The sequence below is a fragment of the Lagopus leucura genome, unplaced genomic scaffold (genome assembly GCF_019238085.1).
Source record: "Lagopus leucura isolate 7727_CA_CO unplaced genomic scaffold, USGS_WTPT01 Super-Scaffold_100001, whole genome shotgun sequence".
Lineage (NCBI taxonomy): Eukaryota > Metazoa > Chordata > Aves > Galliformes > Phasianidae > Lagopus > Lagopus leucura.
The window spans coordinates 5,820,893-5,945,194 of record NW_024962262.1 but is presented as its reverse complement, the minus strand read 5'-3'; the positions used below and the strand labels follow the sequence as shown (position 1 = coordinate 5,945,194).

Below are 124,302 nucleotides of genomic sequence, written 5' to 3'. Positions count from 1 at the left end.
ACACCATCAATGCTCATGGCCAGCTTAGGCATAAAAAGAGTGTAAGATGTAAGTGCTGGATGAGGAGGAAAGCTTTTCTGTGGGGAGACTGAGTTTCAAGTGGTTTTGAGGAGGGAAAAGCCTGTGGCTGGCTGTGAATAACAACCTGCCCCTAGAGGACAAGTGGCTAGGTGCCAGGAGTGGCGAGCTGTGCTGGCGGTGTGTCACCACGAGGACCACCTACATGCACTTGGTGCCAAGTGCTGTTTGGCAAACAGGATGGATGCCATGTGTAAATAAACGAGTTACATAACACACTCAGAGTTCATGCACCAAAAATTGATGGTTAGAATTCTGGTGATGCTGAATGCCAGCTGCCTCACAACCAATGGGGCTGCAGTGTTTGTTGTCTCTGGTAGGACTCAGTCATGCTTTGTGGGGCACCTGCAACCTCCTTGAAACCAGCCTGACCCCAGGAATACAAAGAAGAGCAGAGCTGGACAAGTTTAGATGGAGACACTTTGTTTTTCATGGCCACTTGCTCTGTTACAGAGACTTTTCTGATGCCCTTCTGACCATAAGTCTCATGGGTGAGTCTGTGGTACCCAAGCATCTGGGCAACCATGCGCCTCGATGAGAACAAAAATCGCAGCTGTTGGGCTGTTAGAAATAGGGTTGCTGCCATCTGTTGGTTAAAATCACATGGGGAACTGGAAGAGCTCTTAAGGGACAATGCCATCTAAGGTGCAGATCTAATGAAAAAGGCTACTTTGCAATGCAAGTCTGATGTGATCATGTTTTGCAAATGGAGAGGGGGCCACAAAATGATAAGCCTGTATTATTACATTGCATTGTTGCTGTCCTGCACACCAACATAAGCTGTTTGCTGGAGTGCTAGCTAAAGTTCTATGTTTTCAGAAAATATGATGTGAATTTAAAGCTCTAGAATAATGTTTGTAAATCTTTGGATGTAACTGTTAGATAATAAGTGCCAATATACTTCAGAGATTGCTTTACTGCACAGAAATCAAGGACATGCTTACAGAAAACATGTAAATGAGATGTGGCATAGTATCTAGACCTCAAAAAACCTACTGCAGACTATGTCTGTGGGTGTTCCCACCTACAGACTTCTTCACTCTGTAGCCATCACTTCTTTAAATGTGATGCTTTAACACAACACTTTTCAGCACACATCTCCAAATCCATATTTCTCTGTTTTTAAATATACATTTTCCCCCACAAGAGATGACCTGAGCTCTGCAGAATGATGCCCCTGGAGACCTCTCTGTGGCCTCCAAGAACCTTACCAGCCACTCGCCTGGGCTCTTGGCAGCCACCTTTGGGTACCAAAGTTCTGGCTGTGGGTCTACAAATATTTCCCTTTCTGCAGGCCATCTCCATCAGTTTGTGGTGCTAAATCTTCCTGCATGTGTCATCTGTCAGTGTTGCCACTGTCAGTGTTGCCACTACTCAAACTTGTACAAGTTTTGGAGCAACCTAGCAGCTTGTTCCACAGGTCTCTTTAAAGGCAGTGTTTCTTCCTCCCTGCCCTGTAAGCCTAGACGAGCTCAGCTTTCCTGTTCACTACCTGAAGCTCTGCCCTATTTTCTGTCTGAGAGTCACAGCTACAAATTAACTAAATTCTATGGACTGAGCAATCCTGAGAGTACTCTCTTCCTTCAGCTTCCTCCACAAGTTGTTTAAGAAAATATACATGCACCAAACATGAGAGTGAAAGGCTTCCACGGTAAGTAAAATTGAACCTTCCATCACCTGTGTCCAAAATGTTTTAGGTATTAAGTGTTAAACATTGAACAACCTCAGCATTAAACATCTGAGATGTACATTAATGCACTCTTGTCCACTCCATGTTCATGCTCCTTCACCCTGTGCTCTGCCAAATTCCATTTTTGGAGCCTGTAAGAGCTGGAGCTTTGTAAGCAACCTGCCTGGTTGCTTACCCCCAGTAAAATGTCTTACAAGGTTTAGAAATAGCTGCTGAGCATACTGAGCAGGTGTGGAAAGTACCTTGGGATGTTTCTGGGCCCTCTCACTGGAAATGCACATGGGCAGAAGCACTAAAATTTGCAATTAAAAACATGTCTTAGGTAGGGTTTCTGAAGTTTGGATTTGGTCAAGAGACTGGGGCACTGAGGTTTCCAGATTTCTTTCCATGTGGGTTGTATGGAAAATGATTTCCCCAAACCTCTCCACACGGCTCCCATTGACACAGGTTGAAGAATTCATACCCATATGTAACCTGACAGTCACTGCTCCTCACAGTACCCCAATCCCACTGCAGCTAAGGGTCAAATTCCTTCTGCAATACAGCCGTGTTGCCTGGTTATTGCAGAAGTCCTTCCACTGTGGCTGCAGCACATTTTGCAAATTTAGGAAATGCTTTTCAGTTTTGGTGGGATCTTTACAGAATGGGTGGGAACCAGGTGGAGAAGATCCAGTTATCCCCAGCAGTCTACAACAGATGAATTCTTGTTCTACTCAGTAGGAAATACTGAAGAAAGACTCACGTGCTGGAAGCCTGCCTGCGGCTTTCACCAAAGATTTAAAGGAAAATTAGTTGGCTGGATTAAACACTGGCTTACTCATTCTTGTAAATCACAGCTCGTCATACTTAATTCTTATTTTACTTTTTGTGCAATAATTATAGGTTGGGGATGTGTTCTTATAATAAGCTAAGTAGATGAGCTCTTACAAGATTTACTGCAAAATTGTTGATGAATGTAGACTAGAGACATACACAACAGGCATGACGACAGCGATATGTAAAAGAGGAGATATTGGACTCTGACCATTCTCGACTGCCCCACTGCTTCATTTCTGGGCCATGCCTTCATTCAGTTTTGCACTTGGTCCAGTTTGTATTGGGATTTGTAGGTGGAGCATCCCCATGTGCTTCATTTAGCTTATGTTGTGGACCTGCTTCCCAGAAGAGTGTCTGATCTCCTTTTTCCTCCTGTCCTCTTTCCTTCACAACTTTCTTGTTTAAACAAATTGCATGGGTTCACTACCCTGCTGTGTGAAGAGGCCCTTTTATCTACCTTAACCCAATCTGCTATTACTTCCATCACTCTCCCTCCACCTAGTTCTAATATGTGGGATATGATGAATAACAGTTCTGCATTCACCTCATCCACTGCCTTTATGATTTTGCAAATGTTGGTCGTAATCTCCTCTCCACTTCTCATCTTCAAAGCATTTTTAGCTTTTCCTTACCTTAAAATGTTTTATCATTTTAGTTGTCCCTTTCTGCCCTTTCTCCAACTCCATCGCAGCCTGAAGAAAGCGTGGCTTAGCAATGAATTCCATGTAGATTATACAGTGAAATTCCCTAATTTCAGACCCAGTAGCCCTGTGAGAGGTGTGCTCCAGTGTCTCAGCCCCACAGTTTGCCTCATCAAGAAGTTTGTCTGCTCTCACCATGCTGCTCCAACAATGTCTGCCTGCACGGACCCCAGGCAGAAAGATCTAACTAACCACGTGAAAAATATGATAAACATAGGTCAGTATTATCCTTATAATTTCCATTTACATACAGAGGGAAATTGACCCACAAGGGCAATTAATGATAAAAAGAGTATTTCGGCTTTTTTATTGGTGTAGCATGAACCTGCCATTTCAAGAGGAAAAATGAGTGCAAGGTACGTGACTGTGGTGTCTGGGTGCTCTCTGAGCAATGCTATGCCAGGATTTGTTTGAGGAAGTGAGGGAAAAAAAAAGAAAAAAAGAAAAGAAAAAACAAAAAAGGAGGTTGGAACAGGAGGTTCTGCTAAAGGCAGTAGTTTTCTGGGGCTTTTCACAAGGTAATAGCAAAAAATAAAATGCAACGCGTCAAGGAAATAAAAACACCCCTTGAAGCTGTGAGAGCACTTGGTTACTGAAGGTTTTTCTGAGAAATGCAATGACTAACATATTTTCTCAAACAATCCTATCCCCTGTTTAGCAGCTGGCCACCTACTGCTTCCCTGCTGTGGCTGCTGGGGAGCAGACGGCTCACCAATGCTGTCTGGCAAAAGAGAAAGGCGAAGATACCTCCAGAAAAACATAGCATTGAATGGGAGTTTTGAAAAGCCCTTGGGGATCTCTTCAGCCCTTCCACTGTTGGTGGTGTTCATGCAGAATTGCTGCCTGTGGGTTTGTTACATTCCCAAGGCTCCTGTTGCAAGGCCTGGACCAGTGGGGAAAAGAAGAATGTGGTTCTGAGAGAATAAATTCCTACAGATTGCTGTTGTTTGCAGTTCATGTTAATACCGCAGCTCCCCTGAGCTTCCCATACCCTCCCTCTAATAAATCTCCCTTCATCTGATGCAAGATGATGTGCTCATTTCTTCCCTGTGCTGAGAATCCCTGTTCTTTCATAAATCTAACCTGATATGTACTCACCCGTCCTTGACTTTAAGTGGTTGGGCAGCTGCTTTTGTGCATACAAAGGGTGGATGCATTAAGCATGCTCAAGGCATACCTGATAGGAGTAGATCCCGTGAGAGCTCAGGGCTGCAATACCTTTCTCTGCCTTTTTTAATCTTCCTCTCCTTACAAGAACCTCCTGAGGATATTTCAAGACATTATCCAACAGTTCCTCTGCACAGTTCCAGGCTGTTGCCAGGAGCCACTGCTGTTCCCTCACAGTGCTTCTTCAGTGGGACAGTGTGGCTGCCACGTCTCAGCTGCCTCTGCCACACCTCCATCAAAGCTCAGCATCCACGTGGAGATCAGGTTTAATGCAGGGTGGCCCCACCTTTTCATAGTGGGTTTCTGCTTTGTGCTCGCCCTCTGTAACAGTTTTGGTGTGCTCCTATATGTGAACCAACCTCAGTATATATCACTACAGACACTGATGTACACCTGTACACACACAGCTGATGTATTCCTGATGGGAGACAGTCCTGATAATTACATGAATAAAATATTATGGATAATGGAAATAAAATCAATGCACCCAGGCAGGAAGTAAGCAAGTCACCAATATGAAATGCATGTTATACTGCTGACAGGTGTTTTAATATAGCTTGTGAATAAGGGATTTATTTACAAGGAAAAAAGCTCAGACAAAGCCTCAGAGTATAATTATTTATCCAGCTTTGTAATTATTAGTTATAAATCTCCAAAATGGCTGAGAAAGTGGGGAGATGCCAAGTCTGGCTGTGTGAAATGCTATTGCTGGAAGCGGTGTTATTCCTGACAATATATTATGGCCAAAGACACAAGAGAATTTCCATTTTCTGGGAGCACTGCCTTTTTGCAGCAAGAAATGTGCTTTCAGTGACGGCTTTAATATCAAGTTACAGGCTCTGGCCACACAGGGGAGGAGGAATAGAGGTAGCTGAACTTTTCTGGATTAAATGTCTATTATATGGTTGCCAGGGACAACAGGGGACGGGGTTTAATGACCCAGGTGGTCCCTTCATATTCTGCACTCATATCCTCCACTATCAAAATGGTTCCTCGGGGATCTGCCTGATCAAATACCAACAGCACTAAATCCTGAGACCTGTTGGAAAAGCGTTGGCCTAAGTGATATAAGATGTGCTGAGGCAGAAAAGGAGTGTGCAAGGCAGCCAGTCACAGCTTATCCTGCCTCAGACCCAAGGCTGGTGTATTTGAGGCAGCCACTGTACCTGGTGAAGCAGTAACACCCATAATGTAACCAGTAGGGTCTCCTGGTATAGTGATCAATTCCCATTTCAGTTTTAACTGCACTGAAGGTGAATACCAAGAATGAGTGGCGTACCCTTGCATGGGTTTTTACAGGTCTGTTCCATAACTCTAGTAACTTACAGTAGGAGTATGTTAAGTGTACCTCCCACAAATGTCTACTGGTATTTATAATGACAGCGCAAGAACTGGACCACCAATGAACTTTAGAGCCCTTGTTAGTATAAAAAAATAATAATAATGGTATAGGAATCAAGCATAGGAAAAAGCCAGTTAACATTTGCCATCTGGGTTAGAAAGTCCCAGACAGCAATGATAAAGAACACTGCCATGATGGGAACATAACTTAGACAGAATCTTGAGCACCTGACACTTGCCAAAGGATGCTGAGCAGTGGAGATGGGACCTCCGGATGGGGATGTTCATGAGCACCTGTGTGGGATCCACTTTCTGTAGTGTGGAGGATGCAGCAATGAGAGGACAATGCTGGGATATGGTGATCTCTATTTACAGCCTGAATTTTGAGGTGTATGTATGGTGGCTTATGGAGGGAGCAAGCAAGCCCAGCCCAGCTACAGTCTAGAGGGACTACAGACTAATATTTCATGCATTTTCAGTGTGAAATTTCCCATGCTGTATGATAAAACTTATTTGTAGTCACTTGCAAATCATTTGACAAAAGAACAGATTTGCACCAAATTATTCCACCAGTTTCAACTCCCAACAATGTAACTATGCAGGCACCATCCAAGTGTACTGCCTGCCTCAGTACAGGTTAGTGGATGACCTGCTGAAAAGGAGCTCTGAAGAGAAGGATGGATGTTCTAATGGACAGCAGGTTAGCCATGAGCCAGCAGTGTGCCCCTGTAGCCAAGAAGGCCAATGGTATCCTGGAGTGTGTTAAAAACAGCATGGTCAGCAAATCAAGGGAGGTCTCTTCTGCCCTTGTGAGGCCACATCTAGAGTACTGTGTCCAGTTTTGGGCTTCCCAGTTCAAGCAAGATGGGGAACTCCTAGAGAGAGTCCAGTTGAGGGCCACAAAGATGATGAGGGGAGCACGTCCCTTATGCATGACTGGAGCATGTCCCTTATGAGGAAAAGCTGAGAGATCTGGGGAAGAGAAAGCTGAGAGGGAATCTTATCAATGCTTATAAATATCTAAATGGCAGGAGACAAGTGGATAGGGCCAGGCTCCTTTTGGTGGTGTCCAGTGACAGGACAATGGGTACAAACTGGAACAGAGGAAGTTCCATCTGAACATGAGAAGGTACTTTTTTAAGGTGTCAGAAGGTGTCAGATCACTGGAACAGGCTGCCCAGAGAGGTGGTGGAGTCTCCTTCCCTGGAGATGTTCAAAACTCACCTGGATGCTTTCCTGCTCAACCTACAGTAGAAACCTCCTTTAGGGTGTTGGACTGAGTGATCTCCAGAGGTCCCTTCCAATCCTGAAACTCTGTGATTCTATGTAGTCTGAGCTACAAGAAGCCCAACACAACCCCCAAACACAGGAGAAGATACACTGCAATTCATTGTGCAACAGCGCTGGCCCCTCTCAGACTCTCCTTGAGTTGCTGCAACCCACAGAAATAGGCAGTCTTCGGCCATTTGAGGGAGGGTCCAAACCTGGTCCTCCAGTCTGAGGGAGACATGGAGTTAGTGGAGAGGGCCACCAAGACGCTGAAGGGCATGGAGCATCTATTCTGTGAGGAGAAGCCGAGAAAACTGGGACTGCTCAGCATGGAGGAGGCTCAGGAGGATCTCAGTACAAATATATACCCTATGGAAGGGGGGCAGAGAGGTCAGAATCAGGCTCTGCTCAGTGGTATCCAGTACCAGGCCTCACAGCCTCCTTTGGCATACCCCAGACGCATGGCGTAGTGGCAGTGGGTAAAGACCGCCCACAGCTGTGTGGGTGAGCATCTTCATGTCCTGCCTTGTGCCCAGTGCCTGGTAAATGCCAGGAATGCAGCTCGGGCGAGTTCATGCTGTTTCCAATTAGGACACTGGCTGGCTGGCAGGTTGCTTGCTAGACCACACATGTCTTAGGGAAACCAGGAACTGCTGCCTGGGGTTTGGGAGGCAAGCGGCGGTCTGGCCTGCTGGAGGAGGCCACCACAAGGCATGATGTGAGCCCCGAAAACCCCAAAGGATGGGGCAGTCTCTTGTAAAGAGGTTTTACAGGGAAATACTGGCACTGAGTACCCTAGGGTGCAATTGTGGTAAGGCCAGGAAAGGCCAGGTTCAGGAAAGACCCATAGGGTGCTCCTATGGGACAAGCACTTTGGTGGCACCTCGTGAGAAGAAGAGGTGAAGAGAAGGGTTTGGTGGACATGTGTGAAATACTGATCTTACTTAGGGTGTTTCCCCACCACTGGGAGCCCTTTCTGCTAACAAGGCATCACTGTTTATCTACCTTCCTGCTTTTCAGTTCTCCCTTTCAATGAAACACTGTTTTCAAGGCAGTGTGACGTGGGGACGGGAAAAGCTCAGCTATTTGCCAGGGATCTGACGTTTCATTAGCAACCTCTGTAAACTGGAACTCAGACTTTGCCGTTGCCAGCTAAGCCCCATCAGAAGGGCTACATCCTGCTACTATGGAAAAAAAAAAATCACAAAGTTGAGACCCTGCTTGGGAAATAAAAGTACTTTTCTGCAATACAGCAATCCAGGAGCCATTAAACTGTCAGTGGGTGGGGTAAGCAATGATTCACAGGGCTCTGGTGCCTGTAGCATGCCCAGACAGAGTTTCCTGCTGCTATTTTCCACTTGTTAGCCTTGTCGCTTGTATGCCTTGTGTAGGCTTGGTGCTGTTAGAGGTCTCATACAGCAGCAGGAAAAGGTTGGCAGAAACCAGGCACAAACTTATTTTCTGTGATGGATGGGATGCTATGTGAATCCTACGGACTGGGTGAGGTACGAGAAGTGGGATGTGGGCTTGGTGACTTCTCAAGTGAGTTAGGGAAAGGAAACCTCACACATGCAGGAGTGTCTGAAGGCAAAAAAAAAAAATGAAGGATGGCATTTACAGTGGATGAGTATTCTTTAGGGCCCTTAACTCCCCAGACAGTGTGGCTTCTTGGTTGTACAACTATAGCTGTGAAAGACTGGGGAGCTGAGCTGGGTTAAAAATAATCTAATAGGGTAAAATAAATGAAAAGGTGGTTTTCAGCCAGATGAGCTCCTATGTTTTTTCATCAGGCCGATCCACCAGCAGGCATACTTACTGACAATTTACTAACAAATAACTCACAAGTTAATTATTTCTCCTCTAAAAGGGAAAAGCAGCTTCATGTGCAGGGAGTTTGCTCCCTGGTGTCCTGCATCTCACTATCGATCCTTGGGACAGAAAACTTCAAATTATCAGCGAAGCTCCCCAGGTTCCCCCAATGAATGTCATAGCTTCCCTCTCACAGGTGTCAGAGTGCTACCTGCCACGCTCTGCAGGATCTGCAGCTTCTCCGTGGCAGTGCTCATCCCATTCACTCTGGCTGAAATGACTCGACCCTCAGGAATTTGTTCAGAAATTTGGCACAGACGCAGACCAAATGGGTACTTTCTGGGAAGTTGAAAATTTGCTAAATGTTGGAAATTCTTCTGGGTGGCATGCGGAGATTTCTTCTCCTACCTGGGTTTTATCTGCTTCTCTGCATTCAACACTGAACACTTTGTGACAGACAGGATGGATCATGCTTCAGGATCAGACTCTGATGTGGCAGAATAATAAAAAATATCATTCAGTAGTAGAAAGACATCTGTTGAGAGCTGTGAGTGCTGTTACATCACTGTCAGGCTCCAAGAAGCAGCTCATCTGGCACCAGAAGCGACCTGCATGTCGAAAGGACCAAGTTTCCACTAGAGGGTTGTAGTGCTGTATGGAAGATGTGCTGCTGTGGCAAGAATAGTGTGTGCGTTCTGCAGCTTTGTCAGCAGCTGAAATGCATCCTGCCACAGCCCAGCTTCCAGCAACCTCTATCTCTCTGATGTACACAGCCTGCAAGCTGGGAGAGGGCTGGTGCCCAAGTGATCCGCATCCCTGCCTTCCTGAAAACCTAGCATTCATATGAATGAGCAGCTAACATATATTTATATATAGGTACAGTAAGAAAACACACTGTGCTTGTGTATATAGACACATACACAGTGCATTTATGTGTTTATCTGGGATACAGATGGTCAGGCAGTGTGGTTGTGGCACTCCATCACAAGATGCTGAGGAAATTTAGAAGAGCAGCATAGTTAGCAGGATGAGAAAGCAATAGATGTTTGCACAGAGCCCTGGCTTCTTCTCTGGTCCAGTACCAAGCACAGGTGCAGGCCCTGGCAGTTTGCAGGCTAGCCTTGAACAGCAGCCATCACAAGGCTCTGCCACCAACCTTGCCTCCACATCCAGTGCAACTCAGCAGGTCCTTTCAGGTTCATGTGTATACATTCCTAGTATGTGTCTGCTTGTCTTTTACAGTAGCATACGCATTTGTGCACAAGGATCTATTGCTTGCAGCTTTCTGATGTGCAAAGTGGTGGCAACTGCGCTGCCCAGATCAGGGTAGTTTTGCATACAGAAAACAAAAACTGGCGTTGTGTAACATAGTGAGGAAAGCCTAAATAACACTTGTGTTGCCTTTTCTTTTTCATAGAAAGAGTAAAAAGGCAAATGTAACCACAAGCCATGCCTGCAGCCTGGAAAACAGTGTGACATTCATGGAAAATTTACATAGTGATCAGTTCATGCACCACCTGTTTGTCTGTCTGTGACTATCGTCATTTCCACTTATAGGCAGATGGAAAATGGATTTTGCCTACATTTTCATTTCTTTTGTTATCAGAAAAGTTTTGAGGAAGTAAATAGGTGAAAATCTTGCAAAATATTCATTATTTAGTACAGCAGAAGATGGGCTGGACTCAGTTCCTTCTGAAGATGGCCAGGCCTGAGTGCTCTCACCTACATACAGGCGTATAGACCAGCCTTTGAGTCATCAGGGAAGCTTGAGAGTGCTGGGATGGATTATCTAACCCCGAAGAGCCATTCAATCATCCTTTGCCCTTCAGTGCAGGTGAAGAGAATCAAACTCTTTTGACTGCAATTCTGTACAGTCTCCGCTCACACAGCTGTGACTCTGTCCCTCCAAAAGGAATCATGGCATGCAGCTTTACCCATCCTGCATGTGGTAATCGAATAGGTTTAAGAGCTTAAGCGCTCTTATGGTAGCAATGCTTACAAATGCTGGGCTGTCTGCCCATCACAGCTTTCTTCTCTCATAAGGCTGCTCTTTGGCATGAACGTGCTGGGGCGTGTTGTTAGTGATGAAGGCTGCTAATTGAGCTTGCTAATAGGGAGAGAGCTGTTAAAAACATGTCCCTCAAAGCAGCTCCCACAGGTGGTGGAGCTGTACTACTCACCTTCATCACGTCAGTGGTGCACAAAGAAGATGGGAGCAAATGGATTTCATCCTTTCAGGCTGTTTTATTAAGCAAAGCAAAACAAAACCAATCTTGCTGTCAATTTACCAGATCCTCATTGATGTAAGGCCCCTTTCCACAGCTCTGGGAGGATAGCCAGGCTGAGGTATGGATGAGATCAGTGCTGGGAGCATTACACACATGAATATTGATCAAGGAAAACCAGACAGGGGCCAGCCTGCTGTCCTGCTCTCAATCACCAACAAATGCAAGGGAAAGGGTGAGAGAAGAGGCTTTCCTGTGCATTTGCATAGGCAGATGGGTGAAGGGTGATGATGAAAACCTGCATCAGGACATGGTTGTGGCTGCACATCCTTCAGGGATGAAGCTCAGAGGCTCCTGGCTTTCATCATGAGCATTAAGGGACACAGTTACAATGAAAGCATAAAATGTCCCTTACAGTCATGCAACTGGCTTTCAAAATGCAGTTTAATGAAAAAACTCTGATGAATTAACTGGAAGTTGTTACTGTTCCTTGAGCATGCTGAGTGCTCACAATAAATCTTTTTCCTGAAGGAAAAAGCAAGGTTAAATCAAGCTACAAAGCCCACTGAGCATTAGATTTACAGCAATTTGAAAGGGTTATAGGTTTATTTCTTAAACAGCTGAATTATAGCTGCTTCTGGATATTGATATGTGAAGCAGGCTGACCCCTGGGCACTGTGAGGAGCTAGGGAATGAGAAGCAGTGGTGAGATGGCGCTGGTTATCGTCTTTATGTGAATTTCGAAGTCACTTCCAAAGAAGTAGATGAGATAGTAGTTCAGTATACCGGCCACAGACATGAGGAACAGGAACAAAATGATGCGCTTCCCAAACAAGTATCCGGGTGTGCTGGGGAGACAGGAAGAGAGGAAAGCTATTCGTTATCAGGTCCACCTTACCTAAGGAGCCCTCAGCCTCCAGGCTCTGGCTGAGAGCATCAGGTGCATTCCAGGGGTTGTCACAGATGAGGGAATTCCTGCTCTTCTGCTTGGCCCGCTGCAAACTTGTAGATGTCATTGGAAATTTTCTGATCAGTTTGGGCCTGGATTCATCTCTTCACCTCAGTGCAGGACTTTTCTCACCAAAGTGACTGTTCAGAGGGACTTGAATGTCTTTATAGCCACCAGTGACTGTGGGATGGTTTTGTTCCACACATGCATAATTAGCTTTATTAAGATCAGAGGAGGATATTGTGCAAATACTAGCACACACACATGCGTGTGTTGACACAGGTAGGGAGGGATGGGAGCATCTCCTGTGAGGAGGGGGGCTGAGAGATCTGGGACTGTTCAGCCTGGAACAGAGGTGCCCAGTTTGAGGACCAGAGGTCATGGGCACAGTGGCATACAGGAGGTTCCCTATGAACACCAGGAGCACTTTTGTGTGGGTTATGGACCACTGACACAGGCTGCCCAGAATCTGTGGAGTCTCTTCCTTGGAGATCCTCCAAAGCCACCTGGATGTTGCTGTGGGCACCCTGCTCTGGATGTCCCTGCTAGAGCAGGGGTCAGGCCAGGAGTCCTCTAGAGGTCCCATCCCACCCCAGCTTTTCTATGGTTCTGAAACATTCCCAGGTTTTATGAAAAGGCTCTGCAAAGCCTTACCTCTGGGTCCTCTCCCCCAGGTAGCCCACAAAGTACTTCTGCCTCACAAACAAGTACATCAGGCCAGCAAAGGCGGCGGGTGCTGCACAAAGGGTAGAAGAACACATTACAAACAACAGCTTGGGTCCCTCACATGTATTGTCCCCACTCTCCTTTTCCAAGGACTTTTTGAGTGTAATTCTTCCCTGAGTCATGCAAAACATGCACCCAGTCCCACTGAAACTCAGAAAGGAGTGTACCAGATTTCCCCACACCTCTTTGTCTAGTGATGAAACTCTTCCTTTCCAGAAAGAACAGCATACAAGCCCTAGGAAGGCAGCAGTTATGCTCCTGACCTATCTTTATCCAACTGTATTGCAAGAATCCATTGAGTGGAACGCATAAATGCTCAGTGTGTGTCATCAGCTCTAGGTGGGTGGCAGTACCACTTTCACATGCCTGCACTCACTAGCCCCATAATCAGAATCATTTGAGTTGGGACAGGAACACCTAAAGCTAGATCAGGTTGCTCAGAGCCTGGTCCAGCCTGACCTTGAATGTCCCTTCAGTAGAATCTTGCCCATGACTCCTTTAGGGGAATCACCTGAAGTACTAACGTGTTCTCCATCTCTCAATTAAAGTCATGAAAGGGAGTGAAAACAAGTATTACCTTGGCTGCAGAGAAGCCCAGCACACCAAAGCACGGCGAGAAACGTAGGGTACGTGTGCCCACAGTTTTGGCTAGGAAGGAATTTATGAGAGAGAAATCAGAATACAGGGAATATTGAAAGAAAATTGGTTTCTTTCATCCATGAACAACTGTGGAGTGGATTTGGGCTGTGCAGGCTCCACAGCAGCCTCGTGTAGGCACAGGGATGCTGCGTGGGCAGCAGCCAGGGAAGCAACTCCTCATGTGCCTGTGCCCCAACATGATTGCTGCCTCACCCAGGATTTGCCTACCTGCCACCTCATGCAGAGAATGGGCTCTTTGTTCTGCCCGCTCAGGAAAGAAACCGCAAGCGAGCCCAGCAGCTGGGAAGTGCATTTGCTTCCTCTAGCATGTGTAACAGAGCTGCACGCTTTGTTGGCTTAGGAAATCCTTGTGCTTAAGTCATATTAATCAAGCGATGAGCATTGAGAGCTGCGTGGAGCCAACAAAAGGAGAACTGCACAGCAAAAAGGAGTGTCTGGAAAGGTTAACCTGTCTCCTTGCACATGCACAGGAATCATTTCTGACTCCCTCCTTCAGCCTGGAATGCACTTCCAGAGGGAGATGTGCTCTTGCAGAGGTCACACACCTGTGAAGGGCAGCATTTTGCTGTTCTCTGCCTTTTTGAGCGTATTGCCAGTACTTCACGGGTAATAAAAAATATTTTATGTTCTTTTCTCTTCTGGGTTGGAATTAATTTTCCCCTCTGCTCCCTCTGAAGGAATGTTGAAGACAAGATGCAGCAAATGCAGTGGGGAAGCAGAGGGCCAGAACTTGTTCAGAGCACTGCCACTACTCTCAAGTCAGCATTGCTTCCCCCTGGAGCTGCAGCATGTATGGGACAATGGCTGTGCCCACGTCACACTTCCAGTTTTAGGTGCGATTCGGAGAGTTGGATCCCAGATAGGGGACATAGAGAACATCAGGTCTGCACGTCCTGCTCAGCAGCAAATGCACCGGAAAACTACAGGTCTAACCTCTGCCACAGCGCACACAGCAATGGGATTGCAGAGCAAAGCCTTGGAGCCCAACTTTGCACCCCTAAGAGTTTGGATTAAGCTGTAAGGAACAGGGCGGTGAGCCCAGGCTTGCCCCACTGGCTCTTCCTACTCACTTGGCAGTGTAGACACGTTCAAAGGCAGAGGAGCCTGGCCGCTGGATTCCTTTGCCATTGCAGTGTTTACTCTCATGCTCCAATTTGCTAGCAAAAAAAGCTGTAAAAAAACAAACAAAAACCAACACAAGCTGTTGGATCTGAAATGTAATCTGGAGATATCTCAGAAGTGCACGCATCCTTGTGTATGCCTGAGCAGCAGCAGAATGTGCAGATGTGTGGAGGTGCAAGGTCGCCAGCACGCTCACTCTGTCAACATGGCGTAACGCAACCCTCCATGCAAGGGCATGACATGGTGTCACCCTGACATCCCCATGCATCTGCATGTTGCTGTCAGTATCTCTCACCTGAGCATGGTTAAATCCCCCCCCGTTGCACATGTACAACCCAGCGCTGTGTTATTTGTTCTCCAGGGGGAAAAACCTGCTGGTGAGAGCTGCCAGAACTCATCCTCACTCTCTGACAGAGTGGGGAGAAAAGAGAATTTCTGCTCTTTCAGTGATATCGTTTTGCCAAAACAAGGACATCCAATAGGTTGTATTCATTTCCCAGAAAGGCTTGTTGCAAACCTAGCACTGATGACTGACGCTGTGTATAGTTTGCTTCCTACTTTTAAGCAATGGTATCATGTCAGGATGTTGGCTGCTGCAAAAACACAGCACTGCAAGATAATGTATTGTATGCTTGACAAACACTTCTTGTTTAATTACACTATAACAGGGACCATCAATCGTGTGTCTAAATGCACCTGCAAGAGTTCTGACAGCCTACAAGCTACAAGCATTGTATCATCATGCACCCAATCTCAGTGCACCCAAATCACCCTATGGTTTGGAATATTAGTCTAAGATGTATACCAAAGAAAACACATCAGGACAATTAAAAAAAAAAAAAAAAAAAAAAAAGAAAGAGAGAGAGAGAAAAGGTAAGAAAAAAACACACAAAAACCCCATACATTATTGTAGCAATATGATAACTTGCTAAACTGGCAGGCTTCATCCCTGGAATCTGAAGGCCCATAACTGCCACCATTCAGCAGCTCAGTGACCAAGAGCTCCCAGTGTTCTCACCCATGTGCTTTGGGTTGTTAATGGAGGACCAGGTTGTCCAGCATGATGCTTTTGTTCAGTGTAAAGGCATGCTCCTGTGATGGTAAACCACTTCCTGTTGACCTTGGACTGGATGAGCTTACTGGGACATGTAGCACATCCTTTCCTTTTAGCATGAGATCCCTAAAAGATGGCACAGCCTTTGGAGAAAGACAACGGTAAGCTTTAAACATCTCCCTCTTGGGCAAAAATTTCTTCTCAGAAAGAGTGGTGAGGCACTGGGACAGGCTGCCCAGGAGGTGGTGGAGTCACAGTCCCTGCAGGTGTTCAAGAACCGTGTGGATGTGGCAGCGAGGAGCAGGGCGGGGATGGGCTGAGAGTTGGACTAGATGATCTTAGGGGTCTTCTCCACCCTTGATGATTCTATGATTCTCTCTGCTATTGTAGGTTCTGCCACTTCCCAGGTGCAGGTGAGCTGCAGCAGAGAGTTCCATGATGCCATTGGGTTAAACCCAGCTGTGTCCAACGTGGTGCTGGCCACTGAGCACAGGAACTTGGAGGAGCAGATGGTGATACTCCTGGCATGTAGCCTCCAGGGTCATGGTTGGGTAGGCCCCAGGGATTTCTGGATCTCCTGGGCAAGGACCTGGCCATGGAAATCCAGGCACGAGCCATGGAAGCACTCATCATCTCTGACGTGACCCTTGGTCAAAGGGCTGGGCATTAAGGCAAAAACAAAGATGGATTTATCATGAACACCTGCATCATGAATGAGAGCAGGCTTTGTTTCATCTTGCTTTGGGACACTGAGAAGCACTGGGGAGATAGCTGTTTTACTTACTTTACAATGAGTTACAAAGAGAAACAGAGGAAAAGCACCCGCAGATGTCAAGCTATCAGCATGAGAAGAGCCACCTCAAAGGGCATCCTAGGAGGTACAACCCCTTGAGCTGAAGCTCTGCAAAAGAGCAGAGCAGAGCTGGCAGGTCCCATCCAGTGGTGGCCCCTGGCAAAGGTTTGGGCAGGCAGCACAGCAGTGTTGAGCTCCTATTAGGGTGATGCTGGAGAAAGGAGAGACTACTGTGTTAGGTAGCTTGCAACACTGTGGTTATATTTCTCACTCTTTTCCTCCAAACCTTGAATCAAGGATGTGGTTTCACAACCTGGTGCAGATGGGTGAACTGAGCAGGGAGGTGCAAAGGAGGGGAGGGGGCCAAGAGTTTAAGTGCACTCAGCTGCACCTGGGATCAATGCCCCATGGCTCCAGGGTTTCTTCAGTTGCTATGACCTTGATCCATTGCGGTCTGGCACTTGGGAGTATGCAGCAAGGGCCTTGGGGAGATGGTCCAGATGAAGATAATGCACTTTTATTTCAGGTCATTTCAGGTTTATTTCAGTGGGCCATTCCCATGAACTGGCTCCATGTGTGGCCATGGGGTTGTTTCTTGAGTCCACACAAACTGAACAGCGTGCTGATGCTACAGCCGAGTGTGTGCTGGCAGTCATGTAGGGTTGCCCCTTCCACCTGCTTCACGTCACTTCCTCTGTCCTGATCTGCTCAATTTGCCCCGAAGGCTGCTTGGTTGCAACACTGCAGTGATGCAAGAATACCACCAAAGCTCTGTATGTGACTCAGCAGTGCCTGGTTGCTCAGTCACTCTGCAGGATGTGGAGATTCCCAGTGCAAGTGAGGTGATGTCAAATGGACAGGCAGCAATGCAGCCTGCATGCAGCTTTGGAACAGCAGCATTCACCAGAACTGCTTTATAATCCTGCATCAGGTGCAGACAAACATACAAACCCAAATTTACATCATTACTGGCTCCAAGTACTTAAAGACAGTCAGCAGATGTCTCACTGAGCTATAGCGGGAGTTTAGTACAACTGTTATCTTTGACAAGCATTTCTATGCCCTAATTACTGTATACATGACATACAATATGCATAACATACAGTATGTGTGTCATGGAGATCTTTCCAGATAGAAAGCTTGGGAGGAGGAAATCAAGTGCTACAAGCTTCGAAATCATAGCTCAGGGCTGTGTGCCACCCTTATTCATCACACAGAGACCTCTGCAATATTGCTGGCCCACAGCATTGGGGTCAGTGATTTCACAGAGGGATTTCCATGAAAGCAAAGTGCATGTCAGGCTGGAAGGCAAGTGCTTGAGTTTCAGAGTGTATTGGGTTTACATGGCTAGGTTTGGTAGAAGGGGGGCTGCAAGATGAGGCTCTGGGATGAAGCTGCAACCTGTGGAGAACAGCCAGCAGTAGAGCAGATCCTGAAAGGTGGGCCCCGTGGTATGGAGCCATGTTGGAGCTGTGGTTGGAGAGCTGTAGCCTATGGGAAGCCCACGTGGAGTTAGATTGGGAAGGATGGCATCTGTAGGAGGCATCCCATATGGAATGGGGGCAGAGAGTGACCACGGAAGGGCAGCAGATACAGGCATTATGGACTGACCACAGCCTCATTCCCTGTGCTACTCAGGGTAGAGGAGGGTAGAAGGAGGAAGATGTTTGTGCTCTGATCCCAGCACTCCTTATGCTGCTTCACTATCTGCTGTGCATTTACCACTAGCGAGGACTGTGCTGAAGAGCGCAGCAGTTAAAGTCTACCTCAGGATTTCACCCATCTGCACACTTTGCTGCTCTGTGGCTGAGCCCCCACCACTTCCCCTCCCTGCAGCACAGCCCATTTCCAGGCATGAACCATGAGGTCTGCTCTCACTGGGATTTCAAGCATTTCTCTCAGTCACTCACCAAGCTTCTTGAGCCTGGGTAACCGCAGTGCATCCGGGGCAAAACCCACTCCCTTGTCTGGATGATGAGCAGTATTTTCTACTAGGATGGTTAAGTATGGTTGAAGAAGGTTGACCAAGTTAAAAACAGATTTGCGTAGAAGAGCAGCTTGCAGTTTTATTTGAAAAGCTCCAAGGAACAGTACTGAGGGTAGGGGTCTGAATGAGAGCAAGAAATGAAACTTCCCCACTGCAGAAAACGCTCAGCATTCTTGGGGTTGCAGATAATGCAGTCTAGTTACGCTAGAGGATCTGGACAGCTAGGTGACCCCACATTACCCAAACACACTTCTAGGTGGTCAGTGCCATTTTGCTGCCTTCACCTGGCTCTGTGCAGAGCTCTCTGCACAGAGGCTCTTCACCTGGCTCTCTGCAGCCCACAGGGGTTCAGCCAAAGAGCAGCACTGGGGCTTTAGCCACGGTCCCTGTTATCGGATCTAAGTGCACATTGTCCTCAGCAGCTCCAACACATCACCCCTTTCATTAGCTGACATACATATGACTGACTCACAGCAGGGCTGACAAGCCATAGAAACAACAGCATGTTAGGCAGTGTGCTGAGAGCATTGCTGAAGCCAAATGCCTGCCCGGGATGCCTGCACACGCACATACTCACAGCAAGAGGTTATCTAATGAACACCGGATTTTTCTCCCCTCCCATGTACACGGATTTCTGCCTCACCATTCTGGATGACGCTGATCAAGGTGACAATGGCAAGCAGGACGACGCTCCCCAGGGTCTCCTGATCCATTTTGTGAGCAGGCAGTGGGCAGAAGTGCAGCCGTGGCAGCAGCTCAGCCCTGTGAGTGCAGAAGGAGGAAGTGAGGGTCTGAGTTATCTCAGATCGTGAAATACTTCCTACAACCCTGTGGGAGCAGAGCAGCACCCCATCCTTGGGTGTCTGCCAGCACAGCGCAGCTGCAGCATACAGCGTCCCTCATTGCATCCTCTTAGTTTCAGGTGAAGCCTAGAGAAATGTGAGACAACACTTCCCTCTGGAAGATGGTGGCAGCTGCCAACCCTCAGGTTTACAAGCTCAACCCTTCAAGTTGCAGTTTCCCTAGTCTGAGCCCAATACGGATGAAAAGAGTTATTGTGGCGTCTCCTGCCCCAGCTTTGATCCTAGGGAAGAGGTGACAGGGGAACACGAGATGCAGGAGGCTCGTGGTGTCTTCTGTAAGACAGTGAGGCTCAGGCTGCCCAGAGAAGCTGTGGGTGCCCCATCCCTGAAGGTGCTCAAGGCCAGGCTGCATGGGCCCTGGGCAGCCTGAGCTGGTAGGAGCTGTCCCTGCCCACAGTGCAAGGTTGGAATAGGATGGGCTTTAAGGTCTCTTCCAACCATTCTATGATCTATGAAACTACGATTCTATCAGACAGCTGGAAAACATCCTCATCAAAGTGCACATGTCCTTCCAGGAAAAAACCCATCTGCTCCTTTTTGAGATGGGAAATTCACCTACAGCTGTGGCTTTACCCAACCTCACTATCATGCAAATTGTTATCACCTGAAGTAATTGATAAGAAGATCACGTAACTTGGGTACAAGCAAATGTACAGAAGCATGTCAGTGGTCAGGAACTGATGAGTGTAGCCTGTGAGCATACAGAGGCTGGTTTCTGATGGACAGCACAGACACTGCTGTGTGAGCAGCAACATCTGGCATAATTTGGGACTGTGATTTTTTCTGAGAGTTAACTCTTGGTAAGTTTGTGCTCAAGGATGGCATTTAACATGAAGTTTGACATTACCATAATGCAAAAATTAAAATAAAACAGCAGGAGCCACTGGCTTTCCAGCCTAGCAGCCCTGGCCTACGACAGTTGGCTGCTGATACCTTCTCTTTCCTCCCATCCCAGTCTCCCCAGCCCATTTCTCCTTCAATTTCATTGCTTTTCTTTGCCACTCTGCTCTCCCCAGGCCCCATCCAGCCCTATCTGCCCCCTGGCACCACTTAGGACTCAGGAGCTTCCTCCTGCAGCTCTGTGCTGAGCAACATGCAGTCCTCATTTCCCCTTCTCGCTATGCTTTGGTATTCCCTTCCTTCTCCTTCCCCCACCAAAAAGAAATGTAATTGCATCAGCTCTAGGACTTCCTAAGCTGATTTCTTCATGCAAGGAGGAAAGAGCTGTGCTAGTGAGAATGTTTTTGGTATGACTGTCTGACAATGAGAGTTGCAGGAAATTGCCTGCACTCAGTGCAGCCCCTAACCCCAGGCAGGGGCAATGCTGTTTTTCCCCCACTGCTGCTGGATCCCCTCTGCTTGCTGCATCACTGCTGGAAACCCTTATCTTGCTGTGTGAGGAACATAAACCTGACACGTAGAGCCACGGAGCCCATGGAAACGTGCAAAGCCAGCAAGTTTCTCCCGTTGCACTGTGAGACCTCCAGCACATTAATCTCCTTCTCTGAAAATCTTTTGTAGAAATGCTCTCAGACAGAACAGGAAAGGACTGAGCGCAGACCTATAAATATCTTGTGGGATGTGTTTCTCCACTTATAATATCTGCTCAGCTCGGCACAAAATCTCCAGTGGAAGTGTCCAAACTAAATTCAACATGGGAAGTCCTACATACGAGTGTCACAGGACACAGGTTGTTTGATCGCTTACTGATTTGAAGTGTAGACTCGTATACACCCTCCATAGAATCATTACGGTTGGAAAAGGCCTCTAAGATCAAGTCCAACTGTCAGCCTATCACCACCATGCCCACTAATCACGTCCCTCAGAGCCATGTCTACACAGCTCTTGAACACCTCCAGGGATGGTGCCATCACCACCTCCCTGGGCAGCTGTGCCAATACCTCACCACCCGTTCTGAGATGAAATTTTTCTTACTCTCCAACCTGAACCTTCCTTGGTGCAACTTGAGGCTGTTTCCTCCCATCCCATAGCTGTTTCCTGAGGCCCACCCCCACCTCTCCACACCCTCCTTTCAGGCACTTGTAGAGAGCAGTAAGGCCTTCCCTGAGGCCTGATGGCTTTGGCAGGGTTGTTAAACATGTGAGAATGAATTTTGGCTCCTGTTCCTCAAGTCCCTTGTCCCAATTAGCCCTTTCTTAATAGAACTTCGGGACGTTTGGATGCTTCAGCCACGCACTCACTGATCGGCACGTGCTAAATTTTGTCTTCCTCTCTCTTGGAGTACACTCATTGGTCTTTGCTGGGTTTTATGAATCTGAGAGGCTACCAGGCTTCCACCTGCAGCTCCCTGCCCCCAGGCACAGCTGTAGGCTGTGTTTTCTTCTGCTTGTCTGCTGTTTCCCTGTCTGTATGTAGAAGGTTGTAGAAACAATGGAGATTTAAAAAGAGAGAATGAATATTCCTAAATTCTTCAGATTAAAAAAGCCAATCGGTTTTTTTTTTTTAAAAAAAAAAAAAAAAAAAAAAAAAAAAAAGCAACAAAAAACCAAAACTTGAAACGTTCATCAGCCACCCAGGAATATGGACGCCACAGTAATCAGGACGACCTCGCAGGGTGGATTGTTCAGCGGGTCTCTGTGGCGCAATCGGTTAGCGCGTTCGGCTGTTAACCGAAAGGTTGGTGGTTCGAGCCCACCCAGGGACGGATGCGCTATTTTGTTTCTGCGGTTCTTTTCCTCCCTGTGGCAACCAGCTGCTGCCTGCCTCCGGTTTGTGGCGGTGGAAACTGCCCTCCGTTCGCCCCCTCCGTTTTTGAAGCGTTGATATGGCTGAAAGCGCAAACAGCAGAAGGCCACCGCTCGGTGGAGCTGCCCTGAAGGTGAGCTCCGGGAGCGCTACAGACATGGCAAGTTTCCGTAGTGTAGTGGTTATCACGTTCGCCTAACACGCGAAAGGTCCCCGGTTCGAAACCGGGCGGAAACACTAAGTTTTTCGCGTTTTCCCTCTTGTTTTGCAAACGTCCATTTTCCTATTCTATAAAACCGCTGCTGCGAAAGCAAGTGCGGCGTGGTTTGCTGCACGGCCTGGTTCACTCGGCACAAAATAATTTTTCCCTCTCTACATGAAAGGACAGACTACAGGAGCGTCCACTGAAACAGCTTCAGAGAAGGTGGGACAGCTTTGTAAAGGGTGCGAGGTTCCACCTTGCTGTCACTGCTTGCACCCAATATACTGTAGTCGCAAGGGGTTTTTGCTGGTTTGAGCCTGAGGACAGGTCAAGGTTGAGTTGGAACTGAGCTACAGGCAGTCGGCAAGAACCTTTATGGCAGCATAAAGCATTTAGAACTCTGTTCTTCCCATGGAGGAAAGAGGAATGGGGTGGATTGCCACTAAAGCAGTTTCAAACGCTCTGAAAATCCAACTTGTCACAGCTTTCTGCACTGCTTGCAGATCCAGCTCTGCTACACCAGAGCCAGCTCACATCTTGGTATGGCAGGGCCGTGCTGAATCGCGTAATCGCGTTAGCCTTTCCCTGTGTCTTACACCTATACTTAGACTGCATAAGCTCCTCTGCTCCCAGCTGTGTCCTGGGAGATGTTGCAGCAGAGCACATGCTCAGGAGCTGCGCGCAGGAGGCGAGTGCTCCAACTTCAAGGGCAGATTCACTGATGTAAACCAGCTCTGCAAAAGAAAGAGACAAAGCACAACCACTCCCCATTGACACGCTGTTGGGGGGGAATAATTGTTCAAGCCAAAAAGCAATGCTGGATGAAGAATTAATGGCAATAGCCCATTAAAAACATCAAGACCAAAATCAGGTTTGTAACCAGCGTTCCCACAGGTATTCTGCCTGGCTGGGGGGGGGGGGGGGGCAGAGGCTGAAAATCTGTCAGAAAACTAAGACTTCATGGTTTTATTAATGACACAAAGCTGAATGTCCAGCCCGCATTTTAAATCTAGTCTCAAACAAGAAGCAACCACAGAATTCCAAACTCTTGCTTTGGTCAAGGAGTTTTCATTTAAGAACACAGATGAATTTTCACTTGCGTGGAATCAACTGCAGTAAAATATTTATGGAAGTAAACCAACAAAGTGCACAGCAACATCTTTCACTTTCAGGGGAAAAAAAAAAAAAAAGAGAGAGAGAGAAGCAAAAACTTGCACCAGTGACACGTAGTTCCAATTTCAATCTTAAGTGCTATTTATTTGCCCCTGGAGCTTTTACACATGTGTGCACCCACACTGTACCCCACACTGCTGCATACCAAGGACTCCATTTGTCAGTTTGCAGATGTTGGCAGTGGTGACCATGTATTTTTTTTCTGCCTAGGCAACACGTGCACAGCAGATGTACCCCATATCCTCTTTCCTTGCTATTAACCTCATCACGCTCCTTACAGCAGGGCTGCCTCATCTCCTTTCACAACCTCCACCTCCTATATCCTACTGAAGAGGGGTCTTTTCTTCGTTATGTATCACGCCAACCCCAAGAGAACAGCTTCACCCATCCCTGAGTCTGTCATGTCCTGAGTCAGCAGGGAGGCAGTTCCCATATCACAGCTGCAAGGAGCTGCAGCCCAGCGCACTGCAGATGGTCTCTATGCTGGAAGCAGTTCCCCACTGCTTAGGGAAACCCCTGCAGCAAGCAATTAGTGGTAATGACACACTGCTCTTCTGTGGTTTGCACAACCACAGGTTGGAAAACTCCCCAGGAAAATCCTATTACCCCCTCAAGGCTTGTCGATTATTTGCTGTCAAGTCAAGCTCTAATTTTGGTCAACAATTTATTATTATTATTATTATCTTTTTTTTACAAAGTGAACAGACCAACAAACATTTCACCAGCAGAACAGTGGTACTTCACATTGAGAACCCACTGATTTTTTATTGCAACGTACCAGTCACAATATCTAAAACAAAGAGGAGCTCCACCTCTTTACAAAGACTCCAAGAATGAAACCAGTAATTGTCTGAAGTGCCAATTCAATAAACATGTATGCAATTACAACAGAAACAACTTGTCAAGGTGCATTCAGTGCCATTGACAGATTCTCAATCACTTACTGAACCTGATTCAAGCTATCAAGGACCATTTACATCTGTAGCCATGCTTTGTAATGACAATTATGTTCAAAACACATCTATTTGAAGATAAGACAGAAGATTTGTGTTTTAAATTCAGGATAGAAAGGAAAAAATGTAGAGTACCTCTAGAAGTAACTGAAACAAAGACTTGCTGATGAAATCCTCATTATCGCACGTACTAGAAAAACATACAGTTAATCCAATTCAGCAGACAGAACCTCACCTCCATCCACGATTTCCAAAGACTCCCACCTAGCAAAAGGACAGCCATACGCAGACCCAGAAACGCCACAATGTCAGTGATCTTCTCTCTCTTCCTACTCAATGTGTCTTGCCATGTTCTCTGTAAGTTTTGTCCTATGGACCTCGCCTCTCCTTGCCCTTCGCTCGTATACAGATTAGGGGTGGGCTGCCCTATGGACAACAGCATTAAGTGCTAATTCACAGCTCCACTCTCAGAAATCTTTCTTTTATTAGTGAATTCGCAGCAATGCATGAATAAAAGTTACACTGGGTATCTCTTCTTTGCATGGCAAACTCTAGCCCAGATCTTATTTAATTTACTTGAAGAAAATGACCCGGCTCTGAATAATGTTCAGTCAAATTATATTTTCAATTACCCAGGATGAAAACCCAGCAGGTGCCCTAAGTTCAAAGGGAAGTACTAGTATTTGTATCAGTCCTTCTTTGGATCCAAGGAAGGGGAGCTTAAAGAACAGTAATTCTCAAAAACTCCAAACAAAGTATCACCATTCGAGTTGAGAGTTGCACACAATCTTTGCAGCAAAGGAGACAAAAATCCATTATTACAGAATGGTGGATTTTTCCCCTAAACACTGGACAAAGAGTCTTCAGGAGTTGGGTGATCCTGAAGAACAGATCCGTGTTACCCAAAGTACTTCTCATGCCATTACAACACCTAGGATACTGAAGTCTGTTATTTTTCAAACCCAATAAAACATGGGTACATTTCCCATATTAAAAGCAGCAAAAAAGTTAAGACTCATAGGAGCTATGTTTGAATGCATCATTACATCTGCTAAAATAACGGTTTCTTAAAAAAACAAAATGCCTTAAAGCACTTTGCCTGCTACAATAAAGTTTTAAGAACAACTGCAGTGGAAAGTGTTCAAGTACAGCCAGGGTGCAATTAAACTTGTTAGAAAATATAATTTAATAGCCATTTGTTTCAAAATATACATAATGTTGGAAAAAAAAAACCCCACAACCCTAATAAACCAAACATTCACCAAGTTTCAAAGAGCGTCTCATCAAAATGAGGTACATCTATGTCACCTGCCATTGTGGTTGGTGCTGAAATGGAGAACAGGTCTTCAAGGATATCTTCCCTTGTGGGACTCTCAAAACCAATTTTTTTCACACTGGGTTTGCTCACTGTGTGTTCATAATTACTGCCCTTTTCAGGACTGTAGTAACTGTGGTCCTCACTTGTCAGTGCTGCATGAGATATGCTGGTCTTCTCAGCAGGCTCTGCTGGTGCAGCACTGCTGCTATTTACCATTTCCATATACATACATTCATCTTCACTTTTTGGAACCTCTGAGGAAGCAACAGTTGAAGTAGGGGACAGTAATTCTGCCAGTATTTCATCATTACTATTATGGCTACTGCATCCTGAGTTCACACTGAATTCAGGCGAATTATCGGCAGCATCAATGTGATACTGCAGTTCCCTTAAAAAGCTCTGCAGTAATTCACTATCATTATGAGATTCACTCTGTGAAGGGGCACTTGCATAGCTAGCAACAGGTTTTCCACGTTTCGCCTGTTCCACTGCTAGCCTGTCTAGTGAAGCCAACTTCTTCTTTTTAGCATTAAGCTTTTTTAACAGTTTCAGGCGAAGCTTCCTTGTTTTGTCACTATCTGACTCTTCTGCCTTCACGGAATTATAGCTATGTGGATGGACCTGAGTTGTTTTACCAGAGCTACCCACAGTATTGCCTGACTTATTCCAGTTCAGGCCTTCCATAGCATTACGATTCTGGGGAAGACAAGTGCCTTGAGAAAATCCTTTGAACTTCGATAAACAATGAGCATTATTACTCCGAGGAAGCACTGATGTTAGGGGCTGAGATGCTTTGTGTTCACCTCTGCCTTGAAATCCACCAAAGTTACTTGCTCCTTTAACTGGCAACCATGTGTCACTTAACTTCTGCACGGAGGGAGTTTTGCAGCTTCTTTCATTCTTGGGCATCGAGGCACTTGAAGGCAGAAAAGAAGTATTCTTGCTTAACAGTTTTTTTACCCAGCTTCCTACAAATCCTCTTTTTTGGTCTTTCTCTGAAGGCTGAAAGGAATTATTATCAGCAGAAGAACTTGTAACCTGAGAATGAACTGCAATTTTGCTTGCACCTTTCAGGTCAGGTGATTTTTCTACAACATTCTCTACTGGTGGCAATTTACAGTTTATCTCTTGTCCTGAACTTAAACCACGTTCTCCATTAAGTAAGTTAGCTTTACCATCTGTGCTTTGAGCAAATAATGAGTCAGACGGGTTGGGGTCATGTTTTTTGGGTACAGGAGGAGTAATACTTGCTGGATTCAACTCTTGTAGAGGTAAGCAAATGCTGGAATTTTCAGATAGCGTGTTTTTATCATTCATAGGTACATCAGTTCCAATGAGCTCCCCTGGATAGGGAGTGTTAGGTGAAAAAGCCGATTCTTGCTTTTCCCGTGAGCTCATTTCAACAACAAGGTTATTTTCCATCATCTTTCTGTTCAGCACTGATTTACCCTCTGAGTCAAGTGGAGTTCCTTCAAGAATCTGAGGCACAAGATCATCACGGGCAAGATTTTCTAAGCCACAGTGTGCACTTTCACCCTCAGCTACCTGCTGCTGTTTCTCATCTGGAATTCTCACAGAATCTTCTTTGTGATCTTCTGCAAGTACACTGTGTACAGCATTATCAAAACCGTGGTGCAACACTGTGGAATTTAACTGCACATTATTAATAGTAGAATCTTCAATATTTTTACTCTGATGCCTTGAATTCTGTTCTTCTGGCAAGTGGGATGCTTTCCTTTCCCAGATGACAATATGAATCTCTGTCGGAGGAACTTCAAATCTTTTGTGTCTCCTGCAATACGGACCCTTTAAACCATCACATTCAAGCCAAGTTCCTGAAAAATAAACAACAACCAGTGCAGTGACTAAGAGGCTTTTGAAATTGAAGTCTCCATCTTCTGACACTTGTCAAGCATTTTTATTAACCTGACAAGCAGCAATTATATTTTCTTCTCCTTCATTCTGTATTATATCAGAGGAAAACTGGGAGGTTTCCACTGTAAAAAGATCACCCCAAGCAGAATTTGCAGCAATATTATTACAAGTCAGACAAGGTCTACTGAAAAACAAAGCTAAGTTTTTTTTGCCTGAGCTAATAAGGCTGACATCTTGGCTAAAAATACTGCACACGTTTGAGCAAAGAGCCACCTCTTAAGCTTCTTGGTAGAACTTTTCATTCCTTACATGGAAGGCACGGGGGTTTAAGAGAAACTGCTCATTTTGTGAATTTGCCTCATCATCATCTGCAAATTGTTCATCAAGTATTTTACTGCTTGAAATTTTTTAAAACAGATACAGACCACATACACAAGATGCTTAGGATATTCCTTACTAGGTGCTTCCTTACCAGCTGCTTCCTCTTTCTTTTTTTCTTAAACTCAGGTAATATGACTTACACAATTTTCATACTGTTAAAACATTAGATAAGGCTGCACTCCACTCCCTCTAGAAAAGCACAAAAATTAGATACCATCTTTTTACCATCTGCAATTTCAGAGTTTCACTCAGATGAAGCTCTGCTGCCACCAATGCTACAACCATCATACCACTGGCAATGTTTCCATCATGCATGTTTGCCTCCCACCCCTCAGCTGCAGCTAAGTTCAGGAATGAATACAAACTTCATTAATGCAGCTAGTTCCACACATTCCCCAGTTTCCAGTCAAGAAAGGCCCAACTATTGGCTTCAAAATAACTGATGCTATTTGTCCAAGAGCCATGCTTAGACTGTTCGCTGTTTTTTGTTTGTTTGTTTTAATTATTATTTAGCTTTTACAAAGTTTTGAAAGGAAATGACTCTACCCAAATAACTTCTGCCCATGAAGGCAGAACACTGCTGAAGAAGTCAGTTAAATCAAAACTAAACCTTCACCCTAAATAACAAAGTTCTTACAGTTATTCACAAAATCCTAAGTTTAGGATGCAGACAAAATAAATCCTTGTTACTGCCTATGGACTATCCAATAACCCATGAAACACTACTTGATGTAGAACTCAAAGTACTGTTTGTACACAGACCTAATGTTTCTTACCATCAGGATCCAATGACCAGGTTATGAAGTGCTTCTTACGCATTTCATACTGAATAACAGATGTTATTTGGTAGATTTCTTCTTCAAGCTGAAACGAGTAACTCTTCAGGTTGTTATGTGGCAAGCCTTCCACGAAATGGAACATCAGTACTGAGGGTACTCTATTAAGGAGACAATAAAGAAACAGTTTGTTACAACAAAATAGTGACAAAAATTCCTTAACAAAAGCTTTGTGCAAGGCATTTCAAGAGTTCTGCCCTTACTATTCTGTTTTTACACGGGACTCTTACAATTGTGCTGTACTCAAGGAAAAAGACATCTCCAACTGGATGCTCCATTTTGTTAAAGATGAGGGGAGAAAAAAGAAGGCAAAACGTGTACAGGACTTTGGGTGTGGGAAAAAGGTGAGAAAAAACAGAAGACAACTGCATCATAATCATAGTACAAAAGGCATTGTTCCCAAGGCAAATAAATAAATAGGTGAAAACAGTTTTATTCACCAATCCCAAAAGCTGCAGAAATGCTGAGATTGGCTAGAAATAGTAGAAAGCATGACCTAGCTCAAACCTATGTGCTAGTCAGTGTGTTAAAAACTGTTCCTTCTATGCTTCATGTAAAAACCATCTGCAGCTTCAGCCTTTAAGGATTACCTAACATCTAAAGAAGTACTTATCAGAGTTTAAAGCTTTTCATCTGTAAACCCAAGACAACAGTTTAGTTTTGAAAGCGATACTATGTTCAATACATGAAATCACAGAATTTTATCCATTTTATTTTCAAGTTCATATGTCAAAACTCACTTTTCCAAAATCATCTGTCTTCTTTGAGATCTATCACTGCAGTTATTGCACGGAGCAACATGAACAGCATTGAGCGGATGCCAATCAGGGATTACATTTGTGAACGTTGTTAGTGTTTTCCTACATCTGGACACACACATACACAGAGTAAGACAATTTGCTGATTAGAAAACAATAAATATTTGCAGTTTACAAGGGGAAAAAGTTGCACGTTATGACAAAGCTAAATTCTGTTCATATTCATGCCATTTGCATGTATTCCTCTGTGACTACACTCTATCCAAGACAGCGCTGAATTCAGTTCTGCCACACATTATCAGTCACCATTTGCTCTCAGCAGCTCTGCAGCCTTGAGCAGAGCATTATATGCTCCTTCTCCCTTAGCATGTTATCTCTGCTTCCTTTTTAAGGAATGGTAGAGCTTTCGCAAGGATCTGAGCAATTCACTAGCTACTACGATGTCTCAAGGAGAGAAGGAAGTGGTCACTATCTCACAGTGCACACAGTACAGTGTCTTGTTTAAAAAAACAACCACCAAACCAACCAATCAAAAAACCCAGCACACTCAGAGCATAGATTACAAAGAAGTTGTATTGGGTGAAAATACAATGTATGGGATATTAAATAATGTAGTTTCTTCCTTAGCTGCAGAAAGGACTCCTCTATAACCGCTCTAACCTAGATTGTTCCACTTTTTTTTTTAAAAAACATAGTATGCAACTTGGACACACCTTATTAAGCAGACCTACACATTTTACCTGGCTAACAGGCATAATTAATCTCACTTCACCTGTGGATCGAGAAGCTTATTGTATGAACTTCAGGTAGTGGAGAGAAACAGGCATTTTTCAAATAGAATGAGCTGTCTCATGAAGACGAGGTCCCTTTCTCTGGGCTCTAACAGCCTAAGTGACCTGTGGCTACATGAATTACACCAACCCTCAAGAAATGACTTGCCTGTAACACTATTTTAAAACACATTAAAATCTCTGATTCTTTTCAATCCCAGTGTACATTACAGATATCCTTCAATAGTAAAAGCACGCTAGGCACATATTCTGTAGAACAGCAACAACCTGTGTATTCTCAGCACAAGATCAGAGCGAGCATGGCCAGCCGCTTGCTGTTACCTATTATTTCTTTCTTAGTTAAGAGATAACGTGGTTTCCTAAGACACTGCACAGCAGTAAACCACTTGCAAATGTCAAACTGAAGAAGCAGTTCACATAAAACTTCACCCAGAAACTTAAGCTATACAAGACCTGGAGATGCAAAGAAAATCTTTTATTACATGCAGATTCAAAGCTACGGTAGGACAGTTAAAGAGAAGGCATGTTTATAAAAAAAATCTCACCGGTCCAGGTATTTGTAGCCACAGCACATGCATTCAAACTTCCAGGAAAATGAATGCAAAAACAGTTTCTCAGCTTGCTGATCCTGTTTTAAGAGGAGAGGGAGTGCGAACACTGGACTTTCCTCCTTACCTTCAAAGACAGGGAGAAAAAACAGTCGCTGAATTTGAAATCAGATTTCAGTACTTCAAAAGGGAAGATAAGCTCACTGCAACGACTGCAATTCAGGGCATCCCTCTAAAGCTCCCAGCAAAGGGATTGATCCGTGTTACCTGGCTGCTCTCAATGACAGTTTCAGGAATGCAGCATAGTTACAAAAACCTGCCTACACTCTGAAAAACAGCCAGGGACAAAACAGCTAATCACACAGTACACTGTGTGTATGTCACAAGCTAACAAACGTATGACTTGCAGGGTGTCTTGCATGCATTATACGGATGTATTTTTATGAACTGACACGCTAAAAGTCTTTAGATGTACAGTTTCCTGAAAATAAGTACTGAGGTGCTGCTTGTTAGGTAATTACTTACCTAATTCACACCTAAGCTGTGGCTGAAGCTGTATAAAAATTTGGTTTCTTATTTCATTGAGAAGCAATTCTGCTTTAGGAAGAACATCTGTAGAAAAAAAAATATATACTTTCATGTATTTATGTGCAACACCTCCAACCCTTTCACACACGTAACCCTAACACGAGCTCATTATGTACAGATATCTTTCACACTGATCTACACTTGTCTAGAACTGCTAGTAAAATAGTCACTGCTCAGTATCAGTTGATCTGAAAATTACAGACTGGTTTACAGAACTTGAATGCTAACCCAAAATAACTTCATCTGACTTAAATTCTCACCAAGAATGTGTACCCATAGCTAGGGTTCTTTCCAACTTGGGATATTTGATGATTCTGTTCTAGACAGTAATAACACGTAAGATTAATGGAGTCAAACATTACAAACCACAGAGGTTCAGAGATTAGGACTAGATTTTAAAATCTAAACATGAAGACCAAAGCACAGAGATTTGCTTATGTTTGTAATGACATCATAGAATTCATTATAAAAATACTTAAATGCTAAATACTAAATTCCTAAGTCAGTATTTTCAACATTAAAAACCTATTTGTAAAATCATATATTTATCTTACTATGTATTTGCAACTTACAATGTCTATACACATACATTAAGCATATGAAAGAATACATCTGTTACTACACAATCATGATCACAAATCACACCAATTAAAGGAAGGATTTAGAACAGCTGTGGGAACTACTTCTTACTTTAAAAAATTACGTGTTTAAAAGGTAAAAACCATTTTCTTGTATCTCGATTGCTTTTGCTTGTTTCAAAACATAGTCATATGCAAAAAAAATACTGAAAAAGTAAATGAAGGAACAAAAATACTACAGCTGTTTTCCACAATAACACTCTTCATCCGACCCCCTTTCCATTCCTGCCAAAAATGAGCCAACTTCTTTTGCAGTAGTTCCTGGAAATGAAATGTTTCAAACATCACCATATTCCACCAGCCGTTCTAAGGGAAGCAAACCAGCACACCCACTTTAGGATTCTTCCATACCAGAGTTCCTTTGCAAACACAGCAGTAGCACAACAGAAAGGAAGAATAACATCTTGGCTGCTGCAATAGTAGAGGGCTTCCAGGTAACATCTGAAACCCCCAAAATCAAACAGACCTTCTGGCAAATAATATACGAACCTCTAGAGAATTTCTTTGGATATTTTTTTGTGTGTGTGTGCCTCTGTAAAGTACTGTTCTCTCTGCCACGTGGTGGGTTAAACCCTTTTTGATACACTCACTATTCTTTCCAGTAAAGATATGATATCCTTTAAATTATCTAGTGCTGTTCTATTACTATATTCTGTCATACTGAAACGTACACTTTTCCTGGAAGACCTATTGAAAAAGAAATTCATGAAGGGTACTGGCTAGCCAAAGGTCTGCAGTAATTCTCTGAAGGGTGATTGCTTAGAAGTTCAGGCTTATGACTCCACTGGGTCCATTCCAAAGGACTAGGAAAAATAAATCTTAGTTTAAGAGCCTTACACTGAATCCACCATATGGAAAGTGATCAAAGGCCAAACTATCAGACTGCAGCATCACATCCTCCTCTCACTTCCACTGTGCTACCTGAAAGTTTGCCCCCGGCTGCTCTCCACTGTCCCTGAGCTTAGAGGCTACTACTCTCAAATCTATTAAGCTGCGTATCTGAGTACTTTCTAAGTTTTTCCAGACAGTATAAACCAGGTTAAAACCTTTTGACTAATTTTGACTAAAACAGGTTACACCCTCAGCACAGCTAGCAGACCGCAGGGGAAGCATTTCTTCGATGAACAGAGCTGGAGCCAGAGAAGAACATGTTCCCAGCTTGAATATTTTTGGTGTGATAAGGCAACTGTTCATTACACAGTGACATAAACCACATCCAAAACAATCCTGAAGATTAAGATTAGAAAAATAATGCAATAATTAACCAACAGAGAAGAAGGAAACAAAGTACGGCTCAAACATATAATTCACAAGTTTCCTACTTTGGTTATGACCAAAAAATATATATATATATATATATCAAGAGATCCTTTGTATTTGATGTCCACTTTCAAAGTGCACACATTTATCCCAAGAAAACAATTGCAGGGGTTACTGGGAGTCTGTGAGCTAAAGCACAGAATCCTGCAAATTCATAGTACTGAGATGTACCTGATTCATTTGTGATCTTGAAATAGAAAAGAGGCATTTTTAAGGGCATTGTACTAAATGCCTTAATCAGATCAGTCTGAATATGAAAAAATAGTAGCTGAATGAACTCACCTTTTACTTTACTCCTTTTACAGGTATTCAGCAGAACAGTTGCTTGATTGTATTTTGTCAAGAGCCTTTGGAGTAAACATTTTTCATCATCTTCTACTAGAGCAAATTTTAATGCTTCTAAGTGGACCAGTGCAGACAAAACACAATCTAACCAACAAAGATTATACTTGTTTCTCCACTGAAGACATAGATCTGTGTTACTTGTGGAACAGTTACTGTCTCTGAGCAAAACTTCAGTTGTTGCTGAGCTGTGAGTAGAGTTTGGCAAGAGTTGTGTTCTGGAGCTAAAATTCTTAGGCGGACTTTCTTGCTGACCGTTGGTGTTGGAGGTTGTTTCAAAATCCACCCTGTGATTGATGGATTCCTCGTTACTGGATTTTTGTTGGCCATTTTCTAACACGTCACATACACTCGACTGAAGGATACATAAGCTATCACCACAGTTTTTGACAACAGGGTCTGTATTAATAGTCTGCTCAACATTTACCACATCATTAGTTCTTGTCAGTTTTGGATTTGATTCAATAGGAGAAAAGTCACTGGTATCACACAATTTCCTTTTCTTATCATTAGATGGAACTTGAAGATTTTCTGAATCAGCAGAAATAATTATGCTGTTGAATGGTTTGTAACCAAGTGGGTAGATACACTACAGGAAAAAAGAAAAGTTATAATGAAATCTCAAAAGTCATTTCAGGTGAACAAGAGTTAAAATAACAACGAATGAGATCCTTCATACTCTGGTTCATACAACGATTTGTTTAGTATCACTTGTGTCCCCTTGTTATGTGAAACAAACTCTACCTTACTCCTTTTAATCTGCTCCCTTTACTCTTCAGAATAGCTAGTTGTGCCAACCACCACATACAGAGATGTTTGCTATGTTTTTGTCTATATTACAAGCAAACACCATTCAGAATATAACATCAAAGGCATCATATTTCAACAGTCTGCTCACTACCAATCAAATCTTGAACTTAAGATGTTTAACCATGACTGGCAAAGGCCTCTACACTAGCAAACAGGACTGTTAATTAGAGTAATACCTGAGGGTTTTCACAAAGATAAATGGACTCTTGAAAATTGATGCGGTAAGTCCGTAAAACTTGAACCTGGCCCTTCTCTTTGCACACTGGACAATAGTCAGGTGAAGTTTTTTCCACAGGAGCATGGCTCTAAAAAAAAAGAAAAAAAAAATGCATTAACTTACATTTGTTAATATAGTGTCCCAAGTTAAGACATATATACGCAGATAGAAAAGCAACGACTAGCTTCTAAGCATGTAACACCTAACTCGATATTAAAAAATAAAGCAGATAGGTTTTGTCCTTGTAAATAAGATACAGTTATAGTGTAGAGCAAACTACACAAATTTATCTTTTGATTTAAGCATTCAAATCTTTAGTAAGGTATCTTTGACAATACAACTACGTAACATTTCATTCTACTTATACTAAAGCAAGGGACTTAGAGCCAAGGTACACATGCTCAGATCTTTGAAATATGAAGTAATATACATAGAAATGCACAGTCATAAATACAGCACCAGTAAAAAGTTCAGACACAGATCTATTTAGAATCTTTCGCCGTTGTTACAGATTTCCGTGGAAAATAATGTTGAGGGTTTTTGTTTTTGTATTGTTTGGTAAAATAAGACCAATTAAATATCTCTCAAAACAGAGAAAAAATATGAACTTTGCACAGATGTAAAATAAGTTTCAACTGACTTTTCCCAAATACCCCACCATGTGGAGTGTCGATTTCCCTATACCAGTCCCTTGTCCAATCACGCGCAAACCATTTGTAGTCTTCTGGGTATCCATCCCTCTGAGCCACTGGCTAATTTATCTCACTTGTAACAATGTCATGACCACTAAGGATTTTTCAAAGACTCCTGAAAAATAAGAAGTGAATACAACAATTAAAGAAAAATTCAGTTAGATTTTTTTTGAGGGGGGAGAAAAATACACCAACAATAATGCAGCCCATACTAACTGCAGTAATGACATCAGAGGAGTGTTTCCTTGACTCAAAATACATGTTTTCTAGCACACATAATGAACTCAAAACTTTAAATTAAGCCACATACTAGATTTAAAAGCTTTAGGCCATGAATTTGTACACTTATCCACTCTCTACATGCTCAAGATCTCACTTACTTGCCAAGTGTGCTATCCTGGGTGGACACGCTTTGTCCAAGCATCTCAACTTACTATATTCTAACTCAGACAGAATTAATTTCCTTTACGAAATGGCTACAATGAGATCTCGCACAGAGCTGTGGAGGAATATTAATAATTAAAAAAAATAATTAACAGCCCAAACATCACTTCAGCAGTTTTCAGAGAAGTACAATTGGTGCATAATGAAGGAGAAGTTTAACTTGTAAATGTAACTGCTTCCAACTCCAAAGGGCACCCTGCTGTTACTGTCACTGTTGGGAAACTTCTCCCATTACTTTAATAATGTTATAGACTCACTAGCAAATACGAGCTCTTCTGCAGTATCACTGCTACGTAAATCTATTGCATATTTTACAACTGACATCACATATTCCATTTTGTATGATTTCTTGAATTCAGGGCCAATTTTTGCCTTTCTCACCTACCATAACACATGCATTTGTTGAGGAAGACTTCAGTACAGAGCACACATCAGCAAGCTGCTCCTTAAGCCTGCTTAAGACCATTCCCTCGCTGGCACTGATGCTAACAACCTGAATCAGCCAGAGAAACAGGTTTAAAACTACAGGGACCCAATGCTGCTCCTGCTGACTTCAAATGGAAGAATAACTACAATCAATATTTCTCTCCTTAAGATTCAGGAGGAAGACAGAGAAGTTGAACAGCAAAGTCATCAAGGTTACTATCTTCCTTTGAGCCATAATTTCTTCTTCATTATTTCTACTGACCAACACTCTCTCTGACAGCACGATGCCCCTTCAACTCTGTTTCACATTACAGAACTAACTCAGATTACAGTTCCTTTTGAAAAAGACAGACTTGGATAGCTGTAAATACCAGTCTGATTCCAAATCACTCCTAATAATGGGCAAGGAGAGATTCTACAGAACTGGACAGGATGCTAGAGGTCAACACTATGAATAACAACAACAAAGCGCAGCAGCCTGTAAAATGTACCAACTCGTTTCAGATCAATCCCCTATGACCACTGGAAGGGGTCAAAATGAGGAGACAGCGTGTCCTACTGACACTTGCAATGCTTTCAGCAGCATGCAGAGATGGTACATCCTACTTTATAAAATCAGAGGGTACAGTAAAAGGTGAGGACAGAAGCATCAAGCCACATGTGACTTCAGAGATCATGGTTAGTTTTCAAGTAGGGCTTGAAGGTCTACAAACCACGTGGTCCCAGGCTCACTGCAGGCAAACATCAACTGATTAGGCTTTAAGTACACAGGTTTAATGGATTACAAATGAAAGCCAAGCACTCCAATTCTGTTCTCACACAGCAGCAATAGCACTATCTCAGTCTTCCAATTCTCTATTACCCTATATTTAGTCCAGATGGGAATTTGATTTCTTTATACAACAAATGAAGTTGTGCTTGTGTCAAACACACTAAAATAAATACTAACTGTACATTCCATACTGTCACTAATGAGAAAACGTATCTAGCTTGTTCAGAGGACTTTTATTCAAATGCTTTGCCTGAAGCAGCCTCAGGTCTCTAGACTAAATGAAATACGTAGATCACGTGCCTGGAACTCCAGGCAGTTTCTCACCATGTAAGTACAAATCATCTTCATACACTCAAAAAGGTGAGCAACACTAACCTAAAGGTAATTCTTTGTTAAGCACGCCTTGATTTTATAAACGATATTTGTTTCTTTGCAAGTCACAGCTTATTTTGCCATTCCTCTCAAAAAGAATGCATGTTTCTTTTTTCCCCCTGGTTATTCTCTCTTTATGTTCCCTGTTACTTCTGCTCTCTTTTTTTTAAAGGAGAGGTACTGTTTTGAGATGTACAGTGCGCTCCCAGGTATAATCACCCAGCAGTAGTACTGTTACCACAGCCCATGCCATTGATTGCATTGATGAACAGAATAAAGACTAACAAAATTGTTAACTGACCTTTTATTCCAGACACATGCAAAAAAAAAGAGAACATTGGTCTGCTGGTCCTAGACATGCAGACCAGCACCAAGCAGCCTGTCTGTACATCAGCATTTGTAACACTACAGCAAGCTACCAGCAGCCTTTGTACAGCTGTACAAAACTGGGCCACAGATCAGCAGCTGCCACGGAAAACAGCTACTTACAGACCACAGTGTCACGCACTGAAAATCCCACTGCAGCAATGGGTAATATCTGTGTTAAGGTATGAACGTGTTTTCAAGCCTACTGGGTTGTTTTGAAACTTTTACACTACTTGTTTTATCCTGGGTACTTCAGAAATGTTATGCAAGCTGTGCTGTGGCCGTGGTACAATTATCAGGCAATGTTATGGCTCCTCAGACAGCTAAGTTGATCTAATGGCTCAGTATTGTCTACAGGGACATCTCTACATCTCTTTTCTCAGCTTTTCTCCTCCATCATGTTCTCTGTCAGCTCACCCTATGACCAGCCTTCCCATAAGCACAAAACAGCTGGAAATCCAGCAACACACAGGAGTTTTTCCTGCTGTTCTAGTGTGTCAGATTGGTCTATAAGAAGATCTGGTAAGCTGTGGAGGTAACAGGGCAGAAGGAGGAGAACATGGAAAAGGTAGGTCATGGATCTCTATAGTAAAAGGAACCTTGAAAGAAGGAGCGATACCTGGGGAAACAGTACAACAAAACCAAAAATCAGTTACGAACTGTAGGGACAGAACAGTGATTATATCACAGAGGAAATGTTAGTGTTTAAAGATTAAAGGAACACTGAAAATGATGCTCCTGTAAGCCACTACCTTCTCTCCTGCATCAAAAAGGTACTGAAGAAAGAGAAGGAAAATAAACTGAAGTCCAAGGCAAAAAGTCATGCATATTGCCTGTGGTGTTAGCTAGATGCGTTTGTTACACAAGTCAGCTTTCTTTACCTGAGATGGCAACTATAAATACATCACACAGTTAGAAAAAACTGTAACAAAGCACAATGCAGTAAGCACAGCACCAACAGGACACACTGGCATCACACAGGCTGCATGTGGGGACACAGACATCGCCTTCCTGCAGAAAAGCCTAACGCAGGCTGAAGGAAGATTAAAAACTGACCATAGAATCATAGAATGGCCTAGGTTGAAAAGGACCACAATGATCATTGAGTTTCAAATCCCTGCTATGTGCAGGGTCACCAACCACCAGACCAGGCTGCCCTGAGCCACATCCAGCCTGGCCTTGAATGCCTCCAGGGATGGGGCATCCACAGCCTCCTTGGGCAACCTGTTCCAGTGCGTCACCACCCTCTGTGTGAAAAACTTCCTCCTAATATCTAACCTAAACCTCCCCTGTCTCAGTTTAAAACCATTGCCCCTTGTCCTATCACCATCCATCCTCATGAACAGACGTTCCCCTACCTGTTTATACACTCCCTTCAAAACATCTGATGACACCGCAAAACAACTCAGCCTGCACTGCGATGGCTGTGCTGCTCTAGAAGTTTCTCCCGCAGCCAGATTTCTCCTAGTGAATGCTTTCACGGGGTGCAAGGAGGGACTGAGCATGTTACTGATTCATCACTGAGCCCTCCTAGGGGAAGATGGAGGCGATTTAGGTGCAAATACGGCCTAAGGGGACACAGATGTTCGGGGCTGCCCGAGGCAGGAGCTCGGGGCGGGGCTGGGAGCGGGCACAGCCTCTCCTCAGCACCCGGGGGTGTGCTCGGCCGCCTCGGGGAGGCCTGGCCCGACCGCCCGGGTGTCAATCCGCATCGAGAGCGATCCACGCGCTACGGGAGGGCTGTGGGAGAAAGAATATATACCGTTAATTATCAAGTCAACGTGGAGAGCCAGTGCAGGTGGAATACGCTTAGACGCGCGCCCACACGCACACGTGCACGCACTGCCGTCTCGCTGCGTAGGCGTCCCACCCAGCGTCACCCAAACACAGACACGCGCACCCTGAGAGCACAGCTACTGACATGAAATAGTCGGCATTTAGGAACGCGCGAGGCCGCCGTCTCGCCGCTAGCTCGGCGCACGGAGGAGGCACGCGGCCCGCAACCCCACCGCACACCGCTACTCACCGACCGCCTCCAGCGGCGCTGCCGTCCGCGCGGGCCGCGCGCCGCTTCCGGCCGCCATGCCGTTCCCGGCAGCCAACGGGCGGGCGAGGGCTGCGCGGCCGCGGCGGGGCGAGCGGCGGAGGTATTCTCTCCTCCCCCCTTCCCTTCCTCCCCGCTCGCAGTGGGCGGGGCCGGCGGGGGGGGCGCTGCCGGCTCGCAGCGCTTCGCCGCGGGCGGAGGGCGGGGCTGGGTGCGGAGCGCTGGGGGAAGGAAGGGCGCTCGGGGCGGCGGTAGTGGTGGTGGGGTTCTGGGGCGGCGCTCGGCTCTGCCGTGTTCGCTCCCGCTGCGGCGTTCCGGGCCCGCTTTCGCTTCTCCTGGGTAGCGCAGAGCTCGTCGGTCTGTGGCTGTTGCGGTTGTGTCTCGCGGGGCAGCCTCAGGATGAAACGGCGGCGGGTGGGCGCGGCTCGGCTCCGTGCTGTCCCTTCTCGGGCGGCGGGCCGTGGGAGGGAGCGGCGGTTTTGTTTTCGGCTTCCACCAAGCCTAAGTTTTACGTGTGTGCTGCCCCACATCTTCTCGGAAAGCTCTTGGCTTTGTGTGCTTCAGAAGGATTCAGGTGATTTTTTTTTTTCCCACTTGTTAGTCTGGGCTGACTTTGAAAAAGCTCCAGCGTGGGTTCTGGTTCTCTGAGCAGTGAGAACTCACGGCTTGATGCTGCTGAGGCTTTAAAGGCAGCCGATGCCTCCCTTTTCCTGGGGGCTGTGGTTGTTTGTGCTTGGTGGTCGCTTTGTTGTTGTTGTGTCCGTTTGGTTTTGTTCCCCCGGTGAACTTAATTCCTGATAAATTAACTTCTACCTCGGATGTTTTGAATGTGCTGTGAGGTGCCACAGAGTTATTTCCCGGTGTTCATTTCTGTTCCTCCCAGACATCCAAGTCAAATCAAGGCAAGCTCGGGCCGAGGAAAGCATCCAGAGCTGAGTTGTTGTGTATAATGAGGGAATTTCCCACGTGTGTGGGGAAGTGTTTGTGTGTTGGCAGAGAAAAGAAATGGAGGCTTTCAATTCACAATGCAGTAGAACTTTTTTTTTGTTCAGCCTGAACAAAGCAGCACTGAAGTAATAGTTATTGTGTGATGCAAACTCCAGAGTCACCAGGAACTGGTTTGGATGTTCCAGATGTGGACTGGTCATGACTGGGATCTAGTTGGACTTGCTGTTATTCAAATATTGTTTCCATGTTGTGTCAGTCTGTCTAAATTTGGTTTAGTTTTAATTGACTGACAATGTACAATGGGCACGTGGCTTATTTCTGGTTTTATTCATTTCCATCTTCACCTTCTTAAACTGGCTCTAGTTAACATGGGAAGAGTAGGAGTTTCAAATACAGTTTGGAGTGCTGCTTAGGGTCTGATATGCGTTGCGACTTCAAAAGAGTGAATGGAATAATTATCTGGAAATTAACTCTGAACTTTGGGGAAATAATGCTCTGTGTGTATAGATAGCAGACTGTATGCAGGCTGAGAACATGTGCTGTTCATGTGTGTCTTCTAAAAATATTTTCACATGCAAATCACATATCCGTTGGCTGCGTGCTTCTAACCAGATTGTCACTGCAAGGCCGATGGTTCCTGAGAAACTGAACGCAGAGTGGGAGATACCAACTGGAAACTTCTGCTTGAAAGGTTTTGTTGTTCAGGGTTTGCTTGTACTGTTCTTTTCTTTTACCAAAACCATATGAAATTAAAATTTAAACACATGAAATGCCTTGTTGAGAATGCAAGACGGATACAGTAACTAATTGGCTATATGTATACCTCTTTTTTCCCTGTTTAGTGCTTAAATACATGATTAATATTGTTATATGCGTATAGGATGAGTTTACGGTCGTGACGATTGCAATTTTGAGAGTGAATTTTGAGTTGTTGTGTATAAAAAGTCAAGATTACTGCAGTTGTAAACCTTCTTGCATTTCATGACTAACTTCAAGTCCACAAGTTAGATTCTTGCATTGCTGCCAGCATTACTGATGTTGATATGTACACACGGCATGCCCTGGCTGTTGCATTCTGGTGTTGTAACCGGAGAAAGGGAGATCTTTGTTATGAAGTCAGTAGCCAAAACATGAGGCTGGGTTCATCTGGTCACCTGCTGACCTGCTTAAATCCTTTTCTCTGCAGTGGAAACCTCTTGTAAGATATTCTTAGGGCTCTTTTTTCCCTCTGACCTTTTGAAAATAAATTCTGGGTTGTTTCCCTACTACAGCATGTAACCTGTGTAACCTTGACAAAGAGGAGAAATTTATTTGCTGCTCACAGTTAAAAGTGTTTTGTTTTTGTTTTTTTAATTAATTTTTCCCCACCCCAGCTCTTACTTTGTCATCCTTAACAGGAGCATCTTTGCACTGTAGCGGAGAGAGAAACTATCTTGAATCAAACACCTTGAGCACATTTTGTTAGTTTTCACTGTGCTCTTTGAATTATCTCCCTGTCCTATGAATTTATCTCCCTGTCCTATGGCTTGTATGGACCAATAATCAAAACTTGGTAGCTTTGGGATTGCTTTCAGGAGTATATCCCTAATGCAATGTGGCTTCAATATCATGAAACCAGTGATGTTTTCCAGTTGTGATTGCTGTCCATAGGATGCTCCCCCTAGTTTGGCTATATGCCAGCATCACAAAATCACCAAGATTGGAAAAGACCTACAAGATCATCCAGTCCAACCATCCACACATCACCAATAGTTCTCACTAAACCACGTCCCTGAACAAACGTCTGAACATTTCCTGAATACCTCCAGGGTCGGTGACTCCACCACTTCCCTGAGCAGCCCATTCCAGTGCCTGACCACTCTTTCAGAGAAACAGCATTTCCTAACATCCAGCCTAAATCTTTCTTGGTGCTCTTGAGGCTGTTCCATCTTGTATGTGAGAGAAGAGACCAATACCCAGTTCACTACAACCTCCCTTCAGGAAGTTTCAGAGAGCAGTGTTTCCCTTGAGCATCCTCTTCTCCATACTGAACAATCCCAGTTCCCCCAGCTTCTTCCCATTAGACATAGATGTGCTCTGGTTCCCTCACAGCTCCACTGCCCTTCTCTGGACACACTCCAGGGCCTCGATGCCTTTCTTGCAGCAAAGGGCCCAAACTGAATGCAGTACACAATGGGGTTGTATTGCTACTCTTACTGCAGGTCAGCATTATGTAGAATGAATATTTTAACGCTGGTGTAAGGAATGGACTTGAACCCAGTGTGAGGTAATATAACAGCAGTCCAAATGGAGTTGTGTTTTGGTAAACGCAAAGATCTTGGTTAACTTGTTTATAACAGTGAAGACTTCAAAAATGGTGTGGAAGTTTAAGGTTGTACTGGTTAAATTATGTTCAAAATAATAATTAAAAAAATATATATATTTAACGTCCAAACAAGATGTGTTGGTTTCTAGTCTCGTACTGTTTTTCTGTGTGAGAAACTGATGTTTCTCCTAAAGGCAGGTTTTATTTGGGTCTCCCTTTTTTTATTTGGGTCTCCCTTTCCCCTGAGTTCAGGTTTTGTACTGGTTTTTCCATTCTTCTGTGTGACAGTCTGAGATTTCTGAGGTGTAGTTTCTTTTCTCTTAGTTGTGATTGTATTTCTAAATGATTGACTTGTGGCAGAGTTCCAAGATACTGTATCAGGAAGGTGATTCATGAGTTTTGAAAGCGGTGCTTTTCAGCAATAAGTCTGAAGGCAGTGTTTTACTGAAGGCAAATGGGGATGATGCTGGTTTCTATTGCTTCTCTTTTCTCTGTATTGGTAAAAGGGAAATCAACTCCAAACCATACCTGTGCAAGCACACAGGGTTGGATGCAACGTACCACTCTCTTAATAAGTACCCAATTCTTTCATTCTGTTTTCAAAGTTTATTGGGAGTTACTTTGGGAGTCTCGTGTTTTGATTATTGCATATTATCAAGAAATTAAATGTATTGAAAAGTCAGGCTGTTGTGACTCTTGGAAAGTTTCTGAATATCTTGCCAGCTGAACTTGGTTCAGATGGTGGCAGTATGATGAATATTACTTGTCCATTCGAGACTTTTCCCAGGAGTGCTTTTAGCCACTTATGCTAACATTTGGGTAGATTTTGGCAACCATTATCTTGTGGTCTTCTTATTTAAACTTGAATTATTTTTTTTTTTCTCTCTACAAATAATTTCAAATATCATCCCATGTAAAGATGCCGTAGTGTTACAGCTACTGACATTATGCATGAGCAGAGGATCAACGTTCCAGCAAGTGCTTTACAGATGTACAGAAAGCTTATTCTCAAGAAATTAAAAATAGTTTTCCCATCTAATCTTCCTTGAATTGCCAACAACTGTATGCTTTCCCAATTTCTCACAGAATTGCACTAGTCTTGGAAGTTGTATTTTAAACTTGCTGGGGCTAATTGTATGTGAGCTCACATCTGTCTGTAAGCAAAACCTTTCCTCAGCTTGAATTGTCCCCTTGTTTTTGGATTGTAGGTTTTCCTGAGGTTTAAGCTTAAAAATCAAGCATTAGGCTTAGTGTTAATGCATATTTAGAAGCAGTTGATGAATCTGAATTCCTTTAGGTGAGGTTAATCAAACTGAATACCTATGAAGTGCTGGAGAGAGTACTTATGTATCTGTTTTATTTTCTGGTGGTGCTTAAAGGCTGCATCACAATTGAATTTTGTTGTGGTTTTTGCTGTAATACATGTGGTTGGTACCTCACCCTCAAAACCTGAAGGCCATCATCCTTCTCAAATAAATAGATAAATTCCCAAACTGGTTGTGGAGTGTTTTTGGTTTGTTTTTTTTTTTTGTAGCTCTTGGCTCCTTTGCTGCTTGTATGTGGGACAGAGATGAGGGAGAAAGAAGGAAAATAAATAAATAAATAAATAAAAATCTGTTACTTTCAATACTTTTTTCCCCCTTGGTGCCTGAAACATCAGTAGTTCAACTTCTAGCTGTAACCAGATTTTACTACTACTTTTTTGCTGGTGTGTATTTATCACCGCTTTCATTGTCATGCATTGCAACTTGCTGGTCTAATTGGTTCTAATTACATGTCACAGAATCATTAGTGCTGGAAAGGACCCTTAAAGGTCATCTAGTCCAACTCCTCTGCAGTGAACAGGGACACCACAGTTAGATCAGGTTGCCCTGGACCTGGTCCAGCCTGGCCTTAGAAGTCTCCAGGGATGGGGCATCCATCACAGTTGTTCCAGTTGTAGCAGTGCCTCAGTACTCTCGCTCTAAAAGAATTTTTCTTTGTATCTAACCTAAATGTATCTTTTTTTTAAGCTTGAAACCATTTCCTTTTCTCTTATCACAATAGACCCTGCTAAAGAGTCTGTCCCCTTCTTTCTTACAGCCCCCCTTTACTAAAAGGCCACTCTCAGGTCTCCCCACAGCCTTCTCTTCTCCAGGCTGAACAGCCCCAACTCTCTCAGTCTGTCCTCACAGGGGGCTGTTCCATCCCTTGGCTCAGTCTTGTACCCCTCCTCTGGATGCACTCCAACATCTCCATGTCTCTCCTGTACTGAGGACTCCACATCTGGATGCAGTACTCCAGGTGAGGCCTCGCAGCACAGAGCAGAGGGGCAGGATCACTCCCTCACCTTGCTGGCCATGCTGCTTTGGATGCAGCCCAGGATAAGGTTGGCTTTCTATGTGAGGGAACATTGCTGTCTATGTCCAGCTTCCCATCCACCAGTTCCCCCAGATCCTTTTTGGCAGGTTTTTTTGGATCCTTTTTTTGGTTTTGCTCTGTTCTTCCATCCTCCAGCCTGTACTGATAGCAGGGTTTGCCAGGACCCAGATGCAAGACCTCGCACTTGGCTTTGTTGAACCATGTGAGGATCACCTGGGCCCACTGCTCAACCTGTCTAGGTCTCTCTGGATGGCATCCCGTCCCTTGAGTGTGTTGACCCATCCCCACAGCTTAGTGTCGTCCACAAGCTTTCTGAGGGTGTGCTTGATCCCGTTGTCAATGTCTATGAAGGTACTAAAGAATACCAGTCCCAGCAGTGATCCCTGGGGAGCACCTCTTATTGCTGATCTCCATCCAGGCACTGAGCTGTTGACCACAATTCTCTCAACTTGATCCTCTTCCTTCTAAATCTTTCAACTTTTCTTTACACTTGAAAATTAGGCACGATACATTCCAAAGCTTTGATAATGTTCAGTAACTGGTATACGTAAAGCATAATTTCTACCTTTGCCTTTAGAATAGAAGGAGGTAGCTATAATTTTCCTTTTCAGCCTGACAGTGCTTCTTCCTGTTAGCAAAAATGGTACTAACCAGACAAACTGCTGAATTTCATATAACCCATGGTGTGCTAATGAGGAGGTTCTTGAGGTGTGCTGATGTCGTGTCATCTTTATACTGGTGTTGTCCTCTGTGTGAAATACGGCATAACCAACTTTCAAATCTATTGTTTTGTTTTCTAGTCAAAGCTGTTAAGAAAGTGGTTTTGCACTTTGGCCATTTCCTAATGTGCTTTTTATGTGGCAGCAGCATCAAACATCGTTATGTTTGCACAGATGGGTCTTCATGTGATATCACAAAAGCATCTCCTCCTCATTTGTTCCATCTGCCCTCAAGGTGCCAGGACATTCATTGGTGGCATTCAGGCTGCGAGCTTCCTGTCTAATAAGACACAGGATTATCACCAATGTGCAAATGCAGTTGTTTTTGTTGAAACAGGTATTCTCTAGTGAATTTTCATTTTCTAAACTAGCAGTATAAGTTGGCAGTAAAAGGGAACTTCTAATATTTAGTAGAATCGGTCTTTGTTAATCAGAAAAAAATCAAATATTTTTGACAGAAATGTGAAATGAAGTTATCCAAGGTAGGAATTTTGTGTTGAAGATATTCTCTCACTTTGTGGATGTGTCCTATCTCTCATTTTCAGCTTTAGCTTGCTTGATGCCTATCTCTTGCTGATAAGTGACTCGGGCCCCTCGTGTGTGCAGTCAGTGCTGGAGCTTCTTTCCTGCATCAGAACTCCCAGGCCAGGTCAGTGCTCAGTCTGATTTGTGTTCTGCTGCACACAGGTTGCCAGGTTTTACTTGATGCTACAGGTGCTTTATTTTGCAGAGGCTTCCTACCTGCATTTTTTTAAGCATCTGCCTTTCCTAGTTGTGTGGTTAATGCAGTGCTACACTGGCAGGAAAGTTCTATGGCAAGGTGTGAATTTAATTTTTTTTAATTTTTTTTTTTTTTTTTTTACAGGTATATAAGAGTATAAACTAGGTTTTCTGGAGTGCCTTCTACTTGAAGAATTAGTAGCTCAAGTCAGATGGTTGCAACATTACGTGCAGCAGTGGTTATGTTATTAACAGCTGATTTGGGAAGGCATATGAGTAATGCCTTGACAAGTTTAAGTTCCATTTTAGAGCAATTTAAAAGATCGTCAGTGTATTTCTTAAAACACTCAAAAATGCCTTTCAATTAGGCACGTGAATAAGGTTATCAAAACTGCTACAGTCTGCAGCCAGTCTTTCTCTTTTGTGCATCCCACTGCTCTTTTTCTTGTGGTTGTTAACATTTAAAGAGCGTGTTTATGGCTTTCAGTAGCCTCTGCAATCAACAGAAATTAGTCTGAAATCCTAATAAATGAACCAAAGAAAGATCTTCAGTTCTCTTTCCATTATTTAAACTTAATTTTAATTATGCTGTATTAATATCTGAAGTTATTTATTACCTGCTAATATAAATACTGAAAATCTTAAAATATGAGGGTTTTTTTTTTCCTGTTTAATTAGCTTGGCAGAGTTCATGCATAACTGTGCAGTTAAATAAACTATTACTGTATTTCATGTTTCGGAACAGAGGGGCATTACTGAATTAATATGCATTTCTTTTGTAACTGTGTTGTTGGGTAATTGTGCTTTATAACATATTTCAACTTTTTAAATTGTCTCTGTGTTGTTTGTTTTGTTGCTGTTCTTGGTTTGTTTGTTTGTTTTTTTTTACTAGCACTGTTATGCCATATTAAATTGCATCTTCTTGCATGAAAAAAAGGTGTAAAATGGAATACAAATCCAAAATGGAGATCCTTATCAGAGCAAAAATAGAGGAATGAAACAAAACCATGGTACTAAAGCAGAGGTTCCCAAACTTATTGTACTGGAGTTTGGTCATCGGTATGGATGGGAGGGGGATTGTTGATGCCAGTGGTGTTAATTTTTCTGTCCTATGTTCCTCCATCTGTGACACATTCTTGAAGGCAGAACTCAGCTCTGTGCTTCCTGCCTCACTTACTAGTTTATCACCCCTGCTTCACTCCATCCTTTTCTTGTAGACCACCAGCTACTTGTGTATGGCAAGCCCAGTTCCAAAATTGCTCTCAAAGCAGTATCTGCTTACAAAATGTTGACTGTTGAAGTGTGATGATGTTCACAGGCCTAGCTGGGAAGTATTGTGATACACCATAGCTAGAAACAAAGTGTGGCAAATAGCTGGTCTTACAAATCCTCCTTCAGATAAGTAATGCCCTCAAAGGCCATTGAATGCATTTCATTAAGGATTACATGTGATTAGTGGTCTGTAAGGTCAAGAGTACGACCTGTCATTAATGAGTATTCATATATTAATGCTGCTTTGGTCAGGAAGTTTAACTAGATTGCCTCTGAGGTCAGTTGCAATGAGAGTGTTATGATTATCACACTTGTATTGTGCAAATAGATATTTAATTTATAAAACGACAATTAAATAAGCTAAGCCCTATCCAGATGTTGCAATTAGTTTTACTTATTCTGTCATGTTGTAGTATGGAGGTAAAACTTGGGTCAAATTTGTAAGATTTAAAACAGTTAAAAAAAAAAAAAAAAAAAGCCTTTTTGTGTATTTCATTGAATTCCTTGCATATAGTTCTATATTCTTAGCATACAGTTGTTTTGGTTGTGGTTCTGGAACTAGTCAAAGTATAGTGCCAGCAAATGCAGTGCTTTTATTTGCAGCTGAACTGTGTCAATGGGCTCAAGTTGACTCTGGCTGTTTCAGGTACTTTTGGCACTGAGGCTGTCATACATAGCCATCAGTGCAGGTCAGCAGTCTGAGAAAGAAAGGTTTGAGGCCCCAAAAACTTCCAACGCAAGGACTCTGCATGTGAGAAGGAATTCCTGTATTCAAAAACTATCAAACGTGTGTACATTCTGAGTATACATAGATGTTGCCACAGGTGGTTGAGTTGAATAAACAATATGTGCTGAATGAGTTTCAAGATGGATGCTTTTTCATTATTTAAGAAATTGTGTTTTGACTGACAGTAGTGTGATCCTCCCCATTAAGATGTATGGGGAACTCATACAGATTTCCTTGCTGCGTTTGGGAGGAACGTGTATACCTATGATACTTCTTTCACTGCTGCCATGTAGTATTGTAAATGAATTATTTTAATCATGGAATCGAGGTTGGAAAAGATGACTAAGGTCATCCAGTCCAGCTGTTGACCCATCACTGTTGACCATCCCCACCAAACCTTGTCCCTCAGTGCCACATCTACCCTTTATCTGAAAAGTTGGTGATAAGTGAGGAAGTCTCAAAATGACTCGCTGCAAAAAGCCAAATCACTTTCTCATTCATGGGACTGGAAATATTTTTGTACAATATTTGACCCTTCCAAATATATTAAATATCGACACATGATTGTTATCCTGTCTTACTGCAGTGTATTTCAGGGAAGTACTTGGTTGCTTTTATGTTTTTATTTAAAAAGGGTCTAAGATGTCAGTGGTGTAGTAAGGACTAGATAGATCTCCTGGTCTTTAGGAACTATAGAAAGCAATTAAAAGAAATAAAAAGTGCTATGAAGGAGCTGAGTGAATTCTTTACGTTACTCTTTGCCACAGAGAATGTTGTGAACATTCTGTTCTTTTCAGACAATGCAGATGGGACATTATCTGATTATTGAATCAGAGAATCAAAAAATTGAATGCTCAAATTCTCAAGACCCCTCAGTCACAAGGACTACATGCAGTTCCTCCTGTGGTTCTAGAGAATGAAGAGGCTGAGCTGCTGAGAATGCCTCTGCTTAGGAGGTGATGCTGTGCCAGAAGACTGAGAGCTGTCAGTTGGTGTATGTGCTGCACTTCTGAACTGAACTTATCTGGAATTTGCAGACCAAGGATTCATATTTTAATGCCAGGCTAACTGATGTAAATACTTGAGTACAGTCAAGCAGTTCTGTGAGCACACAGATCTAATAGAGCCTAGTTTCCTACATAGCTATGTGCCTTAGAGGTACCAGCTGGTGCTGGGATGTTTATAAGCTGTTTCTATTATGTCTGTATTAATGTTTTAATAGCGCGGGTACATGCTGCAGCCTTTAGTCAGTTTGTGCAGTTTGTGGCTCTATCTTTTCTATTCACCTGTCCAGTGCTTGGAATTCTGACATCTCTGAACACATACAAAACTGGAAATGCTTTTTGCTTGCACTTCCACAAAACTGAAATTGGGTAGTGGACTTAAAAGTTATGAAGGGTCACACAGAACCTAGGTAGGCACATTAAACAACATTCATCTTATCTATCTTTACCTGTCTGAACAGATAAGCAGCAGGAGGGTCATCTGTTCGGCACTTCCAACAAAAATAAGGGTTTGTCAAGTTGTGCCTCAAGAGTCTATAGTAGAAGTGTTTACTTTTGTCTTTAAATAAGCATCCGAAGTAAAATTCTGTATACGTTTGGTAAAATTGGAGAAATTTGTGAGGAACTGGAGGACAGTCTTCTAAAGAAAGATGCGTTAGCGTAATAATGGTAGATGTCATTCAGTAGTTGCAGTTACAAAATAACTCTTAGCAGAAGGAATAACTGAACTACTTAAAGAGATTTCTAAATTACAAGTAAACGTTGCAAAAATACATTTAAGCTCCCAGAGGAAAATATCCTTAAGAAGTGTCCACTGTGAAAGAAGCAGCTTAAAAACTTATTTTAGTGATGCTCCTTAGTAGCTTTTTAATGAAAGTTCCTTACTTAGTCATCTCTGCTGAAATGAACTGCCCATCTGGTTTCATTGCGAAAGCCATTGATGCTTACTTTACTGATCAGTGTGTTTACGTATCCTCTGGGTGTTTTTAAATGCTGTTGATAAATAACAAGTTCTTGACAGATAAAGTCTTTGCAGCTTACATAATTAAAATAATACTTCTGTATTTCTCGCTTTTGGTTTTATTTTCTTCGGGTTATCTCTAAATGCTCAATAATGGCAATACATTCATTCTGCCATTTGGAGGAGCCTGCGCCACAGAATAATGATCTGAAGAGAGCTAATGTATTTGCAAGGAAGAGTCCTCATTTGTGCAATAGTGTTGATGCAGCTAAGAGGTGCCTTGCCAAGTTCAGGTAAGTGTTTTCTCTTTGCTATTTTAAAATGTAGGTATGCTGCCATTTCATTTGAATTAGCATACATGCATTGCCATGTCAGAGCCTGTCAGGCTTCATGTTGGTCATTTGGCACGTGAGGTATTCTGAAATGAAAAGGCATGTGCTGTAGCATGCATGCCTACAAGATGTGTAGAGGGAGTTTTTGTCTTGAAAATTATTCTGGGATAATTCCTGATCTCTGGAGTAGTTTGTGAAGATGAGATATGGTGATGATAATGACACAGTTCCCTTTTGCTGTGAGTTCTTTTTCAGAGTTGGGCTTCTTTATATTTGGGATTAATTATTTTGCAGCGCCACAGACGGCTGTGGTTATGGATGTAAGTGTTAATAATTAGTTAAGATGGATCCTTAAATTTTGACGTGGTAACATTGGCTCAGGATTTAATTTTATATTGTGGGTGTTTTCTGTTTGTTTGTTTTTTTTCTAGATATCCAATTATTTTAATAACATAATAACGACTTCACAGTAGAAGCTGCTTTACAGCCGTACTCTGCATGAGGAATGTTGGCAGTGTAGCTCCAGAAAAAAAGTGCTGGCAGTAGAATAATAAAATAATCATAAATAAATACTTAAGTGCATACTTGAGTTTATTTTCTTGTGTTCTTACTGCAAGCTGCAGAGGTTTAGCTGGCTGTAGGCTTGGTCTTCCAACCATTAGTCAGACGAGAGAATTTCCAAAAAAAACCAAACCATGCTTATCAGTAAGGAGTAGTACAGTTTGTCAGGCTTTTCTGTGGTGCATGCAAATCCAGACCATTTTCATGACACTTGTCTGCTTTGATGTTAAATTACCGGATCTCGTGCATAGGGACGTTTCCATACATATATATATACACACACCCATTGTCTGAGAGCACTAAAATACCATTTGTCTTGCTAAAAGTCCACAGAATGAGAAGTACTAATATATATATATAAAATTCAGTATTTTTTATATATATATATATATATATATATATATATATATATATATGTATATATATAATTTAGTACCATCAGATACTTTGGGTCCAGAAACAGAGACTTCTGTTCTGCTTGTTTTTATGGACGTATTTAACTGTAATTATTGGTGTCATCCTTGGACAGCGCTTCTTCCTCAGAACTTCAGTGCCATAAAAAAGGGCAGTGCTTTTAATGTAAGCCTTTGCTTTAGTCTCCTGAAACTTACAATGCAAAGATACTGTCTTAAATAACTGGAATAGATCATTAAACACCAGAATCTAGTTAAGAAATGCATTTGAACTCTTTGTAAGGTACTCTAGATATGGTCAGCACCAGTGACAGCTAGGTTGTTTCAGTAAAGTTCTGAAAAGTTGAAATGCATTTCAATGGAATCATCACAAAAAGAAAAAATCGTTTTGGAGGCTATTCATAAAATTTGTAATTTTGCTCTGTAATATGAATGAAATGAGCTATGCATCATTTTCAAAATACTCTTTTTATGTATAAATGCCACAGAATTATAAAAACTGGGGAAATGATGCATCTGTCTTCTAGTTTTTATTTATGCAAAGGACAATATTCTTAAGCTTATTAGGTTTTTGTATAGGTGAGAGTAGATGCTAGCCGTGCACAAAAGCTAAACTGTTATTGAACACAGTACTACAGAAAACAAGGTGGGACAAAATTGAAGCCTAAACCAAGTTCAGTGTTATTCTGTAATAATGCTTATGATGTCTGAAATGCAGATATTGAGATCAATAAGTATGTTTTTCCCTGAGTCATTGAATGGAACTATTATTCTTAGCACAGCCTGCCATGCTTGGATGGAGCCGTTTTTTCTTCAAAGAATAAACAGAATGCTGCATCTAAAGAGTAAGAAGGTAAGGCACTTGAGATTGTTATTTCAGGAAGCAGTTAAAAGTAATTTCAATGACTTGTAATGAATGCAAACATACAAAAATACTTGATTTTTTTAATGCATCGTGAAGTCTTAAATGATTTATATCAGTTCCTGCCTGTTGGTGTTTTGTTTTTTTTTTTTCCTTTTTTCCATGGGTGGAATTTCTGAAAGTATTCAGCTCTGCTTTCTATAAATGTGTTTTCGCTGAAATCAGTGAGCTGACCTGAGTGGGAATAAAAGATGGTTTATCTTTAGTGAGACAAAGTGAAGTCATCACTAAGTAATTTTGAAATCCCGTCCTTGAAATACTGGGGCTTTGACATTCAGTGGGATGAGAATCTCACAACAGACTGACTACTGTGGACTCCCAGGCTACAGCTCAGGTAAATAACTTCATTGGAGGAGGATCTGAGAGGTTTTTTCTTTTCTAAATTATGATCATTAGGAAGCAAAGGGTGCAACTTAAACTGTAAAGATTTTCCTCTTACATTTAAAATAGATTTGCCTATGCCTGTGAGAGGTCCAATAGTTCTAGTTGGAGCATTATGCAGTTATGATTCAGAAGTACTGTTTCTAAAGAGATCTTCTTTACTACCATAGGACGTGAATCTGTAGTTCCACTCACAGTGATTTTATCTTGTTTTCCAACATATAGCCAAGAGTCTAGTTCTGCTACTGCAATTTCCATTTTGCAAAGACAGAGATGTCTTGGTAATGCATGCATAATTTAGAAATAACAGCTTCTCTATTGGAATAAGTGTTAAGTGCTCTGTTCAGATCATAGAATTAACTTGATTTGTTTCCTGCTCCTGCTGGTATGCACTTTCTGCAGGTAGCTCAGTTGTTTGAGTTCCAACAGCCCAATGTAGTTTGTAACCAGAGCTGTAAAGTCACCTGGAATTGGTGCTACTTTACTTTTATTTCCACTCTTGTGAAGTTCAGTAGTGAAGCAGGTGCTGCTACTGCATTAGTGGAGGCAGGGAACTTGGAAAGAAACTGAGCGTGCCATGGGAATGTGAACTGTTACAGTCATCTCCTGTAATCAGTTCTGCCGTATCATCTGGGGTCTTCTGTCACTTTCTGTTTTGGTTGAGATGAGGAGGGGCTGGGCAGAGGAGAAATTGAAAATGATTTTATAATTGGTAGGGAAAAAAAAGCTAGAAATGTTCTTTCTGGAGAAAACATTTTTTTTTAAACGTGGCTTTTTGAGTCATTGGATCATTTGAATCGTGAATGTTTTGGGGATTTGTTTATTCAAGATTTACAGTTACAGAGTTAACTTCCTTGCTTTCTTCAAAAACAGAAGGATGCTTTCAAAGATAAGGATTTTGAAATGAAGAACAAAAAAGGAGAATGTTTTATGAAAAAGAGTTTATAATGGACCAAATAAATGTGTATGTTATCTTTTAAAAATATTTAACTCAAGTGAAGCTCCTGTATGGCAAGCCTCAAGACCAAGGTAAGAGAGTTTCTCTGAGAAAGGGGAGAGGAAGCTAATTGTTTTCCAAAGAGAAATGGGACAAAGGTATTCTGTAGTACTTACACATCAGTGTGTTGGGCACAGAAAGAGCTATGCACACGGGTCATCTATCTGGCTCTGATACTATGCTTCTAACTTAGTGTGCTAATGATAGAGAAGTTGCTGCCTGTGAGATCTGATTTTAAGCCCTGAGGTGAGTTACTCAGTGACAGCAATACTAGATACCACACAGCACACTGTGAATATTTGTGTTCCCAGCATTATGACATTGTTTTAAGAGCAGAAAGATGTCCTGATGATCAGCATCCAGCTTAAATACCCCCTTCTTGGATATTGTTATTCCCCTGTTGTTAATGTTGTCATATTGAACTGGGCAGTTAAGTTTTCAGAGGAGACTGTTTTTCCTTATCTGAAGTCTGACAATGGGAGTTTCAGGGTCTTCAAAAGAGGACATATCTCATTTCTGGTGCACTTGCCAAGAAGAGGTTATGAAGACTGCATAGTGTCTTGAAAAATGAACTTGTTATCTTGCTATGGAATGGGAAATTGTATGTGTTAGGCAGTACAGGTTCCCGATTGCTTCGTTTAACAATATCTTAAGGCTCTGTGGAGTTAGTCTGAAGTGCCGTGCTTCTTGCAAAAATAGTAGAGGTTGAAGCACAGCAGAGGGAAAGAACTAGTGAAACTGTAGGTCAGGAAGAGGATATGTTTTCTTGGGTTACAGACCAAGTTATGGAATGCCATCTTCCAAGATGCAAACACAGTACTTGGATCAAATGAGGACTTTGATCAGCCCTTTCAGAAGGGATAGTCAGAGATACAAATTTTATTCTGTGCAGCACTTTAAGTACAGCAGAGACCTGGCACTAAGAATCCAAATGCCTTGAAAGGCCTTGTGCTTCAGATGTAGACAGTCTTAAATTCATGGACAAAGTATTTCATTTTTTAGATGGATGAAGTGCCCCGTGCTTTGGTTTGTTAATGGCTGTGATTGGAAACATCTTTTTGCTACGTTCGACCAGTTATTTTCAAGACTGATGCTGGAATTTATTTACTGTCTGGTTTGTCAGTGAAGATATTCACAGTTCTTCAAGCCGTGTGTCTGCCTTGACACATACTGTTTGTTCCTAAACACCAAGTGAGGTTGTTCACTCCAGAGTCTGATCTGTTTCTGCTACTGCTGTCTCTTTCATCCTGGTTTTAGAGAAACTGATTTTTGTGGCAGTTTGCTGTGGACTAACTTCTTATTGGGCCATTTAATTCTGGAGGTGTTGGTCGTGTATATTATTACCTAACAACCTTGTTTACCAACAAAGGCCAATTAATAGTAGTATCTTACAGCCACAGAGGCATAATGTGGGGCCAGAAGCAATGTGAACTGAATTTCCTAATCATATTTTATTTATCAGAATTTCTATCTGTAATGTTAAATATAGTAGATATTGAAGATTAATTTCACCTAAATAATAAAGAAAAAGAAACTCTGACTATTGGAAAGAGAAACTTGGCTGAGGGATTTTGGAGAAAAAAAGCTTTGGCTTTTACAGGAAGAAAATATATATATTCCTCTTTTTTCTTTTTCCAGAAGTCTACTGGAAATTTTTACCCATAGTATAAAGAAATGTTCAGATGTCCAAATGCAAATGATTTAGAAGTAGTAACTATTACACTCTTCAAGATGCTTTATGTAAGTAAATATTTTAATGCAGTTACTCTGATCCAAAACTTCATTGCATTGGAAAATTGCAGTTCGTCCCTGTGTACAGTAGACTACTGGTAGGTCTTTAAAGAGCTCTCTTAACTTTTTGTATTGAGCTAATTGTATAAACAAGTCTTGTTTGTTTAACAAGATTTTCTGGAGGAGTAATGTACTTCTCTTGTGTTTAGGATAAGTTGCTACAATTGCAAGAAGTTTAGTTTTATTTTCAACTTCTTTGCTCTTGCTAAGGTTGATCAACTAGCAAACAAAATGTTTTAAGAACTTCTGTTTGCACCAGTTTCATTTGTAAGATTAGAACAAGTTTACATGATTAAAATTCAACAGTTGATGATTATTTTTTTGTATCTGATATATACCTATCGGCTACTTTCCATGTGCTAGTTGGGATATGCTTGATGCAGTTCTCATTCTGAACTAAGCACACACAGCTCAGCTTTGGTAAGCAGAGGTTATACTGTAGGTATTTCTCTTTGTCAAAGGATTTCTGGGTGTTGAAGGTTTCTCTTCGGGTAAGAGGGAGATAGGGAGACAAAAACATGCCTTCATGCTTTAGTTCGGTTTAGTTAGCTTCAGTTTTCATAGTTTATGGAAACATTAGGTAGATTTTTTTTACTTGGACATTGTGACTTAAGCTTGAATAAATCACGAAATTTCTATCCTGTATATCTGCATTTATCTTGAGTCTGTTTTGAAAGCTATTGTAATACAAATCATAAATAATCATAAATAAGCAAGAATATAATAATATATAAATCATGATAAATCATGAATAAGCAAGAAAATGTATTGTTTTGTCAGGTGATTCTAGTCTTCTAACTCAGTCAGCTGGGAGATCCAGTCCTTAGAGACCTGAAGGTAACCTGCATGTAAAACTAATAAGTAAGGAAGACCATGCTATTTGCTCCTTTTAAGGAATATTTGTCGAAGTAATTAAACTTTATCCCATTAGAAGCAAAAGGGTTGTTTGTGGGTGTATTGTTTTTTATTTTTTTAATAGCATAGCCTGTATTTGCAGATGTTTAAAATAACCAAATGAACTAGATAATGATGGAAATAATATTGTGTGACAGAACTAAAGGGATTTTGTTGAATAACTACTACCTGCTGCTGTCACTGACAGGCAGAGATAACAGTGGTCATTTCCAGTGCTGTGGTCTGGCTGAAGAGGAGTGATTGCTTTATGTATTTTTCAAAGAAGAGTGCATGCTTAGTCAGGATCCAGTGTTTGTTCCAAAATTCAACAATATTGCAGCATTTTTATTTCCAAAAAAAGTTAGTTAAATGTGGTGAAGTATTATGAAAAGAATAGTGGCACCTTAGTGGCACGCAGAACACTCTTGTCAGCTGAACTTGACAGAATCTGGCAGAAATTCAAAGTATGGTTTGTTTCTAGTAATTCCATTAACATTTCAAAGGTTGATAATGTTGTGGGAATTGCACAGCAGGGATTATTTTTTGTGTTAAGAATTAGTACTCTAAAGCTTTGCCTGCACTGGGAATATTGCAGCTATCTTGCAATATTCAAGATACTAAGTTCTCTATCAGATATTTTGCTACTTTATCTATATTGGCATAATTAAAATAGCATCTTCTTGCCTCCTAGTGTGAATAGAGCTGTATCAGTATAAAACTATATATTGGTTGCTTATTTCCAAATAGAAGGGAACAACCTAGGAGGGCTGGCCCAATTTCAGAAAATGTTTTTAATTATATTGCAGTTGCTACGCCTCTATGAACTACACGGGTGAGACCTTATACCAGAAGAAAATGACTTCATTCTAGTTCCTTTGCTCTTATCCACAGGGCTCCATAAAAGGTTGCATCCTTTAGTTTTGTATGTTCAGTTTGTCTTTGTGGCAAACTTGCGTGTTAAACACATGTGCTTATATTCTAGAAAGCATAGATGATGAGTGGTTTGATAATAACAATGCGTCTTCATCTCTGAAACAACCCTACTAGTCTGCTCAGTTTATACTGGAACAAGTACAGTTTAATGGGAATGGTTAGAATTTTCCATCTGGCTGTGTGTACCAGAGCCTACAGATCATCTGCCCCTCTGAATCCTAGTTTTACTCTTGTTTGGTGTGGAACAGAATGTTTGACGTATCCTGACCAAACTTTCACTGCTGTTTTATAGATCAGTGTCTTGTCTTCCTTTTCAGATGTGCAAAACGCAGCTTGTCCAATATGTGTTACCCCAAAAAGAATTAAGATAATTGAAGTCAGAATATCTGAACTTGGATCACTTGCAAGTAAGGATGATCTGCATGCACATCTTCTGTAAAGATAATGGATAACAGATCCAGATAATTCCTGATTTAAAGCTACAGACGAGGGAGTAATCCTGATTCTCATATTAAAAGGAGGGGAATTTCATAATGGGGAGAAGACTGAGAATGTGTGGAGCCTTTCTGCTCTGAGACTGCAAGTACTGAAGAATGGACATGAGTCAGAGACAGGGACAGAAAGAGCAGAAAGCCTGAGGGACCTTTGACCATTCAGAGAACATTCACCAGGTTTAACTAGCTGTTCTCTGTCTGATGCTCACTGACTGTTTCACTTTCTGCCTCTTCTGCTTCAATCCTGTTTACACTGTATGCTTTTTTTTCCCCCAATCTGCTCTCCTTGGTGCTTTTAAAAGTTTTTTGTTTGGCTGACTTTTTTTTTTTTTTTTTTCTTTTTTGTTTGTTTTAATGGAGGACTTTTAACTGTCCTGTGTTCATGCACTCTCTGACAAATCAGAACTTCAGTTTTCATAAGTTTTTCAAGTATGATGAGTGTTCCTTGGTCCTGCTTTTTGTAAGGAATCACTTGAAGGCAAATGAGTACCCTTAACGAGATGAGATGATGTGTATGAGATTTAATGGGATAAGGGAAGCTTTGTTCCTACAGATTTCCTGTAGGTGAACTAGAGATTTAAAAGAGCAGATGTTGAAACATCTACACATCCTTCTGTTCAGAAAAAAAATTCTGTAACTTTATTACAGTCCAACATAGTATGTATGATGAACGTTTCAGAATGGATATTATGTTGACTGTGTTTGTGTTGTACATGCAGTTGTTGGCAATATTGTTTGTTTGTTTTCCCTATTCCACATCTCTTAAATTTGCTTTCTAGAAACCATCTTGGTAGGCGTAGGTTGCTTGTCTGAAATCTGTTCTGAAGCTTCAGTGCAAAGCAAACACAGCACTAATGATGGATGTGAATGGACATCTTAAGGATAACTGGATATGGCATCTTCAGAAACAGTGGCATTTTGGTAAGAATCTGCATATAAATTATGAAATAATACATGATGTTTTTCTGCAAAATGTTTATATCTGTCTGAAAATTTGTCCAGTCCCTTAATGGAAATGTTTCTTCTACCATGTGATAAGTTGGAGGGTTGCTCTATATTGTGCAGCACTTTAAAAATGTACACAATTTTACTGAGCAGCGACTTCTTGCATGTGAAACAGTAAGTTTTTAGATGACCGAGGATTTTTTAAAGTATTAATTAGTGACTATTTATGGTTCTCTGCTTCTGAGCCTATTTCTCTGAGTATTTACAACTGGATATTTTTGAACTGTCACTAAACAAACAACACAAATACTTTCTATTATAGACAGACTAAATGTTATAATTGACCTCCAGTGGCGTGTTTTACCGCTGTGTGTGCAACTGTTCTAACAGGCAGTGGAAGAAACAACCCAGTTTTGTGGAAGATATGCAACATTTATTTATTTATTTATCACACATTAATCATAGCTGGAGGCTTTCAATCCTTGTGTAGATTAAAGGAAAGTATAACAGTAGCATGTTAAATTACTGTACTAATACTACTTTGCTGGAAGCTTCATAGAATTTAAATAATGTACACAGTTAAAAAGCTTAAGTAGGGAAACACCAGTGGAAATTGTATTGTAACCAGAGTCCAGTATCATAAAAGTGTTTCCTTTTACTTTAGTTTTTAAAATAGCTCAGGCCAGTAACTCCTCAAGCGAAAATTCTTATTTCCACTGAAACCAGTTATGCTGTTAGTTGCGTATATACTGATTCTTGAAAGTCACAAAGAATCTGTGCCTATTTTTCTTCCTGCTCTTTGAATCCCACTGGTGGTGGTTGTTGTAATGGAACTGTTCTGATAACAGCTAGCAGTTCTTGAGATGGCTCTTAAAGACATTTTGAGGTCGTGGGTATGTATACATTGTGCCATACAGAAACCGAACTTAATTCAGATAAACTAGTTCCAGAGCTGAGGTAACGTTTAGCACCGTGCTGCTTGTCAGTGAAATTGCAGTTTTACGGACCTCAGGAACTCTTAATTTTAACATTCCATTCTGAAAACTACGATGGTTCCTGAGCTGGTTCATAAAAAGATTAGCTGTTAATTGAATGGACAGTGTTAATGCCTGAGAATGGTAACAGCATTTGGTTTGCTGTGTGTCTCCTGCAGCCATTAGTCTCCAGCTCAAGTGCATTGTAGTAACAGGGGTACCTCATATGGGCACCTGAGGAGAGGTGCAAAACTGCAAGTGTGCGTTGGTAGGGTAGGAGCACCTGCTTGGTTGATGGAATCTGGTTGCACTCTGCTCATTTACACTGCATAACATAAATGGTACCAAGGGCAGCATTCTTTAAAACAGAGTATATCCACTTAGGTATAGTGAAGAAGTGTGGAGAATACCTGGTAGCTGGGTTCCTGGGAGGTGTGTGGACAGAGAGTTGATTCTCCAGAAGTCTTACGGAAGTGCGTATGTTAAAACCACTTTAATCTCTTCAGAAAATATCTTAATGTGAGCTATATTCTCATTTGAAATTAATTTTGTGTGAGAGTGACTAACAGTAATATCTGTCTATGTAATACCCCTTCCTACAGCACTCAGATTCTCATTTTTACTTTCTAGGTGGGTAGAAGAGATAATCCAGCCTGCCAAGTGCTATGCACTCATTCCAGTGCCAAAATACAAAGCACGCACCAACAGCTTTAATGTAAGGGGCAAACTAGGTTCCTTCCTTCCTGTGCTGAACAAATGTGTGTGCTAGGTGGATGAATATAGGTTTAGTTATTTGCTTAGATCTATTTACAGGTAGTTTTTTAAACTGCTGTGATTCGATGGGCTATTGCAGTAATTTGGGATGAAGAAGTTAAGCTGCTCACCAGTTTGTTTTGCCAGGCTGATCCTCCACTCAATAGAGGTTTATTTCATGGCAAGCATTTGGTTATTTTTTGGGCTGTTTGTATTTAAACCAGATTCTAGAGGGGAAAATTAAAAAAAAAAAAAATGAGGAGTGCACCCTTCTCCATTTTAAAACCCCTCAGATTCTGAAGGATGAAATCAATCAAGAAAAACCTCCTTTGCAGTTTCCGTGTCTGAGGTATCTTATCTGAAGTTGCAATAGTTGCAAAAAGAAGGTTGGGATGTTACCTGTCTCATTCTGCTGATGTTTTCTAAGGTGACTGTACTGAGTGATATTGCTTAAATCAGTTACAAGTGATTGATTTGTAAAAGAGCTGATTGGTGTTCAGTGCTGAATTTTTCCGTTCCTAAATCATTTTAGTGATAATAACTTCATTTGTGACACTCCACTTCCACTAGTAGGTGAAAGCTTGAGGGGGAAGATGTTATGGTTCTTTCACAATTCATTAGTTTGTGGATGTTTCTGTTATGTTGTTTCCACACAGAATGACTCATAGCTAAATGAACACAGCAGCCTAAAGGCGTGCCCTCACTGCTGCGGCCCGCAGTGAAACTTGATGCCATTATATATAAAAAGAGGATGCTCACGCGCGTTTGAATCCTTGAGAAATTACATGCACATTGGGCATATGTACTATCAAACACTTCTTCAACGTAGTTTATTTCAGAAAGTTGTGTTTTACCCTGATTGCTCTTTTTCACGCATTTAATTTAGCAAGTTGTTGGCAACATCTTGGCAACATCTGTCTTGCGAGTGTGAGTTAGAGCTTAGAAACTGTGTCTTTGTTTTGTAAAGCAGTACGGTTTCAGTGTATTCATTTCTGAACTATTTGATAAGAGATTATGGAAGTACTTGCACTGCCACGTTGTTTTTATAATGATTGAGACAGATTCAGAAGTGTTTCTGTCAAGTTGATAGCATGAAAGCACAAATTATAGTGAACCAGTTGGCCTCTGGTTATCCTAGTTCTTCTTGCATTGCGAATTGCTTACCAATTCAATCTTGTTTAACAAAAATGTCAGAAAAGAAGCAGCCTTACCTACTGACATGTCATACATCATCATTTGTGTTACAGAAGTTTTGTATTGGAACTCAAGCACCGCTCTGGGGTTTCCTGTCCTACATCCCTTACACCTCTCTAACCCTGCATTCTGGTACCTCGATTGCAAAATGCAGACATTGAGAGTATTAAATAAAACCTGTACTTTCTTTTGTTTGTTTGTTTTGAATCTTTAGGTGCTGCTGGTAGTGATGGTGTGCTGTTTTGTGTGTGTGTGTTGGTTGTTGTTTCTCCAGGTGTTAAACAGCAGTGTTAACTAAAAGCTGCCATTGTTTGTGTACTGAAAATACATACAGAGCTCCATGTTTGTTCTCTGGGTGGCAGAGCTATGGATTTGATAATACTGAGACAGATTATAGTATAAATACATTGTGAGTGAGATACCTTTAATTTATTGGTCCTATTCAACTAGGCTTGCTATGTGCCAAAGCAAACAAACATGTCTATATTAAGGAATTGTCTTGCCATAAGATTTTCCCTTTATGCTTCTCACAGCTGTACACCATATCAGCTTTTCTGCGGATGTCCATATTTGTTGTCAGGAAGAGATGTCTGTGCTTACCTAACTGATTCTGCTGACACAGATCTGATCTCCATGCCTCTTCTGGTTTGTGGTGTGCAAGGCTGCAATATGTTAATGAGAACTACACACAGCTATCAACAAAAGCTGCCACAACTTCCATGGAATATACTGGAAGACAATGAAAGCAGCAATGTCAATCCCATTTCAAATTCCAGCACCCCAGGCCAAGTCGTTCTGGGTTGCTTAAGGATGTCTCACTAGGAGAGTATAGGAGGGATAAAGCTGCATCAGAACTCTGCTGTTTGACCTTCCAGTAGCATTGAAGCATAGGCAGGGGAGTGAGTATCAAAATGAAAATACATCAGAAATTGCCACTTGGGCAGTTCAGGAGAGGACAGTGTTGCTGCCACCGTATCAGGCCCCATTCACCTTTCAATGAACATAACTAGCAGCAGGATGCCAGAAATGGGGATATGTTGTGTTCCATCCACATCTGTAAGTATGAACACAGGCTGCTCTGCCCGTGGTACTCTCAGTTTGTGGATCTCTAGTTTGTTGAGATCCTTCCTCCTTTACCAGCAGAGGTCCTGGAGCCTTGCTGCAGCCTGGGGCCTTTTAGCCTTTCCACCTGTTTCATGGTTGTTTTTTCATCCTGTACTGCCTGCTGAAGATGCAGAGCTCTCTAATTATGTTGAGGGGCTGTGATGTGAGACTGTCTGTGTGGGCTATGAAGAAGTGCAGGCAGGTTCATGTCAGGTGCTGAATGTTCTGACCTTCTTTCTGTGCTGAACCATTAAGCCCTTTTATTCCAGGCAGCACTTCCACCCAAGGCTGTACGCTGCGCTGCCATTCACCCAGCATACAAAGGCATGTTCAGGTGACCTCAGGTTCCTCTCGCTTGCATCAGTACCAGAGGCAATATTGATTTGGGCCAGCCAGCAGTGCCATCAACAGAACAGCACCACAGTGCTGAGGGGTAGAGGAAATGAGCACGTAGCCGTTCCAGCTATCAACCTGTTTGACCAAGAGCTGCCTGTGGGTTTGAGCTGTGCTTGTGCATAGGATGCCCTCGTGTTACTGCAGCAGGTTAGATCTTCTCTTGAAGTGTATGGTGCCAGATGTTCTTGTTTAAGAATGTGCTTTGGCTGATGGTAAAATAACTCCTGCTTGATGCCTTCATGCTACATGCACTGCAAGGTGGGTGCTCTCTGCAGTGTATCCTGATGGAATCCTCTTAGTTCAATATTTAAAACAAGATGTTAAGAATAAAAGAGTTCTGGTCATTAAACTGGAATTAATATGAAGCAGGAGCTGATTGATAACCTGACACTTGGCTTCTGTAGCACCTGTCTCAAAGCAATGGCTCCTTACACTGTACATTAATCATGAAGGAGAAGTTCAGAAATGCCTCATTCCATCCAAAAGCTTTTATTATGAAGTAAACTTTTACTGAAAGAAACAGTCAGAGACCTACTGCTCCAGCTGGACTGCCACAAGTTGATGGGGCCAGATGAGATCCACCCGAGAGTGCTGAGGGAACTGGCGGAGGTGAGAGCCGAGCCGCTTTCCATCATCTGTCAGCGCTCCTTGTTGACTGGTGAGGTCCCAGAAGACTGGAGGCTTGCCAACGTGACTCCCATTTATAAGAAAGGTCGTAAGGAGGATCCGGGGAACTACAGGCCTGTCAGCCTGACCTCGGTGCCAGGGAAGGTTATGGAGCAGATCGTCTTGAGGGAGATCATGCGGCATGTGCAGGGTGACCGGGGGATCAGGCCTAGCCAGCATGGGTTCATGAAGGGCAGGTCCTGTTTGACCAACCTGATCTCCTTCTATGATCTAGTGACCCATCTGGTGGATGAAGGAAAGGCTGTTGATGTGGTCTACCTAGACTTCAGCAAAGCCTTTGACACTGTCTCCCACAGCATTCTCCTGCAGAAGCTGGCAGCCAGAGGCTTGGATGGGTACACTCTTGGCTGGGTAAGGAGCTGGCTGGAGGGCCGGGCACAGAGAGTGGTGGTGAATGGAGTCAAATCCAGCTGGCGACCGGTCGTGAGTGGTGTTCCCCAGGGGTCGGTACTGGGGCCTGTCCTCTTCAATATCTTTACTGATGACCTCGATGAGGGCATCGAGTGCACCCTCAGTAAATTCGCAGATGACACCAAATTGGCTGGAAGTGTGGATCTGCCTGGGGGTAGCGAGGCCCTACAGAGGGATCTGGACAGGCTGGAGAGCTGGGCTGGAGCCAATGGGATGAGTTTTAACAAGGCCAAATGCCGGGTCCTGCACTTCAGCCACAACAACCCCAGGCGACGCTACAGGCTTGGGGCGGTGTGGCTGGAGGACTGCGTAGAGGAAATGGACCTGGGGGTATTGATTGATGCTCGGCTGAACATGAGCCGACAGTGTGCCCAGGTGGCCAAGAAGGCCAATGGCATCCTGGCTTGCATCAGAAACAGTGTTGCAAGCAGGAGCAGAGAGGTGATTGTTCCCCTATATTCAGCACTCGTGAGGCCGCACCTCGAGTACTGTGTCCAGTTTTGGGCCCCTCACTGCAAGAAAGACATTGAGGCCCTGGAACGTGTTCAAAGAAGGGCAACAAAGCTGGTGAGGGGTCTGGAACACAGGCCATATGAGGAGAGGCTGAAGGAGCTGGGAATGTTCAGCCTGGAGAAGAGGAGGCTCAGGGGAGACCTTATTGCTCTCTATAACTTCCTGAAGGGAGGTTGTAGTGAGCTGGGGGTCGGCCTCTTCTCTCGTGTCATTAGTGATAGGACCAGGGGGAATGGCTTCAAGCTACGGCAGGGGAGATTCAGGCTGGACATTAGGAAGTATTACTTTTCAGAAAGGGTGGTCAGGCACTGGAATGGACTGCCCAGGGAGGTGGTGGAATCACCGAGCCTGGGGGTGTTCAAGGAAAGACTGGATGTTGCGTTGAGGGACATGGTTTAGTAGGAGCTATTGGGAATAGGTGAACGGTTGGACTGGGTGATCTTTTAGGTCTTTTCCAACCTTGGTGATTCTATGATTCTATGAAATAGCTGTCATAATATTGGAATGAGCAAATATATATGTTTAACAAAAATGCCTTCGTATCCAAGTGAGGGTTAGTTTGTGCCTCTTTTCCAGTAAGTTCATTTTGTTGTAATTGTCTTTCTTCCCTTAAAAGGGGAAAATGGACACGGAACAGCTTTGCAGGTAAATGTTCATGGAGTATATTTTGAAATATTCAGTACGTATTTCTAAGCTTCATCTAGAAAAGTAGAATATCCCATTTATTTTAAAAAGAGGCTGCGAGTTGCCAATGAGGTGTATCATTGAAATGATCACAGGCAAAAGCTGTTAATCTGGCAACCGTTGGTTTCCAAACAGAGCAAATTAAGGGGGTTAAGTGTTATGTTCTGGTTTCCTGCTGTTCAATGGTCTGCTTACGGAACACAGATGAAATGTATGTTGCCTTTTGGATTCACAAATTGTATACTGTTTTTCTGCAACCTTTTGCTATTTCTTTTATGCCCGGCTGCTTACCTGACAGTGTGGACAGTAAGGTCACCTCAAACCCACAGCTTCACTACACAAAGTCTGTTTAGCTATTCAGTTTCTGTCATCAACGTACCGACTTCATTTTCTCTCAAAAAAAGTGTTCCCAGGCTGTGTTTCTGGTTCTCTTTTCTATGTTATTGTCTTGTAAAGTCTTCATTTGTTCTCTTTATTGCACCGTGGATTGCTTCAGCCATTTATTATTGCCCTATTTACCTGACCCAGCCACCTATTAAACCATGAAGTCTTATCCCTGCTTTGGCATTGCTGGAAGTCTCTTCTTTGTGTTCCCCTGCATATTCCACCCCTGGCCACTTTTTTTATATTTCTTCCCTTTACCTTCCCAGGCGATGTGGAAGAAGTCTCACAGAACTATTAATAACGTTCAGTGCAAACTATAGGAAAGCTTTGATATTGTGAATAAAAAGTTAATAATGGAATAAACTTGCTATTCTTTTTTTTTTTTAATTGGTTTTTTTTTAAACACAGGAATTGTCACATTGCTGCAAGCCATAGGACAGTTCCCCATTTCTCAGTAACTGTATCCCATTTCATCACTTGATGTTAATTCCAAATATGTTTTGTCCAGATTTCTTTATGTAGTAACTTGTTTAGCGTGACTGTTGTTGATAGGGACATTTAATTTATATTAATAACTTTCAATCTCCTTGATAATTAACATGGATAAATTACAGATGTGATTCTGGCCAGCTTGGAATTTTCCATACCTCAAAAACTTCTTGGTATTTTTCTTGTATTGTAAGATAGCAAGCATAGCAGCATCTGATAGAACCTCTCTGGAGGTTTTGTTACCTGATGATGTCTGTTCATAACACTCTTCAGTTTAAACTTCCCAGTTTGTCTTCAGGTGTTCCCAGTCCTTATCAGTGTTCATCTTTGAACTCATTCCACTTCTCACGTATCCTTTTGGAGAGGGGGAGACATGTACCGCATATGTTTTAGTTTTTCTAGTAAGGTCACAAGATTGATTACTGTAATTCCATTACACCTTTTCTACTCGTTCTTTTCCACTGTTTGAGCAGCCTCTTTTCTTATTTTTATTTTGATTGAGCAGAAATTTTCACTGACGTGCTGAAGTGGTGCCCTGGTTCCTTCCTGAGGTCAAGGAATCTGGTGTTCTTTCACACTGCAGCTCAGTGATCTAATGAACAACATCCACTAAAAAGCAGCAGTCTTAGTTCCTCCCTTGCACCTGGTGCTGACTACTATCCCAGTGATCCAGTTCATGGATCTATGCTGTTAAAAAAAATCTCACCAAAAAAAGGGTTGATTTTTCTACTGGTTTTGCTTCCTGGACAGGCTTACCAGCAATGGCTACTGCTGTTGTTGCAGGGAAAACAGAGGAGCACATAGCAAAGGAAGGAGGAGGTAGAAGTATGGGATGTGCCCTTTGCGCAGTGTTCTGCATCAGATCGATTTAACGAGAAGAAAATTATGCAGAGATTTGTAACAGAAGTGTTAAGTTTGATGTGAATGCAGTGTGGATGGAAATGTGTGTAAGTGTATAGAAAAACCAAAATAAAGGGTTAATCAAATGGCGTAGACTGATAGTGGAGGGCATGGTTTCCAGGACACCATTCTCAGCAGTATCTGTGTGCCACAGCACAGATCATTTGCCAGCAGAAGACCTTGTGTCCCTAACATCAGGAGGATGGCAGCAAGGCTGTAGTGTAACTCATGTGCTGTTCTTTTTCTGGATAGGAGGAGGGACTGCAGAAGTGCATTTCAGACCTATATTCCAAACGAGGAAAACAGACAGTGGGCAGCAACCTGGCCTAAGATCTGTGGTGAGCAAGATACTGAGGCAAAAACTATCCTGTCATAGTTGATGATTCCTAAAGGACCTGCTCAAAAATCTAGCTTGTTACTGCTAACAAAGAGCAATTCCTGATGTGTGGTAAAGCCTCTCAGTAACTGATGGCCCTTCTTTTCCGCACAAGAAAAGAAGGCCACACCGTTTGAGTGCACATCATAAGAGACTGAGTGAACTCAACTTGGAGATGTTGTAGGTAACTGTTGCTTTTCTCTAGCCTAATATATTGAGTTTTATGTTGCTGAGTTTCCCTCTCTTGCGTTGTTAATTTGAAGCCCCATAAAAACAGATTTTCTCTTGCTTTTATTTCTTTCTGTCTTAGTGTTTGTTATGTATCATCGTTCCAATTTGACTTGGCATTTTTGTGGCCCTGTTGTTCATTGTAGTTTGTTTTCCTTCATTCTGAGTAGCCTAAATAGCTGCAACTTAATTACAATACTACTCACGCGTGCCACTTTCAAGATGATTGATGCCATAACAGAAGAACAAAACCATTATTTTGGGACACTTTGAAGTTAACTCTTTGCCACTGATAAAAATGATTATAATGAAAATCATTTCATCCAGTATTTTACCTTGTTTCTTCTCTTCTTTTACTGTCTGTGTCTGAGGGGTGTTTTTGTTTGCTTGCTTTCTTGCTTAGGGAGAATACTTCTACTTTGGGCTTTGGAAGAACTTTTCTTCCAAAGAAGGATGGTTATCTGGATGAATAGATCCAGAGCAAGAACTAGATCATCAGCAGTATTAATTATTCGGTTCAAGTTATTTTGTACATGATGCCTGGTCTGAATTTTGCTAGTTGTTCGTACTTGAATTAGATTTCCAAATTTGTCTGGAAGACTCCCTATTTTGCTTTAATAACTTGTTGAAGCACATTGTTTCTTCATAATGTTTTTATTTTTTCCCAGTACGAAACATGCTTTTTTGGAGAATGAGAGCATATAAAATGTATCTAGGGCTTTTGCTTCTTTATTTTGGTCTGGAAGTCCTTCTTTCTGTAACTGAAATCTCATTTTTAATAGGGCATATTTAAAGTCCAGTAAGTTTAAGAGGGAAAAGCATGTACTGTGTGACATGAACTCTTTGCATATGCAAAGGGTCTCCTTACATTTCTTAACTTTGAGACCTGCATTTTACCATTCTCTCATCAATTGTTTCGGAAGATTGCTTACAACATCTGTGTCTCACATGACAAGACTTTCCATGCTCTGTTCCAGCAACCCCCTTTTCTTTGCCAAAAGTTCTGCACACATCCTGCATCCATATATATACCTTCCCATCTTTTCCCATCTCCCATATTTCATTCTCTTTTCTCTTTCACTGTTTTGAATTGTACTGGGGATTTGCCCATCATTCAGAATAGGGAGAAAACCAACTGATGCCAGCTGTGAACACATTCCAGGTCTTTGTGGTAGCATTAAGGAATTTAGAAAATCACAAAGTTGGTGCATGACTGTGCATTTTCCACATGGCTTGTATGTTTACCTATGTGATAAACAGTACCTGATCATATAATTAATACAATACTGTATAGTATTGTAAGATTGTTTTTGTATTATTATGAATTAAAAGAATGTTAATTGGGCGTGGAAGTTCCAACTTGTGTTGAAAAGAATATCCACGTTCCTAGAAGTTTGCAGTGCAAACATTATACACTTGAAAGTAGGATATACACAAATGAGAAGGGAAATATTAGAAATTGAGGGCATCCTCTTTGTGTATGTAAATCAAGAGGCTGCTCTCCACAGGCTTTTCCCAGTTTATATAAATAGACTGTAAAAAAGACTTCTTTGGAGGACAGTTTGGAACACATGAGGCATTCCTTCATGGAAATTGATTTCAACAGGAGTCGTTCCATTTACTGTACAGGAAGATCTGTCTCCTACATCTGATAGTTGTCTACATACTTAAAATTAGGTGGGATGTATATGCCTTCTTGCAATTTCTTGCCAAACACTGCTCATAGATAGTAGTGTGACTGCTTGTTTGGAGGCAGAGGGGAAGGTACTTCATGGGCATCTGAGTAAATTTCAGAGAGGGCAGTGAAGAAAAGCTACCAAGTACGTTTTCAGATATTTAAGGGAGTTTCCCTAAGGTGTAAAATGGAAAAAAGCATAAAAGGTTTGTTTGAAAATATAACGTGGGTGATAGAGGAGCTGGAATCTCGACTCACGATATTTGCTGGCAGGTGGGAGATATGAAGGGAAGAAGTACAAGTACCTTCTCCAAATCTGTTTGGTTTTTTTTTCCAATAAAAGTGTGATGGTTTTGGAAAGTGTTTTAGACAAGCACAGCATAAGTGATTTAAACAGTGTAATCTAATGATCTTTTCAGCTTTATGCTTTATGAAAATTGGCTTAGCTTCAAATACAAACATTCCACAGCAGACTTCCTGATGATGATTAGGGAACAATAGGTGCAGTAGTGATAAGCCAGGAAGGGCCTTGAAAATGAAGACAAATAACAGAGAAGCCGAGGAGAGCTGTGGAGGCACTGACATGTTCTCCAAGTGATTGACTTGGAAAAGGGACTTTGTAACAGTACTCTGTGTGAATGCAAGTGAGATCAGGCTGCATTTCTCCAAAGCACAGAGACATATTGCCAAATCAAGATGGTGTGGTGATGATGATAACCTGATTGAATACACTGGATGATTAGAAGAATTAAGAAATTATTGTCCTGTAAATGTTACAGTGAAAGTATCTGCAAATTATGAATATGACTCTTGGGATGTGGAGTAAATTTGGGGCCTGAGATGATGCTAACGTTGCAATAGTTGGGGTGATGTAGTAGCTCTGCAGCTGCATATATGTCACTAGTAATTAAGCCATTCATATGAAAACCTTAAAGAGCTAGCACCTGATATAATTGTATTTTTAATTGATTGGGGTCCTTCACTCATCTGATTGCTTCCCAAATAATGTAGCTCAGAATGTAGTCCACCTGCCAGGCAGAACGGGGCTTGAGTTGTGCAGTTTATTTGAAATGTCCCAGTGGGATGAACAACATAGGATGGCATATCATGCATTTGCAGTGGAGAAACTGATCTTTTTAATTTGGCTGATTGTGATAATGGACGCTATATACAGAATTTTTTTAAATTTGAATTATTAAGTGAAGTCTTCTAATAACTTCACTCTGTAGTACTTCAGTAGCAGTTCAGTAAGGCTTCAGCAATTCATTGATTCTGTTCCTTTTTCTGGTTGTGCCTGGTCATGCAAAAATTCTCCTCAGCAGGAGGAAGCTGTCAGTTTGCTTCAGGCCTTTATAGCAAGGTCCTATACCAACTGCAATGATCCTTTTCCTTCCCCTTCAGCATTTCCTAAACTCACAGATAAATGGTAGAGCGGAGAGAGGGCAAGAGAATTAATATCTGCACTTGGCTAATTTTCAGCTGTAGTCTTATGACTGTGGAAGCATATGGATGTGAATTAGAATTGTTTCTGATCTTGTCTCAAAAAAGAGATGACTTTTTTTTTTTTTTTTCTTGTTCATTCAACAATAGATACATTTCAGATTGCTAGCTTTGGAACTATAAACTGATAATGCGTTTTTGCAAGAGCAAGAAGAAATAGTGTCTTAAGTGTATACTTGTCAGGTGTCCAGATTGAAGTATTAAAATACGTAGTATGCTCCAGGAAGTTAAATTGAAAAATTGCTTTACTCAGAAATGTGACCCTTTGCAAAGGAATTTTATATTAATAGCCCTTCAATAATTTTGGGTTACTCAGAGAGGGAGCAGTGGTGGGCAGGTAAGGCTGCTGCATGCAAATTCCTGAGCAAGTGCACTTCTTGTTCTTCCAGAAATCAGTGGCAAACAGCACAGTCAGTGCATGCTGTCTGGTGCCAGCTGTGGGATGCAGAAGCTGCGTGGGGAGAGACAGTGCTGGAGGTCAGGCTTCCTTCTGCTGAACCCCGTGTTCCCTTATCGCTGTGTGCTTATTGAGGGACAGCCAGATAGATACCTGTCTTGAGATAAAATAACCATAATCTGAACTATTCTAATTGTGGCATTATAGGTTCTTTATAACATGCAGACTTGTGACAGGTATATGGCATAAAAGTATCAATTCAACATTAAAATGGAAATAAAGATTTTTTTTTCTATCTATCCTGAGCTAACACAATCAGTACAAAAACACTGCATTCCCCACAAATTCCAGAAATCACATCTCTCTTGTATGTGTATCAGTTTCCTCTTACGTAAGCAGTCCAAGTAATGTCAGTGCTGGATGTCAGCAAAGTGGGTGTCATAATGTTGACGTGCTTAGTGAATGTATTTTTGCTTAGATTTTTTTCCTAATAGAAATAATGAGTCCTTATCTCTCCATCAGTGATACAGACAAATCAGCATCTCTTTCAGTTAATTTCAGATGTCTGTATCTTCATGTATCTTGGAATTTTTTTTTTTACTTAGTAATTTATTTCGTAGAAAGGATCTGTCTTAAACTTATTAAGAGATGTAGGAGTAACCAGGAGTAGCTGATCCTCCTGAATGTTTTATTTGGACAGAAGGTACGTTTCTGTTGAATTTGCCTGGTTACATGCTGATCTCAGAAGGCATAACTGTAACACTAAAGGAAAGAATAGTATTATCCTCCTGGACAACCTTAATGTCAATCTGCTATCAGGTAGAGTTGGTAACAGTAGAGATGCGGTTATATTGATGAGCTTCATGAATTTGCAGATCAGACTGAAGACCATTACACCTTCTGGAGCTGACAGGCACAAACAGGAAGGTCCCAGGTAGCGAGAATGCACAAACCCCCCTTCCCTTTTCCCTGTATGCTGGATGATGAGCACTGTTGCTGAATGTACAACAGCATGGTATATCAGAGTATATAGACCATGGTTCTGTGCCAGTGGTCCATCCTAATCTGGTACTTCTGTGGTGTCTTCACTGTTGCTGTTACCCATTCCCATTATATGTTTCAGTGTGAGAAAACGTTACGAAGTAGGTATTTTTCTGAGATAGTGCCCTTTCCCACTGGCAGCTGTATGTTAGACTAGGTGTTTGCTACCGTGGGCTATTATTAGCATGTCAGGGAGCACAGAAAGTGACTTCATCTAACTCACTGCCAAGCTAGAACTTCTCACAGCCTTCAGATGGGCACAGAAGTGAGTGTTTTTATAGCGCTAATATTATGTTCTGTCAGTTTTACAGTGTTTTAAAATATAGTAAGATTACCTCATTTTAGTTTTTGCCACCGCATTACTAAGAAGCTAAAAATCTACACGCTTAGAAATGAGGTGTTGGTGATTAATACAAAAATATCCCCTTTACTGATTGTACAGCACTGTCATTTATTTAAAATAATAAAATAAATTATATATAAATAAAAATATCAGCAGTACTCGGGAGGTGAGCACAAGCACTGCAGGTAGTCACGTTTGCCTGAAGGGGAATTTACTGCCATCAGGTAATGCTATATAAACCTCCTGGTGTACGTTCTGTAGCTGAATGCAGCATATTGTGGCAAAAATGTGAATTTTATATTGCTTTCCTGGGACTAGTTTGGTGTCTCTTTGATTATAGCTGTGGGCTATGACACCTGATTCATCTTTTTTCTCTTTGCGTATTTAGGCCCTAATTCTGCGTCTGGTCAAATGGACCTCGAGAGCCCTGGGGCCTGGTTGAGTTAATGCAACATGAGTGCCTGGAAGTTTCTACTCTGAAGAACTGACTTTAGGCAAATTTGTATTTCATTTCCATGTCTACTTGCTTCTAATTCATGATAGTTGTCCTTTAAGGTGATATTGTTTTTGAGACTTGGCACATCTACTTTCGTACCATTTGTATTCAGTGTTCCCTGAATATTGTCAGGCAGTTAAAACATTTCTGTTGTGTCATGTACCAAAAACTCTGGATTGATGTGATTAGTGTTGCATTTTTACATGTCATGTCTTCCTACTTAAAATGGAGGAGATAATCACCTGTGTTTTCAGCAGTTGTGGTGTTTCTTTTACCTTAGCTTCTGGAGTTAACTACTGGGACTCTATTCAGGGCAATTTAAAGATGCTGGTAGATTTGTTTTTTGTTCTTCAGACACAAAATACATTTGTTATTTTGCAATGTGCTATTTTCTTAGTAGCCTACTATTACTACAAGCTTTCAAAATGATGATAATTCTGTGATGCAGACCAGTAAAATAAGTGGGAAAAGGCAGTAACTTTTACTAGCTCTCCTATTGCTTTTCTATTTTTGTGGATGCAGTTACATGTCATACTCTACAACCGAGAGTGAAGACTTGCTTATTTTTGTGAACTGGATAACATCTTTTAACTACATGGGTTGCTGTTCCTGTCCTATTCCATAGGAATCTTACAGTTTCATTGTGTACTAAGGTTAGATAGCCCCAGTACGAACTGGGAAGGACTTTGCAAATAGAGTTAGAGGGGAAAAATGGATATGCTCTGTCTCTACCTGTGTTAGTATTTATATCATATAGACTTTTTAATGCAAACATGTATCAACGTAGGAAAATTAGTGGATGAAAATATCCAACACTTTCTCTGTATATAGTAAATCAGGAATACCTCCTTTTTTTTTTTTTGTAGGCGTATTAAAATTGTTTCTAAGAACTCTGAAGTATTTAACAACATTTTGCATATTCCCAGAACAATAGAGAAGCACTGCTGTTTTGCTTTATAAAGGAGAAAAACAACCGTTCAATCAGCAGTGAAGTCAGGGTTATCAGTTGAGTCCTGCTGCCCTTTAACCTCATGCCTCCAGCTCCATTTCTTTCACAAAAGCCAAAGTTGCCATTCTAATCAATTTCTTTCTATTTCTGCATACAAGGCCTAAGGTGTTTCAGTTCGGACTCCCAGAAAATGAGGAACACGGTGTTGGTGGCCGTCTGCCAAGGTGTTTGGTCTGACTTGCTCCTTCTTTGCAGAAGCCTATGGCAGAGAGAACTGAATGTTCTTGTGTGGCATTCAACTGCCTTAACCACACGCCCGCTGCTCTCTTCCTGCAGTTGTCCGTCTTCTTCTCTGCACAACTTGTAGAGCAAACACATATAGGAACCTATAAATAATCTAATTTGATGCACAACCCTGATTCATTTCCTGAGCAGCGTGTGTCCTGCACACACAGGGCAGCCGCGGTCCTGTGGAAAACTTGAACAGAACGGATGAGGCCAAATATTAAAGCTGTTAAGTATTTAAACTTTGCAATGAAATGCTATTTCAAATTACAGCTATAATGAGCCGTGTTAGAATATTTTTAAAAAGGAAGGAGAAAAGAAAAAAAAGAATGCTTTTATTTATAGTTGTAACTGTTTCCCTGTCTAGCATTTGAACATGAATATTCAGCTCGGTGAAATACAGAGCATCAACCAAGAGGAGGAGGCTGGTCTGCTAGGGAGGAAGGGAAGTAAGCCGCAGGTTGTAGACCTGTTTGCCCTTGAGTCTTAGGGACTGTCTGTGGAGAGTTTACCTTTGCTTTTGTTTGCTCTTGAGCATTCCCAGCCCTAGAAATGAGCTCTTTAGGGGCTTTGTGGTGTGAGATGCATTGGGGGTGTTTGGTGTGTTGCTGTAATCTGCCAATAGCATCAATTAAAAAAAAAAAAAATGGAAATCAAAGGTGCTTTCTGCTATCCGTGCTTTTTGACAGAAAATAAGAGAAGGCACTGCTCAGGTGTTTCAGCTTCCTCCCTGAGTTTCGGGGTAATCCATGTGATTCTTGATCTCAAAAATACGTGGAAAATAACGTTAGAAAAAGTATCGCTCTCAGGTTTCCCCTTTCTTCCCAGTCCAACAGCAGTGGCCTCCTGTGTTTGTGAACTACTGCAGGTGTTGTGTAGGCCCTACTGGCAGAGCAGTGGTATCAGGAAACACAAGTTGATCTCTTTATCTTTTAGGCTGCAATTGATAAGGATAATAAGGTTGATTTTGTGTGTTTCTTTTTCTTGGAGGGTAGGAGGAGGGTTGTCAGTATGTTTATTTGGGTTGGTTGGTTTGTTTACTTTGCCCCAGAGAAGTTTTCTGAGCCATGAGCTAGGTTTCAATTTCGGTTGATATTCTGTCTTATCCTCACAGATTTGATGACTGGGCTGGTGATTTTCTGTGAGGAAAATGAAACAGCCTCATGCTTTGCTTTTGGATATTTTCCTCTGGGTTATGCGGATTTTGCCCACAAGCAAAGCAGCAAATTCAAATGTCCTGTAAACAGCTCTGGAGTTGATAGTGAGATACACAGGTAGGAAAATTTTGGCCAAGGCATTCATTGAAATTCATTAAAATCAGAACACTTGCAAAATTACCTCAGTTGCACTGGCATTTTGTTGTAAAGAAAAAATGGAGCCCTTGCTTTTAACACCTCTTTTTAATGAATCAATTTTTCTCTTTGTTGTAAAGAAGTTGTGGGGACAATCAGTTGGCAAGGCAGAACACCTTAAGCTGGAATCTCAGCCCAGTGCTTTGTACCTTGAAACCATGCCCTGAAAATGTTGCCTGTCCTTTGCGTGATATTGTGATTGATTTTATTATGCTAGTTCATCTCATGCACTGATTGTAATCTTTTGGCAGGGGTTGTTTTCCTTTTCTAGATTTCATTTTTCTTCTTTCTTTCTTTTCTCTTTTTTTTTAAGCACCCAGTGTGAGGGAGCCCTGATCCATGACTTGGCTACCAGGTACTGGGACAATACAAGTGGTAATCATTCCTGCTGCTAAACATTTTCTACCTTATTTCCATTTGCATTTGTTTGCCTTCAGCTTCCAGTCATTGATTCTTGTTATGCCTCTCTCTGATAGATTAAAGAGCTCTTTAGTACTCACTCTTTTCTCTCCAGGAAGGTGCTTTTACACTGTAATCAGATTACTTCTCAAACTGTTTTTATTTTCTTAAAGCTAAAGATTTATATGGTGTTCATTATAATTTTTTCCACATCCCTGGATTATTTTTTGTGTCTCTTTTCTACTCATTCTCTAATTTTTCTATTAAAAAAAAAGAAAGAGACATAGAATTGTATTTTACTAGTCACATACACAGAAGTAGTTACTTCACTAATTACTCCTGTGTTGGTATGGTGAGGAATCTATGTTTTTTCAAGGTCAAGTAAAATAAACATCTATTTAATGACTTCAGTACATTTGGGTGTATAATTATTGAACAGTAGAAGATGGATTGTTTTATTAAAAATGGAAATGCTTCAGAAGGTCTGCTGATTCAGAAGAAGAGTGTGCAAGAGAGGCTTCAAAAAAGTATTTGTGCTGAGGATTTTAAGGAGATAGAGAGAAGTAATAACATCTTGAAAAAGGATAGTGCTCAAAACCTTAAGTACTATGGATAACATGATATGTATTTTTTCTTGTGAAAATTTTGTAGGATCGAATGCAAACCTTTTGTGAGTAACAGACTGTCTGGGCTACTGGAAATAAGTGAGTGGATGTGAGTATATGCATCCCTTGCACCCATTTAGTTCTGTGAATAATCAGTTGCTTATATTCGGAAACTCTAGAACAGTTACATGACCTAAATGTTGTGCTGTAATAGAAGAAATAAGATAGCATCAAGGATTTTGTTATAAAAGCAATCACCATTATGCCATAGAAGACTTCAAATAATTAAAATCCTCAGCTTCAAGAAGTTCTTGAAAGTTCTACTGCTGCTCTTCATTTTGATTTTTATTCATGCTTCAGTAAAATGATGAGGTAAATTTGTCTTAAAGGAGTTCTAATCTCATACCTGTGTGGTGGAAGCATCTTGACCTACCTGATGACTGTACGTATATCAGCATCTGAGAGATCCACCTTATCCCTCGTGGAAACCACCAGATTTAAACCAGAGACCTTTTAAATGGTGCCATAGATCAGTTTAATGCAAGTTTGTCCAACAGTATTTAAATTTTGCAATGAAATGCTATTTCAAATTACAGCTATAATAAGCTGAGTTAGAATATTTTTAAAATTTGTGTCTGGCACAAATTTGAGGTCACCATGTTGACTTTTTCTTGGAACTGTCTTGCTTTTTGACTTCTAGAAGAGTGTGCCTTTTGTTTATGGCAGCATTCCTTCAGTGAAATTTGAGGCATTTTTAATAAAGAGTTTAATTTGTCTCAAGAAAACTAAAATTCACGGAAGCATAAATAATGAAAATAATAATAATAATAATAATGTAAAAGACAAAAGCCTCTGAAACTCCTGAAGAGGGAGTAAAGATGACTAGGAGTAGAAAGACAAATGGTCTCGGAAAGTAGTGATCTAAATAGATGCTACAGTTTTATGTTCACCAAAAGGTCAATACTAAGGTTTTGGCAGCACAAGACAATTTAGGGTAGATTGGTGTCCCCTACTGAGCTCTGATGCTGCGTGGAGCTTGGAGAAGTCTTTGGGCTGCATGCAGCACAGTCTCTGCAATGCATATTGCAGCCCAGGTTGGTGGATAGTCATACCTCCTTAAAGACTTTGTTCCAAAAAACTTATCATCTGAGTAGGCAAGTCTGTGTGGTATTGTTTCCATTCTGTACATTTTATCACATTTAAATACCCCTTTCTATATCAAGACAGTTGCAACTTGAGAAAAGTTGGGGGACAAAAAAACGGTTTAGGAAGTGTTATTCCCAAAGTGGAGCCTACAGTTAGCTCTTCTGATAGTCCTAGTAGTTGAATCCAGAGAAGGGTGCTACTCAGTGAGTGTTTGTACAGTAAAGACTCCAGTAATCTGTGACTGCTTGCTTATATTCACTCAGTGAATGCTAAAATGAGTAGTGCTGCAGAGCTGTAATGCAGCATATAATGGAGTGTGCCATAGGTGTTTGATCACTCTGAACCCTAGACTGCCAGTAGAACAGTAACCAAACACCACTCTGTAAGGACTGCTTTTGATAGTTTGTAGTACTCGGAGTCTCACTTGAGCACCATGCCTCCTCAGGAAGGTAGCAAGTTGCTGAAGATGTGGAAAGTTCTCTGTACGAATGAGAAACAGTTCATTTTCTAGCACTGTGTTGTCGAGGAAGAGATGGACACTTCTCGGTGACAGTCATACATATTTGGCTGTATTCAGCCAAAGGGCAAGACTGTCCTTCTGTCAAACCATGCAGGTTCCTTTTTTCAAAGCTGTATGCTCATATTTGTTTCTCCTAGCAATTCCTGTAACCGCTTGTATGCAGTGTGTTTCTATGCATTGCTGTGGATCCCGTATGTACTGCCTCTCCTATTTCTCTGGATATCAGCATCCTATAAATTCACATCATTTTCCTGCCTTGTGCAGATAATACTGCTAGGATTTCTGATACCAGGGTCTGTACTGGTGTTAAGGTGCCTGCGACGTGTTCAGAAATAGATGGTTTAGCCTGTGTTGTAGATAATGGATTGAATCCTGTGTAAAGGACGAGAGAACAGGTCAGAGTTACACTTGCTTGTTGTGCATTTTCAGAAACCATACACAAGAGATAATAGTACCTCTGTCCCAGTCCTGTACCTGGCTCAAGGAATCTCTCCAATTTAACATGTAGTATTGAGGGCATCTAAAGGATTCCCAGATGCAACGGAATATATCTTTGAGTGTTTAGGACTGGATGATACAGGAAGGAAAGTGATTTCCACTATTTTTCATCACCTTAGGCCTAATTGAATTCTACCTTTTTCTGGTGTAGAAGCGTAGTGGCAGTGGCAGCATCAGAGGCTTCTGTGCCTCTTGACTGAGGATGACCTAGTACTGATAGCTTTACAGGAGACTGTCTGTAATGGTGGACAGCAGCATCTTAGGATCAACAGAAGCAAACATTGCAGCTGATAACTTTTACCTTGTCTGCGGACTTGAGTGCAGTCACATAAATGGCCTGGAGATTTTGGAAGGACTTGGATGTTCGATATACTGGTTCCAGAAAGTGGAAGAGAGAAGTGGATGTTGCATTGCATGTTGTGCTCTCAGAAAAGCAAACATCTTAGCAGGTCAGCGATTTCAGAAATTGTGCAGTCCTGGAAGAACATTTATTTAACTCTTTTGCTGCAGGAGGTGAACACAGTTCCCCACCTATCTGAAACTGCATTGCAAGCTTCATAGAAGCACTTAAAGAAATTGCATGCTTATACGTAAGGAATAAGATGCTAAAGGACTCACATAATTTCCGTTACTGTCACTGTGAAATGATTGCTATATAAACGTGTATATGTACAATTTTCACTGTGGCATAATGATCATCAGGAGAAAAGTCTATAACTAATGCATCTTCATCCGTTTTGCCCTCTGTGAGCTGAACAGTGTGGGCATAAACCTATGCTATGAAATATATTTTCTTGAATACTTTGTATCTATTAATTCTTCAAAAAGCTTACAAAGCTTAAATGTTATCCATTCTATGGATGAGAACACTGTGTAAGTACTGATCCCGATTTAAGATCGGCTATAGAAATGATGGCCTTGTCTGCAGGGCTCACATGTCAACAAAAATCAGCTGTTTCACAAATGAAGCCTGCTAAGGAAATCGCTGCAGCAGTAAGAGTCCCATCCCTGCTCCCTGGCTGCTTCTCCCAGACCATTTTCCTTTAGTCTTCTGAGGTTACCTTGTTTGGCTGCTACTTCTCTCAGTTACCGTTTACTGACGCATCTGGAATAGCCAACTACTCATCCGTGTAGAAAGGACACATGGCCTTCTGAAACCCTGTTCTCTAGATAATGCTCACTAATAAAATAGAGCTGGCAACATATGCAGATTACTTTGTGCAATCGGAACAAATCCAGCCAGAAAGGTAAAGCAAAGCACATTCTGTGCATTACTGCTCCTTACAGACGTGCTATGTCTCATTTCTTTGAATGGAAATCTCTTCCAGAAGTAATGCTGAGGGAACGGAGGAAAAAAAAATACTGGTTATAAGTCTGCATTTAATAGACAAGAGAGAATTATGTTTGTATGGGCTGTGTAGGAGCTGGCACTGCAGCCTCAGGAAGAGGTAAATACAGGTAGTACTTATTTCTGAGCGTATTGTGAACAACCTACTCTCCTGTATGACTGGAAGAGCTTTAAAAGGAGTGTCTATCCCCAGCAGCTCTATCGTAATGCATGTGGCCGAGTGCCCTGCCTTTGCAAAGTCTTTGCAAAGTCATTTTGAGCTGATAATGTAGCATTTTTGTCAAGAAAGGCTTTCAGATCTCATTAAAAATAGCCTAGTTGTGGCTTTGGGTTTGACTAACATGTTAGTTGTTGTCATGTCATTGTAAAAGTAATATACTCTTAATTTTGACCTGAAGAAACTAAGATCTCTTTGCTCAGTAGGAAGGACAGAGGCAAAATTTGGAGTTCCATTGATGTCACCAAATCTCTGTATTGTCAAAGCAAGCTATGAAACCATCTGCCTTCCAGCCAAAACCACTGTAGGTGGGCAGTGTTCCTCACAGAATGCAAAAGCTATCAAAGAAGCTGGTGACATAGCACCTCACGAGAAGCGTGCTGCCCCATCCTGCAGTGTTCCTTTGTCTCATGGAGTTGATGCAAGTTCCTTTTCTCACCTCTGTCAGCAACCACAGAGTGCAAATGGGCTGAGTCTTTCTCAGGCCTGGCCTGTTACATAGTTTGACTTCCTTGAAAATTCTGTTAGGAAGAGTCTCATCAGTGTGCTTCACAAAGTCACTGGGCAGCTGGGAAGGAAGCAGATACCAACTCTGCACCTGTCTCTTGATTACTGTCGACCAGATGTCTCTGTGGTCTCTGTTCCCTTCCTTGGGATTCTCTATTGTTGCTTGGCTTTGCTAGAAATCTTAAGTTATGATCTGCATGGATGTTTTGAAGTGGGAGTGTATGTTTAAGTAAATAAAAGATTGTTTTCATTTTCATTTAGTAAGAACTTTTCTGTTATTACTTAGAAACACGCTGTTTTGAAGAATGGTTCTGTCTTTGGAGAAGCCTTTCTCTTGATTCTCTCTCTCTCTGAACTCTAAAGAAAATGGAAAACAAAAAAAGATGTTTTGAAAAACAGTAAAGAAAATATATAGCTGATGTTTCCATCCAACTTTAGCCTGCCTTGCATGGAAAAGCAGTTGAACCAGTAGGCTTCTTGCAAATACTTCTGCTAGTTGTCCAGTAACTAGCTACAATGGATATTGTTAAGAAACAAAGTAGTTGAAAATTGACATACAGTAGAAAGCATGGTCTTATTCTTTCCTTGCAATACAGCATCCAATCCATGTGACTTTTCCTGAAGCACACCCTAGTTTGCAAAACATCAGCAATACTAAATAAGGATTTTGAAACTTCCTGTGAAGCTACTTACTTTTTTTGCAGAGCGATTGTGTTGTGATGTTAGAACGTGAAGGCCTCTTGGTGTGAAGGCTGAGGTGGCTCATGTTATCCAAGCGATCTCAGTGGTTGCACTGGTTATGTGGAGTGTAATTTAGAGCAGATTTTGATTTAGAAGAGTTTGCAGAAGGCATATTTATAAAGTATTGGAAGAGATGTGGCACGGCATGAACAAGAGAAGAAACGTGCTGCTTCTTAAAAAAACAAACAAACAAACCAGGATTCTACAACTGATGAGTAAATTCTTTTTTTTCTGTAGTCAAGAGCAGCAGAAGAAGTCCACTGGAACATGGAAACATGCACAGGTCTTAAGATATGAATAGCTGAGATGAGGAGAAACCTTTGGTGGAGCATGTCACCTTAGCAGAATCCCCTCAATGCTCACCTTTTTAAAAACTGTTGGTTCTAGACAACAGCTGAGAATAAATGCTTCTAATTCCTCCTCTGCAGGTCGTGTTTGCACAGAAGAAACCTTAAAGAAGTTCAGGATGTGCAGAGTTAGCAGAAACTGCACAGTAGGCCAAATAAATTCTTATTCTGTGTAAAGATAAATTTTAAACTTCAAGACAGAAACTAGCCAAAAAAAGAAACCAACCCTCTTGGAGACAAAATGATTTTTTACTCCTGATGTATTTCACATGATTTCAGATATCTGCTATCTTCGTGTATCTATCAGCATTTACTTGCAAATGAGTCTTTCAATTAGGGTAATTATTTGGAAGGATTTTTGACTTCCATAAAGCACCACCCCTCCTTGACAAACAGTTGATAATTGCGATAGAATATTTGGAATTTGTTTGCCTTCTTGCCAGCAGTGCCTTAAAAGAAGCATCAGCTACGGAAGGAAAGAAGCTGGGAGGCAGTAATGGAAATCAAGCAGCAGCACGCAGCTCAGGCACAGAAGTGAGTGGACTCTGGGTTAACAGAACAGAAGTGAGTGGACTCAGGAGTAACTAAGGTGAAAAATAATTAAAATGTTCCATCAGAAGACCTGTAAATGTGTGTGCAATCTGTGGAGCCTGTTCCTCAACCATGGATGGCCCACTTGCTTAGGAAGACTGTGAAGAGAGATCTGAGTTTTCTTGGGTAGAAGAATTATCAGAGAAAAAGTATGAGAAGTTTGGATAACACTTAGAAGAAGCCCTGGTATGTATTTCTTGAACAATAAAGTTGCCCTGTTACATCTTCAAATGCTTACTGGGAGATGGCTTGCATCATATGAGGCCAAACAACTTTAGCTTACTGCATTTAATGATGTGTTGCCAACCACATAAACAAGAACCTATTTTAGCCTTTATAGAACCTGTATTTTGCTTCCATGGGACTTAATAGTCCCATGTGTAAAAGCATGTTGAAAGAAGTAAGCTAGTGAAGAAAAAAACCTGCAATTTTTGTTCCATATCATCTAATATAACGCAAAGGTCAGAGTGACACTGAGACCAGTAACTGGTGTGTAGCACTCTGGGTCGATGCTTAAAGTGTTGCTATACTCCATCCCATCTGGTAACTCTGACAGAGCAGCACCTGCAGCCTCAGTTAAGGGATCTGCTCATTTTAGGTGTTTGCTGTTTGCTGCAGCGTCCCACAGACATTTAAAAACGTCACCCCACTGCAAGAAGAGCAAGCACTAAGGTTTGTCCCAGGATCGTCAAACTGCAAGTCTGTAGGAAATCCAGTCAGCCTCCCACAGCCTCTTGTGTGGCTTAATTCTTTGAGACCACGGTGCCAGGTGAGCTTTTGGGTAAATTTTAATAGCATTCTAATACTGATACAATTACATTCAGGTTGGATAATAGGAAAGAAAAAAAAAATACCAGAAAGAGTGGTGAGACACTGGAATGGGCTGCCCAGGGAGGTGGTGGAGTCACCATCCCTGGGAGATATGGCACTGGGGGATGTGGTTAGTGAGCAATATTGGTGATGGACAGTTGGACTAAGCGATCTTTCCAACCTGTGATTCTATGGAAATGATTCAGTCCACCTAGCAGATGCAAACAAGTAGAGAATTGAGCCATCCCAGAGTGAAAGTGTCTGCAGTGAGCTGGTAGCAGTACAGCTGGCATCTTTTTAATCGCATTTGTGTCTAAAGAAAGAGGAAGCAGAGGATGCTAGTTTATTGACTTCAGACCTGGCTGCACTGGTAACCAGTACAATTATGACTCGAAGATGTGGGTTTGGGGTTTTTTAAAAATTCCTCAGTGTTTGTACACTTTCCATTTGTAGAAGCCTAGCGTTAGTAGGCTGCAATTGTCACTAATTAAGAATTAAGCAGTGTGTGCTAAATGAAAACTTGCACTGCATTATTTCTCTTGGATTTGAGGAGTTGGTTTTGTTGGGAACTTCAGATACTTCCTGAGGATTCCTCTTCTGCTGTGCCTCGTTGCTGCTAGCAAGTGCCATTAGCCATGGTCTGATCAAGGGAGAACTAATGGCTTTATTAATTTAGAGGCTAATACAGTTTACTACCTAAGCCTTGTTATTGGTCACGCTGATGTGCAGTAGTTAATTGAGTGTTTTCTTAAGGCCTTCTTTTCATCAAGTTTCAGAAGGGATTGGGGTCGAGCAAGGCTCGGTAGTATTTTCACATTTAGAATGCTAAAGCACCTCACAGGACTGTGTGGATCCTCCAGCAGTGTTGTCTACCACCTGTGTTACCGCTGCAGTAAGTGACGAAGAAAGAACCGGGTTTTGGGTTTATAGCGGCGTTTCGCTTTGTTACTGCGGTGAGGACTGGTAAAAAACAGCCCTTGCGGAAAGGTGAGCGGTTTGCGTTCGTCCTGTCACCGCTCATTGCCGCGGGGCAGTCGTAGCGCCGCAGGTGCAGCCGGCCGGCGCTCCTTGCACTCGGCGTCCCGCGCAGCGGAGCGGCGGGCACGAGGGCCGGGCAGCGAGGGGCCGGCGGCTGCCCTGCGGGCTCGGGCCCCGCTGGCTGCGGCTTGGGACGCCTGTGCGGAGCCCGCGGGGGGAGCTGCTCGGACAGCCCCCCTCGCTCCCTTCCACCCACGGGCAATAACGGAGCGCCGGCGCCTTCAGCTCCTCCTCCTCGCGGTCCCCGGCGTGAGGTGCCCCGCCCCGAGAGACGCGACCCCGCCGCAAGAGTCGGACCCCGCGCCCGGCTCCCAGCGCGGCCGCACGAGGAGCGCGGCGGGACGGGGGCCGGAACCTCGCGGCACCCCGCAGCCGCACCTCGGTGTCCGCCTGCGGGAAGCGGGGCTGCGGAGGGGGCAGCGGCGCCACGGAGGAGACGCGCGAGCGCCCGCGGCGCCGCGTCCCGCTCTGCGCTCCCCCGGGGTCGCGCGCGGAGGCTCCCCGGAGCGGTCGGGGGGCAGCCTCGGGAGCGCGGGGCCCGCGGAGGCGGCGGCGGGCCGCGGCGCTCGCGGTCGGCGGTGCGGCGCCGAGCAGCCGCCTCAGAACTCTACGTCCCGCCGCCGCCCGGCTCCCTCCACTCACTTTTATATTTGCGCGCCCTTTCAATCCTCAGTGACGTGTCCCGCGCCGCGCCCAATCGGCGGAGCTCTCTGGTCAGGACAATGGAAGGGCCCGGGCCAATCGGCGCGGCGGCTGGCTTGGCGGCAGCCAATGGGGACGGGGCTGTGTTGAGAGTAATGTTACCAGCGCCGAGAGTGTGAGGAGGCTGCGTATCGATCCCGCTCTCACAGCCATTGCGGTGCATTGGGCTACACAGGGACCCAGGCAGCGCTGGGGCCGGGGCGAGCGGCCGGGCGGGCGTCTCTGGGGCTGGGGGCCGAGCGAAGGCTGCGTGCCGACTCTGACGCGGGTGAGTAGGCGCCGGGGGCCGCCGGGCCGGCCGGGCGCCCTCGCAGCCGGGCACGCAGCCGGCGCTGCCCGCCTCGCCTCGCCGCCGCCGCCGCCTGGCCGAGGGGCCGCGGGGCAGCGGCGGCCGGGAGCCGGCACACAAAGGCGAGGGGCTGCGCCCGGGGGTCCCTTCCTGACGGACGACCCTCGGCCGGGGCGGGGGCCGGAGCGCGGGCGGCGGGGACGCGGGGACCCGGGCGGGCGAGCGGGGAGAACGGGCAGGAGGGGGGCGCGGCCGACGCGCGCCAATCACGGGGTTGCGGGCAGGCGGGGGGCGCGGACTGCGCCGTGCCGAGCCGCGCCGTGCCGAGCCGCGCCGCGCCGTGCCCGCCGTAAGCGGCTTAGGGCGCCGCGCCGGAGCAATCGCCGCGGCGGGCGGGCAGGCGCCGTGCGGGCCGGGCCGCGCCGTGCGGTGCGGTGCCGCGCCGCGCCGTCGGACGGGGCCGGGCCGTGGGGCCGGGAGCCGTTCGCCCCGGAGCCGCCTGGCTGTAACATGGCTGACGGCAGCCGCGAGCGAGAAAACAAGGCGAGCGGCGGCGGAGCAGCGAGGAGCTCGGGCGGGCGGGGGCGCAGTTCGGGGGAACTTTTTTTTGCGGCCGCCGCCGCTCGCCCCGCCGCGAGGGCCGCGGCCCGGGGGGCTTTAAACTCGGCCGGCTGGCGGCGGGGGTCCTCCGTGGGGCTCTGCCCGCTCCGCCGGGGCTCGGGCGGGCGCTGGAAGCGAGCCGGCCTCTCCCCCCCCCTCCCCCCAATCCCCCGCACCCACCCGCCTCCCGCCCCCCCCTCCCGCCCGCCTTCCCCCGGCTGCAATGGCTGAGCGTGTGCGCCAGGGTACGGGCGCGCTCACACAAAGGGAAGGAAGGGAGGAAGGAGCCATGTTCTGTGCGCGCGGCAGCGGAGCGGCCATTCCGCGCCTGCCTCTCCTCCTCTTCCCTCCCGCCCGGCCCGGCCACCCCTCGGCGGGGGTCCCGCGGCCTCGGCGCCGTGCGGAGGGCCCGGGCGGACGACGCGCGTGTCGGGGCCGCGGGGGGCCGCGCGGCTCTCCGCCGCACAAAATGGAAGCGGCCGCGCGGCGCTGACCTCCTCCGCCCGCGGCCCGCGCCATCGCGGCCGCTCCGCACCGCCGCGGCGCGGCGCCTGGCCGAGGGCGGCTGGTCGCTCCGTTCCCGGCGGCCGCCCGCGGCGGTTCGCCCCGAGCCGCGACAAACTTTCCCGGCGCCGCCGTCCGAGCGCGGCTCGTTTTTTTTTTTGCGCGCCCGCCCCCGTCCGCGCTCTCGGGGCGCCCCTCAGCCCCCGCCGGGACGCGGCCAAAATGGCGGGAAGGCGCCTTTTAAACGCGGCGCTCGGCCGCGCTGCCCGGCGGCAGGAAGCGCCCCGGGCCCGGAGCCGCCGCCGGGCCGCGGCCTTCTTGTTTACTGAGAGAAACTTCAGACCGGACGTGTTCGGTCACGGAGCGGCAATCTGCTTCTGTCTATCCGCCAAACCGATAGGAAGTGCCGCCGCTGCGGCGATGCGGGCGGCCCGCGGTGGGGTGGGCTTTGTTTTGTGTTGTTTTGTTTTGTTTTTTCCTTTCCTCTCCGCCGATTCCTGCCTGTGAGCTTTCCACAGGCCGCGCTGGAGAAGCGCTCCCAGAGCCCGAGGTTTCTCGTGCCCTCAGGCCCTGCTGCAGAGCGGGGCATGAAGAAGCGTCCCACTGCTCACTCACTCACTCACATCCCTGCCTTGGTGACAGCAGTGCTTCATGCCCGTATTTGTGGATGCGTGCACGGAGCAGCTTCTTGTGGTGCATTTGCAGGACAGCAATAATGTACAGCACGTAACAATAACGGGTCTCTTGTAAACGAGCCCCCAGTGTGTGCGTCTTGTAAATAAGCCCCAAAGGTCTGCAGGGCAGAGCGATGGGAAGGCTGTGTGGAGAAAGAATGTAGTAACCCAAAGGAGAGGATGCTCTCATACTTTTCCCCTTAAGAATAAGGCGTTCTGCTGAGGCCAGTGGTTGGTACGCTATCAATAGGAGTGTGGTTCCCATTGCCCTGGTGCTAACAATTACTGCAGGCTGCTTGCAAGGGGCGTTTTTGCTTGTCAGAGACCGGAACTGCACGTTGTGTGATCGGTTGTATCTGCCAAGTTACCTCAGGCAGCGCTGGTCAAAACCCTCAGTAGATACTCCTGAAGAGAAACTTCTTCCCGCTGTATGATTTCAGAGCACTGCTGTAACAAGTCTTGTTCAGCACAGTTGTTCATCATGGCTTACTTCCTGCCTTGGCTTGTAGAAAGGAAAAGTTTTAAAGGTGTCTTTCTTGCCTTGCTGCAGAAAATCCTCAAAAATGGGCAAAGGTGATCCTAAGAAGCCGAGAGGTAAAATGTCTTCATACGCCTTCTTTGTGCAAACCTGCCGGGAGGAGCACAAGAAGAAACATCCAGATGCTTCAGTGAACTTCTCAGAGTTCTCAAAAAAATGCTCAGAACGATGGAAGGTAGGAGAAATGCCTTAAAAACAAAGCATTAAGCAGCTGCCCTGCGTGAAATGTTATTCAAACTTGTCAATTATTTATGTAAAAAGTTGTGGTTTTAGATATATAGGAAATACACTTGTGAGGCAAATAACTCTCCGTTGTTCCTGCCTTACCTTTAGCTCCCCCAGCTGAAATTTTGGAGCAGACCTGGATGTGCTCTCAAATCTTAGTGTTGTTTTAATTGCCTTACAGACTATGTCTTCTAAGGAGAAAGGGAAGTTTGAAGATATGGCAAAGGCTGACAAGCTTCGTTATGAAAAAGAAATGAAAAACTATGTACCACCTAAGGGGGAAACAAAAAAGAAGTTCAAGGATCCAAATGCACCGAAGAGGCCTCCGTAAGTGGTTTTCTGGTTAGGCTGTATTGTTCAGGACTATCACACTATAAAATGATCATTTCATCCAAGTTTGGGAGCTTCAGAAGTACAGGCTGACTTGGTTTTCCTGGCCAGTGATGTTAAGATAGGCTGAAAATTTAATAATGAATATTAGGCTTTTGTTTTCAGGTTGGTCCACTTCAAGTTGGAATAATGTCAGCCTCTAAAAGCAGATGCAAAAATGTACAATGCGCAGTTCTGACTGATGTTTCCAAGTTCTTTAAAAAGGGATCATTCTGATGGCAAACAGTGGTCAAATACTTGTAGCCATTCTCATCACCTGTTGGCTCAAGCAGGAATTTTAGTTGGCAGTCCACTTAAACGTAGAGCCTTGTGCACAAAACAAGCTAGAGGGATGATCATGCACAAAACAGCTTGGAGAATTAAAATTGTAGCCAGAACTGCTGAGTTCAGATTCACCTGGTGCTTTGTAGGAATACATCTTTGTGTGTGTGTGTGTGTGTGTGTGTGTGTGTCAGTTCCTAATGAATTAATGCTGGAAGGTGTGGAGAAGTCTTTATTGGGGCTGTCATCCTGAAATCCTAATTCTCACGACAAATCACTGCTGCTTTCTTGCTCTCTTCTTACCATTCAGTCATTCTCTTAAGGACTTACTCTGCATATGGTATATAAAATTGGCTCCTGTGGGGGTCCTGCCAAAAACGAGACCAGATGTGCAGCGTTGCTTGGAGACAAGTATGTGTTAAGTTTTCAAGGTAGTTTGTTTAGTTCTGATATCTTCCACTGTAATCAATCTTTGCTTCGCTTTTAGGTGATGTTCCAAAGTAAATAAGGTCAAAAAACTTTTTGTTACAATAGGTTAAAGTCTAAAATTAAAATACTTTTGTTTTTCTTCCCGCCCCCCGCGGGTGTGTGTCTGTAGTTCGGCTTTTTTCTTGTTTTGCTCTGAGTTTCGTCCAAAAATCAAAGGAGAACATCCTGGTCTGTCCATTGGGGACGTGGCAAAGAAACTGGGAGAGATGTGGAACAACACCGCAGCAGATGATAAACAGCCTTATGAAAAGAAGGCTGCTAAGCTGAAGGAGAAGTATGAGAAGGTAATGCTGGCGTTTATGGAGGTGGTTTGGGGAGAACAAACCACACAGACACTTCTCCATTCTCATGTACCCTAATATTTGATGTTGCACATCATCGTGAGCTAAGGACAAACATCACACTTTTAGAACAGTGTCACTCAGAGGGCATACAGGACACCATTATCACAGAATTGGAGTCCTGTGTGTTGAATGTTTTTCGTTCATCTGTGACTCAGGGCCATTGATGATGGTTTAATAGATACCATCGTGTCTGTATTGTTATTACAACAATAGGTCACAGCAGCATCTGAGTTAAGATGGTAGTGTTAAGTAACATCAGTAAAGAGTAAAATGTTTCTCTTGTTTTAGAGGGGTTATGTATCCCTGCCTATTGAAATGATTGAAATACATAGGTGCTATTTTTAGTTTATTGTTGGGGTGATGTCAGAACACTTGTGAGATGCTAGCAGTAGATGTGCTTTTTCCTCTATCTACTTTGCATGCCCTCTTTTCTAGTAATATAACAGTTACAGCACATAGGAAGCAGTGTATCGTACAATTTATTGAATCGTTCCAGCTAAACCTCGTCGTCATAACAGGAGCAGCACGTTGCACGTGCAGAGCAGTGCTGTGTGTGTTCTTCGTGAGGCAGATTCCCATCCTAGGGTGAGGAAACCAAGTGGGGAGGGGGTGTGCTGCCAGCATCTGTGCTGATGCTTTTAGTGGGCCGGCGCTCAGCGATAGCTGCTGTATGTGGTGTAGAGTCACAGAGTCACCGAGGTCTCAGTCTGCGTGTGTGCCATGGCCTCAGGCTGGGCACATCTCCTGCTGGCCAACAAAACAGTTTCAGGATTGTAGCACGGTTGTGAACAAGGTGTGCTCTGTGAGAGCTCATCAGCCACGTGCTGGAGAGGGGTGGAGGTGCAAAAGGCTTCCTGTGTTGTCCTTCTGGTGCAGCTTCAAGCTCTCAGCACGCTCAGTGTTCTTTACATCCAGAGCTGACAGTGCCTGAGGAACTTCATACGTGGCACAGTCATCACTCTTTAGTCCGAGATGCCTTCATTTCTGTGGTATTGTGCTATCCGTATCTTCATTTCTTACATTTACAAATGGGTTTTTGAGGAGCAGGAAGCTCAGTACCTCACTGGTTGCCTTTTGCTTCGTGGATATCATCTCTTCTACAGACTTCATGCTAAGTTTTAAGTGCGAGAGGGGTGGTGTAACGTTGGTGGGACGGGGAATGGAAGATTTGGACTGTCTGCACAAAGCTGCTCACGTTTCCCTCTAGCTGATGCATTTGAGAGTCCTGTAGATCAGTTCTGTTGTGTTTCTTCTGATTTTGGCTTAAAGCTGGGGAGTCTGACTGCTTTTCTGTCTTGGTCTTCCATGTACAGTTTTGACTTCCTATAACAGGAACTGAATTTTGTGCGTTATAAACTGCTGGAATAAATTTATTGCATGCAGAAGGTGGCACTGTCTACCCTTTAATCAAAGTTCCTATACCTTTTATTTTGTAAACTTCAGTCAAGCAGAATTCTGTGTGATTGCTCTCTGCTGAGGCATAACATTGCAGATATTATGCCGTGTCATCTTAGCGTGTTTTGGGTGGCTAATTATAATTTTGTGCCTCAGGTAAGTACTTCTGTGTGCTTTTCTTTAGCTGACACAGAAGATAGGGCTGGGAAGGGACCTTAAGAGGTCTCCCTACTTCATTTCCTTACGGGGAAACGGGTTCGGCTGTGCCTCTCCCCTCTGAGGCAGCAGCTCTTCCGACCCCTTATTAAAAGCCTGTCAGTGGAGATTCCTCAGCAGCCAGAAGCACTGAGTGGCAGCATGTGAATATTGTTTCTGTGGTAGAGGTTTCCGTTCCCTCCTTTTTCTGCTGTTGGGCCTCAGTTCACCTTGTTGTAACTGAAGCCACAGCTCTTGGTCCTGCCCAGTGCAGACGCCCGGGTAGCTCCAGTTTCATGAATGTCATTTGGAAGTTGCTCAGAGCTCTGGAGTGGTTAAACTTTAAGAGATTCTTCCTGCTTTTCTCCTCCAAGGATATTGCTGCGTACCGGGCCAAAGGGAAGGTTGATGCAGGCAAAAAAGTAGTTGCCAAGGCTGAGAAGAGCAAGAAGAAGAAGGAAGAGGAGGAAGATGAGGACGAAGACGAAGAGGATGAAGAGGATGAAGAAGAGGAAGAAGAGGAGGAGGAAGATGATGATGATGATGAATAAGTCTCTTTTAGAGCAATTTCTTTCTTGTCTATAAAGCATTTAACCCCCCTGTACACAACTCACTCCTTTTAAAGAAAAAAAAAAAATGAAATGTAAGGCTGTGTAAGATTTGTTTTTAAACTGTACAGTGTCTCTTTTTTTGTATAGTTAACACACTACCGAATGTGTCTTTAGATAGCCCTGTCCTTAGTGGTATTTCAATGGCCACTAACCTTGCCTGGTACAGTGTGGGGGTTGTAAATTGGCATGGGAGTTTTAAAGCAGGTTCTTGTTGGTGCACAGCACAAATTAGTTCTGTTTGGGGATGTAGTTCATTTCTCATCTTCAGTTGTCTCTGATGCATCATAAAAATAATTGTCGTTCTGTTAATTGAATACCACTCTGTAATTGCAAAAAGGAAAAAGAAAGTTGCAGCTGTTTTGTTGACATTCTGAATGCTTCTAAGTAAATACAATTTTTTTTATTAGTATTGTTGTCCTTTTAATAGGTGCCCTGGAAAATCATTTTTCTTTTCTCTTTTTTTTTTTTTTTTTGAGGGGAGCTCATCTTTTGCTTTATTGAATGCCCGTTTGGGATCACGTGAATATTACAGTTTTCATCTTTCATATATCCAGCTGATAAACACAGCTTTGATCTGCATACCCTGCATATTCATGATAGGGTAAGAAAAGAAATCTATAGGCGTGCGATGAAAGAATATTCTTCCGTAACTGGAAACAAAAGAACCCGATCTCGTCAAAGCGATGCTCATTCGGAAGTTTGTGAAGTGTAATATTCTGTTGCATGAATTTACCAGTCTTGGAGAGTTGAGAAGTATAGAGTTCAGTTGAACAGAAGTGAAATACTCCTGGGGGGAGGGAGGGAGCGGATGTTGCGTTTTGTCCTGGAAGGACCCATAGGAAGAGCGTGTCTGTCCGGCCGGGGTGGAGACATTTACAGGTGTGACCGCGTTGCCATGTAACGGAGGTCGGATGTGTAAATCTCTGAGCACTCGTGGGAGGTGAACGTACCTGCAGTGTGTAAAGTGAAAGGCATGAAATGACCATATTATTTTTTGGTGACGGGTCTGGCGATGGCCGCGGGCTTTATACCATGAAACTCTCCTGGTAGCAAACGGCCCACGAGAAATGATTTTTTCTTTCTTAAGATTTCTATAAATGGTACCATTATTATTTGTTAAATCTATGTAAATTCATATTTGTATTCTTGAAATTCTAGTTTTAGCCCTTTAAACAAAGTTGTATATTGTCTCAAATTGAAAATGAGATAAGATGTATTTTTCCTGTTAGGTTTTATACCGCACTCTCGATGTCTGCCCATTTTTAAGTTAAATATAGCTGTATGGAAAAGTACATTTTATTAAATTTTGCATTAAAAAGTGAAATGTTTATGGTATACCAACACCGTCTAATTTGGTCAAATGCAGTTCTCTTCCAAAACCAAAGCCTAAGGGTTGATGGGGTTTTTTTCTTGCATATTTAGTACAACTTCAAGTGCTGGCAACTGTAACTATTCTCACATATACCTGCTTACCAGTTTGGGGGACAATTTGGCAATTCTGTGGTTACAAAACTATGGTTCTCTTTAAGTGCCAGTGTTTAAAAGGAGCAAAAAAAAAAAAAAAAAAAAAAAAAAAAGCAAAAAAAAGCATTCTTGTAATTTTACACGCTTTTGTGATGGAGTATTGTTTTGTTATACGATTTTGACTTTCAGATTCTTATTTCAATTTGCATTTATGTATAACTTCAGGAGAAATATTGAACATCTGAATCCTGGATGATACTAATAAACTAATAATTGCAGAGGTTTTAATACTTAGTTAAGTGGCTCACTTAATATCCTGAGGGATTTTATTTCTTTGCGTTGGTATTTTCAGATACGTTTACGTCCCCGCTTTCTGTTTCAAACAGAAGGAAGATGCTCTTCAAAAGACTGTGATGCAGAACACCCAGGACAGATGAGTTTGGTTTTCTTTTTAATTGGGTATTGCCCATCTAAATGAGCTGATGACGTAAAGTTTCAGTGCTGAAGGGCTTTGTGTTTCTCTCATCGAAGGTGGAAAGTAGATGGGACGGGTTGCCCAAGGAGGCTGTGGATGCCCCATCCCTGGAGGCATTCAAGGCCAGGCTGGATGTGGCTCTGGGCAGCCTGGTCTGCTGGTTGGTGACCCTGCACATAGCAGGGGGTTGGAACTCAGTGATCTTTGTGCTCCTTTACAACCCAGGCCATTCTGTCATTCTGTGATTCTTGTTCTCGGAACAAGAAGGGGGTCCCTTCATCTTGTGCCTCAGTTTGCACAGATTTGCTGGACGTTGATAAAAGCTACGTAGATGAGCCTTAAAAGATGAGTGGCAGTGCTTACAGCCGGGCGTAGAGCTTGCCTTCATCTCAGGGATTAGCAGCCAAGACGGTGTGCTCGAGGCTGAAGGCCAGGAGGTGTTCCCAACGCTGCTTTCTGAGGAGGAGAACCGCCACCAACCTGCAGGGGCTGAGGGTGGCAGAGGGCTGTGTGACGTTCTGGAGGGAGGCCAAGGTTTTGTCATGAGTGCTTGGTAGGTGCCTGTAAGTCCTTGGAGCTTGCGCATGGGAGATTGGGCATGGGTTGTGTCGCCTGGAAAGCTCTATTGAAATACTGAAGCCATTACACCTGGGGGGAAATCCCGTCATTAGGTGGAGGAACTCTGTTAAAATACAAGTTGCTGAGAGCTATCACTGGAGGGCACCTCACTGTGCTCTGCATACCCGTGAGCTCCAACGCGGCAGCATCCTGGTAGTAGAAGCTGAGCCTGACGGTTGGCAATAGTAGGTCGAGCTCGACTACTACAAGATTACTTGACCTGAGGTCGCTTCATGCTGGCAGTTTCACCCAAATCTGCCTCTGGGTCATCTCCAACTGTTGGTGCCTGCGGAGGGATAACGAGTGCCGTTTGCAGCCATTTAGGCAGCGGTGCTCTAGGAGGGGGCTGGACAACACTGGCATCACTGTCACAACAAAAAGCATTTTCTAAAAGCTTTAACCTTCAAAGAAACGTGCACTGTAAAGGGCAAAAAGATCCTGTTGCAAACAAGAAATGGGATTGGTTTAGTAAGAACTGGAATATTGGTGAGGGGTAGTTCTGAGCTGGAGCCACGAGAGGAGATGCGATCGTAGGCACCGGCTTTATAGGAGTTACAGTTTCAGACTGGGTGTAGGGAAAGCGCTCATCCCTTCTGCAGTGCTGTCAGTGGTCCCACCAGGTCTGGGGAAATCCTGAGCTGGTGTAACAAAACGCCTCTGGGTGACGGACCACTGGAAAACTGAACTAAGAGGCACCGAGTGGCTGCAGGGATTTCTGCGGCGTCGCTGCGGTGATGCTGGCACTGCTGGCTGAACTGCTGGCCACATCTGTGCTGCTGGGTGAGGAACAGCTGCCTGGGCTGCGAGCAGGGACTGAGGAGAGTCGCTGTCAGGCTGCAGCAGCAGTGTGGGCTTCTTCGTATGGCTGGCGAGCGAAGCTGAGCAGAACTTCCTTCGTCTTCACTGCCCTAAGGGTTAAACCTGCGAGTTCACTCCTGCCTGCCTTCCCAGCAAGGCTCAGAGGAAGATTAAGGGCATAAAGCCGCTGCGCTGCGTTGGACTGTAATACGTCATTCAATACCAAATCTGTAACGGAGACATGGCAAAATACAAAGGTGGTATTTAATACAAGAGGTGATTAATTTTCACCATTTCCAGGGTCTGCCCACAGCAGCCGACCAGCTAAAGGCATTCAGGTCACAAATGCACTCATCATTTATTAATGGTGGTAGCAATCCAAGTACATCCAAACGCCATTCCTTGGCTATAGCCTTTAGTTTGCCATCATGCTGTAGTTTAGTAAAGGCCACGCAGCGCATCGTTTGGCCTCTGCTTTAAAAGAAGAGTGTGTGGCATTTTGCTTTGGTAGGCTGGGGTGGGCATGGTCTTGGCCTCTGAAAGATGGGAAGGGGTGTTTTACAAACGAGTGCAGTACAATGCCACAGTGTGGGCATTCCTTAATAAACTCCGTGCCCCACAACTGAAAAAACACTCTGAGGCAGTATTATTCACACAGAGTTACTCTAATGATTTCCCTTTAGAGGAACAGCACTGCTTATTTCACTACAGAATAACTAAATTTGAGTAAAGCCCATGCAAAGCCTATCCCCAGGAGGTTTGTACAGTTTTGTAACACTGTCTCCTGTGCTGTGTATGTCGTGCCCCCCTGGATTTCCTTTGCCAGCAACTCAAACAGAAAATCAAAGATGGATTTTGGTCCCAGTGGATTTGCTATTATGAATGAAGGTCAGATTGTTCTTACGGCTGCTTTGTGCTGCTGAAAAATACAGCGCAGGTTGTTTTGAGAGCACCTAATTCTGAAATCCATCTTGCTGAAGTGATTGCTGGTAGAGGTGACCTGCAAGAGAGACAAGTCTTCCCTTGTGCAGCTTTACAATGGAATGAAAGCCGTCGGCTGCACGTGAGCTTGGTCTGCCTGTTGGCCACCCCAGAAGATGGAGCTTTGCCTTTGGAGGTGCATCCAACTGTGCAGTGAGACGGCAGAGCAAGGAGATGGCAAGAAAAGGAAACGGGCACTTTTAGTTACACCTTGAAAATTTCTGCTTGCAGCTTTAAAATATACTTGACTTAAACGAGCAACTTTTGGCACAGAGGAAATTCATCCTAATGATTCCAGCAGCCTTTCATCTGTAAGGTGGCAAAAGCTCAAAGAACACGTTTCTGACCTCCCAAAAGTTCTTCAAGAAAAACAGGAAAGACCAAACTCTACAGCTTGAATGTCTGGAAAGGACCCAGCTCCCTGTATGCCTTACGGCAGCGAGAGGTCACGGCTCCAACGCTGCTTGGAAGACGCCTTCCAGAAAGTCACGCTTACGAAGTGGACACCGAGGACTGGCGCTGCGATGCTTGCTGTGTTTGCTATGGAGAGTGAAAATAACACCTAAGAAATGAGCAGGAACACATTACACAGCCCCGGTGCTCTTGAAATCGAAGCGTAAGAAGGAAATGGGACCGATGCCAGCCTGTGCTCCTGGAGAACGGGGCTGGGAGAGGTGAGGGCATCACTCTGCTGAGCCAGGGAGGAGGGCAGCAGAACTCTGCTTCTTTCATGTTGCCTGCAAACTGCTGGCTGCCACAATGGAGCGAGCTCCTGCTTGTGCCCATTCGGGGTGTTTTCCCCCTGGTCATAGCATCAGGCAGCAAGAACCAAAAATGCAATGGGTGCAGCACGGTGCTGGGTGTCAGATAAGGATCACTGGCTCAGTAAAAAGCAAAACTTGCAGCTCTTTTTTCAGAAAGAAAATGAAATCTAAGATGTATGTGGTGATGATTTTAGAAGAGATAACTTGTATAAATGTGGGTTAGCAAATGATTGAACAACGGTGACTCATGTTTTATGATCAGACCTGACTGTAGCAGTGTTTATGTGCGTTTCAGTTTGTTGACACGTTTGTAGCAATACCTTCTCATGAAGATGATCCCACATGCAGGCATTATGTTTGAAAAACCAATACGGTAAATGCAGGTGAGGATTCATCAAAGTCTGAGCTCTTTAGAATGGAAGCTTTAAGCACAGACTTGGTGGAAGGGTTTGGTTTTGCTCTATAAACTGCTGATGGCAAAGAGCTGGTGGCTGTCTGCCCCCAGGGTGGGCCAGCGGGGCTGCAGTGTGTGCACTGTGTGGCCCTCTGGTGAGTTGGACACTGCCTCCAGTTCTGTGCCATCCATGAGTTCTTGAGGATGCCCTCTGTCCCATCATCTGGATCGTTAAAGATGTGAAACAGACTGGACCCAATAATGACCCTGGGACACTCTGCTTGTTGCTGGCCTCCAGACAGGCTGCACCTCTCACCAAGACCCTCTGGGCCCGGCCATTCAACTCATTTTTGATCCACCTCTCTTTCTGCTCATCCAGCCCATACTTCAGCAGCTTCTCTCTGAGGATCTTACTGGAGATGGAGTCAAAGACCATACTGAAATCCAGGGAGACAGTATTCACTTTTCCTCCCCATCCAGGAGGCTGATGATTTCATTATAGAAGCTTATCAGGTTGATCAGGCACAGCTTCTTCTTGGTGAATCCACTCTGGCTATTCCTGATGTTTTTCTTCTCTTTCATGTGCCTGGAAATGGTTTTCAGGGTGAGCTGCTCCATCACCACCCCAGGGACTAAAGTGAGACTGACCAGCCAGCCATTCTCCAAGTGCTCCTTCTTGCCCTTTTTGAAGACAGGAGTGACACTTACTTTTCTCCAGCCTTCAGGCACATCTCCCAGTTACCACGATTGACCAAAGATTATAGAGAATGGCCTCACAATCACGTATGGGTGCATTTGGTCAGGGCCCATGGACTGGAAGATGTCCATGGAGAAGGTGATCCTTGAATGCTAACCAGCTCTCTTGGGCCTCTCTTCCCTGCAGGGCCTTACCCCACAAGACTACCCAGCAGATCCTTGGAGAGGCCCAAGTCTGCTCTACAAAGGTTCAGGGTTGTGAGCTGGCATTTATCGCTCCTCCTTGCTCTTGGGATCCCAACCTCCTCCATTTTGTGGTCACAACAGCCAAGATTGCCTCCATCCTCCACATCCCCAGCGAGCCCCTTGTTGCTGGTGGCCACAAGGTCCTCTCCTTTTGGTTCCTTTGTCGCTTGGAGGAGGAAGCTTTAAGAACACTCCAAGAACCTCCTGGTTTGCTTATGTCCCATGTGGACTGGTGGCACTGGTCGGCCACCCTCACCCTTGTCCCCTTATCTCCTGCTCCTACTTGTGTGCTGCTGTTTTTCCATCTGAATCATTTATCATGGCCTCGGAGCACAGCAGAGCTGTGATTTGCGCTGAAGCCGCCAGCCTGCAGGAAACAGCAGGGCTCTAAGAAAAGGGAGGCTCCGGTTACAACTTCCCTCTTACTTACTGCTCCTGGCAGCACAGAAGCAGAACTGCCGTGAATGAGATGGAGCCTCAACCACGTGCATCCCTGAGACACAAACACAGGCTGCGAATCCCGCAGTACCGCTCCATCCCTGCTTATGAATCCTCCCGAGATGCCTTGGCTTTAAGGAGCACACGCAGCTTTCCTCCTAAAGCCAGCCAGCTGCACTGGTTTTGTCTCCTGCTCCTATTGCACCCACAACCTCTCTGGGCAGCCTGTGCCAGCGCCTCACTGCCCTCTGAGTAAAGAATTGCACCCCGACATCTAAGCTATATTTCCCCTTTTAGTTTAAAGCCATTCCCCCTTGTCCTATCACCATCAGACCATGTAAAAGCCACTCCTCCTGCTGCTTGTAAGCTCCCCTCAAGTCCTGGAAGGCCGCTTGTTGGTGTACAGGCGTTTGGAGGACTTTGGTCAAGCAAAACGTGGGGCAACACTGTGTAAGCAGGGATGCATAACATTATTCCTGTTGCCTCAGATGTATTCTTTTATAAAGAAAAGTTGTTCTGTGAGTGTGGATAGGCCTGTTTTTGGGGTGCCGGTCCCACACGTGGTGTGCAGCTGATGCCCCTACATGACATGGAGGGCCAGCGTTGCCACCCCCAAGCTGTGGGGCTGTGGGGTTGAGGCTGTGGGGTTGAGGCTCTGCTGGCCCAGCACAACCCATCTGTCTGCTCGTCTTTCACTTTCTCTTTTTGCAGTGGTGGGTGGGGCTGCGGTTACCTTGGTCGATTACTTACAGTTTGAATGGGAATCACAAACAAAGGATGTGTTTAATAAGAAGAATGTTTTCAGCGCTGTTTCTAAAGCCATGAGCACTCTGCATTGTTGGTGGGTGACGTCTTTTTTAATGCACTTCCCCCCATGTTTTGTTTTTCAGGAGGCAGAGAGGCACACACAAACACAGCTCACATCCTGGGACGCAGCACACGCACAGTGTGCTCACAGCTCAGCAGCGAGTGGTGCTATTGGGGTTCAGGTAACGAAATGGGGGAGAAACCCTCCCTCCTTCCCCATTGCTCTCACTGCAGCAGCTGCTGGAGATGCCCAGGGCAGGGGCTCTGCAGGCTGGGGTTGCTCTGTGCACACTGCAGAACGTGAGAGCAAAGTGATGCGGGCAAGGAGGGGGCACGGGGGGCACACGAGCGGCTGCACAGATCTGTGTTCACAGCGTGATGAAAATCACATGGTTTCCTATTTCATTGCTCTAACTGAGCTTCCAGATTTACCATATTGCTTCTCTGGGAGCTGGTGAAAAAGGCAGCGGTGTTCACGTGTGCCAAACTGCAAAGAGGTGACTGTGCTGCGAAGTGAATGTGAGCTGTTCTCAGCACCTGGACCTTGGACCCTGCTTCCTCACCATCTCCATTGTCCCCATTATCTCTATCATCCCACCATCCCTATCATTCTTATCACCCCCGTGATGCCACGACACTCATTGTTCCCATCATCCCTATTATATCCACCACTCCTAGCATTCTTATCATGGCTATGATCCCATGATACTCCTCATTCCCATCATCCCATCAACTCCATTCTCCCCATCATTACCATCATCCCCATCATCTCCATTGTCCCCATTGCCCCCATCATCCCTTGTCCCCACTGTCCCCATCATCCTCATCACTTTCCATCATTCCCCATCATCCCCACTGTCTCTATTTTCCTCAAGTCCCCATGGATGGCATCCATTCTGAGATGCTAAAAACACCTCTTTCTGAAATACTGAAAAATAAATGAGGTGGATTCTTTTGTTTTACTTTTTTTTCTTCACTTTCTTGTTTCTTCCCTGATTTTCCATCTCAGAACATCGTTAGCAGAAATGTAATGAATCTTTAGGAGGGCTCCCAGAGTCTGTAGGGCTTTGCTTGGTTTTGGACTGGGTTGTTACTGCTCGAGGAAGTCACCTGAAGGTTAATGCAATTGCCATAATACAACAGATGTAAGAAAATAGATCATATCTTGATTTAAAGTCTGGGCTTCCAAACGGTGCAGCTCCCATTGGAAAACACCCAGGTTTTTTGAGCCGTTTCCAAAACACTTTTTAAGGAAAGCACAGAAATGAATTAACGGCCAGAGCGGTGGGGTCCCCCTGCAGCCTGTCTGCAGAGCCCACTGTACAGCACACAGCACAGGCGGGGTGCCAGGTGGGAGCAGGAAGGTGAGAGGGGCTCTTTGTGACCTCCTCACTGCTCCTGGTGCCCACGCGGGATGCTGAGTGTTTCCTGGGATGTGGCGACTGACTTGCGATGGTTCCTGGGATTCTGGGTGTTTGATCCGAGGAAATCACCAGCGAGCCAGGAAATGTCAAGATTACATCACAGGCAGAAATGTTTTAAAGCCCTGAAAGAGAGCTTGTTAAAGCCCATTTCTCCGCAGCACAATCCCAGCTGCTTTCATTTTTGCGTTGCACTTCAGCTTTACTGCAACGGGCAAGCGGAGCCTCTCCAAACACCGCTCTGCTTTCTTCTCCCCCAACACATGGAGCTTTCACCAACCCCAGCTCCTGGCTCCCCCCTGGGATGGGGCCGTGGGGCCATGGCCATGGCCAGCAGCACGCACACAGCGGGACGGAGGGACACAGCTCCCGTGCCACCAGGGATCTGGGGGTCCTCAGCGGTGCCTGCCCCGGCCCCTGGGACCTGGAGGAGGTGCCAAAACTCACAGCGAAATCTCACCTCGTTGTCTCCTCTTTAAATCCCTAATTTTGCAATGCTGTTAAGGGGCATCCAGCGGAGTATGTGACCCACACGTGTTTTAATTTCTTTTATGGGCTCTGGTTTGCTCTGTGCTCGATGTGTTTTTATAAAATGAAGATTTATTGGAACCTGGATTTTATGGCTTTAAGGTTCAATTGAGAACAGATTGCGAGTTTTTCTTTTTGGAAGAGGTTGGGGATGTTTGGAAGAGCCCCAAATAACCACGGTCCACCCATGGCACTCATGAAAGCCCAGGCCAAGGCTGACACCTTTTCACTTAACTTAAGCTATAATGTCAAAGCAAAAATTTACCATCATCTCCTGTTATGCCTTCCATATGCGATGCTCTGCTGCTTATAGAGGTGTGGTGTAGAGCTTGGCTGCCCTCGTGCCAGTGTTTAAAGGGAGGCTGCGAGTATATAAAGGCAGGCTATAAGAAAGAAAGGGACAGACTCTTCGGCTGGGTCTGTCATGATAGGACAAGGGGAAATGGTTTCAAACAAAAAGAGGGGAGATTTAGATTGGGAATATGAAAAAGATTTTACAGTCAGGGTGGTGAGGCAGTGGCACAGGTTGCCCAGAGAGGTGGTAGCTGCCCCATCCCTGGAGATACTCGAGGTCAGGTTGGTCAGGGCTCTGAGCACCCGATGGAGCCGTAGGTGTTCAGTGCAAGGAGTTGGACTAGGTGACATTTCATGGTCCCTCCCAACTCAAATGGCTCTATGATTCTATGAAATGATGATCTGTACCATAACAGAGCCTGGACTCAGTGCCGTGCCCAAGGAAGGACGAGTCAGCAAGAAATCCAAGTACACGTTATGAATGGTGCTGCAAATTCCCTTTCAGATGTGCACTTGCATTCCTGGCTTTTCCAGCAAAGGCACAGAGATGCCACTGCTTTCTAAAGCAGCCATGCACCCAGTATATTTTAAAACACACTTACAATCATAGAATCATAGAATTGTTTGAGAATGGAGCTTTAAAGGCCATCTAGTCCGAATCCCCTGCAATGAACAGGGATACCTACAGCTGCATCAGGTGCTCAGAGTTCCGTCCAACCTGATCGGTGTCTGCAGGGGTGCGGCATCCACCAGCTCTCCGGGCAACCTGTGCCAGCGCCTCACTAAACGGAAGCTTAGAACTGCAGGAGTATCCATGCAGCGCACACCATGTGTTTGTATAGCATTAAGCACAGCCCAAAGTGTGGGCAATAAACATAGCCCTGTTAAGAGCAACATTCATTCAGAGCAAACTCCAGCTCCCGGCACACTCTGTTCACTCCGCGGCAGCCGGAGCCAAGGCGCAGCCCCGTGCTGGCGGTGTCAGCGCCACGCATTGCGTCCCCGGGCACGGCAGCACGACGCGAGCAGCGCCGAGGAGCGGAGCCCGCCCGCCTCTCCGGTTACCACGAGGTGAGTAAACAAACACGTTTATCGCAAGGCAGCGGGGCGCTCCGCCAGCTTTGGTTAAAATTAAACAATAAAATCATGACGGCATGAGAAAAGTCCTCCACGAGAACGCTCATCCACGCGAGCACCAGAAATACATCTTGTCACCGCGCCGGGCCCCCACATCTGTTTTGCCACCAGAGGATTCTCCACCAACAGCGGCTTTAATGGGAGCAAGCAGCCTGCTTGCAGACACGGGCTCCAAAAATACATCTCCTTTCCTCCCCGCGCAGTCCCGTGCTTGGCAGGGAACCAGACATAAGGTTCAGCTCCCAGTTCAAAAAGCCCTTCTGTAGGAATCGGCTGGGAGCTTGATTTAATAAAAACCTGCCCGGCTTCCTCCCGGGGGGCTGACGGGATGCAGAGCCCCGCACCTCGCGGGCTCCATCGAGGCACCGCGCTGCCGGACCCCATGGCTGCTCCCAAGGCCAAGACGGGGCACTTTGTGCCACAGAGGGGAGCTGAATCGGAGCTGTTGCTCCAGGCTCCCCCTGGGCACTGAGGAGGAAGAGGAGGGTTTCTCGGTGTGCAGCACAGCCGTCAGCCCCAGAGTGCTGGTCTCTGATAGAGCGTAGCACAGTCGCAGTGCAACTCACAGCTAAATTATATCTTGAGTGTTGGAAATCTTGTAAATAATATTCCATTGACGAGCATCTACCCGCTCGTCAGCTGCACCAGGCTCAGGAGGACGTCCTGCCCTTACCAAATTCCATCTCCATGTGAGCGCAGAGGTGGGATCGGCCCTTGGAAGGTCCTTCCTTCCACAGCTACGGAGCTGCGTCAGCGCCCTACAACCCAAAACCTGGGGCTGAGCCACTGTGAATCCAGCGCTTCCTTCACCTGTTCCAAGGGAGCAGCAAAAAGCAGGGAAGGGAGCACAGGCAGCACGGGAGACAGACGCAGCCCAAATAGTAAACATCGAAATGAGCCCTGCTGAAATTCGTAGATTTCCTGGATCCGTTTCCCTCCTTTCCCAGCGTTTTGCTGAGCACTGTGGGATTCGAGCCATTATTATTTTAAGCAGTTTTTTGGCTTTTCTGGCTGCAAAAATAGTCATCACTTGTAAATTTAAGGCATTGCTGTCTTATCTGGTGTGCAGCCAAAGCGGATGGAAACAATAGAAGAAGTGTGAACTTTCTCCTTCATCTCAGTGAACATTAACTTCAAAGCCTGGCTGTAAAGTCTCAGATGTAATGACTATTTGTCCAAAGGAGAAACACATCAGCTTGATCAATGAATTAAAGTTATAAAACACAGAGGTTACATTTGCTCGGCACTTGTGAAAAAACACATGGCTGTGCTTGGGTGTGGGGCAAACTGTTACCGAGTTATTGGGGAGCGGCTGGTGCTGCTGGGCTTTCTGTCCCCATGGTGCCTCTGTCCTCGGGCGCAAGATGGAGCTCATTTTGTCACTGAGGTTTCTCTGCAGCACTGCTAAGCTCTAGCAGCCAAATGCCATGGGACGTGGGCAGCAGCGCTGGCACAGCTATGTGAGGATCACAGAATCACAGAATCACAGAATCGTAGGGGTTGGAAGGGACCTCCAGAGATCATCGAGTCCAACCCCCCTGCCAAAGCAGGTTCCCTACAGCAGGTCGCACAGGTAGGCATCCAGGCAGGTCTTGAACATCTCCAGAGAAGGAGACTCCACCACCTCCCTGGGCAGCCTGTTCCAGTGCTCCGTCACCTCACCGTAAAGAAGTTCTTGCGCACGTTTGTGCGGAACTTCCTATGCTGCAGTTTCCAGCCGTTTCCCCTTGTCCTGTCTCCACTCACCACTGAAAACAGTCTGGATGCTCAGGGATATCAAAGAAATGTGGTAAGATCCCTAGATCCCTCATTTTCCCCACATTTTCCATTTTTATACCAAATAGTCCATGAAAATCTCCTGGGCACCCTGCTCTGGGTGTCCCTGCTGGGGCAGGGCTGGGCCAGGTAGCCTGCAAAGGTCCCTTCCCCATGAAAAAGGACAAGAGTCCAAATCTCTTTTTGCTTCCGTAACTTCACATCAGGAACCTGAAGGGAAGAACACTTCTATTATTTGAGTTTTATCAACTATTTTCCTAAAGATGACCACTCCACGACCCCTTCCAGAAAACACTCCTCCTTTCCTTGTTGTAGCTGATGTGAAGAGCCCAGACCTGTCCCATTCCCAGGCAATGGCTGCATGGGTCTTGTCTGGGAGGTTTGCCTGTAGGAACATGGCCTGGCTGGCTCTGTGCTGGCAGTCTCCCTAGAAGAAGCAAGCAGAACCCTGCCATGAGCACCACTTCTCCCTCCTGGGCAACAGGGCCGGGCACGTGGAGCACGCTGCAGCTCTGCCTGGGGAAGGAGAGGAGGAAGTGCCGGAGCATGAAAGGAGGGTTTGTCTGAAAGCTCCCTAACATCTTTTGCCAACAGCTTGTTTGCATCAGCTCTGGGCGAACACGACCAGGAGAGCTGTGTTGTTCTTGTACAGGAGCTGGGTTCAGCTGGAGCAAACTTCATCTGGCCCTGCTCTGCTTGGCCTCCAGAAGGTGAGTTACCAAGAGGCCTCCTCCATGCCATCCCTCCACCCCATCAGTGTCCCCAGGGAACAAGTGGTGGGACTGGCCATGAGGGGCTGGAGAGGGCACCCTCCTTCTTGTCCTCAGTCCTCAGGAGACCCGGGGATGTCACCACACCTGGGCTTGTACGTGTATTCGATCTGCTCTTAGCAAAGGGGTCAGTGACAGCTGTCCCCTTTCAGTGCTCCAAGTCCCACTTTTCATCTCCAGTAGGTCAAGTCCTGGGCTTTGGAGCAGAATGGGAGCAGTGACATGTTGTGTTACACAGTCAAAAAGCAATGGTCACTCTCTGGTTCAGTATGAGGCCTCACCTCGAGTACTGTGTTCAGTTTTGGCACTCAGCACAGAAAAGACATGGAGGTGCTGGAGCAGGTCCAAAGAAGGGCGACAAGGCTTGTGAACGGCTTGGAGAATATGGCCTATGAGGAAGGCATATTTTGGGGAGAAGGAGGCTGAGGGGAAACCTTATTGCTCTCTTCCAATATCTGAAAGGTGCTTACAGCGAGAGCAGGTTGGTCTCTTCTCACTGGTGACAGGTGGCAGGATGAGGGGAAATGGCCTCAAGTTGTGCCAGGGGAGGTTCAGGCTGGATATCAGGAAACACTTCTTTACAGAAAGGGTTGTGAAGCACTGGCATAGGCTGCCCAGGGAGGTGGTTGAGTCACCATCCCTGCATGTGTTTAAAAACCGTTTGGATGTGGTGCTCAGGGACATGATTTAGCAGAGGGTTGTTAGTTAGGGTAGGACGGTTAGGTTGTGGTTGGACTTGATGACCTTTCAGGTCTTTTCCAACCTGAGCAATTGTATGATTCTATGATTCTATTTGTAAACAGAGGCCTGACAGACGCTTTGGGTGGGAGGCGTGAGATTTATCAGGAAAAAGCAAGAGGAAAGCAAGAACCTTGAAGGCTTATGATCTGGCTGTGCAGCTGCAGTGACAGAGTGAACTCAAGATCAAAGGCAACGCACTGTTGCTCTCCAACACCTCGCCTAGACCAGGGATTAGACCCAGTATTAGTTATCAGGCAGTATAAAAAGCACAAACATGCCCTTTGCTCTTTGGAATATACGGAACCCAGAAGGATGCCAGATTTGATTTAGGAAAGCACATTTGCATGTGTTGGTTTCTTCAGCCCTGCACCGTTCCTCAGAACCCTCTGCGGCTCTGGGTGGAGACAGAGCAGGGCTTCAGACTACTGCTGCTGCAGGAGTGTAATTGCAATTGCTGCTTGGTGCTTCTGCTAATCTCTGAGACCTGCAGCAAGCAGTCAAAGTGCAAACTGGGAGTGTTTTGGGGCAGGGATGCACTGCATAAAACAACCCCACAGGACTGGAAAAATCCCGCGTGAAACCTTTTGGTGCTTGCATTTCACTGAAGGAAAGGAGGCCAGACCGAAGCCCAGGCTTCTCACTTGGATTTCGGCTGCTTGGAGAGAATCTCCAATACCCAGTTTTGCAGCAGTGTTTGCCCAGTGTGCTGAAGTCTCAGTGTGGTTCAGCTCTCAGCCCAGTCTCTGACCAGAATTGTGCCATCATTCTACAAAACCCATTAGCTCACCTTGTGTGTCCAAAGGGGTTTTTGGCTTCTGGGGCCGCAATAGGAAGGTGGCAGCAGTGAAAACCCGTGTCAGCCTCTGCAACAACCATGCTGCAGCACAGGCTGCCTCTAAAAGCCACGTACTGCAGAACAGATGGTACATCTGTTTCTATTTCCAGTATGATCTCACTAATCACTTTTTAAGAATCTAGCATTCAGAGCTAATCAACATGAGCTGAATTGCAGTAAATGTTCCTACAACAATGGAAAACCCTTTGCAACTGCCTTTCCCTAGGTTATCCCCTCAGGAAGCAGAGTTTATCCTCTGCCTGAATTTGGCCAGAAGCCCCATGATCCCTGCAAAGCCAGGGCCTCTCCCTGAAGAGCTTCTGCCTCATCTAGGTACTTGTCTGTTTGACAAAGTAGAGCGGACTTTCCAGTTCAGTAGTCAAACCAACAGCTAAGCGCTCACTTTATGGGTCAGCCCCAACTCCTCACAGGGATGGAGGGGAGAATCCCCACGGAGACCTTGCCATGAGCACAAGGCTTATGAAGAAAAGCCATCGTCCTCTATAATCTGCGATGTACAGCATAAGCTCAAAGTTCAAAACCCTCCTGTTTGTCATACAGAACAAGATTTTTAAAGAAGACTCCTGGAAGCAGTATCATGTCCAGCACGCCAGGCAGCCCATCAGATAGCACATCAGATAGCTGAACTCCCCAGGTGACTCAAGGATCCTTGCCCCTGATGTCCCCTTTGTGATGGATGTGCCTGGGCTGTCCTCTGGAGATGGATAAGTGCAGGAGCATTGCTCTGGGCATAGCTATTCCCAGGACAGCTTTCAAGGGCCCATTGGCAAGCTCTGCCTCCCTGCCAGATGGTGCTCCTCCAGCATGCCCCACTGGGCTGTCCATCTATCCACCAGCTCTCCTCAATGCTTACATGCCTCAGCCCAGGGCATGCAGCACCCTAACCTTGTCACACTGCAGAAACCCAACACTGGTGAGTTATGGCATTGCTGTCACTATTTCAGGCATTAGGACCTAAGAAAAAGAAACAAACAAACAAACAAACAAAAACCCCAGACCCTAAAAAAATCTATTTCTTTCCTAGGTCCACAAGCACAACCCACAAGACCAAGCAAGACCTGAGATGTAACACATGGCAGAGAAATCCTTGCTCTGGCTGAAGTGTTCTCAATTCCCTTCCCAACATGAATTGTCATTGATGTTTCCATGCCTTTGCTCTCAGGACACGGCTCTTCATGACTCCATTAGGTTATTACATTCACTGTCTGTCTGATTTTAAACAGGGACAGGTACCAACACAGCAATGCTAACTTTTATTTTCAGGACACGGCAATGGGTCTCAATGGTGCTTTGCCACATGTCCTGAGAACACATTTCTTTGTCCCATTTTTTTTGCTGCCTCCATCAGCATCCATTGCTGGGGTCACACAAAGCACAACGGAGCTGTTACAAGCCTTAAAATGGCAACCTCAGCATTTGTAGAGCAACCACTGACTGCAGGGGGTGGTAGGCGTGCATTTGCAGCTGTGTTCCTTTTAAAGCTGATTTATTTTAATAAGAATTTCACGGCACGCAGCTGGCAGCAGCCGATAGACACGGCAGTTTCCAGTTTCTCTGCTTTGGAGAAGTCTGAGGTACTCAGGGCCTTCTTTGTCCTCATCTTTCCAATGAGACCAGGAATCTGGAATCTCAGCGTCCTGGGCAAGTCTGGAATAAGACTTACCCTGTTGGTGGGACCTGATGGGAGGTACCCATGAGTGTAGGGAGGGAGCTGGCCAATGTTACTGATGAAGTATAGACTAGATATGTAAACAGTGAGGTGGATGTGCAGAACTGCCAGGCTCAAAGGATTGTGACCAACTGCACGAAGTCCTGGTGGAGGCCAGGCACTGACAAAGTGCTACGGAGTCAGTACTGGGTCCAGCACATTTAACATCACTGATTTCCTGGAAGATAAGGCAGCATGCCCTCAGTGAGTTTGCAAGGATACAAAACAGGGAGGGGCAGTCTGCAGAGCAGGACCTGGTGGACACCAAGCCAGCAATGTACACTTATTACGTAGAAGACCAGTGGCCTCCTGGTCTGCATTGGGAAGAGCATCACCAGCAGATGAAGGGAGGTGATTCTTAGAATCATAGAATCATAGAATCACCAAGGTTGGAAAAGACCTAAAAGATCATCCAGTCCAACCGTTCACCTATTCCCAGTAGCTCCCACTAAACCATGTCCTTCAACACGACATCCAGCCTTTCCTTGAACACCCCCAGGCTCGGTGACTCCCTGGGCAGTCCATTCCAGTGCCTGATCACCCTTTCTGAAAAGTAATACTTCCTCATGTCCAGCCTGAATCTCCCCTGCCGTAGCTTGAAACCATTCCCCCTGGTCCTATCACTAATGACACGAGAGCAGAGGCCGACCCCCAGCTCACTACAACCTCCCTTCAGGAAGTTATAGAGAGCAATGAGGTCTCCCCTGAGCCTCCTCTTCTCCAGGCTGAACATTCCCAGCTCCTTCAGCCTCTCCTCATATGGCCTGTGTTCCAGACCCCTCACCAGCTTTGTTGCCCTCCTTTGAACACGTTCCAGGGCCTCAATGTCTTTCTTGCAGTGAGGGGCCCAAAACTGGACACAGTACTCGAGGTGCGGCCTCACCAGTGCTGAATACAGGGGAACATCTACATCTTCCCATCTACTCAGCACTAGCAAAAAACATCTGGGGTGTTGCGTCCAGATTTGGGCTCCCTAAAACAAGAGGGGCTTTGATACACTGAAGTGAGCTCCTTCAAGAATCACAGTTAAGGGATTGAATCAGCTGACACGAGAGGCTGAGAGTGCTGGAATTACTGACCCTGGAGAAAGCTCAGGATCTTAGCATCTAAATCAATGTGTTTAACCACTTGATACTGAGATTCAGAAAAGAAGACTCTTCTAGGTAGTGCCCAGCTCAGGACAAGAGACAGTGGACACCAACTGAGTAACTCTTTTACTATGAGGGTGGTTGAGTGCTGGAAGAAGTTCCCTACAGAGGTTGTGGAGCTCCCATCCTTGGAGGCACCAGACCTGACTGGACGTGATCCGACACATTCTGCTCTGGGTGTCCTTGCTTGAGCTTGGGCCAGATGCTTTCCAGAGATGCCTTCCATCTTCAACCATTCTGTGAAATATGTTTAATTCTCCAGCATACAGCACAGTTACTTTAAAGTATTTCAACATTTTTACCTCATTACAAGAAAATTGGCTTTAAAGCCCAATAGCACAATGAATCTTTGTCAAACCTGTGGGGCCAGAGTTCCGAAAGCTCCGAGCTTTAACAATCTAACAAACTAAGGTACAAAATGCACCACGTGACTCAGATGTTCCTAGTGCAACAACCATGCAATCAAAAGCTTCTCAAACATAGCCATTTGTTGGCAGGACAGTGTGGAGCCAAGTTGCTGTGATTCAGGTTTTAGAAGAGACTTTATAAAATGTCAGGAGTTACCCAGTGCCATCCAGTGTTGGTAGGTAGAAAGGATAAACATGGTTACAAATGCGTGTAGCCCAGTGGAACAGGAAAACAGAAAAATCCCAGTTCTCCCTTTCTGTATCAGGGGTCAGTGATGGCACAGAAGATGTGCAGCACTGAGGTCTGTGAGGCAGCTGTTCCTCAGCAGAGATGTGCCTTAGTTGTCTTGTTAAAAACAATCTTTCACCTTTTACAATCACTTTTCAAACCATGTAATCAGTTTGAGAGAGATGTAGATGGCCCCTTTTGTCATGAGGCGCGTGCCTGTAACATCAGTCTAGAGAGAAAGTCGTGCTGATTATTCTGGTTAGATGTTCAGGAATTTAGATTAGAAAAAAAATACGTAGGAGGTGTCTCCTTCCTGAGATAAGTATAGTTAAAACATTACCTTTTCTCCTCCTTTATCTCAGATGTTGCATTTGACCTGCCTTTTCCTTGCAGCCTTTTAAATTTCACAAGATCCCATGCATATCAGACAAGGAAACACTCTCCCAGTCATGGTCTTTTGATAACTGAGTAACTGTACTTAGGTTTTGTCCTTCAGAAGACTGCATGAAACTCAGTCAGCACCATGGTCCCACTTAACAGAGAAGGAAACTGAGGCACAGGCCCCGATCTCCCCAGTACAGCAGAGAGCTGGGCTCTGTCTGGGGGGGATGGAGAGAAGCTGGATCTCACAGCCCAAGTGAGAAATAGGAGAAGGGGAACACGAGGCACTGAGATGCCTCAAATCCACCAGGGTTTGGGTGGTGAGGGGATTCCAGAGTCATGATTTCATCTGTGGTGTGCATGGCAGAGAAACCCTCCTTCAGCCACTTCTAGTACTTCAGACTCACTTCCTCTGCCCTGAAGCATTCTGATTTCCCACAGAAAAGAAGACAGCAGCAATCTGAGCAGTTCTCTGCCAATTCTTTATTTTACCCCCTAGAAGACAAAAGGCCAAGGAAAGACAGCAATGGGAGTACAACTCAGATTAACACATCACAAAGCGTAAAATGAATGGCACTTGCTCTCCAAAAGACCACATTGCACTGTGTGTCTGGAGGGCTCCTCACATCTTTCTTTTCTCCTCCACCCACACACCTCTGCAGCAGATCCTTGCTGCCTGCTGCCAACAGCCCACCTTCCTACCTTACCTTCTCCTGAGCTCCTGGAGATGGGCCAGGCAGTGTGGCTGCAGCTCACGTGCTGAGAAATCCTGTCCTGGAGCCAACATGCTTTTTCTTTTCTGGACAGTCCCGAGAACCTGGGAACTGAGTGGCCCTGAGTGCCTGTAGGAAGACCCCTGGCTCATTAATAATATCTGCACGCTTCACTGGGGCCACACACCGCCTAGGTGCTCTCCACAGCTACAAGATGCTCAATCCACCTCACGCAGAGCTTTCAGCTTGAAGCCCAAGGCAGAAAATCACTAATTCCTATGATGACTGCCTGACCTGGGCCTCAGCAATTCTTCAAGAAGAGAATTTTCCATAACAGGGGCCACAGGACAAAGCACAGAAGGAGCTGAGTGGAGAAAGGACACCGGACAAATATAACATTCATGGAAAGATAAACCAACAGTGCGTATCCCCCTCATTGAGAAGGTTTATAATGTAAGTTTGCAATGAGCCAGTCCTACTCCAGGGGTTTTAGAGTCTCAACAACCAGGATGAAATAAGAGGAGTGGGAAGGAGGCAAACCTGTGATTCTCTGCATTACGCAGCATAACTCTGCTTTGTTTACAGGTTGGAGACTTTTTTAAACCTATAAATAAACTGGGGATGTTAATGATACCATTAATCTTCGCTGGCCACTGTCCCAGCTGTTTTCAATGCTGAGGTTACCTTGCATCCCTCAGCAAACACCAGTCTCCAGGGGAGGACTGGATGCTGTGTACCCAGCCCCGGGCCACTGCTCTCAGCAGGACACTGCTGCGTCCCTGGCTATGCACCAGGACGTGTTCCCAGTGCTGGCCCTCCTGGCCACGGGCCTGGAGGAAGCAAAGAAAATACTCAACAGGGAATAAATGACAGGAGAATGCACGATCTCCTTGTCTCCTGCTAGGAAATGCCCTGATGGAGACCCTTGCTTCTCTGGAGGTCTGGCAGCCTGCTCCCCTTCGTCTACCTTTCCAAGGGGAGAAAAGTGACTACATATTGCTCTTCTTCCGCTCTCATACAAAGCTGGTCTGAAATAGCTCAATAATATAGGGACTGCAACACATCCTTGCCTTGTCAGGTATGGTGGGACACAGAAAAAGCTCCATCTCTAACAGCATAGAGCTGCACCACAGGAGGGTCAGTCTTGGTTTTAGGAAAAGGTTCTTTACGGGAGGGTGGTGGGTATGGAAGAGGCTCCTCAGGGCAGTGGGCATGGCCTTAGCTGCTGGATTTTGAGGAGTGTTTGGACAACAGTAGCAAACATAGAATTTGAATTTTGCGTGTTCCTGTCTGGAGCCAGGAGTCAAGCTGATGGTCCTTGTGGGCCCCTTTCAATTCAGGATATTCTGTGATTCTGATTCCTCTCAATGAGGCGTCAATATGGGATTTGTTGAGGACAGCAACACCAGGACCATGTCTGCCAGGTGCTCATGATGCACCAGGGGCTGGTTTGGCTGCAGATGCTAGTCTGGCAGTAGCTGCCATGCTCCCTGGATTCACCTCACAACTGTAATATGCTTTTGTTTATTATTTCTGCTACAATATGCCAGAAATATGAATTCCTAGAAGAGTGAACAAGGATTTCTCTCCTTTTAGAAACAACGTTCACACTTAGTGGAAATAGGTCCCTTTGAAAGCCAAGCCTACAGAGTTTTCCTTTGAACTCCCTGCTTGATGACCAAGATGGTCAGGGTACAGCCATATGTGGCTAGAGAAACAAATGTTCCTGTACCACCAGATAATGATGCTGGCCACCCTCCTATTTTCTGTAACCTGCCAAGAAGTTGCAACACTCTCTCAGCAGTAGCACAGAGTAGTCATTCACACCCTGGTCCCAAGTGATGTTTGGCTATGGAAGTTATGAGAATTTTCTCTCCTGAAGCACTCAGCATTGTGACGCAGTTTCCTTACATTCTCAGGAAGCACACTGAGTTTTCTCTGTGCTGTTTACTTTGTGCTGTTTACTGTTATTTCCCAATTCCATAATACCTATTGTTGTCTGGATGCCACTTCCTATAAAGTATCCACAAAGGACTATTAAGAGAAGTTTGGATGCTTTTCCTTACCTTACCAATGACATTTCTGGGCCTGTGTCAGCAATTTCTCCGTGGAGATCCATCCCTCCTGACCCGACTTGCAACTCACAAGTAAAGCAACCTGCTCTCCCTCAGGAACTGCAATGAAATTCATCTAACTTATTTGGGTTTTACTGTGCTTCCTTGATGATACACAATGGACAATCTGAAAGCACTGTTAATGCCACAGCTTCCAAGCTATCTAACCTCTTTTGGGGTTCCTAAAGACAGGGAAAACCATATGTAAAGACCAATGGCAATTCATCAGATGAGTTGCTCTCCATATAGAAGATGGCTGCATTAGAGAGTTAGCCATCTACACTCTATTGGGATAAACTGGAGTAACATCAGCCTCAGAAAGGGAGTGGGGAAAAAGCCCCTCAAAATCCCAGCTTTTCTCCTCATACTATTCTGTGCCTAATGAAACAGTGTGTCTGGTGAGAAACCAGCTGGCATCAGACACACAGAGGTCCTCCAGACAGACTCAACTGAACATTCACCTTGACGAAGTAATCAACTTGTCAAGCACAGGAAGTCCTTGCAGCCAGACCGATGATGGAGGGTAACCAATACTCCATCTGCAGCATCAAGCAGTCAAGGATTTGAAATATTACAAGGCAGGAGACCTGAAACGTTAGAGAAGAAAGAGTGTAGACAAGGGGATAGATTAGCAACATGTATAGTCCAGAAAAATGAAAAAGAAAAGCCAGCAATGTTTCACACTGGCCCCAAATGAACAGCAGCCTCATATGAAGTGGTTAAGGCTTGTTGCATATCGTGAAAACACAGGCTAAGCCAAGCAAACAATCTCAGGCTAGTGGCACAGAAGAAATAATTTCTCCAGAGCAAGAAATTCTTCATCCCAGATATGAAAATGTCCATGCCCAATGTGAGCAGTGCTGAGTGCTCTGTGGGCAGGTGACACCATCTCCCAGCTCCTGAGGGGGACAGACAGCCACTGCCCCGGTGTGTGATGCCTGCAGGCAGTCTGACTGAGCCCCAGCACAGGGGTTGGATGCTCCTGCTCCTGCAGATCCCACTGCTACAAAGGAGGGCCACTGGCAGTGGTAGTGTCAGGAGATTTCCCCACGCTCTTTTGAAGCAGCACCTCAACAAAGACGCTTGATTGCATAAAAAAGGCTCTTAAAGCCAGCTAAAATAATTCCTGCCTGTTGACCCATTATTATTGCTTAGAAAAAACACCAAATAAACACAAATCCTAAGAGGGGGAGTTCTCTGCTTAGCATACAGATAAAGCAGTGTGATCCAGGGGTAGGAAGGTGCAGCTACAGCAGGGACAGGTGGTGCTGCCAAAGATTATCCAAACGGTGGCCATTTCTTTCCACGTTCCTAAAAGGAGGGAGAGAAGGGCGACAGTGCCTCAGAGGGACAACTGGAGCTGAGCCCCATGCCATGCAACCCACTGCCTGTGCCTGCTGCCTGGAGAGCCAGTGGCTGAGGATCCACACCCTGTCTGGAGAAGACACTTGGGAGACTGAGATGTTATGTACATTGGACATAGAAATGTGAAACTCACTTGTTAATGTTGATAATTAACTACTGTTTGCCTAGGAGAGTGTGCTGAAGCTGTTTATTTGGAAGGCTGCTCCCAAGGCAGCAGGAGCCCATGGCTGCGTTGTGTAGGTCACACCAGACTCACAGATGAAGAAGTTCCTTCTTTGGTCCTAAGTGCTGCTGAACAGACAGCAGGATTCAAGAAAACTGGAAATGAGCACTGCTACATAAACACAGCATTTCAGCGTACTCTGATGGAACAGAGCCTCCTACCTGCAAGCTGTAGCTAGGTTGGGTTTCTCACCTGTCCTGGAGGAGATACTGGCCAGTTGTGAGATTCATTCTCTAGTCAGGTCTCTGTAGTAGTATGATTGCTTCCTCTATAACCACTCAGTGGGAACCAGTGCTTTCTCTTCTGTATTCAGCTTTTTTTTCTTTGTTGGATGCAAAAACTTTGACATTCACCTTAATGATGTTTCTTTTTAGTTGCTTCATGTTTCCCTTTGTCAAGCTCTTCCAGCAATATTAACTGCAACTAATGCATTAACTCACAGCTGAACCCTGCCAGTCTTTTAAACCCAGTGCTAATTTAGATTGCTGGTTTAATTTTTAACCCTCCTAGAATTGCTGCGTTCAAGCTATCCCAATGCACACCACGGTCTGGAGCAGGTTCCTGGTTACACAGCACAACAGCTGTGGGCAGTACACATGAATCAGGCATGCTGGGGGACTCTGCTTCTCCTGCAAGTTATCCACAGGAAACAGTTCACAGCAAAAGTTCATCTGAATCCTGGAAAACAAAGAGTCTTACTAGTTTAGGCATCTGAAAAATGATGCAGATGATGAGCACACATTTCACTAGCATTGTACACGAGCAATATTAGGCAAATGGACATTTTTCCAGATCCTCTTTTTTGTTTCTCATTTCTGAGCACATCCTTAGAAACGAACGGAGTCCAGAGTTTTAGGTTAGGATCCTTGTTTGATCCTACACCAAACTGGACAGATTTGCAGATGCTGCCCTCTCAAGTCCCATGACTACTTACAGGGTCTGCAGGTGTTCACCTGCTGTGAAAGCCAGGATATTTGTATTTTGGTAACTCATAGGTGGTTCAGGCACCTGATTTTCATCAGTTTGACTTTAAGTTCTAAAATTCTGGCCTAGAGGTAGGCAGAAAACTGGAATTTGTCAACCAGAGCCTGGAAACACACTGGCCATTTGAGTGCCGAAGTTCAGGCTGAAATGAAGGCTCCTCACTTGTCAGAAGGTTTAAAACAAAACAGGAAGTTATTAATATCAGAGGCTGAGCTGACTGGAGAGCCAAACAATATGAAGCAGAACGTGTCTCCCCATTTTCCTGTTTATCTCTTGCTATTTTAGAACTCAGGGGAGATGAAGAGTCACAGTTTCTCCATTACAGTGCAGTGCTACAAGGCAGTGAATTCTGTCCATCATCACAGTACAGATACAGCATCTCCTACAGTCTGTAAAGTTTTTGCCACGCTTTGAAATAAATATGCAACTGATTTTGAAATGATGGAGTGGAACACAACAAAATGATGCAGTGCAGCAGCATGCAGGAGTTCAGAGAAAGTGAGCAGTAGTGAAACTACAGGGGAGGGTGATAGCCTGCCTGGATATAATTATCTTAAGAAAACACTGGAACTAACGAACTTTGTCCTGAGGAAGAGCCATGAGATTTTTAATTAACACAGGCATTAGGATGGTTTATCAAAAAAGACAACATTGCTCACAGTGGGAGGAAAGAAAAGATACCATACGTATTGAGTGACCACTTATGGGACAGAGATGAGCCAAACTTGCAGGCCTTACAGCCAAGCCTCACACAGTAGCACTGCAGGTGACACTTCCTAGTGCAGCTTGGCTTTTCTTAAAAAGCACACTGGTGGTAGATAGGCATCAGCTCCCTCAGAAAGTTTTCCACTCTCTGGGGGAGACTGGGTGTGAAGGTTCATTCACTCGGTCTCTTCCCTCTTGCAGCATTTTTCCCTTATTCAGAGATTGGGGGCTTCTGCTTCCCTCCCCCTCCCCCCTACCTTTTGCTAAGCCACTCACAGCTGTCTGAGGCAAATTCCTTGAGTCAGACTATCACCACAGAGCCTTCCTCCTCTCTGACTTATACCAAAGCACTGCTGGTGGAGAAAACCTTTACATATTAGAAACAATTTCTTCTTAGGAGTGATGAGGCAGTGGCACAAGCTGCCCCCAGAATCTTTTCTCCTACATGTATCACGTAGGGCTATGGAACAAAGGGAGGCTCAGCACACGATTGCAAGGCTCCAGGCAGCCATGGTCATTGCTGCAGCTATTGCTAGATTCTTCCATCATCCCAGTCTTCATACTTTCATTCTTCCAATGGAGGGAAGCACAGATAGAGACAATGGGGGCACAGAATGACAAAATGACCATCTCACCAGCTGGAAGATACAACTTGGTGTCACAGCAGCACAGCTGGTGGGGAGCGTAGTGATGGGTGGCTCCTGCATGAGCTTGTGATGGAGCAGCAGGAGGAGGAGGGCAAATGTAGCAAGGGCGGTTTCAGATGAAGTGGAATTAGGCAAGGCTAATGAGTGGCTACTAGGAAAGGAAAATTAATGGTAGAAAAACAGTTATTAATCATTTTCATGTTTTAAACAAGAAATATGAGAGGCAGGTAAATGAAGACTAGGGAAGTCAAAGTGTCCTACAGAGTATATTAGAGAGCTTTAGGACAGCGCCTTAGCTCTCCATACAGCTCCAACCAAACATCACTCTGCATTTAAAAGGCAGCTACTGTAAGTGCTCTGAAGGATTCTCTTTGCTGTCCAAAGCATGCAGCCAAAAGACACCTCAGAGCAGATCCACTCAGGACCTGGCTTTCCCCAGTGCCACATCTGAATGCCTCCCAGACTCTTATATATGAATCTTGTGTGCCCTAAGGTACAGAAGTGCTTTTCTTAGAGAATAAGGGAAAATGGCTGACAGCCTACCAAAGGATTCACTGGCAAAGCAGAAACCTGGCTGCAGCTTGTCTAACACCTGAATGTCCTGACACACCCTCTTCTCCCCAAAAATGTGGGAAAAGAAGAAACAAAAGCAAAGCCATAAACCGGTGGTTAAAGTCATTTGCGAGCCCTCACTGCAACCTCCCAGGCAGTGATCACTGCAGATCCTGGCTGGTTTTACTGCTACCACACTACCTTTCCCCTCTCAGGGTTTCTGCTGCATCCCAACACGAGGTGGGAGCTGCCTGGGGCAGAACCTTCCCCATCATTTGCATGTGGCACTTGGTATAATGGGGTCTGAGAGTCACGTTATTTCATGCCACTCGTGTCTGCCTTGTGAAAACTGTGAGTGGCTGACACAAGTGAAATATGCATGAGAGAGTGCCATCTGTGCACACCAGGCAGCTTTCACCTTCTCTACTTGCTCTGAGATTTTTAACTTTTAGGGAGATTATTTAGGGTGCAGACGATAGCTCTTGGGGGTGACGAGGATCTGGCCAGTGAGTCAAACCGAGCCTAGAAGCCCTGCATGTGGCAGAGGAATTTACAGGAATAAGACCTGGCAGATGAATTGTTTATGAAAACTCTGACATCTCAGCTGCTGCCGTGAAGGATTTATGCAGTAGAGATGTGCGTATTCCTGCTCCACTACTGCCTATTCCTGTGTATTTCCTCTCTCCCCGCCTGTCAAGGCTTTGCTTGGGATATATCGATGTACACTGTTCCTGAAGAGTCTTGGGAAATAATCTAGCGGGTAAAGATTTGCTTCAAAGCAGATCTTCAAACATCTGTTTGTACTTACTGCACGAATATTTAGTGCACTGCAGGACAGAGCTGCCTGTAGCTTCAAGGCAAACACAAATGCTAAGAGGTATTAAATGCTCTGCAGTATAAACAAGATAGCCTGGAATAGCTTACTGGCTAGGTGGTAAGGGGAGGGGAAGCCACACAGTGTACTTCAAGCCTAGTCCTCTTCCCAATTTATTCCCATGTGGCATGTTTTATTCCCACTCTCCTGCCAGGTGAATGAGGAGATCACGTGGCTGGCTGGAGTCCCTGTATCACCTCCTGGAAGGATCTGCAGTTCTGGTGCACAGCAGGGACAGAAACACAGCACTGATGCTGTAAGGACATGGCATCAACACTCATCTTGATGGGCACAAAGCACCACGAGCAACATCTCAGTATCTCTAATTCACAGTCTTCTGTACGGTCTAGCCCCACCTCCTTGGAGATTTCAACTAAAACACAATTTGGAGCAGCTCTGCCCTGTATGTATGTTATCTCCTGCCAACTGCTGCAGGGACAGTCATCAGTGCCAGCAGAGCAGTAATAAACAGCTGGGCTGGTCGCCTTCAGTCACCTCGGCGTGATTTGCTAGAGCTCATTTGTCAGAGCCCTAAATCACAGCACAAATGCTGGAAAACAGCCTAAAATGGATACACACAGATCTCAAAACCTGCAAATTCTCTGAAAGCATGCGGCGTAGGCCAAAAAGCAGTGCCTTCCCTAGGACAGCTGATGTTGGTTCTCTGATTCAAAAAGCATCAACAGTCACATTGACACCAGTGTCTCTGGAGGTACAGAAATATCGCTGCCAGTGACAAGGTACTGCACAGGTAGAAGTTTCTAATGCAGATCGGATTCAGTTCTGCCTTTCTGGAGTTGAAGAGGGCTTTTCTATCATGCTGAGTTAATGCAACCAAGCCAACAGGGATTAGAGCTATGCCCTTTTCTGCCTGTTGAGACACAGTGAAAGAAAGCAGCCACCTTAAATCAAAGGGTCCAGATTCAGGGAGGTGCTCGAGCTAGAAATCAGAAGGCAGTTTACAGATACTTTGATAACTTGAGCTTTTATCATTCCACAGGCCCCGGAGATCAGTTGGTGAGAGCTGAGTGAGTTTCCTCATATGGTATTTGAAGGCAAAGTCAATCCACGTTTGCTTCCCAACAGGCAAGCCCAGACAGCTACAGTGAGTTATAAAAAGGAGAGATTAAATACAAGTTTTGCAGAGCTACTCTCTGAAGAGATACAATCGGTTCTACCATTTGTGCTTAGGAGTCTGAATCAGATGCAGGCAGCTTTGAAGCACCAGTTTTGTCAAGAATATCCCTTACTTTGTCCTATCTTGAAAACTTGAATTGTTTAGCTATTAAAAGAGATTAATGTAATCTCTCTGTCTATGAAATTGGATTTTGAAATTGCTTGCTCACTGTACTACCGTGAGTGCTGTGAATAAAGCCTCTGCTCCTTCTCGTGTTGCTACAAACTATGGGTCACACCTTGTATGGGCCAAGAGCATGTTGGCATCACACAAGGATAAAATGACAATATGAGAGGCCACAGAGCCAGGCTGGAGTCTGGGAGATCATTATGGACATTAGGAAGGCATCTCCCAGAGAGAGGAACTCCCCACCCCTGGGACTATCAAGATTTGGCCAGGCAATGTCAAGGCTGCCCTGACCTAGAGCCATGATGCTGTGCTGAGAGGAGCCTCAACAAGCTTGTGACCTTCAGAGGTCCCTTCCCACCAACTGTGTTTGGTGATTTTCCTAGTTCAAAGGAGCTGAACGCTGTTAAGCTATGTGAATATGTATCCTTGTACGCTACCTAAGGAGCTGAGATCCCTGCAACAGCATTTAAAAGACACTTCAGAAAAATGTTTTCTGGTTTGGAAACTTTTTTGCTCCAGCATTCAGCCTTGGTTTACTACAGAAAGCTCTGGAAAAAAAATCCCCCAACTTTGCTGGCAGCACCAGATCTCAGGGCATTTCCACATCTTGCAAAAGGCCATGGTGGCCACAGTTGGGCTCTGGGAAGACAAACGTAGATAGACAGCAAAGTGGTACCAGTGGAATGAAGAACAGCACTGAGTCAAAGCAATAGGCTTCTGACATGCATGCACTGCTACACTGCTCAGTGGCACAAACATTCTTCAACGTCTCCTCTCTAGGGAGGAATGTGCTATGAGAGGTGGGGATCATCACCTATCCCATTCAGGGCTGCCTGCAAGATACACCATGGGAGCCCCAGAATAGCATCTCTGGGCTGTACACTAAGGAGGACATTGAGACACGGGTGAGAAGCATGAGGAAGATTCTGCTGGCCATACAGCAGCTTGGGGAAACTGGGGAGCTCATAAAAGCTGCCTTTGAAACCTGAGAAACCAAAGGTGAGGTTGAGTCTAGGGAATCAGGGGTAGCAAGGCAAGGCAAGGCAAAGCAGCCCTACTGAATGCTGCATTCTTTGCCTCCCGTTCTTCCACTACTTTTTTTTTTTTCTTTTCTTGGCACACTCTTTTACCTAAGGAGGGTAATTTAAAATGGGTATCATTATCCATGCATAGGGGGGGAAAATCAAGCAAGGTTTTCCTCTGCTGGTTTAATAAGCTGCTGGCTGCCAAGAAACTAACAGTAAATGTTAAGAAATCTGAGCCCCTCCTGCACGTTGCTTCCCTTCCTGCTGCCAGAAGCAGCATGTTGTGCTCTCCTCCAACAACCTGGGAAACACGGCTCACAGTCCTGTGAACATGATCTCGCCACAAGTGTTGACAGTCCAGTGGCTTCACTCAGAGGTAAATGGTAGAAAAAGAGATATCTCAGGGCAGGAGGCAATTGCAGCAGCATCAGAGATTTCTGCTTGTCGGCAGCTCACTCATACTGTGCCTCATTGCAGCAGCTTCTGTTCACTTGAGGTTCCTGACTGTGATGACTTTATTACCACTTCCACCTCACACTATGTATGCACACCACTTCATAGGCACTTCACCTTTCTGCTGACAGAGGGACAGTGATGCATCCTCTTGCAGTCTGAAGCAATTGCTCTTTTCAGCTCTTGGGTATCCTTAGCCAGGGATCAGCAACTCCACACTCCAAGCTTTGTTATGTCTGCAAGCCCCATGCATCCTCTGGATGGTCCCTGCCAAGTTCCCTCTCTTGGGAGAAGGGAACCTATTTGCAGAGTAAACTCACAGTGGCAGCACTGACTTCTGACAAGACATCCCTGTGCAGTGCCCTACAGTGCTGTCCCTTAAGGGTGGGGAGAAAAAATGAAGAGACATAGATTTTAAGTGGTTGTTCTTTCCTTTGTGCAGCAGCTGTAAATCTATGTTTTTTCCTGACTTTCCCAGAAGTATCCTTGACTACAATGGGTTGAGAAGCACCCTGGCAGGAACAAGTTTGTTGTTAGTGACCAATTACTCCAGGAAGGTGGAGGAGTTGGTGCTTTTTGATTTTTAGGACCAGAGGGAATGGCTTCAAGCTACGGCAGGGGAGATTCAGGCTGGACATCAGGAAGTATTACTTTTCAGAAAGGGTGGTCAGGCACTGGAATGGACTGCCCAGGGAGGTGGTGGAATCACCGAGCCTGGGGGTGTTCAAGGAAAGGCTGGATGTTGTGTTGAGGGACATGGTTTAGTGGGAGCTATTGGGAACAGGTGAACGGTTGGACTGGATGATCTTGAAGGTCTTTTCCAACCTTGGTGATTCTATGATTCTATGATACGTGGAGAAGGGCAGAAGTCAAATGAGCAGGTGCTTGTTTCGATACATCTGGTAGAGACTGCAGAAATGGTTACATGACTGACAGGAGTACTAGTGTAATATGGAGGGCCCTACACCCCGAATCACCACAGGCATAGTCAGAGCCACCATCAGCATTAAACTATCCAACACTGATGGAAGGGACAGAAAATAGTCAATGTTACCATTACTTTCAAGCAGAAAAAATATATTGCATTTTCTTTTCTTTTTGGACTTAGTTTTAGACACTTTATACACAATTTGTTGTGTCTTGTTGGATGCATCTTGGGTTTCTTCCGTCTGTCCAGTTTTAAGCACTTGCCCACTAATTGCTGCTTCCTTGATGAAGAGCTTTGCTTTTGGTTTCTGAATTTCATATTGAATTGAGAGCACTTGTACGCTGTCCCAATGCTGCTCTCAGTATGCCTTCAGGACTCTGAGATGCCCCCAGGGTCAGACTCAAACCTCAAAGTGAATAACACGGCACAGTCATGCTGCCTTAGGGCTTCCCAAAGCCCTAAGGGCTTCCCAGAAGCCTGGATGCTTGTGTTAGTCATCAACCCAAACCTGACCCATACAGACGGCAGCCTCACAGCCTCTGCTCCCTGTCCCAGGAGAGCTCTCTGTAGCAGCACTGCTGTGGTAGCTGTTTGTGATGGTCCTACTAACACAGAATAAAGAGAAAAAAAGGATGGCAAAATCAGCATCATGGAGGAAGATGCAGAGAAGCCACAGTACCTACGTGTCCTGCTTTTTCAGCTGGCAAGGTGACTGAGGG

At 44.3% G+C, this 124,302-nt stretch overlaps 3 protein-coding genes, 3 long non-coding RNA genes and 2 other non-coding genes across 17 annotated transcripts; 6 read left to right on the top strand and 2 right to left on the bottom strand.

Annotated features, from left to right (window-relative positions):
• Positions 1 to 11,091: 11,091 nt before the first annotated feature.
• LOC122177968 (arachidonate 5-lipoxygenase activating protein) lies at positions 11,092 to 19,146 on the bottom strand. The gene is made up of 5 exons (XM_042867823.1): positions 19,031 to 19,146; positions 14,502 to 14,601; positions 13,349 to 13,419; positions 12,700 to 12,781; positions 11,092 to 11,944 (listed from the first exon to the last, which is right to left on the bottom strand). The coding sequence occupies exons 1-5, from the start codon at positions 19,098 to 19,100 to the stop codon at positions 11,782 to 11,784; spliced, it is 486 nt and encodes a 161-aa protein (XP_042723757.1). The 5' UTR covers positions 19,101 to 19,146; the 3' UTR covers positions 11,092 to 11,781.
• Positions 19,147 to 21,841: 2,695 nt separating this feature from the next.
• On the top strand, positions 21,842 to 21,915 carry TRNAN-GUU. The gene has a single exon. It is a non-coding gene; the product is annotated as a tRNA-Asn (tRNA).
• Positions 21,916 to 22,120: 205 nt separating this feature from the next.
• TRNAV-AAC lies at positions 22,121 to 22,193 on the top strand. The gene has a single exon. It is a non-coding gene; the product is annotated as a tRNA-Val (tRNA).
• Positions 22,194 to 24,047: 1,854 nt separating this feature from the next.
• USPL1 (ubiquitin specific peptidase like 1) lies at positions 24,048 to 39,838 on the bottom strand. 2 transcript variants are annotated; one of them, XM_042867527.1, is made up of 9 exons: positions 39,805 to 39,838; positions 35,347 to 35,513; positions 34,666 to 34,794; positions 33,620 to 34,268; positions 31,317 to 31,403; positions 30,789 to 30,918; positions 29,435 to 29,560; positions 28,635 to 28,795; positions 24,048 to 27,437 (listed from the first exon to the last, which is right to left on the bottom strand). In XM_042867527.1, the coding sequence occupies exons 2-9, from the start codon at positions 35,440 to 35,442 to the stop codon at positions 25,543 to 25,545; spliced, it is 3,273 nt and encodes a 1,090-aa protein (XP_042723461.1). In that variant the 5' UTR covers positions 35,443 to 35,513; positions 39,805 to 39,838; the 3' UTR covers positions 24,048 to 25,542. The 2 variants fall into 2 exon arrangements, with proteins under 2 accessions (XP_042723461.1, XP_042723462.1); XM_042867528.1 differs by lacking the exon at positions 39,805 to 39,838 and having other exon boundaries at positions 35,418 to 38,883.
• Positions 39,839 to 40,088: 250 nt separating this feature from the next.
• Positions 40,089 to 84,371, top strand: LOC122177799. Of its 8 annotated transcripts, none has more exons than XR_006178156.1 (12): positions 40,089 to 40,396; positions 46,701 to 46,804; positions 49,672 to 51,132; positions 52,923 to 52,998; positions 54,322 to 54,477; positions 56,084 to 56,185; positions 57,017 to 57,073; positions 58,381 to 58,470; positions 59,337 to 59,478; positions 68,244 to 68,329; positions 76,947 to 76,988; positions 77,684 to 77,747. It is a non-coding gene; the product is annotated as an uncharacterized LOC122177799 (long non-coding RNA). The 8 variants fall into 8 exon arrangements; XR_006178158.1 differs by lacking the exons at positions 68,244 to 68,329; positions 76,947 to 76,988; positions 77,684 to 77,747 and adding exons at positions 72,160 to 72,247; positions 73,043 to 73,101; positions 73,940 to 75,148; XR_006178153.1 differs by lacking the exons at positions 68,244 to 68,329; positions 76,947 to 76,988; positions 77,684 to 77,747 and adding exons at positions 83,405 to 83,738; positions 84,171 to 84,371.
• Positions 61,109 to 62,615, top strand: LOC122177802. The gene is made up of 2 exons (XR_006178162.1): positions 61,109 to 61,191; positions 62,477 to 62,615. It is a non-coding gene; the product is annotated as an uncharacterized LOC122177802 (long non-coding RNA).
• A 1,830-nt stretch (positions 84,372 to 86,201) lies between the features above and the next one.
• HMGB1 (high mobility group box 1) lies at positions 86,202 to 93,958 on the top strand. Of its 2 annotated transcripts, none has more exons than XM_042867521.1 (5): positions 86,202 to 86,370; positions 88,720 to 88,882; positions 89,114 to 89,259; positions 90,182 to 90,356; positions 92,381 to 93,958. In XM_042867521.1, the coding sequence occupies exons 2-5, from the start codon at positions 88,733 to 88,735 to the stop codon at positions 92,555 to 92,557; spliced, it is 648 nt and encodes a 215-aa protein (XP_042723455.1). In that variant the 5' UTR covers positions 86,202 to 86,370; positions 88,720 to 88,732; the 3' UTR covers positions 92,558 to 93,958. The 2 variants fall into 2 exon arrangements, with proteins under 2 accessions (XP_042723455.1, XP_042723456.1); XM_042867522.1 differs by lacking the exon at positions 86,202 to 86,370 and adding an exon at positions 87,214 to 87,236.
• Positions 93,959 to 95,650: 1,692 nt separating this feature from the next.
• Positions 95,651 to 101,260, top strand: LOC122177801. Its single transcript, XR_006178161.1, has 2 exons — positions 95,651 to 100,480; positions 100,725 to 101,260. It is a non-coding gene; the product is annotated as an uncharacterized LOC122177801 (long non-coding RNA).
• Positions 101,261 to 124,302: the final 23,042 nt, after the last annotated feature.

Bases quoted from the DNA above. Each gene is read 5' to 3' on its own strand.
- USPL1 (XM_042867527.1), bottom strand. From the start codon at position 35,442: ATGGATACCCAGAAGACTACAAATGGTTTGCGCGTGATTGGACAAGGG. The intron at 31,404-33,619 runs GTGAGTTCATTC...TTTTTTCTACAG, and splicing joins TAAAAGGAGTAAAGTAAAAG to ATGTTCTTCCTAAAGCAGAA. The intron at 28,796-29,434 runs GTGAGTTTTGAC...TCTCCTTAATAG, and splicing joins AGACAGATGATTTTGGAAAA to AGTACCCTCAGTACTGATGT.
- LOC122177968 (XM_042867823.1), bottom strand. From the start codon at position 19,100: ATGGATCAGGAGACCCTGGGGAGCGTCGTCCTGCTTGCCATTGTCACC. The intron at 14,602-19,030 runs GTGAGGCAGAAA...GTTTTTTTACAG, and splicing joins GATCAGCGTCATCCAGAATG to CTTTTTTTGCTAGCAAATTG. The intron at 12,782-13,348 runs GTAATACTTGTT...CCCTTTGTGCAG, and splicing joins TGGGCTTCTCTGCAGCCAAG to CACCCGCCGCCTTTGCTGGC.
- HMGB1 (XM_042867521.1), top strand. From the start codon at position 88,733: ATGGGCAAAGGTGATCCTAAGAAGCCGAGAGGTAAAATGTCTTCATAC. The intron at 88,883-89,113 runs GTAGGAGAAATG...ATTGCCTTACAG, and splicing joins AATGCTCAGAACGATGGAAG to ACTATGTCTTCTAAGGAGAA. The intron at 89,260-90,181 runs GTAAGTGGTTTT...GTGTGTCTGTAG, and splicing joins AATGCACCGAAGAGGCCTCC to TTCGGCTTTTTTCTTGTTTT.